We start from the raw sequence: 121,896 nt of genomic DNA on the forward strand, positions 1-121,896 counted from the left end.
GTATCCCCTCTCCAGATATTGTAAGACTTAGCAAAATTATTGGTTTTAAGGGTTTGTAACGTTTTGTATTGAGACACTTACTTGTCTGAACTTTATTGTTATTACAAATGTTCACGAACCGTGAAGAAAAATCTCACAAATGAACAACAACAAATCGGATGTTGATTGCGCGAACCGTGCACGAGAAAACAAACCGAACCAAAATGATAACGGTCACGTGATATACCAACGTCTCAGACGTGCGTGCGATTTATGAAATACGAAAAATGCATTTTGTGGTATTACAAAAACCAGGATTACCAAAAAACACTTCAGGTGAATGGAAATGTATATGCTAAATAATAAACGGTAAGTAAAGTGCAATTTTATTTGTGAAAAAATGGGTTTAATAGCGAAAAACAACGCCGTAATGGTTAACAACTAGCCGTAACTAGGGTGTGTCCCTTTAAGGCATTCGTAATTCACACGAAACATGTCGTATACCCTCAGGATAATTCGGAATGTTTTCAAATTATTTTTAAATCACTGGCATGATTCTGCAAGTAAGGTTTTGATTGGTGGACATGAGCTCCAACTGGCTACTGTTAGATCCACATGTAATAGTGGAACTAATTTTAATTAGATTGATGTTCCACTATTGAAGCCGTTTTTGATAACTGAAATCGGACATTGCTTAGATTTTGCTATTTAGATTCTCCATTTCTGTACATCTGAAGTGTTTCTGGTCATCCTGGTGTTTTTAAGGTAAAAAATCAATTTATCATAATTTTTTTAAATGCACGTGCGTCTGAGAAGTAACGGTTATGGAGTCGAGTTCTAGTCTATTTTTAAGAGTATTTCCCAGTTTCTACGTCACAGACTCTTGTTACAACTATTATCCAAGTGTGTTACAGGTTTGTCTATTAACTACATTTAGTGTCTATTTTTATGGGTTGAAACTGGTTTATGAAAGAAATATAATTTTAAGTTCCATAAGCAGACATTGTTCACTACATTCAAGTATTGCTGTTCTACATATAAAAATGAAAATGGCGTGTCAATCGACCATTATTTTCAGTACGTACAGTAGATGTCGAGCAAGTGTTCATTTGTATAGGACTTTTTGCACGGTCCTTTTTGACATCACGTTTTGTATCATGCGCCATTTTAACACGTTTTGTATCATGCGCCATTTTAAGCGTAACACATATTAAACTGAAAATTGTACCATCATAACAATATATTAAACTGCTTTTGTGCAAAATTTCACTGTAGCATACTTTTCCTGCTATTGAACTTCAGAAAGTGCAACTTTTTTTTTTTTTTTTTTTGAAGGAAGGAAATGTTTTATTTAACGACGCACTCAACATATTTTATTTACGGTTATATGGCGTCAAACATATGGGATCCTTTATATGCACCATCCCACAGACAGGGTAGTACATACCACAGCCTTTGATATGCCAGTCGTGGTGCACTGGCTGGAACGAGAAATAGCCCAATGGGCCTACTGAAGGGGATCGATCCCAGACCGACCACGTATCGAGCGAGCGCTTTACCACTGGGCTACGTCCCGCCCGGAATATTGAAGTGTGGGGTGGAGTGGGGGTAGGGGCAAACATCTGCAGATACACTCAGTGGATATTCAATAATAATTTGCTTTTTCAGAGGCCGTGTGTACTGCCACGCCGTTTGTACATGGGTGTGTGAATTGTCGCTGCACCGTTGAAGGATACAAGTGTAATTTGTTATGCGCGTATGGGCGTTAGTGAAACACCGCTGAACCCAATTTTACAATACACTGTAAGCCTAGTTTGGCACGTAAACGTAAATCTATGACTAAACCACAGTTCTTGTTACTATTAACAATAAATAAAATATAGTTTAAAATACACATATTTCGTTTTCTTTTGTCAATAAAATGCTCCACCATCCGTAATGATGTCATTTGCTGCGTGAAACAAGACTCCAAACGTATGACCGAATTAACTGCTAGTCGCAGACCAATCTAATTAAAATTAGCTCCACTATTACATGAGACCAGTAGAGCTAATTTTAATCAGATTGGTCGTAGACGTAAATTTACGATGTTTTGTGAAATTGGCTCCTGAACCTTAAACAGCCACCATGTTAAAGGAAGCATGTAATAACTTTTAACACAAAAAAAAAAGTACAGGATTTAATGTTGTTTTTGTTTTGGGTTTTTTTACCACTGCAGATCAAAGGTTTTTCTCGTAAATCGACCTACTTAGACCATAATTACCGGTACATCGATCTTTAGCTCGAGTCACCTCCAGCCCTACCCTTATTGATACATTTTAATATCAAAAAGGGGAGGGCTGGAGGTGACTCGAGCTAATCAGTCTTATGTTGGAAAGTCTAAAGCAATATTTTATACTGTAGGCGAAACCCGACGATTCGTTATGCATGACACGAGCATTAATTGTCCTGACGTTTCGTTTTCATCCACGGTCTTTTCCTTTTACACTATTTTATTTTTACTTTTATTTTTTTTTAATTAAAACTTGGGGTGGATGTAGCTGCATGTTGTATAGCACTCACCTGGCGTGCGATGGACCGTAGGATCGATCGCGTAAGAGGGATTCGGGCTTTGTCCCAACCAGTGCCCTGCGATTCGTGTATTAAAGGTTATGGTATGTTTCATCCTCTGTCGGAAAGTGTATTCGGCAGGAGTAGCCCATCTGACAGCAGTGGGTTCCACTCTTTCTTTGTCTCTCGACCAGGTGTCAAAATACGTCTTGTTTAAAAGTGCATGCGTGTTGGCGATTATATTTTCTTGCTAAAATCCTGTGTAAAAAACAAACGAACGAAAAAAAAACACTGCAGTTCTTTGGCACAATAATGTATCGCATGTTTTTTTTGTTTATTCTTGGGGGTTTTTTTTAATACAATATCCCGATATTACCTTATTTATGTTAGTAAGATTCATTATCTGTCTGTCATATATTAATAATATCGCAAATCTGTTGAATTATTGACCACGTCATTGGAGTGCGCGTGCGAATAATTTTTACATGCTCATATACCACTAGAGTCCATCCCGGGGCCTGTCTCTGGATAGCCAGGGGCTTGTCCCGGGACAGAAAAAAAATTAAGCGGACAATTTTGAAATTTACATCCAAAAATTAAATAGTAGGCCTTTAAAATTTGATGCGCATCTCTAATATAATTAATAAAGACAATTCTACTCATTAAATTTGGTCGCTTGATTAGATCGGGTGGTAAAAAAGAAATTAGATAAGATCGGTGGCCTGACTCGGGTAGAGTTACAATGGGCAGAATTTTGAAAATAGCAATTATTAAAAAAAAATTAATAGAATTAAAAAAAAAAAAAACATTTAAATTTACAAGCCAAAAATAAAAAGAACTGACTGCTCGGTCGAATATTTATATAATTTGGAGCATTTTAGGAGGACAGTCCAAAAATAAATAGGATCGGACTATTTAATAATATTAAAAAAAGAACGTAATTTGACATAAACTTTTGAACTAAGGTCTAAAAGTTTAAAGTCCGATCTATATGTCCACGTGAGTGGCCTTGTTAAGGCCGTTAGGGTGCACAGCTTGTAGGGACGAGATGGGTTGTATCCCGTCAAGAAAACCCCTAGATTGACAGTCAATAGACGTTTGTGACGGGACATTCTCTTATCTTTTCGCCTGTGGCGATATTAATTGTTTTAGAGGGCCGTGTGCAGCTCGGTTACGTAATACCTCCGCGCGACCGTACCCCCTAATACACACTTACAACAGGTGCGGAGGCCATGTGGCCAGTAGTTACGTAATAACTCCGGTAGAACGGTTTATGACCGGGGTATTTCTGGCGAACTGGCGATAGTATGTCTGGTCATCTAAGAAAATATATCGACTCTGGGAGTGGTGGAAATTCACATGATAAGATTCGGTCCCGCGTACTGTCTCCGGACCAGCCTGGTATTTTATAATAAATAGCTAGGATTTTAGATATATCGAGGAGAAACATTGGAAGGCTCCCGGGGAACGTTGGTCCGTCTGGACTGGTAAATATATTTTTCTGCTCTGTTGTATAACCTTGATGTGATTGATGTGACTTTAAATATGTTAATACTGTATTATACCAATATTCTTTAGACAGTGTCTCCGGTAATCTGACGAAGTAAATTGTAATACGAGTATTTGGTAAGATAAAGCTTAGCCGGCCATCCTAGAGGACCTAGGTAAACTGTAGGTTATTGTCTTTATTGTGATATGTACCAGTATTAATTCTGTATTACAAGGTTACTGACTGAGTATTTAAGGGTTAATTAAAAATTAACCAGTTAGGAATAGAGTTGTAATTCCTTTATTAATTAAGTTCCCCTGGAAGCGTTTCTCAATTATCACACGTGTGTGTGTGTTGTATCACCGTGAAGTGATTAGAATATTGTGTAAACTAGACACCTAGTGATTAACTAATTAAGTCATTAGCTCTGGGTTGTTATTATATTGTTGTTGTAAATTAACTACTGCGGCAAGTACATTTGTCAGCGTAGTGTTAATACAGATTCCAGAGTGTATTGTGTTTTGTTGTGTTTTCTAGTGAACTAAACGTGCTATATATATATATATATATATATATATATATATATATATATATTTATATAAGATCTTATCTCTGATATACCTAGTGCCGAGCTACTCGGGTATTGGACTGCCCGATAAAGAGAGATCTAATAGATATACAGTTAGAAGAGATATTTGGATAATCGTGTTTTATTCAGTTACGGGTATTATAGGATCCCCGTGACAACGTTGAAGGTGTAGTGCTGTGCTGAAATACAGATCTTGAGAAGCCGGACCCGTCTGAACGAGAGAGATAATCAGACTTGGGTACAGTTCAGTCGTCATGGGTTGGTATAGTGGTGCGGACAGGCCCGACTCTGGAGGATACGAGATGGTATCACAATAAAACAAAGTAAAATCTAGAAAGAGTAGATGGGGCCGACCTCGCTTCCTATTCTTCTTAGAGTGGGGCGGTCAATCTTCCGGTGCTGCTAGGACAGGCTCGGACATGTAGAGATTAAATGCGAACAACCGTTGCGTTCTGCAGAATGGCCGTCATACAAGTCACGAAAAAACCCAGGTCAACATAGTCGGACGGAGAAATGACGTGGAGGCAAGGAATCTCGCTAATAAAGAATCCAACCTGGTGGTGCAGACTGTCGAAACGAGAAGCGTTCCCACGTTCAATCAGTTGCAATGGTCGCATACATCCCAGTCGAAAACTTCACTTCGCTGACAAAAACAACAAAAGTGTAGGATCCCCAAGTCGAGCCGCGAAAGCACGTGCAGTGTGCACAAACACGTCTTACCGCGACGAGCTCCAGACTGGGACAAGAAATTTTAGTCTCAGCATATAGCGACTCAGTTTCTGTAGTTTATTTGCCAAGACCATAAATCGCTGAGCGCTTGTGCTATTTATTTACAATAGGTAACATTGGTTTGCTTCACAAAATGAACTCTATCACAGTATTTGTATGTTAACTCTCTTTACTTGTTTCTGTTCACTGATGAATTGTCGGGGGAAAAAGAAAGAAAGAAAAAGAATGATTCTTTTAAGGACTGTATATCATATTCCTAGAATTTAGGGGTAGTTTTTATGTGTTGAAATTTTTTTCTTCTTTTTTTGTTTTTGTTTGTTTTTATTGTTTGTTGGGGGTTTTATGTTTTTTGGTAAAATTTTAAAATAAAATATAAACTCTCTACCTATGGTCAGTGACTTGCAGAAAAGCACTTGGCATTGCCACACGTTGCATCAAGCTATGGGGTAAATAAGATGCACATAATACCATGTCATTCTGTTTCTGGAACTTACTATACACTGGATTCAATCACAGTTTTAACATCTTCATGGACAAGTATTTAACAGAAACCATAGACACTCAGAGGTCTAGCTACTTTTTAATTATTTAAATAGGTAGAGAACTACAATGATCAAAAACCAAAATGAATAAGTTGGTGCAATTTTAATGCAGTTCTTACAAAACAATGGTTTTAAAATCTGATTCAGCATGAATAAATTATTTAAATATATACAGATAACACATGGCACTTGAATAATAAAAATTTGCATCCAAGTCTGAGATTGATGAATACTATATATGTAAGAAGGCTATCTGAAAGCCCACTCAATTGTTTACTGTTAAGCTGGTTTTCATAAAATCTGTAGCAGATCACTGACCAATGCAGACAGATCTGTCTCATACAGTTTGCAACTGCATTCAATTAAACATTTCTTTGGTGTGCATCAATTGTCAGCCATCTGCTTAAGATTTTATGACAACCAGGATTTAGCATGTAATAGGACTGACAACCTTCAGTCTTGGTCAACATTGCTTAGCCAAACAGCAGTCCATCAGGAGACTCCCAGCCAACATCATAGACGAATATCCCGACATGAATGACTCTTTAGAATAAAGTATTACCATTACACAGTTGTTTGTTGTTTTACACACAACCTGCTGTGTGTAGTCAAATACTGGAGAGCAACACTGTTGCAGCCTGTAGTTCTCACACAATATGCTGCTAAAAGAAGGATTCTTGACAGTTGTTGATACGATGTCATCCATTCCTTCAGGATTCTTGACAGTTGTTGATACAATGTCATCCATTCCTTCAGGATTCTTGACAGTTCTTGATACAATGTCATCCATTCCTTCAGGATTCTTGACAGTTGTTGATACGATGTCATCCATTCCTTCAGGATTCTTGACAGTTCTTGATATAATGGACATCAATGTTTTGGAATTATTATGAATTTTTTTATCACATTACAGTACTCTTTGATGACCTCGTATTAACAGAATGCTGTCTGACACGGGACCAGAATTGCTCCCAATTTCTTCACAAAATGAAGTCACTGGCAGACCAGACAACATGCTGTCCTTGGCTGGACTTTTCACAACGTGCAGTATCTTGGTAACGCAGAGACAATCAAACATGACTCTATTTAGCAGTTGTTGTGAGTTTATGGCAGCTTTTGACATCAGTGTCTAGACTACAGTCAAGCAATTCTCTTCACAACTCTTTTGTTCACATGCATCATTTAGCAATTGCTGACAATATGCAATTTGATATGACGACTCAACAACATACAGTTTTAGTACTCTTGTTGACAGTTTCTAGAAGAACTATTCACAACCATTGGTCTCTGACCATTCTCTTGATAACATGCAGTTCAGGAGATCTATTGGAATGTTTAAAGACTGTAGTCCTAGCTAGACTGTCTACAACTCTCGTTTTGCAGTTCTACCAAAGACTGGATTCACAAGTTCACAACCGAAGACTTTCAACAACACACTGTCTTGTGGTTCTACATGTATATTGACAAAACAATCAATTTGGAGATAATCACAGCTTCACAATCGGTTTTTCTACAAGACACGCACACAGTCTTTCATGTCTGTTCACAACACTCATTTTGGCTCAATTCAACAGAATCACCAGTCTTAGGCTGAAATATTACCTTAAACTATGTTCCATAAGAAACACATTCCATGTCTCCACAAGGTTTTGATTAGATAATAAACTGATATTTCTCTTTTGACAAATCCATGTTTTGATGTACCGTTAAAAGGAGAACACTTCATAGCTGTTACAAGGAGAACACTTCATAGCTGTTACAAGGAGAACACTTCATAGCTGTTACAAGGAGAACACTTCCTGCCAATTAATGCTTAATCCGTTTGAATTCAAATGTTCCATCGTGGCATGTTCTTATATTTGTGAACCCCCACCCCATCGCCAAAATATCAACAATACAATTTCAATTCCTTTTGTTATCATGTCCTTCTTGGTTCAAGTTTGTGAGAAAGATGAGTTAATGTCCGTTGATTGTCAATCACTGATAGATTTCTGAAATGACAATTAATTCTTGTTGGTATCAAATTCTATTTTTAAAAAAACATACTTACAAATCAATATATCTTAAAGGGACATTCCTGAGTTTGCTGCATTGTAAGATGTTTCCGACTAATAAAATATTTCTACGATTTAACTTACATATTAAATATATTTTCCGGTTTAGAATATCAGTGTCTGATATTCATTGTGTTACTGGTCATCTTAATATTTGTAAGAAGCCCAAAATGGATTTTGTCTTCAAATAATTTCGTACGTACGAAAACATTATATTTTTGGAAATAAAATGAAATTTAACCTAGTACAAATATTAGAACGATCAGAAACATGTTTAATATACAGCCACTAATATTTTATGCAGAAAAATATATTTGATATGTGATTACAATCGTTGAAGTCTTTTTTAGTCGATAACATCTTAAATAGTGCAGCAAACTCAGGAATGTCCCATTACTGATAAAATATTTGTCTTAAATGCTTTAAATTAAAAATGTCACAACAAAAATAATAATTTTAAGCCATTTACACATATATTATGCAGGAAAACTGGATGAAAAAATGCATTTATTATCATAATCACTCATAACACAATTAACTAGTTAGTGTACTCAGATACAATTCTAACAGGAGCAGATCTGTGATTTTGTAAAGAGGCGTGTCACAAAATTCTAAAACGAGCAATTTGAATTTATCAAAGGCAAATGAGCTGAGCTTCCAGAAGGATTGAGATCTGTTGTCGGGTTCGAGGGAATGCTCCCATCAGAATATTGAAATAAAGATACTCAGAGTTGAGTTTTCAAGGCAATTTAGAGTTAATTAAAAAGGCATTTCAAAACGCCGACCCCTGTAACACCCCTCAAGACCTGCCAATGTGTAAGATGCATATAACATAACATAACATAACACAACATAACATACATTTTATTGCCAAAGGAAGGAAATGGTTTATTTAACGACACACTCAACACATTTTATTTACGGTTATATGGTGTTGGATTATTGCCAAAAAGAGACCTACAGTACATGGTCTTAATTAAGCAAGATTGTGACAATTTGATCATGTATAAGAGATAAAACTGCTACATAACAGTTATGGCTGTCGCACCGTCAAGCAAATATTATTAAGATAGGATGTGGCATGTATACAGAGACAATAAATGGCAAGTGTTCACAAATAAAACTAGTATAAGTTCTAGTCAACTAACCTGATGTAACTGCGAACATCAGGGGAAGATTTCACTGTCAGAGGTGGAGCTTCAAGTTCTGAAGATAGAAAAAAACAAAAAAACATTTACTGACATTCAAACAATTGGTTTTTTGAAGAATTCTGGATTTGTTAAAAAAAAATACAGCTGTGTTTTATTATGCCCCATATATGGCAACATCCACATATTAAACACTGCATTAACAAATTCCTAAAGCTAATAAAGATCATGACAATTATTAAAATATCCATATTCAATTAAATCTTGTATCAGTAATATAAACATATGATTAAACCTTGTATTTGTGATAACTACCATAGTTAATTGAATTATAATTCAGTAAATTCCCACTCATTTGTTGTAACATCCAGTTACGGAAACACCATATTAAACCTTGTATTTGTGATAACTACCATAGTTAATTGAATTATAATTCAGTAAATTCCCACTCACTTGTTGTAACATCCAGTTAAGGAAACACCATATTAACAAATTCTTAATAATGACAAACCTTACCTTTAACTGAATTCTACACTTATCAAAATAACTACATGACATTAAGTGTATATTTAATTTAAATTCCATAACTATCTATAGTATGCTTGTAAGTGTCATAACATCCATAATTAATTGAACTCCATGGAAGACAATGTGTTTTGAATGCTTACCCATTTGCTGACTACGACAGAACCGGACAGTTCTCAAGGTTTGAGCAATCATATGCTGAAATGGCAAAAAAAAAAAAACATTCTGACTTTATCTAGTTATTACTAACCAATAATATGCCGAAATCATGAAAAATCTTTCCTTAGAAAACAAAGTGTACTGACATTTAGTTATTACTGGCCAGTTCTATATGTTGAGGTGTCAAATGAAAAACCTGTCATTAGGAAACAAGCTACACAGACATTATTTAGTTTTTAATGACCAAATTACATGTATGTGCTAAATGCAGAACCAATTTTTTTGTGTTTACATCCTCATTAGAAAACATATGCATACCAACATTATTAGATTTTTGCTTTTGAGGTGCACGGAAGTGCTCCCATTACTACTAACCCTATCAGTTCAATCTGAGAGGGTGTGAAACAACAGACATCATGTCTCCTCTGACATTAATTAGTTTGAGAAGTGAGATTCTCCCTCCATAAGATTTAATTTTGAGAAGTGTGATTTTTCACACTCCTGCATTATTTGCATACAAAATGTGGATATTTAGATAAAAATAATTTACTGTTCATGGAATTAATTAGAACTGTTTACTTGATAATATATTATATGACTGGATGGATGGATGGATGGATGGATGGAATATATACTCTTCAAAAAAAGAAACGCAAAACCACATTGTCGTAACATTTGGAGAATTGATTTAATTATTGAATGGTGAGTCCGATAATTACCAAATGTTGCAGGATTGTTCACAATTCACTCTAGTCCATTGTGAGTAAGTGATAGGACACACCACCAAGGTCAAGGTCATCTGGAGTCAATACCGGGTGTGGCCTCCGCGTGTGTTGACAACTGCCTGGCACCGCCTGCCCATTGAAGCAACCAGAGTATGGATGACGTCCCGGGGGATGGTGGCCCACTCGGCCTGCAAGGCTGCTGCCAGCTCGGGCAGGGTCTGGGGCTGTGGTTGTCGCTGTCGGAGGCGTCGGTCCAACTCGTCCCATAGATGCTCAATTGGGTTCAAATCCGGTGATATCGATGGCCAAGGAAGGACATTAATGTTGTTGTTCTGTAGGAAAGCCGTTGTGAGACGTGCTGTGTGAGGCCTGGCGTTGTCATGTTGGAACACTGCGTTGGCGTTGGCCATAACTGGAACGATGTGTGGCCGGAGGATCTGGTCAATGTAGCCCTGTGCATTCAGGTTGCCCTGCACATGGACCAGGTCAGTTCTGCCAGTGTGTGAGATGGCTGCCCACACCATGACACTACCCCCGCCGAATCTGTCCACTTCCTGCACGCAGTTTTCCGCATAACGTTCACCACGACGCCTATACACGCGACATCTTCCATCATGACGTCGGAGCAGAAATCGGGACTCGTCACTGAACCACACCCGTCTCCATCGCAGTTGAGGCCATTGTCGATGAATCTGGCACCACTGCAGTCGGAGTCGACGGTGTTGTGGTGTTAAGATGACACCTCGAACTGGACGTCTGGCACGAATTCCTACCTCACGTAGGCGGTTCCGTACGGTCTGGTCGGATATCCTGCGCAAACCTGGTATTGCTGCGGCTGTGGAGGTGGCAGTAGTCAATCGTTCCCGAAGGTGGCGTACCCGGATGTAGCGGTCCTGCCCGGGGGTAGTGACCCGTGGTCGACCGGATCTAGGGAGGTCACGTGTTGATCCATGTTGCTGGTAACGGTCCCACAGTCTGGAGATGGTGCTTGGGGACACATGGAATGCCCTGGCAACGGCCGTTCTGGATTCGCCTGCGTCTAGTCGGCCGATGGCATTGTTTCTCTGCGGTTCACTGAGACGTGGCATGTCCTGGATTGTCAACTGTCGGCCAGATACAGAGGCCAGGCAAGCGAACACCCTGCACTTTTATACTGTCGGTGTTCATGTTGCACGTGCAGACAACGCACGTGCAGTGGTGACATGGTTTGCACGTGGCTGCGTTTTTGCGAATATTCACATTTTGGAACTTTATTGTACAGTAGCTGCGTTTTATCGAATGTAACCGTGGGAATGTGTTTGGGACATGCAATGACCTTATATTCACAAAGCATGAACCGGTAGGAAACATAAAATCGGAGTTATAACCCATTTGCACCCTTTTGCGTTTCTTTTTTTGAAGAGTATATGAACAATTAAATGAACATATGTTTAACAAAGTCCAACAGGAAAAATACATTAGTTAGTAAGTGTCAAAGGTAAATGGATCAGCATCAACATAATGGGTAGAAAAGTGGTCTGATATCATAAGATGAGAATTATCTGAGAAACATTCACTAACTTATAGCTTACCATTTTCTCAAAGTTAATAAGGCTTTCATAATATGTCTTGTTGCCTTCGTGTGTGAATGTCATATCTGCAACGACAAAGTGTTTTTAAATAGTGCATGCATTGAAAAGAAGTCTGTAGTATGTATGGTGATATATATAACTATATGTATTCCGACATGTAACATATACTAAAAAAGAAACAATTGTATTCAAAGATCTAATAAGTAGTATTATTATCCACATAGTTCAAGATATTCAGGGAAATATAACCAGTATGATCCATGTAGCAATGTCATAACTTAATGCGGCTTCCCCAGTGCAAACGTTTATCAAAATGACGTCGTTTCGTCATCTCTTTGTAGTTACGTTTGAAACATTTTGACATGGTCCAAGCTTGCTATTCACGAATATGATATTTTGGATAATGTGGATAATAAAGAAATTATTACACTTGTGTGTGAATCGTACTGATTTGACAAAACTCGTGTCAGGATTCATGTATTACCCTTGCTCTTGCTCGGGTAATACAATAATCCTTGACACTCATTTCATAAAATCAGTACAACACACATACTCATATAATAATCCAGTGTTCTCGCTGCTCCATTTAAGCGGGGGCGCCCCGCCCCGCTATTCCATTTTGCCGCCCTCCTTTCACGTTCCCCGCCCTCCTTTATTTTTGAGCGCCCCTCTTTATTTTCCAGCACCTATCTCTGCTATTTCCAAATGCACTTTTTTCCACACAAAAAACAACGATCAGTCTGCACACTGGACATCAAAGGAAACAAGCCGCGTTGTGTACGAAAAAGCAATTGACGAAACATTTACGACAGTTACCGTAACGTAATTTAACAGTATTTTTAACAGCCTCTATTTTGTCCAATATCTGTATCCATTTGTATGTTTGATAGACACACTAAAAGTTATATTTTATGTAAGCAATGAAAACATTTAATTTTTTACGGATTCGTCAATCTCCGATTGAAAAAAACCTGTCACGTGATCAGAACGGTCATTCTTTCTTTTGTTTCCACTAACTATCGTTTGATATTTTGTCCTCAGTTGCAGATATAATTGGTTGAAACTGATGATTTTTACAGGGGTGCACAAATCGGTTGTCCGCACACCCGGGACAACCAAAATATGTTGTGGGCAACCATTCTTTGTCAAACAGTTGCCCGGACGGGCAACCAAGAAATTAATAAAACAAGTAAAATGAAAAACAAAACTTCACGACACTCGGACAGTCACGGGCAATTCAAAAGTATCGAAACTGATAACTTGACTGACAGGCGATATAAATATCCACCCTAACGCTGCCATCCACTCAGCATCCACCATGCATGATTTTGACGAGTTCAATGCAGACAGATACGTTTCAGAATGGTGGTTATTAGCAAAGGGCACAAGACATATGAAAGGCCACAGACTACACCAACAACCATCCAGTTCTGAGCAAAAAATTTGGCTAAGCCATTTTCTATCTTCCGATGTGAACAATCGGTTACATATTCTATCCGACACCTAACATATAATAATAATACCAAATATTAACAGGGATCTCGCGACTGGTAACGAGAAGCGGTGTCATCAAGAATTCAGCATAACAGTGTTTGCTTATTTTAATAATCACAGTTATTAATTTTAACGGCAACATGTATGCAAAAAAAGTCTGAAAAATCTGTAGCGTGTTATTTTAACTCTGTAAAGTCTTTGAGCCAAAGTAATAAAAACGGACCGAAATTGCGTGTGAGTTTCAGTACACATGCTAGTTCAGGGCCAAAGACGAGTAGGCTAGGACCGAGTTCAGCTAGACCGAGCAAAACAAAAATGTCCGCTAAACTGGTTTATGCGCTTCACGTTAAACCCAATGTCCACGTCGGGAACCAATCACATAGTTCGCGAATGTTTGGAAAACGTTCGTTGGCTGTTCTCAGTGTGCATATCGGTCACGCTTGACAGTCAGCCAAGACTGTTACAGACATTAAACAATATGATTACACGCAAGTAAATCTTGATGTAAATTTGTGAGAAAAAACCTCACCACCAAATAGTTGTTCGCATCAATGAATACTTAATTGTTGTTTCATTTGTTTATTTCCTTTGTCTTTGTTAATTTCGCACTCATGCATTTCGCGATCGCGGGAAAGGAACATGCAGTATTTATACAAATTGAGGTTAAACGTACACTGAATACAATTAGTTAAAAATAATCATGATATTTGTTAGATAAAATATTATATAAATTTGTTGACTGTGAGGTGGCATCTCAAAAGTTAGCTAGATTTTAAAAAGACCGTAAAATTTGAATGCATTATCTTTTTAATCAAAACCTTTTAACGTAAAGGGATTGTAGTCATAACGTGAAGTCAGCATTCAAGGTTACGTATTTTACAAGCTGAAATCAACAACAAGCATGTAACACGACGCGGAAATCAACAAAATGGCGCAAATTACGAAATTGTTGGGGTGTGGAATAGATGGGTTACTTTAAAATACAATTAAAAGCAGTTCAAACCAAAATAAAGATTGATATTTTACAGAAATAATGAGCACTGTTTAAGAAAAGAAGAGTATTGGCTCTCAGATTTTTATTAATGCCATAGGCCATAGAATTTGGGGGGTGTTTGCAGAGGGCATTGTCTCCCAACTGCATATCTCCCCTCATCCACTGAAAAATCAAAGTAGGCTAATATATTAACTGCCCCTACCCCCATTGCTGTCTTTGATTTTGATCAGTGGGTAATTTTGTTATTCAGATGTATTCCAGTTTGTACATAATTAGCTGAAAAAGATGCATTTTCATATTCATATATAAATACTCTATACAGTACTACACAGAACAATTTTGGCTAAAACATTTTCATTATGGCAAATAAAAATCCCATTTGGCAATTTTTTTGGCTACAAGTATTTTTAATCCTGGATGAGCCCCGAGTTCATCAAAGTATTATGACTGACAGCCCAAACGAGATCAAACCGCCTCTGTGGATACATTCAGCTGATTGGGTTTTTTCTCATTCCAAACAGTGCACAACAACCAGACAAAGGCTGTGGTATGTGCCTTCCTGTCTGTGGGAAAGTGCATATAAAAGATCCCTTGCTGCATTAGGAAAAATGTAGTGGGTTTCCTCTGATGACTACGAGTCAGAATTACCAAATGTTTGACATCCAATAGCCGATGATTAATTAATCAATGTGATCCAGTGGTGTCGTTAAACAAAACAATTTTTTTTTCAGCCTAAGCGAAGATGAGCTGTAGTTAAATAATGTTAAAAAAGAAATAAAACTAAACTGATAAGTAATGATAATAATAAAAACATTTTAAATTTCAGTTTCATTTTAAAGACAGATCAAAATTATATTCATAAAACTTTTTATGAAATACTCTATGTGGGCAACCAAGAGATGATGTTGGGCAACCAAACTTCAGCTACTGGTTGCCCACCGGGCAACTATCACAATTTCACATTTGTGCACCCCTGTTTTTATTTTCTGTTATTCTGTTTATTCAGCACTTCTTTATAAAATATTGTAAACTTTTCATTTTGATGGGATATGAACGCTTATAAAAACAACGGAAGTGGTAGTGTATTATTAAAATCATTTATCTTGAGTGCCAAATAATATATACACTGTCTTTACATAAACAAAACTGGCGAAAATCAGCTGGTGATAATATTTTATCACAGCGATCGATTCATTCGATGAAGATGGAAATAACAAAAATGTATCTGACATTAGGAGATCACTTTACAAACATCTTTATTGTTTTTCGTATATATTGAAATCTTTATTAAAAATAATAATATTAAAACTTTGATCGGTCCAGCAAAACCGGAACTGCCCGTGAATGTCAGACCGATATCATCTTCGGTTCAATTAAAAGATGAGTCTTTTTTTATAAACCTCTTTGCACTTTTTTGTAGGCAAAATAAGGAGTATGTCTTTTCTTAAAGTCTAACAACACACAACAATATGGTAACCAAACTACTCCCCCCTCTCTTTTTTTCTTTCTTTTCTTTTCGTTTATTGGTGTGGGTTTTATTTATTTTTTGAAGGGTGTGGTGCCGAGCGGCCGCCCTCCTTTAATTTTCACCCAGCGAGAACACTGTAATCTCTATTTACTTAATACCCCCGGTACTAATACTTTAACCCCAAATATATAATTTATTATCAGTTAATCTAACTAAAGTAAATAAATAAAAAACAGTTTTATTACTGCTTTTTATAGTACAGTGGATCATGCTTTACTTGCAAAACAAAATTATAATGGCAGCTGGGATTGGGAATACCAAGGGAAGTAACTATTTGAAATAAAGTCCATTTTAAAAACATGTACCATCTTCTGGAGGGCAAGCACTCATGGTAACCTGCAATAAATTCAATATACATCATACTGAATTGATTGTGAGTGCCAGCAAGTACTCACCTTCTGAATACACTACTGGTTTTAATTCCACAATATTACACTACACCGTTACTGACAAAAACGTCACAAACTGGGTTCGTCAGTGTGGTTTGTACATTCTATTACACTAAATAGAATATGCTTGTATCTAAGATGCACATAAATTGGCTGGGGTCTGGTGATTTATTTTGTTTTACATACTTCCAAGTATATAAATAAACTGTGTTGATGTCCTGTATAGAATAAAGTGGGAACCTATGTAACAGAATATGAAAATAAAACATGTAGAGCTAGTTTAACAGGAACTAACCTTTCATGAGCAGTGGCATGAATGAGATCATGGGAGGTGAGACAGAACTAACCTTTCATGAGCAGTGGCATCAATGGAATGATGGGAGGTGAGACAGAACTAACCTTTCATGAGCAGTGGCATCAATGGAATGATGGGAGGTGAGACAGAACTAACCTTTCATGAGCAGTGGCATGAATGGAATGATGATGGGAGGTGAGACAGAACTAACCTTTCATGAGCAGTGGCATGAATGGAATGATGATGGGAGGTGAGACAGAACTAACCTTTCATGAGCAGTGGCATGAATGGGATGATGGGAGGCAGAACTAACCTTTCATGAGCAGTGGCATGAATGGAATGATGATGGGAGGCGAGACAGAACTAACCTTTCATGAGTAGCGGCATGAATGGAATGATGGGAGGTTAGACAGAACTAACCTTTCATGAGCAGTGGCATGACTGGAATGATGATGGGAGGAGAGACAGAACTAACCTTTCATGAGCAGTGGCATGAATGGAATGATGATGGGAGGTGAGACAGAACTAACCTTTCATGAGCAGTGGCATGAATGGAATGATGATGGGAGGTGAGACAGAACTAACCTTTCATGAGCAGTGGCATGAATGGGATGATGGGAGGCAGAACTAACCTTTCATGAGCAGTGGCATGAATGGAATGATGATGGGAGGCGAGACAGAACTAACCTTTCATGAGTAGCGGCATGAATGGAATGATGATGGGAGGAGAGACAGAACTAACCTTTCATGAGCAGTGGCATCAATGGAATGATGGGAGGTTAGACAGAACTAACCTTTCATGAGCAGTGGCATGACTGGAATGATGATGGGAGGAGAGACAGAACTAACCTTTCATGAGCAGTGGCATGAATGGAATGATGATGGGAGGCGAGACAGAACTAACCTTTCATGAGTAGCGGCATGAATGGAATGATGATGGGAGGAGAGACAGAACTAACCTTTCATGAGCAGTGGCATCAATGGAATGATGGGAGGTGAGACAGAACTAACCTTTCATGAGCAGTGGCATGAATGGAATGATGATGGGAGGCGAGACAGAACTAACGTTTCATGAGCAGTGGCATGAATGGAATGATGATGGGAGGCGAGACAGAACTAACATTTCATGAGCAGTGGCATGAATGGAATGATGATGGGAGGAGAGACAGAACTAACCTTTCATGAGCAGTGGCATCAATGGAATGATGGGAGGTGAGACAGAACTAATCTTTCATAAGCAGTGGCATGAATGGAATGATGATGGGAGGAGAGACAGAACTAACCTTTCATGAGCAGTGGCATCAATGGAATGATGGGAGGTGAGACAGAACTAACCTTTCATGAGCAGTGGTATGAATGGGATGATGGGAGGTGAGAGAGAACTAACCTTTCATGAGCAGTGGCATGAATGGGATGATTATGGGAGGCGAGACAGAACTAACCTTTTATGAGTAGCGGCATGATCGGAATGATGGGAGAAGAGACAGAACTAACCTTTCATGAGCAGTGGCATGAATGGAATGATGGGAGGCGAGACAGAACTAACCTTTCATTAGCAGCGGCATGAATGGGATGATGGGAGGCGAGAGTTTCGCGACGGTCAGTCTGTACACTCGGTGATTGCGTGACGGGTCCATCACGGTCTCAAACTCGGCAAACATCCTTTTGAATTTGTTAGGCAATTTCTGAAAGAAACAAAAAAAATCATAAAGTAATGTTACTCTGCTTCTACAAAACAAACTGAGATCAAATTGATTGTATTATAATAAAGTGGTTTTGAAAAGGAAAAGGAGGTTGTTTAACACCCTGTCACATTTTGAACCATAACTGAGATACCGGACTCTGTATGTAAGCCCACATAAGACTGTCAAATCAAATGTCAGAATTTAACGTGCTTATATCAAATTAATGTTCAATCACACTCACTGGGGACACACTCTGACTTGCACCAGAAAATGTGTCCCAAATGAAAAAAGAGGGTAGGAGTAAAAGGAGGTATCTGAAATTTGGAAAACAAATTATTAATGGATACGGTAAAACATTTTATAATTAATAGCCAAAAATAAATTTGTTTGCGTACATTTTAAGGCAATTTAGATAGCTCTCTTTCACCTGATCAATGGATCTTTATTTACCCATTCCCACTGTCAGGACAGCATATACTGCAACATTTGAATCAGATTATTATTCACTTATTTGCTTGAATTAAATATTTTCCACAGCTATTGAGGTCTTTAGTATTTCCAGTATTTAAAAACATTAAATAGCATCATTGTCCCACCTACCACAGTAACAAAGATGATGAAAAACTAATCGTACTTACTTCCCAGGTCTGCGAGAGGCGACTGACGGCAATGTTACTCAGACCCATCACAATGGCCAGGAAAGAATTCACGTTCTGAAACTCCTTACAGCTACAACCAGAAAACAAACATTACATTGAGGCCTTAGAAATACATAAAGAATTCACGTTCTGAAACTCCTTTCAACTACAATGTAACAACCAGAAAACAAACATTACATTGAGGTCTTAGAAATACATAAAGAATTCATGTTCTGAAACTCCTTACAACTACAACCAGAAAACAAACATTACACTGAGGTCTTAGAAATACATAAAGAATTCATGTTCTGAAACTCCTTCAACTACAATGTAACAACCAGAAAACAAACATTACATTGAGGTCTTTGAAATGCATAAAGAATTCATGTTCCGAAACTCCTTACAGCTACAACCAGAAAACAAACATTACATTGAGGTCTTAGAAATACATAAAGAATTCACGTTCTGAAACTCCTTACAGCTACAACGTAACAACCAGACAGGGTTCGTACAGAAAGTGTGAAATCAAATTCAAAAACATTCAAGAACATTTGCGGGTGGGGAAATAGAACTTTTTCAACAACATTTTAGGAGTGTATGTACAATAAAAAAAATTCAAACATCTGAGGTGCAAGCAACAGTTTCTTATGCAGGTCTGACTTGGTGTGGCTTGAACGAACCAATAGAAAACATTGTAGCATTAGCCTATATCAGGTGGCGCCATCTACTGAATCAAACTACCACTAATCCATCAATTCCCGGATCTCCGCTATTTTGTTTGACACAATTCACCGTTTTTTTCATACAAACATTAGCAATGATTGTTTGACAAAATGCCAATAAATATTATCCCATCATACAAATTGTTAGTTACGTGCATGAAAATTCATGAAAATCAGATTCAAGAACATTCAAGAACATCCAGTCAAATTCAAGAACATTCGAGGGTACTCGAACGAAAAAATCAAATTCAAGAACATTCGAGACTTTCGGCGCCCTGTGCGAACCCTGCAACCAGAAAACAAACATTACCTTGAGATTTCTGAAATACATATAGAATTCACGTTCTGAAACTCCTTACAGCTACAACCAGAAGATAAACATCACATTGAGGTTTTCGAAATACATAAAGAATTCACATTCTGAAACTACTACAACCAGAAAACAAACCGTATATTGAGGCCTTAGAAATACATAAAGAATTCACGTTTTGAAACTCTTTACAGCTACAACCAGAAAACAAACATTATATTGAGGTCTTTAAATGTAACAACTTTAAAAAAATCACTATTTCATACACATTCATTATATTTATTGTCAAATGCAAACTGGATGTGACACATTACATCATATCAATACATACCAGCACAAATATTTTCACCTGTTTCACAAATGTTCATTATATATATTAACCAAAAGCAAAATGGCTGAAAATTTTATTACAATACTGGTACCTAATTCACACAGCTCTGTTAAGCTGTCTTAATAACATCGCATCATCCTTGCAAGTGTTTTGCACTTGGCTGTGAGATCACAAAGTTGCGAGAGTTTACTGTCATAAATTAAAGTCCTAGTGCCCATATTTTTGAAAGTATCGTAGTGCTACGAAATCGTAAAACCATCATAAGCTGTGGTGTGTGCTGTAGTTTATTATGTTAATTAGTATTGTGTAACTTAATGTGTGGCGAGTTTGATGCATTTTCACAGCAGTTGGACACGCTTCCTGCTGTTAAAATAGAATTTCTCTGTGTATTGTGTTCATTATTATGATTATGTTATACGTACTGTGCGGCGAGTTTGATGAATTTTCTCAGTAACTGTACGCGTTTGCTGCTGTTGGAACAGAGCACCATCTCCGTGACGACCCAGTACTGCGTCTCATTGAAGTGTCGAAGAAACAGGTCGAGGTTTGCAGTGATCTTCTGGAACTTGTAGCGGCCGAACACCTGGTATATCAGCTCGTACTAAAACACAAGGGAAGACAGTTATAAACTTTGTTTTGATTAATGGCGCCATTATGCCATAATTAATCATTTAAGGATTGTCTGTTATTTCTTTTACGTTCATTGGGGTATGAACAAAAAAAATCATCCGCAAACTGTGTGAATCGGCGAAGTGCTAATAATAACACTAAAACGTCATACTTTATTTTGAATTATTTTTTATTCATAAACAATAATGCTAATTAAGACAACTTGCCCATATAAAATGACGTCATCACATATGACGTTCCCTGACAACGTAATTTTTACGTTCATAGAAAAATGAACAAACTCCTGTTGCTACGTCTGGACCAATCGGATGACGTTACGTTGTAATGAATGTAACAGAAATTTAATTATTAACAATTGGATGTTGAACATCTGACATTTATAATGACACCAGTGTGCAGGGGTGGGGGGGGGGGGGGTCAAACCCTCCCCAACTCCAAGAAAATTAGGTTTTTTTTAAAATGTATTTTTCAGGTGAGCATGACCAGACACCCCCTTAAAAACTTTGCTTGCTATAGCCTAGATTCCCTTGCACAATTTCCTGAACACACTCCTGGATACACAGTTATCAAGAAATCAGCTACATTTTTCCATTAGTAGTTATCTCATAACAGTGTATACCAAATCATACAGGAACTTGCATGACAATGCTATGATGGCTTGCTTGTAATGTACAAAGATCGTATAAAAACAAATTCAGTGCATTAAGTACTGGATCATTTTTGACACAAATATGGGTAATGAGGATTAGGAACAACTATCATCACACTTCTCATTACGTTTTGTAATCCATTCCATAACCTGACTCCAGAGAGCACATTTCAAATGATAATGTTCCTTTCCATTTGCTATCCTCATGCCAAGGATCCATAGTCCAAATACTCCTGGGTGCCGAGTTTATAGGATATTAAACAAGCTTCCATTTCGTATCATGTCCCAAATGACATAAATTTTAATTGTCACAAGCTTTAACTTGGATGATTTTGCTGTACGGTTATAGTGCGTCAATCGATGACGTCATCATGTGACGTTAAAGTGTTACGTCCCACTTGGCGTTCTAGTGGGATGTATCACTTTGATATGTACCAAGATATTTTTAACCATATGGGTAATAAAAACTGTTACCTCATGGACACATACGAAGAGCTCCCAGTCGTACTGCATCAGATAGTAGGCAAGTTCCTTTGTACTCATCATCTCGAGTAGCGTGGACGTCCCACTCGGAGGGCCATCCTGCTCAGGCAGCGGTGTCTGTCAGAAAACAAACTGTTAGTAGTACATAATGTCCACAAAAAACACCACATAAAACATTAAACAATTCATCAAATTTGTGTTTATGTAAAGGAATTTGAAACAAATGTTGATGCAGACAGATAGTAAATGTTATTCCTAGCGCTAAAAAAATAAATTAACCTTTGTTACCGATTTTAACTTTGCAGTCGCCGATTGATGATCATTTAATAACCATTATATGTATACAGTGTTTTGGAGAACTGAAATGTATTTGTTGTTTGTTATTAAATAATTAACAAATAAATAAATATATAAAAGATGTATTACTTTGGGGGTTTTAAATGAAAAAAATAATTAAAAAGTCTGAACATAAAAACAGATATACCGTATATCGCTGTGTATTAGCCGACTCCATGCATTAGCCGACCCCCTAGTTTCACCCTCCAAATCGGCTTTAAAATTATCGACCTTGTATATAAGCCGACCCCCCTATATAAAACTAACCAAGTCAGATGTCTGTGTGGTCTCTACAAAATGACAAAGTACATCTGCTTTCAAACGTCATTTGTCACAGCAAACTTATCCGGAAGCAGTAGCCGATTTCTATTTATAGAAACGGTGTCCGGTTAATTTATTTCTCGTAAAATATAAGTACCAAGATAGCGAAATATACCTAAACATTCTTGATTGCAGCCACACGTTAAAAACACAGTGACTGTTTGCATTGTTGATTGTGCTAATCGGTCTTTTCATTACTAGTCGGCTATACCCTACCATACCCAACCACCCGTGTCGATTAATCCCAAGCCGACAAACAAAACAAATGAAGCTGGAACAATTAACGTGTTCACCGGTTTAGTAAGCAGTTTTGTAATGACACGTGACCTGCGAAGTTTTCCGAAATTGTTTTGATCGGTCACCATTTATTGTTGTTTAAACAGATAAATATTACTAAATAACTTTTAAACACCAACATTTATTAAAGATGAACATATATATACAATTTTAATATCTTTTATTTGTAATAGCTTGTGTTAAAATGCAATATTAAACCTTTATGAAAGCGGAAATGCAGAGCACAATAATGACAATAGATCGAGTCGAGCCGTGACGTCACTATTCTAACTTTACATTTCCAATAAAATGTTGACTCCTTAGATAAGCCGACCCCAGCCTTTGACTTGATAAATTTTGTATCAAAAAGTCGGCTAATACACAGCGATATACGGTACCTATTGTAGAGATTGATTGCATAATAATAATAATACAGATTATAAATATGTAATACCAAGAAATTCTATTTAATTTAATTATTCATAAAGAACAACTAGTCAAAAACAAAAATTTGCACCTGTATCTATTAAGTCATTAACATCCATTCATTGATTCATACATTCATCATGTATCTATTAAATAAAGGGAATTAATTATTTTTGACCACCTTCCCACCCAAACTCACCAATATATATGAAGAGTTTCATCGCAAAATGCGATAAACGCCACTATACACACCCAATCCTAAAAACGTTTTATTCTAAACCACCATAAACACTTCACTAGTTTCTCTGCAATCTGTGATATATCCTCAGACAATTGTATCGCGTTTTGCTGAAAACTGAATTTGAACTTGTGTTTGTCTACGTGTGAACAGTGTCCGAGTGGTGTTCACACAATGGTTTTTAATATGGCGTTTATCGCATTTTGCGATGAAAACTCTTCATGTATTCACAACACTTAAACTGCTAAACATAATGAAGTCAATGTAATTAGTAGGAACATGCAACCATAACCCAATTAAAATTAGAACAAAGCATCTGACCATGGATGTTGCTTCATTTCAAGTTGAGGAGCTTGGGGTGTATATACAGTTTCTATAGGCTGTGACAAGTGTGAATTTGGCTATTAGTTGAGTTGATAGAGCACTAACAAGGCCTCACACAAACAAAGAACAACCTACCAGTGCATCAATGTGTTCGCGAGGGGTGATGAACAAACGTCCATTCAGACTGAGTCTTGTTACTACACCCAGGTCAGTCTCTTTAAATATGACACGCTCTGCAACAAAAAGTTTTAAAATAGTTACAAGACATATTATTTATGATTCTAACACCATAAAAAACAGGACTGATTACATTGTGTTACTTTAAAAACAAAAACAAAAACACTTATGTCAATGATAATAACCACACCATAATTTGCATAAAACAATATACAAAACCACATCATCGATTTGGCTTACACCAAATGATGTGGATCCATCATTGAGTTTTATGAATTTCAAGTCACAACATGAACACACTATTTAATACAACATGAACACACTATTTAACCATTTCAAGAGCTTCCATTAATATATACAGTACTATATGTATTAGTATAATTAGGACTTTATCTTTAGGCCAAACAAAATTTCTGGTCTCTGGTCGGTGCGCGCGATTTTTACCCTCATGCGTCAATGATTTTGGGTTTTTTTTAATTTCTGGAACTTTGGTCTGACCAGAGACCAACCTTTTTTGGGAGGCCTTATTTCAACACTGCATTATTCTCTTCAAGTATGTGATGAAGTCTGCCTTTTATTTACCAGACAATACTTGATGAAAAAGAAAAAACTGAAAGGATGTTAAGAAAGCTAAAAATTCTACACCATATTCAAACTAAAGTAATTTTTAAGTATTTGAGAATCAAATCCAGTCAACTTTATAAAAATTAATTTATACACAAAAACCTGCAATGAGACAAGATGAGAAATCACATCCCTGTTAAATATTATTGACAAACCTACTGGACTTACCTCCCATTGACTTGACCTCACAAAGAACGAGGTCATCACCCAGACTAAGTTTGTCTCCCGCATGTTCAATAACCTGTGCGACGGTCGTGTTCATCGGAAGACGTAGAGAGCTGTACGTATGGTCCGCACAGTAAACCTTGAATATAACTGACAAGCAAATAATATAACATTAGTATGTGTGATCCGCACAGTAAACCTTTAATATAACTGACAAACAAATAATATAGCATTATTATGTGTGGTCCACACAGTAAACCTTGAATATAACTGACAAACAAATAATATAACATCAGTACGTGTAAACCTTGAATATAACTGACAAACAAATAATATAACATTATTACGTATGGTCCGCATAGTAAACCTTGAATATAACTGACAAACAAATAACACAAAGTTATTACATGGAACAGTTTATTTTTTAAAATGTTATTAGTGACAGTCGTTAATCTATCAGAAAAGGAGTAGCAACTGTATAATTTAACATTTTAAAATGTTACTGTATTCATACCCACTGTGGTGAAAATCTCATTATGGACACTATTAAATGATTTTAACAATGAACTTTGAACCCAGACATCTTTAACAAAAACTAAAATTCACTTAGTAGGGAATCCGTTGAATTATGGTTTATTGTACAATCATTTAATTGTACCGATTGAAAGAAATAATGGCTGACAAAATTAGTGACAGCAAACAAAACCCTCATGTATTACAACTACACTAGTCTACTAATAAATAAAACATTTAGTTTACATTACGAAATGTACCCCTATTTCTTCCTGCCATCAGTATAGTTAGACATTCCCTTTTACAAGCCAGGGCAAGTGCTTATAAAACTTCTGGAGTCCAGACTCAATCTCTAATGACGTCACACATATACAATTTGTATGGCGTTGTCATGACATTACTGTCGCAGACTCTATTAGAGTCTCAAGTCTAGACTCTAAGAGTTTTATAAACACCAGGCCTGGTTTGACAAGGACTTACATGTACCTGGCTCACCATAATCATATCTTATTACCAAGAATGTTTTATTTAACGATGCACCCAACACATTTTATTTACAGTTATATGGTGTCAGACATATGGTTAGGGACCACACAGATACTGAAAGAGGAAACACGCTGTCGCCACTTCATGGGCTACTCTTTTCGATTAGCAGCAAGGGATCTTTTATATGCACCATCCCACAGACAGGATACCACATACCACGGCCTTTGCTACACCAGTTGTGGAGCACTGACTGGAACAAGAAATAGCCCAATGGGTTCCAAGTATCTTATTACAAAAACTTACTTTCATCTGATCCTCGGATTGGTTTCTTTTTCCACGAGTTTTCTAACAAGTTGGCTTTGGAAGCTTTTCGACTGAGTATCAACGAGGCACTGATTTTTCTCTTGGTTGTGTTTTCAGTTGGCAGAGAACTACAAACAAAGGCAAACACATAAAGACACTGAATATCATATTATAATTACAAACTTCCCAACATTATATGATTTATTCTATTCTGATTGGATGACATCACTAAACAATTGAATGTTAACCTTCGACAAACCTCAGAAAATGGCGTCATTATGTCAAATGGGACGTCATTACATGAAGCAGGTCCTGAAAAGGATGTTAGAAACTGATTTATGTGTATTCTTACCTAAATAAGTCATGTTGTTTGTAATTATAAAAATTGTTTGTGAATTTATCAATGTATATAACAGTCACAAATTTAGTATAAAATTGCTTTGCTATGCAATATTATACAATTCGAGATATTGGTAAATAAATAAAAAACATGACAAAATTCTTAAATAACTCTGCTTTGTTGTTTGTTCATAGATTACCATAGAAAATATACCGATGAAAAAACCCATAAGGGAACACATAAATAGCAACAGCAAATATTGACTACAACCAAAACGCTCATCCATAATATCAGAAAGTTATCTGTGTTTCTGACAGTCAATGCCACAGACAGTACTCGCACACAGAATAATGATGACACTGTTTGTGGGTCAATGACTGTATTTTATAAACCCACATTACATCTCTTTATTCTATACATGTATAAACTCTAGCAGTAAATTAAATTTGGTCTCCAATACAAAACACCATTTGCTTCCTTATTTCTTTCCATCAGTGTTTTTGCTTTATATAATGTCTATAGAGATGCAGTTTAAAAATCACAAGACCTCAGGCTCATCAATATATACAACACAGATTGAAAGAGAATAATAATAAAATCTACTCAATGTGACCTTGCATACATTTGTGTGTATTTTCTAGTTCCTATATTTTAATATAGTATTTGTCAATAGAAAAACTCAGTGATGGGACCTAGTATTTGCCATGAGTTTCAGTAAGTGTCAAATAAAACTGATTTCACAAGGGAATGATTTTAAAGAATGGGCACACACAACATATCTGTCCAAAGGTATTGACATCAAATGATAAGTTTGTGACTTAATAAAAAGGTGTTACATCCCAGTGAGAAATGAAAATGGGGATACAGTCAGATGCATATGCAGGAATTTTAGAAAGGGGGCTGGGGTTATCTAAATTGTGAGGAGCAAAGTTTATAGTGAGGTTGAGAAATGCTCCCTCGGAAAATGTACTGAAAAAAAGAAATAAGTGGTTTGATCCTCGAAACCCACCCCCTGCATATATGCCTGAGATATTTTCATTGATATGGGTGACAATAGATTTCATCATACAAACTCTGTGGTAAGTAGCTGCTAGAAACATGGTTAAACAAACCTGGTAGAAACATGGTTAAACAAACCTGGTAGAAACATGGTTAAACAAACCTGGTAGAAACATGGTTAAACAAACCTGGTAGAAACATGGTTAAACAAACCTGGTAGAAACATGGTTAAACAAACCTGCTAGAAACATGGTTAAACAAACCTGCTAGAAACATGGTTAAACAAACCTGCTAGAAACATGGTTAAACAAACCTGCTAGAAACATGGTTAAACAAACCTGCTAGAAACATGGTTAAACAAACCTGCTAGAAACATGGTTAAACAAACCTGGTAGAAACATGGTTAAACAAACCTGCTAGAAACATGGTTAAACAAACCTGCTAGATACATGGTTAAACAAACCTGCTTTTAGACTGTAGGATAGATTCAAGTGCTTCGAGGTCTTCCCTCAGTATAGGATAAACACCACTGTCTTCTTCCACAGACTGCACCAGATCCTGTTAAATCAAACAAATAGTTTTAAATAATCCTACTAGATCCAGGTTTTAAATATTGAATTGTAAATACATATAGTGACACCATGAAAGCAAATACAGAATTTTTTAAAACCCAGCTGTAAATATCTAACTTTACAAACAGGTCTGTCAGTGAACACATCTCCAGGTGAGGACACACTGAATAATAGATGTATTGTATAATGAAGACAGTAGCTACCTACTACCTGACAGTAGCTACCTACTACCTGACAGCAGCCACCTACTACCTGACAGCAGCCACCTACTACCTGACAGCAGCCACCTACTACCTGACACCATGAAAGCAAATACAGAATTTTTTACAGTACCTAAGCTGTAAATACTACCTGACAAACAGCTGTCAGTGAACACTACCAGGTGACGGCACACTGACCTAGATACCTGACAGTAGCTACCTACTACCTGACAGTAGCTACCTACTACCTGACAGCAGCCACCTACTACCTGACAGCAGCCACCTACTACCTGACAGTAGCTACCTACTACCTGACAGTAGCCACCTACTACCTGACAGTACCTAACAGTAGCTACCTACTACCTGACAGCAGCCACCTACTACCTGACGGCAGCCACCTACTACCTGACAGTAGCTAACTACCTGACAGTAGCTACCTACTACCTGACAGTAGCTACCTACTACCTGACAGTACCTAACAGTAGCTACCTACTAACTGACAGTAGCTACCTACTACCTGACAGTACCTAACAGTAGCTACCTACTACCTGACAGCAGCCACCTACTACCTGACGGCAGCCACCTACTATCTGACGGCAGCCACCTACTACCTGACAGTAGCTACCTACTACCTGACAGTAGCTACCTACTACCTGACAGTAGCTAACAGTAGCTACCTACTACCTGACAGCAGCTACCTACTACCTGACAGTAGCTACCTACTACCTGACAGTAGCTACCTACTACCTGACAGTAGCTACCTACTACATGACCGCAGCTACCTACTACCTGACAGTAGCTACCTACTACATGACAGTAGCTACCTACTACCTGACAGCAGCTACCTACTACCTGACAGCAGCTACCTACTACCTGACAGTAGCTACCTACTACATGACAGTAGCTACCTACTACCTGACAGCAGCTACCTACTACCTGACAGTAGCTACCTACTACCTGACAGTAGCTACCTACTACATGACAGTAGCTACCTACTACCTGACAGTAGCTACCTACTACCTGACAGTAGCTACCTACTACTACCTACAGACAGTAGCTACCTACTACCTGACAGTAGCTACCTACTACCTGACAGTAGCTAACTACTACTTGACAGCAGCTACCTACTACCTGACAGCAGCTACCTACTACATGACAGTAGCTAACTACTACTTGACAGCAGCTACCTACTACCTGACAGCAGCTACCTACTACATGACAGTAGCTACCTACTACATGACAGTAGCTACCTACTACCTGACAGTAGCTAACTACTACTTGACAGCAGCTACCTACTACCTAACAGCAGCTACCTACTACATGACAGTAGCTAACTACTACTTGACAGCAGCTACCTACTACCTGACAGTAGCTACCTACTACATGACAGTAGCTACCTACTACATGACAGTAGCTACCTACTACCTGACAGCAGCTAACTACTACTTGACAGCAGCTACCTACTACCTGACAGCAGCTACCTACTACATGACAGCAGCTACCTACTACCTGACAGTAGCTACCTACTACATGACAGCAGCTAACTACTACTTGACAGCAGCTACCTACTACCTGACAGTAGCCACCCCTACTACCTGACAGTAGCTACCTACTATATGACAGTAGCTACCTACTACCTTGACAGCAGCTACCTACTACAGCAGCTACCTACTACCTGCAGCTACCTACTACATGACAGTAGCTAACTACTACTTGACAGCAGCTACCTACTACCTGACAGCAGCTACCTACTACATGACAGTAGCTACCTACTACATGACAGTAGCTACCTACTACTTGACAGTAGCTACCTACTACCTAACAGCAGCTACCTACTACATGACAGTAGCTAACTACTACTTGACAGCAGCTACCTACTACCTGACAGTAGCTACCTACTACATGACAGTAGCTACCTACTATATGACAGTAGCTACCTACTACCTAACAGCAGCTACCTACTACATGACAGTAGCTAACTACTACTTGACAGCAGCTACCTACTACCTGACAGTAGCTACCTACTACATGACAGTAGCTACCTACTATATGACAGTAGCTACCTACTACCTGACAGTAGCTACCTACTACATGACAGTAGCTAACTACTACTTGACAGTAGCTACTTACTACCTACTATATGACAGTAGCTACCTACTACCTGACAGTAGCTAACTACTACTTGACAGTAGCTACCTACTACCTGACAGTAGCTACCTACTACCTGACAGTAGCTACCTACTACCTGACAGTAGCTACCTACTACCTGACAGTAGCTACCTACTACATGACAGTAGCTACCTACTACCTGACAGTAGCTACCTACTACCTGACAATAGCTAACTACTACTTGACAGCAGCTACCTACTACCTGACAGTAGCTACCTACTACCTGACTTATAGGATATTAAACGAGCTTCCAGTTCGTATCATGTTTATGTCCTGAGTGAAACAATTTTCAATTGTCACGAGCTTTAGCGAGTGACACTGAAAATTATTTTACGAGGGACATAAACATGATACAAAATGGTAGCGAGTTTAATATCCTATTTATTACCCATAATCGATCTTAATTTATATCACTCATTTCGTTTCGTTGACGTTCCTGTAAGGTTGTAGTGTACTAATTGATGATGTTATCGTGTGACGTCAAAAATGTTACGTTCCACTTGGCATTCTAGTGGGACGTATCACTTAGATATGTACCAAGTTATTTGTAACCATATGGGTAATAAAGTGTGTTATTACCTTTACAAACGAGATGACGACTGGATCATCAGTAAACACCTCCCCGATGATAGCATTCCAGGCTAAGACGAACTGGACGATAGATCTCTTGTGGGACAGCATGTAGTCCGCTATCTCCTGGTCCGTGCCCAGTGTTGCCTCCGAGTGGTAGGTTCAGTTATTAAGGAAAACACACACATCATTATTATTATTACACAGGCATCTGCTAGTCAGCAATTGCATTGTTAAATAAACCAAATCTTACGACATCGTTAACCAAGTGATAAGTTCAGTTATGAAGGAAACACAGCAACGCTGTTATCACAGAAACTGGTTAATATAATTATTGTAGTAGCACAGGTATAGTGCTTCTACTGTCAGTAGCTAGTGAACTTATTCCAATTAACTCAGTTAGTATTGTGCTTGACTCATAGATAGTGACCCTGGTCCAAATCCCCTTGGAGTTTGATTTTATTTGTTACACACCATCTATCACTGATATTTTGCAAATAACAGCACTGTTTATACTAGGAAACATTTGAATCTGTCGACACTGTACTGTAAAGTGTAATGAACTATAAAATATTGAATATTCTATTGATTTAATTCGACATTATGCATCTAAATCTTGAGCATAAGATCCTAAGTGACGATGACACTGACAAAACAAATCTACTGGACTAGATAAACTGAAGTCACTGAAAGGATATTGGTTGACTAGAGCCCGGCAGAGTCGTTCGCTGGGCATGAAGATCACATGGGTAAGCAGGAAGTCCTCTAGAAACCGATCTGTTCAAAACACAATGAAAACATATCAAAGTTAGTTTCTTTTTGTTTAACAACACCACTAGAGCAGACTGATTAATTAATCATTGGCTAGCTATTGAGAACATATGAAATGCAGGGTTGCTTACCCTGTGTACATTTTTACTGTAAGATAGTTGATATTTTCCTGTATTTTGCCCCAAAATTCTGTATTCCTGTAATTATTGAATAAAATTTTCTGTACAATCTGTAATGCATTTTCGTGTTTTGCATATCGTTGTTTGTATATAAAAGGTGTTTTTAGAAGCCAAAACTAGCTTTCAACTCCCAATAATTTCATGTGTGAAAAAATATACATTAGGAAGTAAAGTGATGTTTTAGCTACTACTAACATTAGGATGACCTGGTTGGGGACAGGTCTATCTGTAACAGGGATACTGTGAATAATAAATTTAAAACAATAAGTTAAAAACCACCAAAACACCAACATTAAGATAACCAGAAATACATTGAATATACAAACACTTGTATTCTAAAGGGGAGGTGCGGGACGTAGCCCAGTGGTACAGAGTTCATTCGATGTGTGGTCGGTTTGGGATCGATCCCCGTTGGTGGGCCCTTTGGGCTATTTCTTGTTCCAGCCAGTGCACCACGAATGGTATATCAAAGACCGTGGTATGTACTACCCTGTTTGGGGGATGGTGCATATAAAAGATCCCTTGCTGCTAATCGAAGAGTAGCCCATGAAGTGGCGACAGCAGGTTTCCTCTCTTGTCTGTGTGGTTCTTAACCATATGTCCAACGCCATATAACCATAAATAAAATGTGTTGAGTGCGTCGTTAAATAAAACGTTTTCTTTCCTTTCCTTTGTATTCTAAAATGTATTTAACATGTAATTTTAGTTTTTAAAAAGTCTCTGTTAGTCTGAAACACCTTACATTACACAAGACCCTACAGATTATTCACATTTTATTGAAGCAATGTGCCCTCAAAATGAACAACCTTTTTTGTACAACTCTGAAACTTTCCCAACACCCTAGGGTGTGAGAGGTCCCCCCCCCCCCCCCGGTGAATAATTGAAAAAAACAATAGCTCAATGCCATCAGATACAAAACTGGGGATCAGGGGAGGGGGGTTAGTAGAGACGTGTACCTGAAGACACCTCCTCTCGCTTCCCATCCATCCTTGTTTCCAGTAAATGTTCCAACATCTTCTCTGCTGTGCCAGCCATCACAGAATACCTAAATACAGGAATTATCAAGAACATTTACCTTTTAGTTAATATCTAATCAGCCATCACAGAATACCTTATCAATGCAATTATCAAAAATATAAGTACTTTTCAGCAATCACAGAGTCCAGGAAATTTACCAAGCACAATTACTTTGTATTTAATATCTAATCAGCCATCACAGAATATCTAACCAGATATTATTAAAAATTATTACTTTTTACATTTAATAATAAAAAAAAAACCCAAAACATACTCCAACAAACCTAATTAAATATATTCTAAAAAATTAATTAAAACCATTTTGGTTAATATGACTTAGTAAAAAGAACATTTCATAAAACCAAATTTAGCCAAGTTCATAAATATTATAGTCTACACATTTCTTATAATGCAATTCTATAAAGATAATAGGATACTCATTAAATAATACCAACTTGTAATTTGAATGAATTGTTCTGTTTCTAATTATCCTGTTAAGATATTAATGTTTCTACTTAATAAAACAGAGTATCATACTCTGTGAATGGCACCTACTTGTAATGCGAATGAATCGTGCCATCCTGGTTTTGTACGTTAGTTGGAATCTTCTCTAAGACAAGAACGTTCTGACCATGTTCTTTCAATCGCACTGTGTTTGCCTCTACATCCTGCAAACAATACACACTGATATAGCATACACATTGCCATCAAGATCTAACATAAATCTCTAACTATAACAGGAACACTAGCAGTACTAGCCACAATTAAAAATCCACTAGTCCTACTAACACAGAAACATACTTTTTACAGTAATCTTCTAACAATAAAAACATACATTTTTCAAACCACTACATAGTTACAAGGACACACTGTCACTAAAAGGTTTCTGTTTTTATTTCTTGTCAGTGTATTTTTAATCAGAGGTGCCAAAATATGACTGCTGTTCTGAATCGGCTATTGTCTTTTTCATGACATGAAATACAAAGCAGAAAATGATTTTTCTTATCCTTGATATTTCCCTCTCAAATACTTCCTATCATTACTGAACAGTCATTGAGAGATTAACTGATAAATCAGAAGAAAATCACCCAAGTTTTACAGTTATTTCACAATCACATTGAAAGCATCTCTACTGTGTCAGTCTGGAGTCAAACTAGGAATATACTGCTGGTCCACATCTATCCATGACGGGATGTAGCCCAGTGTAAAAGTGCTTGCATGATGCATGGTCTGTCTGGGATCTATCCCCATCAGTGGACCCACTGGGCTATTTCTCATTCCAGCCAGTGCAGCTCGACTGGTATATGAAAGGCTGTGCTATCCTGTCTGTGGGATGGTGCATATAAAAGATCCCTTGCTAGTTTCTCTAAGATTATATCTTCAAATCACCAAATGTTTGACATCCAAAAGCCGATGATTAATAAATCAATGTGCTTTAGTTGTGTAGTTAAATGAAAAACACTCTTTAACTTTATTTTATTATACGGACACTACATTGTCTTCCACAGAGCTATAATTTGAGCAATGCAATCTTGTCCAATAACACCTGTACTATATGCAGTAGATGTGGAAATAAACCATTTTTAAAATAATCCATCCCTACCCTGAGGATTCTGTTGAAGTCGTCTTTGTCCACTCGCAGAAAATGGCAGTTGTCTTCTTGCAGAATGATGGTGGCAGCTCTGAAAGTATTGAGTATGATCTCTTATCAATACAAATTTACAGAAAATCATAGAAACAAATGATGCATTTCTGATTCATATATAGTTAAAGCTGTGTTAAACAGCCACTAAAGAGAGTATCAAAACATGGCCTTTTTAAAATAGAGAGCTCCTTAATGCAGGTCAGTTTATATTATATTAGATGATTTGGGAGTAACAACAAGTGGCTGCTTAATATAGGTGGTCATTAAACCAGGTTTGACTGTACTTCTTTTTTTTCACAGGACCTGTAAAGAATCAGTTGGCCAAAATATCTGGAATGTTTCATTCAACAAAGCCAATAAACTCAACAAAACCAATAACATGCTCACACAGAACACACTAACTGAAGCCATAACACAAATATGTATCCTTACCTTGGTGCATCATTGACAAGAGCGAGTTTTCCGAAGTCATCTCCTTCGTTTAGAGTACAAACAATTCCCTGTAACAAGAAACAAGCAAAATGTCACTGACAAGACAGGAATGAAAAAAGAAAGAAAAAAGGACAGAAATGTTAGTGTAACAAAACCTAAGAACGTTTTAAATTATGACTATTTGGTATTTAACATATGGTTATTGCAACATTTGGTTGATAAGAGAACATACCCACTGTTGCTACATAGAGTATTCTTACCAAAAAGGCTGCAAAGATCTTTCATAATATAAGTATTTTTCAACAAACAGCCTTTGATGTACCAGCCATTATGCTTCTAGTTCAGTCCACCAAGAGCACACTACCCAAAAAGGAATGATACTCCCCCCACCCCCGGAATAACAGAAACAGATTATAAATAGAGTATTTCAATACTGATTATTGACATGAAATTATCACGTTACTAAAAATATTCATGATTTTGCTTGAAATGTTTAAGTTACAGATCTCATTACTAACAACTGCTGTATTATAAATTATGAACAAACATTTGGCGACTAATTCTGAATAGAGTATTTATTACTTATCTGTGACAGTCTACTTACTTTGCCATAAATAACAACATTGACTGAACCCTTCAGGATAATATACCAGGATTTGCCTTCATCTCCTTGGTTGAATACTGAAACGGGGAATACAATAAAAATTAGAGTAGAAAACTATACAACAACAGATCATAATAAAAACTCACTGGGCTCAACTTACTGGTCTCTTAAAAAACCCAATTTAAACAGAAATTAATGGATGAATATTAAGAACAAAGTAATATACCACTGACAGTGATAGAACTATGAATACCACCATCATAGAAGGATCACTGTTTATACCACTAACAGATGTCTGCCTTTTATTAGCGATAGAGGGAGATAACTAATGATAAAGAAAGTTAACTGCTGATACTAATGAAAGAGGGATTAAATTGTTGATACCACTAACAGAGAAAGATGTCTGCATTTTATTAGCGATAGAGGGAGATAACTAATGATAAAGAAAGTTAACTGCCGATACTAATGAAAGAGGGATTAAATTGTTGATACCACTAACAGAGAAAGATGTCTGCATTTTATTAGCGATAGAGGGAGATAACTAATGATAAAGAAAGTTAACTGCTGATACTAATGAAAGAGGGATTAAATTGTTGATTCCACTAACAGAGAAAGATGTCTGCATTTTATTAGCGATAGAGGGAGATAACTAATGATAAAGAAAGTTAACTGCCGATACTAATGAAAGAGGGATTAAACTGTTTATACCACTAACAGATGTCTGCCTTTTATTAGCGATAGAGGGAGATAACTAATGATAAAGAAAGTTAACTGCTGATACTAATGAAAGAGGGATTAAATTGTTGATACCACTAACAGAGAAAGATGTCTGCATTTTATTAGCGATAGAGGGAGATAACTAATGATAAAGAAAGTTAACTGCTGATACTAATGAAAGAGGGATTAAATTGTTGATACCACTAACAGAGAAAGATGTCTGCATTTTATTAGCGATAGAGGGAGATAACTAATGATAAAGAAAGTTAACTGCCGATACTAATGAAAGAGGGATTAAACTGTTGATACCACTAACAGAAAAAGATGTCTGCATTTTATTACATTAGGAGATAACCGCTGCTACTTTTGACATAAGCAAGTACCTCATAACAAGAAAGAAAGATAATGACATTGATAGAGGGAGATAACTGTTGATACCACCGACAGAAATAGAGGTCTCACTATACAGATGTCATCTGCCATTGAAACCCATGTTTAACTGCCCAACTTCAAGCGAAGATTGTCCATAGAACGGGTTCTCGTTGGCACTAACAACATACACCATTGCGAACATACATTATATAAGCATTTATTTTCACTCCAAAATTGAGAACATTTCCATCTCAGTTTTTTGCTATATGACCGCATCTGGCAGTAGTACCGGTCCGAACAGTTGGTTCATTAACCGATTCACTCCGGCTGTCACTTGTGCTATATACCCATGTCCCAAATGGTCGATGCACAATATTACAAAATAACATGGGCAAAATACAGCCAGAAGGCTTACCATTACACATACATATTGTTTTAATTCTTCACCATTTCCTGGAAGTAAATATGTGAACCATAATATGTGTCACAATTAGGAACTATAGTGGACCGTCATCAATGAACTCTCACCCGGAAGTGATGTGTAGTTAGACCATAGTTACTAATACTACTAATAGAGGGAGATAACTCCTGATACTACTGTAAGGGGAGATCACTACTGAGAAACTAATTGATCCTACTGAACAAGGGAGACAACTGTTGATGCTACTGAACTTACAGACTGTGCCACACTTTGGATGTGATTCGAATACCAGCACGCTAGCAAGTTCTCTCTTCACCATGGTGGAAAGATGCGACAAGGCTTTGATGTGCAACAGTTCTTCATATATGATCTCCAAGTCTTCTGGAGTTCGCTCATGAGGTCTGCACAAAACGTATAAAAAAAAATCATTCTTAACATAAAATTACAGCTTACATGAACATTACAAATTTTTTTCAGTTTATTAAGCAAATAAACAACATAAATATGCTTCTGGTCAATAAACTATATCTATGTTTATTTTTTTTTAATATCTGTCTTTTAAAATATCCGTGTCATTTTTAAGAATTAAACTGTTTGGTATTTACCTGTGTATAGTCAGTGTTAACCACATTTTTTAAATGCATCTTTATGCCATACATCCTTGTTTTTTTAAATGTCAATTTTAATGAAAAATTTAAGTTCAAATTTAGGTTTGTTTTTTGGTGTGGGTTTTTTCACAAATGATGACACAAGAATCTACTTTTCTGGCACAGATGTTGTAAATGTCTGTTGTTTTTATGATACAAATGAATGAATGAATGAATGAATGAATGAATGAATGAATGAATGAAAGAATGAATGAAAATTTAAAAATGAATGAATGTTAAACGACACCCAATAACAAAAATACATCGGCTACTGGGTGTCAAACAATGGTAAACAATGCATGAATTGATGATCAACAACAATATATGTGCAAAGTATAAATATCACAAGTATGTTAAAATGTTGTGTATATGAATATCACAGATAAATATATTAAAATTTTAAATAAAAGTCAATGTGTCTTAGAAATTTCAAAGTATGTTATGTGTAAAATTGAACTAATTTGTTGTAGAAATTTCAAAGTATGTTATGTATGAAATTGAACTAATTTATCGTAGAAATTTCAAAGTATGTTGTGTGTGAAATTGAACTAATTTGTCATAGAAATTTCAAAGTATGTTATGTGTGAAACTGAACTAATTTGCCGTAGAAATTTCAAATTAAGTTGTGTGTGAAATTGAACTAATTTGTCGTAGAAATTTCAAATTAAGTTGTGTGCGAAATTGAACTGATTTTTCTGCCACTAACGGTTTGCGTAGGATCATCCTCATCATGGCATCGGGTCCAATTTTGGCGAGTGTTGTTATTGCTTCCTGCAGCATCTCGTCACAGTCCTTCCGGTCAGCCGCTGTCGGGGCCACACCCACCCCCTCGTCGTCCGCGGAGAACCGGTAAAACAGGTACTTGTCCTTGAACTGGTGCTGGTGGCAAACTGGAAACAACAGTAACAAAAGTCTTTGGTTGATTCAATTTATTTTCATTACATCGAATTAAGAATCACTGTCTAAACCTATCTTTGAAAAGCATATTTAATTTACTAACAGAAAATGGTGAAATATCCATGCTCAGTGTTGTCATGCTAACTTGTTACCAACATTAATGTTTACCTTTTTCACTTTAGTAATAAAATGTATATAACGTGTACCACATTGTTTTTGACTAAATAAATATTCCAGTGGTTTGTAAGAATCTATCATTTTAATACCTTCTCCAGAAAACCCGTTATCGAAGTGAATCATGTATCTTTAACTAAATAATCAGACAAGTTATTATTACAAGACTTGAATGAGATGCACCGTTTATTGTTTAACAGTCTTGTTTATCAATTACAAAGTCTTATTTTTCACATATATTACTTTCAGGCATGCATTAAGTGGTATTCAGTATGTTAAAATGAAACATTAACTGTAATGATACATTGTACTGTGCACGAAAATAACAGTTTGCAGAGGGTCCGGTTTTAACAGTGTTTCACTGAATAACTGTAAAGTAAGTCAGGTTACCGTGGACAACCACACCCTCCTCTAACAGCCCCTGCCACATCCCAACTGCCTGGTTGCGCATGTGGACGAGCGATGACTGCTGCATTAACCAGTCGACCATCTCGGAGCCGACCATGCACCGCCGGTACGTGCGCAGGTGGTACTTCCTGTCACGGATCATGTGCGGGGCGCGACTCAGCAGAACGGTCCTCAGAATGTGACCAACCTGCAACAGCTTGTCAGATGGAACCTGCAGAGAAAGAGAAAAGAAAAAAATATATATTATTGAAACAATATTTACTTACCAACTACAAATGGAAAGCATCCAGAAATACTATTAATAAGAGTCAGAAGTGGAGGTGGGAAATGGTGTACTGGTCTCTACACCACCTCTGAAGATTATGCATTTCTCCTCCTCCCCACAAGTCCTTATGGATGTCTGTCGTTATGGCAGACAAGAAGTAGGCAAGCAAGAAGCAGTTAAAAAAGTGTCCGATTATCATAGGAGGGTGCGCACCACATGCTGCACTTTTAAACTAAAATGTTTTCACCAGTCATTTTAACCCACATTCATGCCTATTTTCTCATCAGTGGCAAATTTTATTGTTGTGCACTAGCGTATATATTTTGTTTTGTTTAATGACACCACTAGAGCACATTCATTCATTAATCATCGGCTATTGGATGTCAAACATTTTGTAATCCTGACATGTAGTCATCAGAAGAAATCTCGTACATTATTCCTAATGCAGAAAGGGATCTTTTATATGCACTTTTCCATAGATAGGAAAGTACATACCACGGCCTTTGACCAGTTGTGCTGCACTGGTTGGAATGACAAGAAACACAGTCAGTTGAATGGATCCACCGAGGCTGTTCGATCCAGCGACGCAAGCACCTCAAGTGAGCACTCAACCGACTGAGCTAAATCCCACCCCACCAGTGTGTAATACATGCACCTACACAAACTTTTAATATCCACATGAAAGCAAATACTTTTTGGAAGTTGTAGACTACTGTAAATTGTTATTGATAGTTCTCGGCCAGTCGTGTTCAAAGATTTCCCCTTAGATTTGTTTTGGTCACTGATTATGTGCAATTCACAACCTTAATTTTTATTCACTTTAGTTCATTTGATTTATTTATTTTATTTTATTTTTTGTTGTTATTTAAAAACAAATACACATTTATTATTCAAAATTTCAGTTTTAACCACAATAAATATGTTACGGTCAACAACAGACACTTTTTTTTACCATAGTTTATGCTTAAGCAATAAATATAACACATGTATCTAATCGTAATTTTTTATTTTGGATAGTTAGTCTTTAAATTTAAAATTCATATTTTTCTACCTTTACAAAAATTAAAGACATTCCAACACGTAATTGATACTTTTTACACAATACAGGAACTGATAATTATTTTAACAAGTGTAGAGCTAACCTATAAGAACCCTATCCAATTACTCACATTAAAGAGCTCAGGGTTGTTGTTTTTTCATTTGAATGACATCAGTTTTCAAATAACTAACATCATGGTGATCTGCTTATAATAACATAAATTGGGTGCATGACATTTCCATTCTCATAACACTGAAAAACTTGCAATGCCAAAGTCCTATTGGAAATACATTTTGTATTTTGTTTGAAGATTACCAAATTGAATGCATCTGTGATTGAAGAAAATACTATAGTGGATATAAAAAAAAAACCTGTTCCATTATGGAATATGGATAATATATGTCATATGTGAAATTATTGTAAGATAAATGTTATATTTATTGTGCACAAAAGAAAAAACAATAGTGCGGAAATTATCTATCATTCACTTTAATTTACATTTATGTGTTTTATGTTTAAATTTGCATTTAAAATATACTGTCATCTCCTTGAACAAATGTTTCTTTAATGACACACCTGCACTCTGTTTAACCACCTATTATTAGATGTCTAACATATGGTAAACATGAGAAAAAGACTAAAGAATAAAAGAAGAAACCTTCTACTGCCACCTGGCTACTTTAATTTATTAACTGGCAGCAAGTGTTTCTCATTTCTTTAGACGCACTACATATGCTGAACTTGGTAAACTCGGTGACAATTAGATCCATCCAGCAGAAAGCCCTCCCTAATTGGCACACAATGCAGATCAGTTCCAGCAGACTGTCACCTCTACGCAAACTAATCTTTTTACACAATTGATTTTTCGAAACTCTAGGAAATTACTGTGGCCATTTAATATACCGGTAGGTATTTGATGGATGTGTCGTTAAATAAAACATTTCCTTCCTTGATGGATGTGGGGTCCAGTTTAGCTGACTGCCATGGTGGGCAGATGTTGGTTTAAATTTTAACAGTACAGAAAGAAGACTGTAAATCTGAATCAGGAACTAAGTAGTGGCTGCCAATTACAGGAGAAATAAATTTAGTAGTTTAGATACTGAATTTTAAAAAACCTAATCAGAGTACAGGCAATCTAGGCCATTTCATGTTCATGCTTATTAAAGTTCAAGGATGCTGTACTGAGGGATGGCATTTAGCTCAGTTGGTAGAGGACTTGCCTGAGGTACGTGGGTTAAAGGATCAAACCACCATGGTGGCCCCATTCTCTTCTTTTTCTCCCATCCCAACCAGTGTCCAATATCTAGTATATCAAAGGCTGTGTGTAAGTGCATGCTATAAAAGATCCCTTGCTGCTAATGGAAATATGTAGTGGGGTTTTCTCTAAGACTACGTGCCGAACATTAACAAATGTTTGACATCCAATGGTCGATGATTAATAAATCAATGTGCTCAGGTGGTATTATTAAACAATACAAACCATAGCTGTATATTGAGAGTACATGTAAGAGAGCTCTATCAGAAATACCTATATTCAGGAGAGGTGTTAATCTGGGTTAGTGATTCATGAGAGAGAGAGGTCAATGTAATAGTACGACACCTCCCCACCTTTAATCACTTTCCATTGGCACCAATACTGATATTGGAACCCAAAACCTAACTGATTGATTAATCGATATGCCACCAAAGCCATCATCTAAGCCAACCATTTTCATACACATTTTAACACGTCTTGGATTTTAATTATATATATATATCTCCAGGATAGCACAGCAATAAAAAAAAAAACATGTTACATGTACTTATTCATTTTCATTCATTTTAACTTATTTTCATGCTTATATCCAATTAAGGTTCAAGCACGATGTCCTGGGCATACACCTCAGCTATCTGGACTGTCTGTCCAGAACAGAGGATTAGTGGTTAGTGAGAGAGAAGAGGGTATAGTGGTCTTACACCTACCCATCGAGTTGTTAAAACTCACTCTGGGTGGGAGCCGGTACCGGGCTGTGAACACAGTACCTATCACCCAGTGATATCTGAAACTTACACAGCAAATCATGACGCCATACTGAACAAAATGTTTCCCGACAGGTATAAACACAAAAGTTTGACCCTCAATCCACCAAATCCAAAAAGTAATCTCAAAGTTAATTAACCAATTTCATATCTTTACGACATTCGTTAACCTTCTTTCAAGAGAGAAGCGGCCAAGTTTGGCAGATCGATAGATCAAGCTACCGTTGTTTGTTCATCTAACGTGCAAATGTGATTGAACTCAGTAATAATGTATATCTAACATAGTTATACAACCCCCAAGCCTACATAATGTATACATAACCGGATTATACAACCGCAAGCCTGCGTCGTGAACAAAATATACCTTTATGTTTGTGACAGCACTATCAGGAAGTAACCACCTAGAAAATTGCTCCTACCAGTTCATGATTGATTTGAGAAACAATTTACACTTCCAGCACATGAGAAATATTCACCTCCAACCATTTTCTACAACATAACCAAAATAAAAACACACAAAAGAAGTAAAGTTAATTAGAAGAAGATGAAAATCACATGTTATATATGATCTTGGGACAATTTGAATTACTAGGATCACATGTACATGTATGTATTTACTGTCATGTTCACATGGCCCAAGTACAAATTTTACAAATTTTATGTTTCATAGTAAGTATTTTGTGGGTAGATAACGAACGAAGTTGAAAGATAGGAGGAGTTGCCAGATCAGGAAGAAATGAGATAGAATTCAAAGGAGAGAAAGGAAAAGGGGCAGTGGGATAAAATAAAATAAATAAAAATAAAAAGTATTTCGTATTAAGTATTTTGTGGGGTTTTTTGGTGGGGTTTTTGTTATGCATTAAAACAAACCGAAACACCAGCATATTTCACACAGATTTCATAACCTAAGTTGTTGTAAGAGTAACTACAGTTAACATTTTGTACCACAATTGATTAAGGATTTAAAAATCAATCAACACATCACTAAAACAAAAAATATATTTTCGACACTCGCTGATAATCTTAAACATGACTAATTCCAATTAGCAACATATATGAGGTGTACACCAAGTTACTGGCATCAAGCCAGCATGAAGATTCAATGAACGGAAGACATAAGCAATTTGATGCAACTCTTCACATATGAATTATTAATGTCCTGTAAGTGAAGCCACAGAAGCTAACGCATCACTTGAGCTCAGTAATAGGCATTGATTTCTTATTTTACTCAAAGTATCCAGTGTGACTGCTTTTTTATTCTTCTGAATATGACATCAAAAATACATTGAATGTCAGTCACTATATTACATTTTGAAGCGATGTAGTGTGGTCACTGTCATAAATAAGTCAAAGTTTGTTAATACTGTGCTTCATATTATTTGGTTTGTTTTACACCACCACTAGAACACATTGATTTATTAAGCATCGGCTAATGGTAATTGTGACATATAGTCTTAGAGAGAAAACCCTCAACATTTTTCCATTAGTAGCAAGGGATCTTTTATATGTACCACCCTACAAACAGGATAGCACATACTACGGTCTTTGATATACAAGTGTGGTGCACTGGCTGGAAAGAATTACTATTCTGACAATGGGAAACATTTTGTTAAGTATCCTGGGCCCTGGGCCCTGTTCCACAAAGCAATCTTAGTACTAAGTTCGTTTCGTGGAATGGGCAGTGGAAACTATAAATGTATGTATATGTAGTAGTTTCAAATATTGTGCTCCTACTGGCAGTAGCTAGTGGGAATTTCCCTATTAGTTCAGTTGGTTCAAATCCCTTCAGTAGAGATTGCTTAATCTGTTATATTTGGAGACGACGTAAGGACAATTATTATAACCCAGTCAGGACCCATAACTGCCCATGACCCACAGCTCCGGGACGTATCAGGGAGTATGTACATAGTAGTGCTGGTATAAAGTGCTCCTACTGGCAGTAGCTAGTGGGAATTTCCCCATTAGCTCTAGCAATTTATCCAGGATTTTTCAGCAGGGTCCCATGCCTGATGAGATTGGGAATATTAGTGCCACTTAATCATAACTGTAAGTATGTTTAGGCCACTGAATAATGCAATGCACCTTTGTCAAATGAACTGATCAGAATAGACATAAAATATAGAAATATTTACATATAAAGTTGGGAATTTTCAGTGGCACTTGCTATGTTCAGTACTACAGAAAGCCTGGATAAATCTCTGAGCTGTTGGTTGAGTGGTTCGAATCCTGTTAGTGGAGGTTGATTTATCAGGGCAGCTACAGTGGGTGGGTGGCAGGAGAGTTGGAGGGGGCATGTCTCATTTATAGAATAAAATTTAGATTTAAAATCCCACCAAAGAAGTAGTTTCTGGTCTTTGATGCCTATATCAAACCTTACTTGGCCCACAGAAGGGGATTGACTTTAGACCAACCGCGCATCAGATGAGTACTTTACCACTGTCCCGCTCTTCACATGTAAATGGGACTATGGAAGGTTAATAAAACTATTCAAAAAAATGTTTTTGTTCAAAAATATAATTGTAACAACAAGAATAACAACAACAAATTCATGCAATTATAAAAAGAAAAAAAGAAGAAAAACATGCTTTGAATTACTTTTCAGTTCAATTTTGCATGAACCAAAAAATGCTTGCAATCTATTAATTACAGTTAGCCACTGTTTACATTCTAAATGTGATAATCTAGCATTAAAGGGACATACCCTAGTTTTAAACACTAAGGCATATTTTTTTACTATTAGAGCCATTTTTGACAACTGAAATCATACTTTACTTAGATTTTATTGTTTAGATTATCAATTTCCGTACATTCGAAGTGTCTTTGGTTTTAATATCACAAAATGCATTTCTCATATTTTAAAAACGCACGTGCATCTGACAAGTAACGGGTATGGAGTCCAGTTTTAGTCCATTTTTAGAGGGTATTCCACCATTTCAAATTCACAGACTCACGTTTCACTCAGTTGTAACTTTATCCAAATGTGTTACAGGTTTGTAGATTACCTGAACTTAGTGTTAATTTTCACGGGTTGAAACTAGGGTATGTCCCTTTAATTATGCAAAGAATGTCAGGAGTTTGTAGTTATTTCATCACAAATAGGCCTATATAGTCAGTCCCATCCTTTCAAAACTGTTTTTTGGAAATAATTTCAGTTTGGTTTGATGTAAGAAGAAAACTAAAAGTATTTTGGAAATAACAAATTTAGAAAACAATCAGCTTAGAAATAAATAACTTGTAGTAAATTCCTTAGTATGAAAAAAGGCGTTCTCTGTTGGAAGGACTATACAGTGGCAGATCTAAAGTCTGAACGAAATTGTTAACTACGATAAATTATTCTCTTACCTTTAATTATTGTCCAGACACAAATTGTAAAAAAGAACATTACAGTGACACAGATTCCACATTCAAGACTGTTACGATATTACCAATATAAATTTCACTGAGATTGCATAGGGTAAAATACATGCAGTTTTCTGCCGTCTGGCATTTTGCTTGTTTATGAAATAATCTTCAAGAGGGTGGATCGACATGGCGTAATTTAACATGTCATGCGCTAAGGTATAACACACTCATCATGACGTCAGATTAATTACGTCACATACTTAGGCTTCCACCCCTCTTGAAGAATATTCCAAAAAAGCAAAATGGCAGACTGAAAAATTGCATGTATTTTGTCCAAGGAGATCTTTAAAAAAGTCGATAGGATATAGGTGATGTGGTTTCAGTCTAATATGTGGAATCCATGTCAATGTACCGTAATGTTTTTTCACGATTTATGTTTGGACAAAAAGTGAAGAAAATCTAACAGTAATTAAAAGGTAGAAGAGTAAAATTTATGGTAGTTGTTAACAATTTGGTTCAGACTTTAAGGGGTCCCCAGTCTCCTTTTAAAAAAAAAAAAAAAAATTGACATTGGAGTTTCTTCCTCACTACCCCCTCCAACCTAAATGGATTTTCTGGATCCCCCGAGTGCTAAAGTGCTAAAACAAATGTCAAACAAGTCAAATACAGCATTTGCATCAGTGATATTACACCTTTCATGGATTTTCACTATTAAATTAAGTCAAGAAGCCTATTCAAATAATGGCAGACTTAACTTTTATGATCATGTCTTGTGATTTGTCATTTGTCATAAGCATTTTTAACTATACAAGATTATTTGAGTTAACTATAGAAAACTGAAGTTGACAATACCTTGTTAAAGCAAACTTGCCAAACTGCTAACACTATTTTCATACCAGTATAAACACAGAGAATAAAGGAAACAATCAAAAGCCAAGTGGCCATCTTTTGTTTACATGGACCACCATTTTTCTGGGGTTTTCAACAAATTAGCATAATTTTAGGGCTAATTATTAAAACTAAATTTTAATAATTTTAGTTATATTGAAAGCACATTTAGCCAAATGTTTTAATTAATAAAGACAATTTTTAAAATTATTTTAAGAACATTATCATTATTACACCCCCCCCCCCCACCCCACACACACACACTATTGATGACTACAGGCCTATGCTATGGTCCTACTAAAAAGTACTGGGTAGAGGGGGGGGGGGGGCAAGGGGGGGGTATGTGCCCTCCACTTTTCTTGATCCAGTAGCAGCAGCAATGGTTTATATATATTTATATTTATATATTGATATGTGTGCCCCCTCCCAACTTGTACCTTTTAAACATGTTTTTATTAAAGAATTATATTATATTATATACAAAATGCTTATTTCTGTGCTTACATAAGGTGTATACATATAATTATACATATAAACAGTCTGGTAAACCAGCAATAGTAGGCCCTAAAGCTAATGATAAGAATAATGAATGATTATATACATGCATTACTGTAAAGAAAAGAAAACAATTTATGGTTATAAGTGCTACAGTGACTTGCCACATACCATGCTTTTCAAAAAATAAAAAATATTCCCACCTTTTCCATGCAATATACACATAAAAAAACCCCACAAAAACACCTCACCTTTTCTTTGCAGTCAGTGCTTTTAAAAAACAAACAGCACAAAAACCCACATTACCCCTGCAAAAAACAACAATACAAGCCTCATCACTGCATCAGTATTGGACTTTAGTCTGCCCAGAAACCAACTATATATATTTTTTGGCCTTAGAGACATGATGCAAGTTACAGAAGAATTCAGTGAACAGACCGACATACAGACAGACAGACATACAGACAGACAGACAGACAGTCAGTCAGGCAGGCAGACCGACAGACAGGCAGACCGACCGATCGACCAACTGACACACAGACAGACAGACATACAGACAGACAGACAGACAGACAGGCAGGCAGACAGACAGGCAGATCGACAGACAGACAGACAGACTGACTTACAGCAGTGATGGGAGCTGCTGGGTTTGGAACATCATCTAGTTCACTTGACGTAGAGCTTGTTTTGCTGCGGTCTCTCCGTATGTCACCAAGCCTCTTGTTTTCTACAGAAAATAAATTAAAAATAAATGTCATGCTTAAACTGTTGTTCACAAAACCATGTCTTTAATAGCCACATTTTGAACTGCGAGTCCTCATAGCATATTTCCTAAGTTAACTAGAAAGTTCTGTCCAAACTATAGAGTTTATCAGCCTCCAAACATTTACATGAGTGCTTAAATGCTGAATTAAACAGCTGGAGTTGGTAATTATTAGAAAATGTGTTTTTCCTTTTCATTGACTTTCCAGCCTCAATAATAAATACAGTGAAACCTGTCTAAACCGGACCTTGAACAAACTAGAATCCTATCAAAACCAGCCAAGTTTCATGGTCCCAAAATTTTTAAACTCTAAAAGGCAACACTCTAAAAACTGGAAACTGTCTAACTCCAATAAATGTTAGGTCCCTGGTATACGGTAATCCGTTTAAGACAGGTTTCACTGTACAATGTCAGTGTTTCTGCCAGAAAGAATATTTTGGGTATGGTGCTATGGAACTGAATGCAACCACAGTTAACAGGGGGAATGGGGGAGGGGCCTCTCCCAGAAAAAAAATGGGTTAAGTTTAGGGTTAGGGTTAAGAAAATCATACAGTAATGATAAGAGTAATTAATTTTATCAAAAGGTTAACTTTTAATAAAATCTGACACCATACCCATTTTACCCTCTGGCAGAAACCCTGAATGTATATATTTATTTTTGTGTTTTTCCTTTCATAAACTCTGCTTGCCTCAATAATATATACAATGTATATATATTCATCATCTTGTACATGGTCTCACACTTTTTGCTTGTTTACTAATCTGGCAGCTGTTAGAACCATTCAAGCTGTATTTATCTAAACGGATGAGCACTTGCCTGAAGTACTGTGGTTCCTAGGTTCAATTCTCATGGAATCATTGGGCTTTTTCCCATTCCCACTATTGCTCTACAACTGGTATACACTGTTCCGTTTTGAGATACAGCGCATATAACAGAACTTTGCTGCTAATCGTCCGCAACTTTCCTCCTGTCTTGGATGCAAGAACTTGTACCCAAGACAGGCGTGCACTACATCAGCTTGCTTTGAGCATGTATGTAAATTATTTCCAATCCAATCCAATCCTGAAGAATAATCCTTTTTTCCTTTTTGCTAGCACCAATAAAGCCTCACAGAAAATCATTACTTATCATGCTTGGTTACCTGAAAAATGTAACGCATGCAGAGTGGGGGGTGGTTAAAGATAAAAGTAGATGCATGATGCTTATCTTGGGGGTTTTTTCTCAATCAATGTTCATGAATCATAGGCATAAGTGTACAAGACATGTAGGGGGAGGGGGGGGGGGGGACTGCCCACTCAGTGCTGGAGCAAATCCTCAACTTCAGGCAAAAACAAAAGAGATATTCAGGCAAACTGTGTTAATCTTTAAGGTACCTTTTTACCATGTATTTCCATCATTCTACCTGCAACATTAGTTGTAATCCATGTAAAAATGCATAGTGATTTGTTTGTAACCCTATATAGCTGTTTCGTAGTAATGCTAATATGAATAAATATTGTTATCCAGATTTGGGCATTTTAATAGAATTCTGGCAATAACTAGTCTCTCCCTCCTCCCCCCCCCCCCCCCCCCCCCCCCCCCCCCCCCCTCTTACAAAAATGAGAGCCCGTACACCTAAGATCCTAGCATGGGTGGGGAAAAGCCTTTTTTTCCAGTCTGGGACCGATTAACGATCTCCGAGACCAAAATTATTTTTTAAAACTTTTTAAAACCGTGTGTTTGCCGGTCCCACTTCCGTCATTCTTGTCGGTCCGAGGCATGTGTCCATTACTTGTATTGGAACAAATTCTGTTTATTGGCGGTGTTTCTGCACATGTTTATTTGTCTACATCAATCAGCTGTGATCATCACAGAGGGTCAACTTTTATCATGTCTGGAATCCAATTTAAAAAAAACATTTGATGTGCTAATCTGCCATGCAGGTGGGTATAATAAATTAATAATGGTTTTTTTAATCAGGTGCACTGGCTGGAACGAGAAATAGCCCAATAGGCCCATTGACGGAGATCGATCTCGGACCCACTGCGCATCAAGCTACGTGTCGCCCCCTTTAAGCTACATGTAAGACACATGTGAAAATCAATGTTTGTTACATTTTTATTTTTTCAAACTTGACAAGAAGAATGGGCACTTTCATAATAAGCTGTCATGACTTGTGTGTTTTGATAACTGAAATTATGTAAACATAATATTCATGTTCTCTCAAAACATTCTGTTTAAACTGTTAGAAAGTTTAATGTAATGTTTACATTTCTTGTATGTTTTCCCATCACAAACTGACATAATATTGACGTCAGCTTTTAAACATTGTGTAATGTAGACAAAGATCTTTGCATGTACGTAGGCTATGCATGTTGACCAATCCCAGCTGTTAAATAATAACACAAATAAATAATTGTTTAAAAGACAGTATTGAAATCGAAGTAAGTGTTCTGTTAAATTCTTAACCTACATGTACGTTTAATAAGAGGTCTTGTGGTGTTTAAAAAAAATAACCTCCTGTATGTATGTATCTGTTCTAAACTCACTGATGTACATGAGTACATTTTAAACAGAAACGCAACTACATGTATGTGAATGTGTAATTTCAACACAAACAAGTCAACATAGGATATATCAAATGGGATATGTCAAATGAATAGCTTTATAATACATAAAATTCAGTCAACATATTTTTAGGGAGGCCTACCCAAAATGAGTTGTTTTTAGGGCCTCCACAAGTCCAAAACATTGGACTCGAGTACTCAAGGATAACTCAGCCCAGACACTAGATGATAATGATGACTAAGGAATAAAGTAAAATAACATTATGCATCTTAATTCCAGCGCTGAACATGGATACCAAATCATGCCATTGCATTCTACTTTTGTTTTCCCTATAATGTAGCCGGCGGCATGCATATGACAAAGTGACTTAAAAAATATAATTAAATGAGAGTTCTCTTCCTTGCACGGGTACTCGTGTCTCATGGAGAGCCTAGTTGTTCTCAGTCAGTTATAGACATCGGATGATCCCACCAAGAAAGCTGATTTAGGCGGGTTATTTTTAGGTTGCCTGCACGTTTTAATCACAAGGCCTGGAGAAATAAAGGTAATTTTTCCACATTTTAATTTGTAAACATTATTTTATGTAAAAAAACAATGAGAGAGAAAAAGGAAGAAGCTCCATGGAGTAAAAAGTTGATAAATGACATTCCAGTAAGTGCCAGTGTGTGACTAATTAATCGTCTTTCCACTTTCCCTTCATTCCACACTGCCTCATAAAGACAAATCTCTCTAGATGGATTCTGTGACGGTGGTTATGGTTCTATTTCTCTCACTGACAGGAACACGCTTCCTGAGTGAGCCGTTTCTCTCTCCCCGACTAGCGGGATTAGTTTGTAACAGCAACAAGGTGCCACAGACCACCGACATGAGTCTAATGCAATTACAGAGGACTTATCGTCACATCTTTGCTATGAGATGATTAGACCGATATTCAAACAAAACCTGATCGCAATGTATTGATCACTCTCTGCTTTAATGATGGTCATATAAAGAACAAAATACATCTATTAAGTCAAAATGAGAAAAATGGGAAAACTGTTAGCATTATCCAAAGTGGCATTTTCTGTCCAAGATGACTTCAATGGAAATGGGCATTATTTTAATATGTAGTGCTGCACAAGACATGAAAGAGGGAGAGGGAGGGAGAGAGGGAGGGAGGGAGAGAGAGAGAGAGGGGGGAGAGAAAGGGAGAGAGAGGGGAGGGAGGGGAGGGAGTGAGTGAGTGAAAGAGAGATGGGAGAGGGAGAGATGATGGAGAACAGAGAGAGAGAGAGAGAGAGAGAGAGAGAGAGAGAGCAGAGAGAGAAAGACAGATAAACAGCAAGAGAAAGAAAGAGTGGAATGAAGAATACACTGCCATCACAGACACTACAAACTCTTTGCAAAGCTCCTCCAAGGGTCTTTCTATGTACTTGACCACAGACAAGACAATAAAGCACACCCCTTAATGTACAGTTGTACCAATTGTGTGGCACTGATTGGGAGTCTGTTAGGGGTGGTCGATCCTGTAACCCGTCACACCTCATGCTAGTGCTCTACCACTGGGTCACATTCCACCCTCTAAATGGTAACAGTGATGTGTACTCCTACGCTAGAGAAGAAACACACCATTGCTATATTTACTGCTGTCAGCATGCAGGGAGGTAATAGTTATGTGTACTCCTATGCTAGAGAAGAAACACACCATTGCACATTTACTGCTGCCAGCATGCAGGGAGGTAATAGTTATGTGTACTCCTACGCTAGAGAAGAAACACGCCATAGCTACATTTACTGCTGCCAGCATGCAGGGAGGTAATAGTTATGTGTACTCTGGTGTTAGAGAAGAAACACGCCATTGCTACATTTACTGCTGCCAGCATGCAGGAAGGTAATTGTTACGTGCACTCTGAGCTAGAGAAGAAACACGCCATTGCTACATTTACTGCTGCCAACATGCAGGAAGGTAATTGTTACATGCACTCTGAGCTAGAGAAGAAACACGCCATTGCTACATTTACTGCTGCCAGCATGCAGGGAGGTAATAGTTATGTGTACTCCTACGCTAGAGAAGAAACACGCCATTGCTACATTTACTGCTGCCAGCATGCAGGGAGGTAATAGTTATGTGTACTCTGATGCTAGAGAAGAAACACGCCATTGCTACATTTACTGCTGCCAACATGCAGGAAGGTAATTGTTACGTGCACTCTGAGCTAGAGAAGAAACACGCCATTGCTACATTTACTGCTGCCAGCATGCAGGAAGGTAATTGTTACGTGTACGCTGGTGCTAGAGAAGAAACATACTGTTGCTACATTTACTGCTGCCAGCATGCAGGCATCAAAATATTTGTAAGCATGTTTCCACAAACAGGACAGTGCATCTGTTATCATGTTCACCTGGAATAGATCCTACAACTGTTATTTTTACCTTTAATGTCTATATTTAATATCTGTTTACACACACATAAAACCAAACCCAAGCCCAGCATATTTACTTCAGTTCTGTCATCTCAACTGTAGGAATAACAATTACACAACGACAGTCGATTATGGATTTCTTTCTGTAATCAGTCATCACAGCAGTACAGCCCAACCAATTAATTTTCCATTATAATCAATCAGTGGAACTTCACCGGTTCATATACTCATGGAAAAAAGTTCCTCTTCACCAAATAGAATGGTCTCTGACCAGCTGTAACGCTTGTAAATGGTTGAAAGTTTGTGGCTGTGTGGACACACCATAATTCTGCAAATCATCTTTGATTCACAAATGGTGGGATGTAGCCTTGTGGTAAAGCGCTCACCTGACGCAGTCGGTCTAGGATCGATCCCAGTCAGTGGACCCTTAATCCCTCCTTCTCTCCCTCCCTCTGTCCCTCCCTCCCTCCCTCTCTCTCTCTGTGTGTGTGTGTGTGTGTGTGTGTGTCTCTCTCTCTGTGTCTCTCTCCCTCTCTCTCTCTCTCTCTCTCTCTCTCTCTCTCTCTCTCTCTCTCTCTCTCTCTGTCTCTCTCTCTCTTTCTCTCTCTCTCTCTCTCCTCTCTATTTCTCTGTCTCTCTCTCCTCTCTCTCTCTATTTCTCTGTCTCTCTCTCCTCTCTCTCTATTTCTCTGTCTGTCTCTCCTCTCTCTCTCTCTCTCTCTCTCTCTCTCTCTGTCTGTCTCTCTCTCTCTCTCTCTCTCTCTCTCTCTCTCTCTCTCTCTCTCTCTCTCTCTCTCTCTCTCTCTCTCTCTCTCTCTCTCTCTCTCTCTCTCTCTCTCTCTCTCTCTCTCTGTCTCTCTATCTCTCTCTCTCTCTTGTTTTAATACAGTGCACCATGACTGGTATATCAAATGTTGCGGTATGTGCTATCCTGTCTGTGTGATGGTGCATATAAAAGATTCCTTGCTACTAATGAATTTCTTTTTGTGGGTTTCCTCTCTAAAACTATATGTCCAATAAATCAATGTGCACTGCTGGAGAGTTGTCAATATTCATTAATGTATTTCAATTTATTTTGATGCAATTAAAGTTTACATTTCAGTGGTTTTGAGGTGAAATATTTTGAGGTCAGCATGTTTGTACTTAATTTGGCATGATTATTTTGGGCACATGTATTTTGAGCACAACATTTATCATCTCGACTTAGATGCAATCTAAAGCCCTGGAAGGAAGGAAATGTTTATTTAACGATGCACTCAACACATTTTATATACGGTTATATGGCATCAGACATATGGTTAAGGACCACACAGATATTGAGACAGGAAACCCGCTGTCACCACTTCATGGGCTAACTCTTTTCGATCTTTTATATGCACCATCCCACAGACAGGATAGTACATACCACAGTCTTTTTTTTACACCAGTTGTGGAGCACTGGCTGAAACAAGAAATACTCCAATGGGTCCACCAATGGGGAACGATCCTAGACCAACTGCACATCAAGGCGAACACTTTATCACTGGACTACGTCCCTCCCCCTAAAGCCCTGGATGTACAAGAACGTTTTCTCCATGAGTATACAGTACAATGATAAAATATCTTACCTGTCCCTTGTAAGGAATTCAGGGGAGTAAACACACCCTCCATCAGCTGTTTGTTCCTCTGTGACAGTAAAATAAACAAAATAAACAGTTGTATAGCACAAACATTTAAAATATAATGTTCACAATCTTTTAGCTGGAAATCTGTATAAATTCCTAGAACATCCAGCGATCTAGCTGATCACTTTGCAAGTATGTGAATTATGTAAAATACTTCTTCTAAGTAATCAGTTTATATAGGTATAAGTACAAATGTATATATAGTGAATCTATCGAAAGAGATTTTTATATACCGTAAATACTTACACAGAGGCCTGCCTTGAATAGAAACCTGTCTCGATTAGATAGTTTATTTTGTTTAACAACACCATTAGAGAACACTGATATTGGATGTCAAACATATAGTAATTCTGATATAGTTTTAGAGAGGAAACTCGCTATATTTTTCCATTAGTTGCAAGGGATCATTTATATGCACCATCCCACAGACAGGATAAACATACCACAGCCTTTGATATACCAATTGTGGTGCAATGACTAGAATGAAAAATAGTCCAATGAGCCCACCAACAGGGATTGATCCTAGCCTGACTGCATATCAGGTGAATACTTTACCACTGGGCTACATCTCACCCACCTTGAATAGAAACCTGTCTCAATTAATTAGTTTATTTTGTTTAACAACACCACTAGAGCACATTGATTTACTAATTATCTGCTATTTGATCTTTGATATGCACCATCACACAGACAGGATAGCACATACCACAGCCTTTGATATACCAGTGTCGTGGTGCACTGAATAGAATGAGAAATAGCCCAATGGGACCACCGACGGGGATCAATCTTAGACCGACCATGCATCAGGTGTGTGATTTACCACTGGGCTGCATCCCGAACCTGTGCCTCGATTCCTATATAAACAGAAAATCTGGAAATAGCAGAAAGGCCATCTTCTGCTATTTTAGCTTTGTTAGGTTACTGACATACACTCGTCATTTCCATTGCATTGCATCAAAATCTTACATCCACATGATGAGAACAGGAAAGGAGAAGGGTTTTCATTTCTCGGTGAGATGACAGGTTTCCACATAAACAAGTTTAGAAGCCTACATTAGATTATGACCGTACAATAAGGCTGGGATCGATCCCCATCGGTGGGCCCATTGGGCTATTTCTCGTTCCAGCCAGTGCACCCCGACTGGTATATCAAAGGCCATGGTATATACTACCCTGTCTGTGGGATGGTGCATATAAAAGATCCCTTGCTGCTAATCGAAAAGAGTAGCCCATGAAGTGGCGACAGCAGGTTTCCTCTCTCAATATCTGTGTGGTCCTTAACTATATGTCTGATGCCATATAACCATAAATAAAATGTGTTGAGTGCGTCATTAAATAAAACATTTCTTTCTTTTTTACAATGAGGCTATGTTAGAAAATTTTGAATGCAAAAAAAATAGAAGCCTGCCTTGAACATAGGATGGGTCTCAGAGAATCATAGGAAATAAAAGATGGAAGCTTACACTTCCATTCAAAGATTTACGGTATATGTCAATAAAGAGGCTAGCACTATCTGAGGGACCTGTGTAATCCAATACGATGGTAATGTGAACTCTAGTCAGTAAACGCCTCACCTTACAAATATAGAGTATTAGGCCACCAAGAAAAGTAATACTTATTTGCTATAACACGACCCATATAACTTTTATTTACTAATGGCTTCGTTGATTCAATGGGGGGGGGGGGGAAAGAAAAAAAGAGAAGAAATTATGGACAGGGAAATAAAAAAAAGAGGAGGAAAGTAATTGGGGATACAGCATACACATTATTTTCAGTGGCCCTGTAATAAATAGTTTTTATTTTCTTATAGACTTTAGCCAATAGCATTAAGAGATTAACTAGCATTTAGTATAATTTCATAAATGTAGATGTGCCAAGGGCAGACCCATGAAACATTTTAGGGAGGGGACCAAGGGCAAATGGGCACATAGACCAACTTCCTGAAAAGGGCACTTCAATGGAAATAGTAAATATATCTTTCAAAAAGGGACACTTCAATTTTTTAGGGGGAGGGACAGGTCCCCCTGGTCCCCTCCACTGGGTCTGCCCGTGTGTGCAGGTACTGTTGAACACTAAGTTTGTTTTGTTATTTTTATATATTACATCATACATTTTAACTGACACTTGATAAGAAAGCCTAACTGGAAAATGAATAATTGAGTCGTGAAATTGAAAAGATAACCATTTATCATCCTCATCCTCAGTATAGTGAATATTTTATAAATGTATGAAGCTAAAAACAGAAACAAAGTCAGTAAAGAATGTTAATCTTTATTACTACTTTTAGTATAATCTTTTTAAAAACTAATATCACAGACTTAGGAGAGTGCCAAAATGTGTGTGTGTGTGGGGGGGGGGGGGGGACACACACACACACACACATGTGTTTGTGTGTATATATATATATATATATATATATATATATATAAATACATATATAAATATATAAAAAAAACATTGCTGCTGCTACAAAGTGGGGGCAGGGGGGCACATACCTCCTTGGCCCCTGCTTCCTACGCCTGTGAATATTCCATTTAAAGAAATAAAACACAAATTATAAATTATACTGAACAAACAAAATATATACAAATGTTAATTCAGTTTTCGTCAATTTATTTAAAATTATTCAGTCTGAATCCCATTTGTTTTTGTGTCTATAAATTAAATTATCAATGTGAATATTTTATGCCTATTTTCAGTTTATTTACCAAAACTACTCCCCACCCCACCCCCACTCCATTATCTAGACTGTGTACAACCCTGGTATCACATGGTCACATTCCCCCCACCCCACTCCATTATCTAGACTGTGAACAACCCTGGTATCACATGGTCACATCCCCCACCCACCCAATTCCATTATCTAGACTGTGTACAACCCTGGTATCACATGGTCACATTCTCCCCCCCCCCCCCCCACTCCATTATCTAGACTGTGTACAACCCTGGTATCACATGGTCACATTCCTTCCCCCCCACCCCACCCCACTCCATTATCTAGACTGTGTACAACCCAGGTATCACATGGTCACATTCCCCCCACCCCACCCCCAATTATTTAGACAAGGTACAACCCTGGTATCACATGGTCATATTCCCCCACCCCACTCCATTATCTAGACTGTGTACAACCCTGGTATCACATGGTCACATTCCCCCCACCCCACCCCCCAATTATTTAGACAAGGTACAACCCTGGTATCACATGGTCATATTCCCCCACCCCACCCCCCAATTATTTAGACACGGTATAACCCTGGTATAACATGGTCACATTCCCCCCACCCCCAATTATTTAGACAAGGTACAACCCTGGTATCACATGGTAACAGAAATGTATCTGGAGTTCTATAGATCCAACTGAAGAATGTAACTAAAGGGTTGACTATTTAATTAAACTATTTTACACTTAGTAAATAATACATTCTGTTTCAAACATCAGTTTTTAAAAGTGAAAACTATAAAATGTACATACAGTATAAAAATATTACTACATAAGTACACACCCAGATACATCTTTAAAACGTAACAGAACTTTTATCATTCATCTTTTAAAAATAATGCAAGTCTTGGGTGTAATAAAAACAAGACTGAAAGCCATTACAATGGTGTCTTCCCTTTCTTTCACCACCATCACGTAGACCATAGCCCTCTGAGCATTACGTTGTTGGGTAACTGCTGGATGCTATCAATACTAAACACTCTCACTGAATACAGATTGGTGCTATGATATTCTTAATTAGCCGCACAGACACGACGGTCCAATAAAATACTGACGGCCAAGGATGCGACACAAAGGCTTGATCAATCTAATCAAGGACTGGAAGCCAAAAAGATGATAGATGAACTGTTTCACTGTTGGTGTGGGTAATTGTTGGCATGCTTCCATTGGTAACATGCTCATTTCATGCGCAGTCGGTCTAGGATTGAACCCCATCGGTGAACCCATTGGGCTATTTCTCATTCCAGCTAGTGCACAATGACTGGTATATCAAAGGTCATGGTAGGTGTTATCCTGTCTGTGTGATGGTGCAAAAAAAGATCCATTGATACTTGGTGGTGTCATGGTTAAGACTAAAGGCTGGTAGGTTGATATCCCGGTACTGGCTCCCACCCAGAAAGAGTTTAATGATTCAGTGAGTAGGTGTAAAGTCACTGCATCGACTTCTTTCTCACTAACCAATAACCACTAATCACTAACTCTCCGTCCTGGACAGGCAGCCCAGATAGCTGAAGTGTGTGCTCAGGACAGCATGCACAAAAATAAATTGCAATGAATGAATGAATGAATGAATGAATGAATGAATGGAAAATGTAGTGAGTTTCTCTCTAAGACTATATGTCAGAATTAACAAATATTTGATATCCAACAGCCGATGTTTAATAAATCAATGTGCGCTTGAGGTGTCGTTAAACAAAACAAACTTTAACTTTTAGCTTCCCTAAGAGAACATTTCAAGCATGTCTGTTTTAGACACAGTCTCTGTTTCCGCTCGAGTTAGGTTCAAGACAAGCCTTTGCTTTGACAACAAAATGATTAATATTTGTATTACTGCAACAAGATTCAATGTAAATCTGAATTAACATTTACATTTGGGGCCAAATTTACGAAGCCTGTTTTTCTTAAATGCAGGTGTTTAAGCATTGTGAATGTTTGTAGTTACACACGTGTGTTAGACATAAACACGCTTTGTAAATTCAGCCCATAATGTTTCATAAACAAATACATGTATATAGAGAATAATACATGAGTTGTTTATATAGAAAAGACTATATGAGTGGTCATTAGATGCTATTTATCTCACAACGAGTTGTTTATATAGAGAATACTACATGAGTGGCCGTTAGATACCATTTATTTCTTAACGAGTTGTTTTAAAATGTATCTTACGCATCACAGACAAATGATTGTGAGGTTAACTATATGTCACAGTGTAATCAATTTCATTTGTGCTGTTTTTTTCATTGGATGTATGGAGGCTTTTGGTTTAACGTTTTCCTGTTAAAATATATTAAAAATGACTTCTTAAGGGTGTGTAAGAAATAGAATAATACATTTGTGCCTGTTATAGGTGATAATCTTACAACTCGTAGTTCCCAAAAGTATCTAACTGGTCATATATGTCTGGAATACCGATTACACTTTCCTTTAGACACTAATAAACATCCCGCTCATGTTTCTGCATGGCGGTGCCTTTAGTTCAGTGCTTATTACTGCTACAGCTTTCACCAACAGTTAAGACATTTAACCGACTAACTTCCACACAGCTAATCAATTGTAACTGCTATCAGTGCCAGTTAATACACAGGTCAACAATCCGTGTGTGTTACCGTGCCATGAGTGGACAGATCAATAGATTTTATTTTATTGAAACCGTCTGCAAAACGTTCACATGGCTCTTCTTAATGAACAAGAATCGGAGATAATGGCATTTGCTGTCACTTGAGAATACTGTTTTAGATGTCTCGGGGAAATGAAAACTACCTCTTAATAGTAACGAAAACCGCTACTTAATACAAGGTGTTTGAAACGAAAACTGTCAGTTCGATTACACTGAATGTGTTCAGACTGTTCTTGATTAAACCTAATATACAGCGGATGTTAAAACTCTTTCTAAAATTATCTGGAAATAATCTAAAAAAACAAAAAAACAATTACTGTAAGGAATATAGGCAGTATTATTTACAACTGGCCTCATATTTCATTGAAATGAAAATGATAAAACTATTATTGCATTTAAAAGTGTGTTTATTTTTGTAAGAGAGATGTAGGACCCTTGCTGTAATGCCATAAAGCATGACATCATCTTTATAGGCTGGGTGGAAAATAACAGTCGACAATAGAGTGATATAAATCAATGTCATTATCAAATGAATAAACTGTTATTCCATTTTAAGACCAAAATGGCAGATACAAATTACAATAATGGCACTGAAAGCAGTTATTTCAGGGTTTGTCAATATAGGTCTCTTTACCCAGTATTTATTCTCCCATTTTTAAAACAGAGAGGAAACGCATTTAGTGGGCACCCCGATTTATTTTGTTTTATTATTATTTTATTTTTTTCATGTCTAATGAAAATAGGGCAGAATTCTAGAATGCTATAAATACATTATTCCAAATAATCAACACCAAAAAACTGTTACTATTTCCAAAGTAGCATATATCCATTATTCCTAAGTATTTTTTACAATATTTATTTTTTCTCTTTTCTAATGGTCAGAAAAAGGTAAATTCTCAAAAAATTATTAATGAGTTCCTATAAGAAGCCCTCTCCAGTAAGAAGTCACATGTCTAAAATCACCATCTCCCTTACCATCTAATATATTTCTGACCTGTATTAAGTAGCCACCTGTTTAAAAAGGCCATCTCCCTAATCATCTAATATATTTCTGGCCTGTATTAACCAGCCACCTGTCTAAAAAGGCCATCTCTATAATCAGCCACCTTAACATTCTCCCAAATCCTCTAACACACTTTTAACAGACTTGTTTAAAGCACCCACCACCTTGAGAGTTCACATTATAAGGCTCACTTTGGTGGCTGTATAACAAATAAATAAACTCTGCTGAGGGGGATTCGAACCAGAGACTCTGTGTAGGAAGTAGTATTCTACCAACTGAGCTAATAGGTAAATTCCCACTAGCTGCTGCCAGTAGGAGCACTTAACAACACCACTAGAGCACACTGATTTATTAATAATCGGCTATTGGATGTCAAACATTTGGTAATTCTGACATGTAGTCTTAGTGAGGAAACCTACTACATTTTTTCATTAGAAGCAAGGTATCTTTTATATGCACTATCCCACAGACAGGATTGCACATACCAAGGCCTTTGATATACCATTCATGAAATAACCCAATTGGCCTACCGACGTGGATCGATCCCAGACTGAAGAAAGAAATGTTTTATTTAACGACGCTCTCAACACATTTTATAGAAAGAAAGAAAGAAATATTTTATTTAACGATGCACTCATCACATTTTATTTACAGTTATATGGTGTCGGACATATGGCTAAGGACCACACAGATATTGAGAGTGGAAACCCATTGTCACCACTTCATGGACTACTCTTTTTGATTAGCAGCAAGGGATCTTTTATATGCACCATCCCACAGACAGGATAACACATACCACGGCCTTTGATATACCAGTCTTGGTGCACTAGCTGGAGAGAGAAATAGCCCAATGGGCCCACTGACGGGGATCGATCTCAGACCGACCATGCATCAAGAGAACGCTGTACCACTGGGCTAAGTCCTGCCAATCCCAGACTGCGCATTAAGCGAGTGTTTTACCATTGAGCTACATCCCGCCCCCATGTTACCAACACTACTACAAGTTCTGTTTTTATACACATTTACTTGTATTCCTACAGCAAGCACTACTACTGGACTACTAAACTAGACTGTGGTGTCTACACCGGTCGTATGATATATTAAGCACTACTACTGGACTACTAAACTAGACTGTGGTGTCTACACCGGTCGTATGATATATTAAGCACTACTACTGGACTACTAAACTAGACTGTGGTGTCTACACCGGTCGTATGATATATTAAGCACTACTACTGGACTACTAAACTAGACTGTGGTGTCTACACCGGTCGTATGATATATTAAGCACTACTACTGGACTACTAAACTAGACTGTGGTGTCTACACCGGTCGTATGATATATTAAGCACTACTACTGGACTACTAAACTAGACTGTGGTGTCTACACCGGTCGTATGATATATTAAGCACTACTACTGGACTACTAAACTAGACTGGTGTCTACACCGGTCGTATGATATATTAAGCACTACTACTGGACTACTAAACTAGACTGTGGTGTCTACACCGGTCGTATGATATATTAAGCACTACTACTGGACTACTAAACTAGACTGTGGTGTCTACACCGGTCGTATGATATATTAAGCACTACTACTGGACTACTAAACTAGACTGTCGTGTCTACACCGATCACATGATATATTAAGCAGTCTCCTACCTCCCAGAGGATCTTGAAGTCTTTCTGCTCGACCCGGATGAGTTCTGTGAAGTCCTGCGTGATGACGGTCGCGTGTCGTGGTTTGTTGGTGAGGATCGATTCGCCGAACGATGTCCCCGCGCCGAGAACACACAGCGTGACGGCGTCCTCAAACAAAAATCACAGGCAGAATAGAAGCAAAGTAGTCACAAAGTAGTCACAAAGTAGTCACAAAGATGTCATAAAGTAGTCATAAAGTAGTCAAAAAGATGCCTTCACAAAGTAGAATGAAAGATATCGTCACAAAGTAGTCGGAAAGTAGTCACAAATATGTCAGGAAGTAGTCACAAAGATGTCACAAAGAAGTCAAAATGATGTCACAAAGTAGTCACAAATATGTTGTCACGAAGTAATCACAACAGTGTCACAAAGTAGTCACAAAGAAGTCATAAAAATTTCACAAAGTAGTCAAAAAGATGTCACCCAGTAGTCACAAATTAGTCACAAAGATGTCACTAAGTAGTCAAAAAATATGTCACAAAGTAGTAAAAAAATATGTCACAAAGATGTCATAAAGTAGTCACAAAATAGTCACAAAAAAGTCGTAAAGATGTCACAAAGATGTCATAAAGTAGTCACAAAATAGTCACAAAGAAGTCGTAAAGATGTCACAAAGATGTCAAAAAGTAGTCACAAATATGTCACAAAGTAGTCACAAACATGCAACACAGAGATGACGAACGGAGTGTGTGTTTGAACATGGACCTAGCAGATCCGTTTCTCGACATTTTCCCAAGACACCTATATGAATAACATTGTAAAAAATTGTTTCAGCCTCAGCAAACTCCCCAGCCTATGCCCCTGATGCCATTGTGTAAACACATCACAAACATAATAGATAATGATAAGGAGATAATTTTTATGATGGCCATCTGGGATTTTGATATTTTTTATATTACCAGAAAACTTCTCAAGATAGCTCTTAAGCTAAAATAAATTACCGATACTTCAAAACATGGTTTAATCTACATCTGATATTTCAAAACATTGTTTTATTCTATGTTTATTAAGTGTACATTTTTTTTTGTTAAACTCAATCTAGGATGCTAGAAAAAAAACCGCAGCTAAAATAAAGCCATTATTAACTGTGATCACCGGCCTCGATGGTGTCGTGGTTAAGCCATCAGACATAAGGCTGGTATAGATAACGCATTCACAGACAGGTAACGGCTACCACCCAGAGCGAGTTTTAACAACTCAATGGGTAGGTGTATGACCACTACACCCTCTTCTCTCTCACTAACCACTAACATGTAACAACTAACCCACTGTCCTGGACAGGCAGCCCAGATAGCTGAGGTGTGTGCCCAGGACAGTGTGCTTGAACCTTAATTGGATATAAGCACGCAAAAAAGTTGAAGTAAATTAAGTGAATTGTGATTAGTGCTGGTTGGAACTGACAACAGTACTGGTTTGGTCAGTTCCGACCAGCACTTGAAAGATGAATGCAGAACTGCTATCGCTGTCCATGCAGTCAACCATGACACGTACATGTATGTCAAAATAACAGTCATGCATGAACTGCACACAACATGCCTCACCAACATGGCTTTCAGCATGTCATTTATTACTGGGGTATATTCTCCAGTTACATCTCCTCCATCTCCTCTCCCGCATCACCTTTCACATTTACCTGTTACCCATAACACCACTGATGAAAAGTGTTGGTGCCCCACCCCCCTCACGCCCATTCCACCAATGTATAAAATCCTGACTATGCCAATTCATATTATTTTCACCATTCATAAATTTGCACACAGAACCCTGCATTTAGGCTACAGTTGCCTGTAGTGTATTTATTCAGGCCCTGCATTTAGGCTACAGTTACCTGTAGTGTACTGAGTCAGGCCCCCGATCTTATCGGAGGTCGGACTCGGGATGGGCGTGTTCGAAACCCCAGTGGTATATGAGCATGTTAAACCTGTTACCTACCTACCTACCTAGTGTACATGCCTGAACCTCTTTTGGATATAGGCACATTAATAAAGTAACAGTAACAGTACCTTTAGTGGAAAATTATCTCCAATATGCACATTCATAAAAAGACAGGACAGCATATGTTACAGACTTTTTTGAAGCACTGATTGGAAGGTGAATTGTTCAGAATGCCTCATTTCACTACAAAGGTGAATGTCCACTCTTGATGAATACCAGCTATGGCCTACCAGTGAGAAAGCTAACCAATAGAATCTAATAAATAGGTCTATATGTACTGATGCTGAAACCTTATCTGTGTGAGACTGTGTGAATTGGGCCATTTCAACAAAAGTGTTGACAATAAACACCCAAGTTACATTGTCAATGCAGCTACAGTGTGCATGTATGGACTGAATGGACCTAACAATGCTGGTGTGTGTGTCATATATATATATATATATGTAGAGACACACACATGCACACACCAGCATTGTATATATATATATAGAGAGAGAGAGAGAGAGAGAGAGAGAGAGAGAGAGAGAGAGAGAGAGAGAGAGAGAGAGAGAGAGAGAGAGAGAGAGAGAGAGAGAGAGAGAGAGAGAGAGAGACAGAGACAGAGACAGAGAGACAGACAGATAGAGACAGAGAGAGAGAGACTGAATAATCTCCTTTTTAGTATCACTGTGAAAAATGGAAATCCATGTAAATATTTACCTTTTGTAGACCAGTTTCTGAGAGAGTGACTTGAAGAGATCCTGATAACACAGTGTACCAGTTAGTTCCGATGTCACCTTGACGAAACACTGAAACACAACACAAAATATCAACACAAAATATCAGCTGATACAACAGACAACATTAGCTAACTGCTAATGTTTACCTAGTTCCAGATGAATCCACTTCCCATAAACAACAACAATAAAAGTCTTGTCGGACATGTTTACTCTTTGTTTAATGGTAGATTTTTAAAAAATTAAAACAAAGAGTCCTATTATTATTCCTACTATTATTAGTAGTAAAACATTCTGTATATAGAACATGGCCAGTGAATATAAACCTTAAAATACAGACTTTAGTAGTCTGAATTGCTGTATGCTAATTTGCGGAATGCATATTTCAACTACTGCAATTAAGAAAATGTTCATGGCAAAAAATACCTGCCATTGAAAAAAACCCCGGAATATAGACCAAGGCAAAATAGTGCTGTGGAGAATTAAAAACTCCACAACATTGCTGATTGCCGTGGGTAACTGTAGGGGTTGATTATTAGTTTTTTATGGCATTGCTATAATATTAAAGTCTACAGGTGTTACTGAAACCTTGGATGTAGACTTTTAAAGATTTATAATCCAAGGACCTGGAACTGGTAATTAAGAAGTCATTAGCATACAATAATAAATGTTTGAATCTGGCTTGATTCCATAGCTGAAGGTTAATTTATATTTACATGTATAAGCATATGAGACAAACACACTCATTCTCATACCCCTGTAATGTAACCGGCGGCAACCAATATATGGCAAAATGATGTTAAAATATATTAAATAAGAATGCTCTTCCTTGTACAGTGCTTGAACCTTAATTGGATATAGGCAGATTAATGTGTTATCCTATTGTATCATATGTACGGGTACTCGAGTGCCTGTGAACGGACTCGAGTCTTGCTAGACTTGGCCCGTGCCCGAGTACTCGGGTGCCTGTGAACGGACTCGAGTCTTGCTAGACTTGGCCCGTGCCCGAGTACTCGAGTGCCTGTGAACGGACTCGAGTCTTGCTAGACTTGGCCCGTGCCCGAGTACTCGAGTGCCTGTGAACGGACTCGAGTCTTGCTAGACTTGGCCCGTGCCCGAGTACTCGAGTGCCTGTGAACGGACTCGAGTCTTGCTAGACTTGGCCCGTGCCCGAGTACTCGGGTGCCTGTGAACGGACACGAGTCTTGCTAGACTTGGCCCGTGCCCGAGTACTCGAGTGCCTGTGAACGGACTCGAGTCTTGCTAGACTTGGCCCGTGCCCGAGTACTCGAGTGCCTGTGAACGGACTCGAGTCTTGCTAGACTTGGCCCGTGCCCGAGTACTCGAGTGCCTGTGAACGGACTCGAGTCTTGCTAGACTTGGCCCGTGTATGGGTACTCGAGTGCCTGTGAACGGACTCGAGTCTTGCTAGACTTGGCCCGTGCCCGAGTACTCGAGTGCCTGTGAACGGACTCGAGTCTTGCTAGACTTGGCCCGTGCCCGAGTACTCGAGTGCCTGTGAACGGACTCGAGTCTTGCTAGACTTGGCCCGTGCCCGAGTACTCGAGTGCCTGTGAACGGACTCAAGTCTTGCTAGACTTGGCCCGTGCCCGAGTACTCGGGTGCCTGTGAACGGACTCGAGTCTTGCTAGACTTGGCCCGTGCCCGAGTACACGGGTACTCGTGGAGACCCTATACACTATTCCTACAACTCACATGTAACTCCTTTGTCAAGATCTTCATAGTAGCCATAGTAACAGATCTGCTGTAGGAGGAGGGGGTGGAACTTCTCGAGGGGTTTGATGTCTTTAAGTCTCGAGTAGATGATGTCCAGGTCCTCCCCCGTCCGGTCTGCGGGTCTGAAACAAATTAAAAAGTTAGTTTAAAGTTTGTCTTATTTAATGATAATACTAGAGCCCATTGATTTATTAAACATCAGCTATTGGATGTTAAACATTAGGTAATTTTTAAACATAGTCTTAGAGAGGAAACCCACTACATTTTTTTACTAGTAGCAAGGGATCTTTCATATGTGCAGTCCCACAGACAGGATAGCACATACCACTGCCAGTCGTGGTGCACTGGATGGAACGAGAGATAGCCCAATGGGCCCACCCAAGGGGATCAATCCCAGACTGACTGCGCATCAAGCGAATGCTTTACCACTGGGCTATGTCCCACCCCTTGTACACGGAGCCGAGTGCTACAACCCAACATTAAAAAATCAATTTAAAAAAAAAAAAAAAAAAACGCAGCAAACAACCACTGGGGTAACAAATACTAATTTTTCTGGCTTAACAAAAGTAATTTTTTAATTTCCTGATAATTCAAGGCTATTTCTACTTTTGAGAATGATCTCCATGACTGCGATGCATCAGACCAGCGCCTGAGACACTAATCACGAGTGTAACTGGATAAACTAACATCAATTTTACCTAATAACGTGCCAGTGATTGATTCTCAAGTGCTTTGCCTGTGATTAAGCCAACTCTAACTCTAATTTCCTGGTAAGTGATGCAACGTTTAACTTTGTTTCTCTCCGACTAATTCAATAGAGGACAGCATAGGACAGCTTTAGACTAACAGAGTAAGTCATTATCGTCATTTGTACGAAATACATCAAACTGTACAAAGTAAACATTGGTAGTTATTTTATATTCATCTAATAGTGATGTTAGGCTGAAAACAGGTGGGTTTTTTCGTAGAACAAAGAATATATTGAAAACAAAGAGAATGTTTCTCATGGAATGAGTCCTTAAGATGCAAGTTACTGTGTTGATTAATTTCTATCAGTCTTTAGAGAAATATCTTGGATTAGAATAGCTAGGAGTAGGAATAGGAATAGGAATATTTACCTCAGTACATCATAGTTTTAAGAAGTGTGTGCACAGGGGATTGCTGGAGGGTCATGTCCCCCACCTCACCCAAATGACATTTCTTCTTTTTTTCCTCACCACCTTTAATATATGCCTGTTGCTCAATAACTTGACTTGTAGACAGTGTGAGTAGCCTCCTCACAGTGGCATGACATTTTTTTGTTAAACTATTAAATTTTATAAAATCATACACACACACACACACACACACACACATACAGCATAAATACATGTACATACATTCATACACCCCCCCCCCCCCCCCCCCCCGATATAAAATCCTGGCTATGCCAGTGCCTCCTCAATGTAAAACCCTAGCTAAGTCAATATTGATGATTATGCATTGCCCAACCCAACCCTCCACCCTCCAACCCCCACCCTCCACCCTCCACCCTCCACCCCAGTTGTATACAGTGCCAGATTTATAAGGGACCCCCAGACTAAGGACTTCCTTTATAAAAAAAATTTAATAATTATAAAATTAGTTCATTTTTTTTATTTGTCATGTAATTTAAAATTTATGTTGAGGGCCCCCCCCCCGAACCTGAATTGCCCCGTGCCCCCCTGCAAGAGGGGCCCCCCAGACTAAGGACTTCTTTTATAAAAAGAATGTAATAATTATAAAATTAGTTTTTTTATTTTATTTGTCATGTAATTTAATTTCTATGTTGAGGACCCCCCCGAACCAAAATTGCCCCGTGCCCCCCCCCCCCCAAGCTCTAAATCTGGCCCTGGTTGTATAACAAATAAATATATAACAGATTCCTCTATTGCTAACATCTATTAACATTTTAAACTAAAATTATTTGGTGTTTTAATATAGGCCTATTATTATTTCATTACCTGGTTTATTAATATCTAAGAGAAAAAAAACCCTCTACTACCACATAGGCTATTCCTAAACTACAGAAAGGGATTTTTTTTATTCACTTTTCCATAGATAGGGCAGTACATACCTTGGTATTTAATGTGCCAGTCAGTGGACTCTGATGACATGTGGGGGAAAACCCTGAATTTATCAAGACCCAACAATTCTAGAACCCAATATGACACATAGAAGTAGGTTTTGACTGAAGTACTCTAAAATATTCTTTCACAATAAAATGACATCAATTCAGTTTATTTTTAAATGTCAAATTATTTTTAAATATTTGTTTACAATAAAATTACTAAATATATGACGTTAAACTGTAGATGATACTGAGGACTCCTATACTCATTCAAAATACAATGAAGTAAAAAAAAAAAAAATTAAATATTAAAAAATATCCATGCAATTTCTATGTCAGAATATATTCTGTGAAAAATACAACACTGTCGAGAGGGTCATGTGACTAATAATTTTTGGGAGTGTTCTCAACTGATAAGTACTGTATAAAAAAAATCAACATAGGTTGACAACAAAAATGTTCAGTTAACAGCCTTCATGCCTGATCACCACCTCGTGTTGCTGTTATACAAGTGACACTATACCACTTGTACCGTTGTTATTAGTTAGTACTACATATCGCAAGTTACTTCCAACCAATGGGTTGTTTAAATACTACAGAGGTCAACCTAAGTGTAACATCAAGGAAAGATTTCAAAAAGTATATCAGACAAAAAGTATATCAGAATTATGTAGTATTTTTTTAATGAGGAATATTGAGCTGCTACAATAAGTAACGACACGACAAATGGTGGTGTCTTGCCTTAAAGGTACATGACATCTTTAGAGTAATATTTCAGACAGATCTTTAGATATCAACAAGTCCAGAAGGGGCAAGATTCAGTTGAGTGCTTGCTTGAGCTGCTTGCATCGAAGGATCGAACCACCTCGGTGGATCCATTCAACTGACTGGGGTTTTTCTCATTCCAACAAGTGCACGACAACTGGTCAAAGGCTGTGGTATGTGCTTTCTTGTCTGTGGGAAAGTGCATACAAAAGCTCTCTTGCTATTAATGGAAAAAGTTAGCAGGTTTCCTCTTTAAGACTCTATGTCAGAGTTACCAAATGTTTGACGTCCGATAGCCAATGATTAATTAATCAATCAGCTCTAGTGGTGTCGTTAAACCAAGAAACTTCTTCAGATTAATATTTTACACAACAAGTCTTAAACGTACAAAACATCTCAAAATTTATATTTTAGACATCATGACTTAAAGGGACATTCCTGAGTTTGCTGCAATTTTTAAGATGTTATCGACTAACAAAGACTTTTTAACAATTGTAATTACATATCAAATATATTTTTCTGCATAAAATATTAGTGGCTGTATATTAAACGTGTTTCTGATCGTTCTAATTTTTTATACTAGGTTAAATTAATTTTATTTCCTAAAATTTATTTTTACGTACGTATGAAATTATTTGAGGCTTCTTACAAATATTAAGATAACCAGGAACACATTGAATATACAGACACTGATATTCTAAACAAGAAAATATATTTAACATGTAAGTTTAATCGTAGAAATATTTTATTAGTCGGAAACATCTTACAATGCAGAACACTCAGGAATGTCCCTTTAAAGGTACATAACATCTTAAAAATTAAGACTGATATTTTAAAAGTATATATCATCTTAAGATTGACATTTTAGACTTCACATCTTAAATGTGCATAAACAATTTAAGATTGATATTTTAGACCTCAAGTCTTAAAGGTATGTAGTATTTAAGATTGACTTCAAGTCTTAAAGGTACACACTGGTAAGATCTTCAGACTGATAATTTAAACTTCAAGTTTAAGCGTACATAACTCTCCATGCAGATTAATGTTTTAGAAAAAAAATCACACTTGTGTCCCTTCCCCACTAAACACTGTGCCCCCCTTAACTAGAGATTGTGCCCCTCCTCTCTTCTGTTATCATATCTAAGGGCCTGTTTAAGATTTGTATTTTAAACCTCATGCAAGTCTAAAAGGTAAGTATAGAATCTGAAGATTGATACTCTAGACTTCTACTTCATTGTATTTTAAAATGTATTTAATATCTAAATGTAGTCACTAAAAAATCTCTGTTAGTTGGTAATATCTTAGGACAGTCCCTTTAACAATTTAAAAAGTGGTGGTAAAACGTTCTTTTTATCACAGACTCCATTAAAAGAAAATAATTAAAATAATGGTGGAAAAAACCCAAGATATCTTTCTTAATCACAGAAATGTGTACGGCTTGAACCTTTTGGAAAGACTGATAATGTAAAAACACCATTAGCTGTCTGGCTCTTCACTGTAGTATAGTGACCCAGATTCAGACCGAAACCAGACTCATTTAAAACCAATCAGACAAGATTTTCTAAGTCACAAAAAATAAATTAAAGACAACTAATAGAAACAAGTAATTTTCTTTAAAAACCCAAACATCAAAGTAAGGGGAGGCGAGGAGGGATTACCGGTATTTGATCAATAGTGGGTATAAAATGAGGTAATTAATCTAAAATTGGTGTAGAGAGAATAATGAAGGAAGGAAGGAAATGTTTTATTTAATGATGCACTCAACACATTTTATTTATGGTTATAAAAATATGGTGTCAGATATATGGTTAAGGACACACAGATATTGAGAGAGGAAAGCTACTTCATGGGCTACTCTTTTCGAATAGCAGCAAGGAATCTTTTATATGCACCATCCCACAGACAGGATAACATATACCACGGCCTTTGTTACACCAGTTGTGGAGCACTGGCTGGAACAAGAAATAGCCCAATGGGTCCACCGATGGGGATCGATCCTAGACCGACTGCACATCAAGCGAACGCTTTACCACTGGGCTATATCCCACCCCTAGAGAATAATGAATACTGTGCAAACTATAAGAAGACATTTTGAACTTCCAGTGTTTTGCTGATAGATTACATCCAAAGCTGGATATTCACCCGTGTAGAAACTAAGTCTGGAATCTAATGCTAGGAAAATATTGAGAGGAATTATGAAAACAATTGTGTGACCGATCTGTTTTTGTAGCAGTCCGTCATGCTAGAGACCTCTTGTTCTTTTATGGCAGGCATATTATTTTCACAGTAGCCATCTTGTTTTCTCAGCAGACATCTTGTTTTTGTATTTATGAATCTTATGCTACTGAAAGGCAGGCAGTATTCAAGCCTTAGAGAACACAAGAAAAGACTTCCTATGCACATTATATATTGTACTAGTATTTCAAACAAAAAGGATATGAAATTTCCATACACTATAATAATGTAATATTTCTTCTATAAGCTGAGAATATCTCAATTTATATTCTCATGTAATACGTTTGCTACAGAAAAAAATGAAAATTTTAATACTCTAAAAAACATAAAATAGAATATTAACATATTTTAAAAAAACTAAATATACTATTTTTAGTAAAATAACTGACAGTTATAATTATAGTTTGGGATATAATGTTTTTTTCCCTTTTTTTCCTTAATGAAAAAAGTTCCAACCAAACAGTTATAACTGCAAATTAAGACAAGAAGCCTGAAGTCCAGAAACATTTCATTAATGTAACCATGGCAATGTCATCATTATGATATTTCACTTTCAGAAAATGGAACTCCCAACAAGTCACAGCCTTGAAATGACAGGCGAGAAGTTCAATACAATCGCGGCCATCTTAAGACTGAATGTGACAAATAGAAATAATAACAGATGTTGAATGCCACTGGTTGTAGCTTCCTGGTGAACAGGACATTATACAGTCATATTTTTATACAATTTCCTGTTCTGTGTCAAACATAAAGACTTTGATTACAGCTTCCGTTTTACATGCAGTCAGGTTTTCTTTCCATGTGTAAAAATAGGGCCATTACAGTTCTGCATTGATTATAGTCAAATTTCTATCCCTGGTGTTAAACATCTAGGGCCGGTTGTTCAATGTTAGTTACCTCTGATTACAGTCAGATTTCTATCCCTGGTGTTAAACATCTAGGGCCGGCTGTTCAATGTTAGATACCCCTGATTACAGTCAGATTTCTATCCCTGGTGTTAAACATCTAGGGCCGGCTGTTCAATGTTAGCTACCTCTGATTACAGTCAGATTTCTATCCCTAGTGTTAAACATCTAGGGCCGGTTGTTCAATGTTAGCTACCTCTGATTACAGTCAGATTTCTATCCCTGGTGTTAAACATCTAGGGCTGGTTGTTCAATGTTAGCTACCTCTGATTACAGTCAGATTTCTATCCCTGGTGTTAAACATCTAGGGCCGGTTGTTCAATGGTTCAGATATTAAAAAAATATGAACTTCAGACATAGATCAAGGGAGAGTCAAGGGAGGTCTGAACCCCCTCCCCCTCCCCCACTTACTCACAACAATTTTTTTCCACTTATTTTCAGGTGCAATCACCACTAATATACCTTAATATACAACTTTCATTTAAGTAGTTGTATGTAGGCCCCCCCCCCCCCCAACCCTCCAACCCCATCCTCACCCTGCAAAAAATCCTGGATCTGTATCTGAACTTTACAGATCAATATCCATTAAAGACTACTGAAGAATGGCCATTTCTGTCATAATTAAATACAAGCACATGTAGTTAGATAATGTTGCATATTCATGAACTTTACATTGTTATGATGAGCACATATATTTACACCATTAGAGAAGCATATCAATATAGATTTTCAACAAGACAAATTCATGCATATACATGTATCAGCATTTAAATTTAAATATTTAAATATTTTAATAATAAAACCTCATTGGTGTGTTACATACCTGGTTTCATTTGTACAAACAAACATTTATTGATTGATTTCTCTGACTACAAGTAATGTTTTGAATACAAATACATTAATAATCATTATACCCAGAAAGACATCAAACTGCTTGTTAATATTAGAGAAAGAAAAAAAAAAACACCGCAAAACATATTAAACGTAAATGGTTATAGGTCTTTTTTCTTCATCATTAATTTAAATCACCATTCAGTGTCTTCATATATGTCAATGTTTGGCTTTCATCCACAGTCAGTAAACTCTTTACTTTTTGTTAATCTAGGATAGTGCTGATCTTGCTCAGATATACATCAATATTTAGCTTTTACCTGCAGGCAATCAACCTTTCACGACACTGTTCATTTGTTCAATCTAACATAAAGGTTAACTAATATTAAGAAGAAATAATAATCTCGCAATAAAAGGTCAGCTGGGATGGCTGCCTCTTTTCCAGGGATTGTAATAAAAGCAATTTACAGGAAAGAGGTTAATTAGTGAACCCCATTCATTTTCGACATTATTTCAACATAGTGAACACAACCCCACTGGTTATCTTTGAAGTTTCTCTTCATGGCTATATATAGCAGTGACTTTTGAAAATCCAGAATAACTTGAAACAGAACTGGGAATTTCAGGCATTTTGCTCTCTTTGATAAATCTATTTAATAGATGCACTAATTTAAAGGGCCTATCCTGAGTTTGTATCCATTTTAAAAGGTTTTCAGTAGATAAAATAGTTTTACCTTAATAAAACTACAATTTACTTACATTTTGTTGCTTAGAATACGAATATCTCTATAAACAATTGCATTTCTGGACATCAAAATGTTTTCTAGTATCTCAATTTTTGTCTAAAATAATTTTGTATTTACAAATTGATTATTTCTTCCAATGGTTAAATGAAATTTGATATAATTCAACCAAAGACCATTCCAAATGTATTTATCTACATAATGCTTTATACTTAAAAGATATTTCATACTATTTTAAAAATCAGGAAAAAACAGGATGTGTGTTTATTTTGTTGGGGGAACAAATGGAAGTCTTGCTGGGCCTGAAAACTCAGGATAATCCCTTTAATAGTACATTGCATTCAACACATATACATCTCATAATAAAATGTTCATATAATTTTAAGTTGAAGACATTTTTTTAATTTTACTATCTTGCTATCTCCCAAATCATCTAATATAGTATAAACTATTCTGTAATAAGCAGCCACCTGTCTTTAAATGACATTTTATGATACTTCCATTGGTGGCTGTTTAACAAAGGTTTCACTGTATTTGTCACAAATACCTGAACATGTAAAAATAGCTGAATTTGGCACTTTTAAAAAATTGAAAATGTGCCTTTAAATCAACATCTGCTTAGAGGTTGAGATGCAGGTTATGATGTTAGTGAGAAACCTTGTCCAGAACTAGGTACATGTATTTAGGTTGCTAAATGTGCCTTTAAATCAACATCTGCTTAGAGGTTGAGATGCAGGTTATGATGTTAGTGAGAAACCTTGTCCAGAACTAGGTACATGTATTTAGGTTGCTAAATGTGCCTTTAAATCAACATCTGCTTAGAGGTTGAGATGCAGGTTATGATGTTAGTGAGAAACCTTGTCCAGAACTAGGTACATGTATTTAGGTTGCACCAAAGCTGAAGTGATAAAGGCTGTGCCCAAAATAACCAAACCCAAATTAATTAAGTACAAACACGCTAACCTCAAAACATATATTTTACCTCAAAATCAATGGAATGTTAAGTTGTAATTAGATTAAAATAATCAGAAATGCATTTCTGAAAATGTACAACTCTTCACCAGCTGTTATTGACATTATTGCACTCAAAAGATCTTGGTGTGCTCAGAACACATAAAAAGTCTGTTCTGTCCAAATTAGTGAGATCAAAAGGGAACTTCTAAAAGACCCATGTCAACATAAGTTTTAAATCCATCTATCCAAGGTACAAGCTTCCAAAGAGTAGAAAGCAGTCTTTTACAAGCACCTTCCCAGACCTGATATCCTGGCAATATGATATATACAGGGCTCAAAATATCCTGTGGCTAGGTTTTCAAATGCGACCAATGTCCCATTTGGGCGACTTAAATATTAAAAAATAATGGTGTTAGTCACCCAAATAATATTATTTGGGCGATCTTCTTTAGAGCTATAACATATGAGCCACTATTAATATTGGTATTGCATATATTTATTCCACATTAAATTCTTGCTCGTGGATCTGTCCCGGGTTGGGCTTCTGGCTATCCAGATATGGAACCCGGGACAGACATGCTCGAAACCGTCGTGGTATAGGAGCATGGCATAATTCACACACACACACACACATTCACACACACACACACACATTCACACACACACACACACACACACATTCACACACACACACACACACACATTCACCCATTCACACACACACACACATTCACACACACACACATTCACACACACACACACACATTCACACACACACACACACACATTCACACACACACACATTCACACACACACACATTCACACACACATTCACACACACACACATTCACCCATTCACACACACACACCCATTCACACACACACACACATTCACACACACACACATTCACACACACACACATTCACACACACACACATTCACACACACACACATTCACACACCCATTCACACACACACACACACACACACATTCACCCATTCACACACACACACCCATTCACACACACACACACATTCACACACACACACACACCCATTCACACACACACCCATTCACACACACACACACACACACACACACACACACACACACACACACACACACAGGCACACACACACACGCTCGTGGTTCTTGGTTCGCTTACCACAATTTGCCAACATCCATTATTATTTTTGGGGTCACCATATGTTTTGGCGAGTTTTGAGCCCTGTGTATATGCTTAATAATTAAAAACAATCTCATCACCCAACTATAAATCTACTCATTAGTTTGATGTGTTTGTTCATGCTCTATCCACTATGTATGATTATGATTGAGAATAAATAAAGTAATGACATACCATCTGTGGTCCATGAGGGTGGTATTAACTGTTGATTGGCAGACATTTAATGAACTAGTGAATCCATAAAACTAATGGATGCTCTCCAAATTAATACATTGACATCACAATTTCATTTCAACTTATTTTCGCGCTTATATCCAATTAAGGTTCAAGCATGCTGTCCTGGGCACACACCTCAGCTATCTGGGCTGTCTGTCCAGGACAGTGGGTTAGTTGTTAGTTGGTTAGTGGTTAGTGAGAGAGAAGAGGGTGTAGTGGCCTTACACCTGCCCACTGAGCCCTTAAGAACTTGCTCTGGGTTGGAGCCGGTACTGGGCTGCGAACCCTGTACCTACCAGCCTGTAGTCCAATGGCTTAACCACTGCACCACCGACACTAATAATATAACTGGTTCATATATAAACATACAAAAATATATTTAACAACAAAAAAGAAAGTAATGTTTTAATGCAATTATATAATTAATATAATTAATTTGGTAAATAGTCAAAATAGGTCTAAAATGTTCACTATACATCAATAATTTTAGTAGACATAAAGCTAAAGGGATTCAAAATAAATAATTTAAAATAAATTTGTTCTTGAGTATATTTATGAAATTGATACATACAACAAAGCATTTGAATAGATGTTTTAAAAACCAGTAATGGACATATATGTACATAGCTTTCCACACAAATGTTCTGCATTCTGTGATCAAATATTACACAGTATACCTCAGGTACTTTTTCAAAGAACCAATAGGATGGGCAAATACAAGCTACAGTGTACATAGCTCTTTACCCAATGGGGTGCATTAGGCCAAAAACTAGTACGACAAAGACATCATGCCTGATGTATTCTGGCGTCTGGGTCTGTAACTGTTATGTGTTACCAAAGAACATAACTGATATAACTGCATTCATGTCTTTAATAAATATGTTTTTCCATAAACACCAACAGTAATTATGATAATTCCACATTGTATTGATTAATATATACTTTTTCTATTGTCGGTCTGGCAGTGTGAAAATATACCGCATGTTCTATGTCATCTGTTGACAGATCTGTAGTTTGCACTAAAACAGATGCGTATTTTTTCACATTCGATTCAGTGTTTTTCGTTTTTGTTTGGTACTACAGACCCAGCTCTGGTGTGTTGTAGGCATTAAATGATAAACTATTACACAATATGCATAGAGTACGTTTTTACAGAACTATTTGTATTTAGGATGGGCAAATATAAGGTTGGAATGGTACAGTTATAAGGCCACTGATTTCTCTCTCTCTCTCTATTCACCATTTAATAACATTCTGACTTGAGTAAACATTCAAAAATACATTTAAAAATATGATATTAAAATGTAATAAAATGGATATACCGTGGCCTTTGATATGCCAGTTATTGGGTCGAGAAAAAACCTAATCACAGAATAGGTCCAATGATGGAAGGAAGGATGGAAATATTTTATTTAACGATACACCCAACACGTTTTATTTACGGTTATATGGCATCAGACATATCGTTAAAGACCACACAGATATTGAGAGAGGAAACCCGCTGTCGCCACTTCATGGGCTACTCTTTTTGATTAGCAGCAAGGGATCTTTTATATGCACCATCCCACAGACAGGATAGTACATACCACAGCCTTTGTTACACCAGTTGTGGAGCACTGGCTGGAACGAGAAATAGCCTAATGGGCCCACCAATGGGAATCGATCCTAGATCGAAGGAAAGAAATTTTTAATTTAACAACACACTCAACACATTTTATTTACAGTCATATGGCGTCGGACAATTGGTTAAGGACCACACAGATTTAAATAATTAATCAATGTGATCTAGTGGTGTTCTTAAATAAAACAAAACTGTTAACTTTTTAAATGTTGATCCTAGATTGATCGCGCTACAGGAGAGCGCTGTACCACTGAGCTATGTCCTGCCCCTGAGGTCCAGTGATGGGTGTCCATCCTACGGCCCAAGCACTTCAAATGAGTGCTCTACCAACTAAACTAGATCTGACCTCCAATGAGGAGAAGTGATTGTATGACACATTACTGAGTCCAACAACGACATTGTGGAGGAAAAGAAAGGACTACATGTTTAATGATGCCCCAGCCTATTTTAAACTATACTATTTTGGTGTGTTACATATGGTTACTTCAACATTTAAAAAGTTTCAAGTTTCAAGCACAGTGATTAATTACTCATCGGCTATCGGATATCAAACATTTGGTAATTTTGATACGTAGTCATGAGAGGAATTCCACTACATTCTTTGTAATGCAGCAAGGAATTTTTATATCCACAGACATTAAAGCACATATCACGGCCTTGGACCACTTGTGGCGATAGGTTGGAACTTTGACATTTGGTCATTAGTAAGACTACTGTCACAAGGGACACACCTTTCGATAGAACAGTAAAGGTGCCTGTTAGATGTCAAACAAGGAAATGTTCAGATGTCATCTTCTGTAGTGGTCCTAAAAATAAGGGCTGTAAAAAGGATTCATTGGGAAGGGCCTCTGAAAGCTATTGGTCACAGCAAATGTTGGTGTGAAAAAGGATTCAGTAGGGGCTGCAAGGGGTCAGAAGAAATGGGGGCATGATTAAAACTGGATTTAATAAGGGACAGTAAGAATGAATGAAGGAAATGGTTTATTTAACGATGCACTCAACATATTTTATTTTTGAACTACTCTTTTTGATTAGCAGTAAAGGATCTTTTATATGCATCATCCCACAGACAGGATAGAACATACCACGACCTTTGATGTACCAATCGTGGTGCACTGGCTGGAGCAAGGAATAGCCCAGTGGGCCCACTGACAGGGATCGATCCCAAACCAACTGTGCATCAAGCGAGCACTTTACAATGGGCTACGTCTCGTCCCCATATGGAATGATGGCACCACTCTGCATGAGGAGGAATTGAATTGAATGGATTGAATGGATGTTTAACGACACCCCAGCACAAATAATACATCGGCTATTGGGTGTCATACAATGGTAATGAAAATAAATAAAGTGATGATCAACATCAATATAAAAATTCAAGACTTAAACAAAAACAGTGTAAAGAACTGTGCGAAAACACAAATATCACAGAATTTTACGGATACTGAATTTTACTCAAAACTTCAATTTTGTGCTGTATTGGCCATTCTCAAAGAGAATGTTACACCCCTGCACCACGGTGAGGTTACAGCACACGCAGGGGCATGAGGAGGAATGATATTAGAACTCACCACATAACACCGAACCCAACAACAACAAAAACAAAAACGTGTGACTGGCTGGAATGGGAAAACCCCAAAGGTACCACTCTACATGAGGAGGAATGATATTAGAACTCAGCACAAAACACTGAACTCAACAACAACAACAACAACAACAACAACAATAGCAGCATTGTTAATTACTGCGAACTGAACAAACAATCCTCCCAAATCACTCTGATATTGTGATTATAGCTCAGCCTCCTCGTAATTACCACTGGTTCGAACCTGGTGGGCATGCATGCAGGTGGCCATTACTTGACATGAGTAGGTCAGCTCATTGTAGACTCACTAAGTGGCAGGCTGTGTATGCCTTCGTGGAGCCATTGAATGTGCGACCCGCCATAGCATGCTATTGATCTCAATAATCCCGACTACACAGGAAGGCAATATGCTATGATGGAATGACAGCTATTGAAAGTCTCGAAATACACCCTATTATCCTCAATTACTGTCGAAAATCACAACCACACTAAACAAAGAAGAGCCGATCAATCTTGTAACACAATTAAAACAAAAGTAATTTTCTCGTTGTCGTTTTTTTTTTATATAATATAAATAATGACAATATTGGTCTGTTTAGAGTGACTGCCTGATTTGCTGTGGTCACTGGATTGAAACTTCTCAGTTGACCCATTCTCTGATTATTATTATTTTATTTTTTTCGTTCCAACCAATGCACCATAACTAGTATTTCAAAGGTTGTGGTATGTGCTGTTCTGTCTGTGGGGAAAAGTACATATAAAAGATCCCTTGCTAGTAATGGAAAAATATAGCGGGTTTCCACTCTAAGACTATATGTCAAAATTACCAAATGTTTTACATCCAATAATCGATGATGACTAAATCAAAAGCTCTAATGATGTCGTTAAAAAAACAAAACTTTAACTTTTAACTTATTGTATAATTTTCTAAATGAGAGTTAAAATACAGTAAAACACTATGGGATTGAACAATACTTGAAGAACAGAAGAAAACTGTGTTATAAATGTTATGTACAATTTACACTGTATATTTTAATTCATAACTTATTTTTAATACATTAGACAGTGGCTATTCTAATAAAAAGGTTGATAATATATATTTTTAACTACAAAATACACTGTATATAATATCAAAAAATCTTATATGAAATTTGTTAAAACATTTTTGTTTTTACTTTTGTTACACTTTCAATACCATATATATTTTAATCCTACTACATTCAGAAGAAAAATTAATGCTCAAAATGTATGTGACTTTTGTTGTGTAGAATATAGTACATGTATTTTACAATAACTAATTTCATTCTAACAGTGTATGTGAAGTTTGTAATATAAAAGTAGTATTCTAAACAAAATAATAAAACAAAACAAAATAAAACAAAACAAAACAACCCCAAAACCTCAATAATTTCATTTTGATAACATGTGACATTATTATATATAATGTAGTATTCCAAAATAAACTGATTTTATTCTGACACAATATGTGAAAAACAGACCTCGGTGGCATCGTGCTTAGGCTATCCGTCTACAGGCTGGTAGATACTGGGTTCGGATCCCAGTCAAGGCATGGGATTTTTAATCCAGATACCGACTCCAAACCCTGAGTGAGTGCTTCACAAGGCTCAGTGGGTAGGTGTAAACCACTTGCACCAACTAGTGATCCATAACTGGTTCAACAAAGGCCATGGTTTGTGATATCCTGCCTGTAGGAAGCGCAAATAAAAGATCCCTTGCTGCCTGTCGTAAAAGAGTAGTCTATGTGGCAACAGCGGGTTTTCTCTAAAAAAGAGTGTCAGAATGACCATATGTTTGACGTCCAATAACTGATGATAAGATAAAAAATCAATGTGCTCTAGTGGTGTCATTAAATAAAACAAACTTTTTTTTTTACCAATAATTATGTGAAAAATACACTAATTTGACATTTGTTGTATAGAATATACATTTAGTACATTTTGCGTTCTAAAAACACTTTAATGCTGACATAGTTTTGTCAACAGTCTTCAGGTTTTCAACCAGCATCATTTAATTTGATTTCTTTCGTGACAATGTGTCACAACTAGTCAGGTCAAAGCCGCCTGCAGCACTTGGCTGACAGGAATCACGGAGTTACCGACACTGTCTGGTGGGACCGTCTGTTCCACATGGATTCCCAGATTCCATTAACCGCTGAGACGGAAATCCTGAAAGGATTGTGCAGGCAACAAGCACTTCATCATGTAAGTTGAGAGAAGCCGTGTGAGAAACAGTTATTTTAGAGTAACAAGTTTTAGCCAATGAGTTGAAAAAGGTGCCCTGCTTTCTTTCTCTCTTTTTTTTAAAATTAAATTTAAAAAAAAGGTTTTTAATAATAATTTTAAAAAAATTTAAAAAAAAAAAAAGAAGATAATATATATATATAGAGAATCCTTCATATGTTAAAAATAGGTCACAGTGACTTATTAATAGTATGCAACACACCGCCATTCCAAATTGTTCCTACATGTGAGGTTTGATGGTCCTGTATGCATTTGTATGCAAGATATGGTCCGGACAAGGATTTATTGGTATGTGCAGTAGACCATGAAAAGTAGGTCACAGTGACCTAGTAATAGTATGCAACACACTATCATCCCAAGTTGCTCCTACATGTGAGGTTTGATGGTCCTGTATGCATCTATATGCAAGATATGGTCTGGACAAGAAAAAGTTAACAGACAGATATATAGATGGATGGATGGATGGATGGATGGACAGACAGATGGATGGATGGACAGACAGACAGATGTATGGACAGACAGACAGACAATGCCATACCATAATACGACACATCATAGATGGGCATATAAAAGTGGATTTAATGGGAGCCTCTAGAGAAATGGTGAATAAAGGTCATTTCTCTATGTTTCAGATTACATTCAGTCTACTTTGTAATTCAGATTACATTCAGTCCACTTTGTAATTCAGATTACATTCAATCCACTTTGTAATTCAGATTACATTCAATCCACTTTGTAATTCAGATTACAGTCAATCCACTTTGTAATTCAGATTACAGTCAATCCACTTTGTAATTCAGATTACAGTCAATCCACTTTGTGATTCAGATTACATTCAATCCACTTTGTAATTCAGATTACAGTCAATCCACTTTGTAATTCAGATTACAGTCAATCCACTTTGTAATTCAGATTACATTCAATCCACTTTGTGATTCAGATTACAGTCAATCCACTTTGTGATTCAGATTACATTCATCCACTTTGTAATTCAGATTACATTCAATCCACTTTGTAATTCAGATTACATTCAATCCACTTTGTGATTCAGATTACAGTCAATCCACTTTGTGTTTAGATTACATTCAGTCCACTTTGTAATTCAGATTACATTCAATCCACTTTGTGATTCAGATTACATTCAATCCACTTTGTGTTTAGATTACATTCAGTCCACTTTGTGTTTCATATTACATTCAGTCCACCTTGTAATTCAGATTACATTCAATCTACTTTGTGAACAATTATTTTATTCTAATCTGAACAAGCTGAAAATCATATTTTTTAAAAAGAATGAACAGTAATTTTTTTTCAGTTTTTTAATACTTATTACAAACATGATACTGACTACGTTTACTCACACCTCGAGCATACCTCAACAACACAGATAAATTTATGTAAATAACTGTTTTAAGACTGATACTAATATTAAGCTGGATAAGATATAAAAAGTATATAACATTTAAAATAAAAAACCCAAACATTTCTAATCAATGTACATTTCTATTACTAATAATTACAATATTTTAAAGGTGTTCTTTTAAATATACAGTGAAACCCATCTACATTAAACACCCACAGGACAATATGAAGGAAGGAAATGTTTTATTTAACGACGCACTCAACACATTTTATTTACGGTTATATCACCTCAGATATATGGTTAAGACCACACAGATATTGAGTGAGGAAACCCGCTGTCGCCACTTCATGGGCTATCTTTTCGATTAGCAGCAAGGGATGTTTTATATGCACCATCCCACAGACAGGATAGTACATACCATGGCCTTTGTTACACCAGTTGTGGAGCATTGGCTGGAATGAGAAATAACCCAATGGGTCCACCGACGGGGATCGATCCTAGACCGACCGTGCATCAAGCGAACGCTTTACCACTGGGCTACATCCCACCTCCTCACAAGTCAAAGTAACAAGTCTGATTTAATGGGGTATCCAGTTTAGAGAGGCTATATTCTATACTGGTATTAAAAAGAGACTATAAAAACATCCAGGTTTGAAGGAATTCCAGTTTACAAAGAGTCTGATTTAATGGGGTATCCAGTTTAGAGAGGCTATATTCTATACTGGTATTAAAAAGGGACTATAAAAACATCCAGGTTTGAAGGAGTTCCAGTTTACAAAGAGTCTGATTTAATGGGGTATCCAGTTTAGAGAGGCTATATTCTATACTGGTATTAAAAAGGGACTATAAAAACATCCAGGTTTGAAGGAGTTCCAGTTTACAAAGAGTCTGATTTAATGGGGTATCCAGTTTAGAGAGGCTATATTCTATACTGGTATTAAAAAGGGACTATAAAACATCCAGGTTTGAAGGAATTCCAGTTTACAAAGAGTCTGATTTAATGGGGTATCCAGTTTAGAGAGGCTATATTCTATACTGGTATTAAAAAGGGACTATAAAAACATCCAGGTTTGAAGGAGTTCCAGTTTACAAAGAGTCTGATTTAATGGGGTATCCAGTTTAGAGAGGCTATATTCTATACTGGTATTAAAAAGGGACTATAAAAACATCCAGGTTTGAAGGAGTTCCAGTTTACAAAGAGTCTGATTTAATGGGGTATCCAGTTTAGAGAGGCTATATTCTATACTGGTATTAAAAAGAGACTATAAAAACATCCAGGTTTGAAGGAGTTCCAGTTTACAAAGAGTCTGATTTAATGGGGTATCCAGTTTAGAGAGGCTATATTCTGTACTGATATTTAAAAAGAGACTATAAAAACATCCAGGTTTGAAGGAGTTCCAGTTTACAAAGAGTCTGATTTAATGGGGTATCCAGTTTAGAGAGGCTATATTCTATACTGGTATTAAAAAGGGACTATAAAAACATCCAGGTTTGAAGGAGTTCCAGTTTACAAAGAGTCTGATTTAATGGGGTATCCAGTTTAGAGAGGCTATATTCTATACTGGTATTAAAAAGAGACTATAAAAACATCCAGGTTTGAAGGAATTCCAGTTTACAAAGAGTCTGATTTAATGGGGTATCCAGTTTAGAGAGGCTATATTCTATACTGGTATTAAAAAGAGACTATAAAAACATCCCAGTTTGAAGGAATTCTAGTTTACAAAGAGTCTGATTTAATGGGGTATCCAGTTTAGAGAGGCTATATTCTATACTGGTATTAAAAAGGGACTATAAAAACATCCAGGTTTGAAGGAGTTCCAGTTTACAAAGAGTCTGATTTAATGGGGTATCCAGTTTAGAGAGGCTATATTCTATACTGGTATTAAAAAGAGACTATAAAAACATCCCGGTTTGAAGGAGTTCCAGTTTACAAAGAGTCTGATTTTGAGAAAGTTCAATGTACTGTAAATCATAAAATATTAGCGATCTTAAAATTTAGCAAAATCTAATAAGTGAAATATTAGCGACATAGAACTCTAGCGAGGTCATCATATTAGAAACTAAAAACTGAATAAATTTAAGTTAAGATCAGCTAAAATAATGTTGTTGACGAATCTTGATGTTATGCAAGGTAAAGACATCTTAAATGTAGTAAACAATTGGATTAATATACACATGCTAACTAACTATTGTTGTTGGCTATCGTTTTGGTTTAATAATCAATGGCATGTAATCATTGTTGTGTCTTTAGTTTATCACAGACAACACAATCACACAAAAGGTTTTCGGAACAGTCAGTTGTATATCTCTTTAAATTTAGTGTCATGAAATATTAGCGTCTTTTATGACCTCACCAAATTTGCTAACATTTTATGCTCGCTAACATTTCCGGATTTACAGTATTTAAAAATATCTTTTTAACATTGCATAACTAGGATTTAATAACAAGTTTCATCTCCGTTTATCAGTATCTAAACACAGCTGATATGAGTGACTCACTACATATTAACTTGTCACAGCTGAAAACTTAATCTTAACACCGACAGCAGCAAAACAACGTGCCATATACCTTTTATCTAGACACGCAATCCACTCTGCGACCATTTTCCGTGAAGATCTGTTTCCTGAGAGTTGTGCCGTGGTGACAGGTTTCTCGCCAACCCCTGGTACCTCGGTGATTAATGATGAGATAGAAACAATCCTCTCCCAAATGACGGCTGCCACAAGCACAGGTTGGCGTTTGAGCACTTTGATGTTTTTAGTTTCTCTTGGTAGCTAGAGGCAGCGGTTGATGCAGAATAAGTGTGAAAACACTGCTACAGGCATTGGGACCTGAAATACATAAGTCTTTCATGAACAACCAACAATAAGAATGAACTCATTCAAATAAAGAATTCAGAATATTTAATTCTTTAATGGTTGGATGGATGGATGGATGGATGGATGGATGGATGGATGGATGGATGGATGGATGGATGGATGGATGGATGGAAGGAGGGATGGAAGGAGGAATGGATGGGTGGGTGGGTGGATGGATACATACATGGATGTAAGGTTGGCTATGTCAATGGATGGACTGATGGATTGATGAATGGATGGATGGATGGATGGATGGATGGATGGATGGATGGATGGATGGATGGATGGATGGATGGATAGACTGACAATGGATGGATGGATGGATAGAAGGTTGGCTATATGGATGGATGGATGGATGGATGGATGGATGGATGGGTAAATGGGAGGATGAGTGGATCCTTGCTGCATGCTTGGACATGTGCTAGGATGAAAGGATCGGATAGAAATTGTTCAGAATTAAACTCGAAGAGTTAATATGGTTGGATATGGAAATAGATGGAATTAATCAATGGATAATGTTTAATAAAAAACATACAGATTGGCTATTGGGTGTCAAACAAAGGTAAGTATATGATTATGGATGACGGGGTGGTTCATTGGTTGAATGGATAGATGGACAAATAAATAAATAGATGGATGGATGGATGGATAGATGAATGGATGGATGGACCAATGAATCGATAGGTGTTTTTGTGGATGATTGAATGGATTGATGGACAAATAAATAAATAGATGGATGGATGTATGGCTAGATGAATGGATGGATGGACCAATGAATCGATGGGTATTTTTGTGGACGTTTGAATGGATGGATGGACAAATAAATAAATAGATTGATAGATGGATGCATAGATGAATGGATGGATGGACCAATGAATCGATGGGTGGTTTTGTGGATGATTGAATGGATGGACAAATAAATAAATAGATGGATGGATGAATGGATGGATGGTTGGTGGGTGTTTTTGTAGATAGATGATTTGATGCATGGATGGTTGGTGGGTGTTTTTGTAGATGGATGGTTGGATGCATGGATGGTTGGGTGTTTTTGTAGATAGATTATTGGATGCATGGATGGTTGGGTGTTTTTGTAGATAGATGATTGGATGCATGGATGTTTGGCGGGTGTTTTTGTAGATGGATGGATGGATATATGCAGGATGTATGCATATATGTATGGTTGGTGGATGTTTTTGTAGATGGATGGATGGATGGATGGATGGATGCATGGATTGTTGGGTGTTTTTGTAGATAGATGATTGGATGCATGGATGGTTGGTGGGTGTTTTTGTAGATGGATGGATGGATGCATGCATGGATGGTTGGTGGGTGTTTTTGTAGATGGATGGATGCATGCATGGCTGCAAGGATGGTTGGTGGGTGTTTTTGTAGATGGATGGTTGGATGCATGGATGGTTGGGTGTTTTTGTAGATGGATGGATGGATGGATGGATGGATGGATGGATGGTTAGTGAGTATTTTTGTAGATGGATGGATGCATGCATGGATGCAAGGATGGTTGGAGGGTGTTTTTGTAGATGGATGGATGGATGCATGGATGAATGGATGGTTGGTTGGTTGAGTGTTTTTGTAGATGGATGGATGGATGGATGCATGCATGAATGGATGGTTGGTGAGTGTTTTTGTAGATGGATGGATGCATGCATGGATGAATGGATGGTTGGTCGAGTGTTTTTGAAGATGGATGGATGCATGCATGGATGAATGGATGGTTGGTAGAGTGTTTTTGTAGATGGATGGATGCATGCATGGATGAATGGATGGTTGGTTGAGTGTTTTTGTAGATGGATAGATGCATGCATGGATGAATGGATGGTTGGTTGAGTGTTTTTGAAGATGAATGGATGGTTGGTGAGTGTTTTTATAGATGGATGGATGCATGCATGGATGAATGGATGGTTGGTTGAGTGTTTTTGTAGATGGATAGATGCATGCATGGATGAATGGATGGTTGGTTGAGTGTTTTTGAAGATGAATGGATGGTTGGTGAGTGTTTTTGAAGATGAATGGATGGTTGGTTGAGTGTTTTTGAAGATGGATGGATGGTTGGTTGAGTGTTTTTGAAGATGGATGGATGGTTGGTTGAGTGTTTTTGAAAATGAATGGATGGTTGGTTGAGTGTTTGCCATGTATGATCACTCCAAAGAAGCCAGCCATTTGTATTCATCATATTGCCCAATCATAATGAAGCATCCATTTGTATTCATCATATTGCCCATTCATAATGACCGATCCATTTGTATTCAGTGTTGTACAATCAGTGTTAACTAAGCAGTGATTGGCAGTTTGACACATGATGTCATTCACTGTGACAGGCTAAATCTGACAAATTGATATTCTGTTATAGTGTGAACCTAACATACTGATGACCCACAAGTATAGTGATAGTAAAATAAGCAAGTCAAACTTATAACTATGTCCCATACTAAACAAACATATTGACATTTCAACTTATATTTTCGTGCTTATATCCAATTACGATTCAAGCACGCTGTTCTGGGCACACACCTCAGCTATCTGGGCTGTCTGTCCAGGACAGTGGGTTAAGTGTTAGTTGGTTAGTGGTTGGTGAGAGAGAAGAGGGTGTAGTGGCCTTACACCTACCCATTGAGCTTAAGAACTCACTCTGGGTTGGAGCTAGTACCGGGTTGCGAACCCTGTACCTACCAGCTTGTAGTCCTATGGCTTAACCATGCATCACCGAGGCCGGTACATATTGACAGTGCACAATTAAACCAACATAAATATTAGTTAACCTAAGCTTATGTCATAACAGTAAATTAATCTTTATTTCATGATATAATTCACCAGCAGAAAACTGTTTGGAATATTTTAAGTGAAAGCTAATAGTACATAAAAACAGTATATTACAAAAACAAAATTTAATGCAAAATTCCCATTAAGTGGAGAAAATGACATTAATGAAAATAATAATTAAGGTTTTTTAAATTTTACGGTACGAGTGTAAAAATGGTGATCAGTTTCATGCAAATCAGACCTGTCATACACACCATCAATATTAGCATTTCTGGAATAAGGTTTTCAACTTAGTAATATATTATTAAGTAAACAAAATCTTCTGTGACAAACGCCCACTGTCAGTAAGCTGATACCACATTTAAATCTCATGTACATGCCAAACAACTACTTCATACCTCTGTACTTCATCGTTCTCCTTTCTTCCATTTCTTATTACATAGTTTTAACAAGCAGATACAGGGCTAGCTCTGGGTGAGGAAAATAATTCCTCAAATTGTCTATTAAATTAAAAAATAGCAGAAATTGTCAGTTATTTTCTAAAAAATGTCAATTATTACATGAAATTATTTCGCCAAACTAAAATAAAATTCACCGACTGCTTTCAAAATTCGTAACTGGCGAATTTGGCGAGTGCTAGAGTCAGCCCTGAAAGATATATAAGTAGCAAGACTGACAAATAACTATAATATAATGAGCAATATAAGGAACACAAATATTAATTTATTTAAATTATTTGTTTTGAATTTCAATGTTTTTTGTTTATTAAAATTATATAAATGTCTTATGAATATATTAGGCCCATTTTGACAAGTTTATTTACTAAATTAAATTTATCATGAAAAAATGTATATACAATAGAACCCCTTTAACCAGAAACACGTGGGACCAAGTAAAAAGTTATTTTTTAAGGGGTATCCAGTTTTTGACTGAAAAATATTTTATTGTTTTTTAAAAGAACAAAAGAATTAGGCACAGGTTATACAACTTACTAGGCCTTCTCCATACCTGGAACAAACTACTGGTATATGTGGCTATGCAGTTAAAAGAGATTCTGTTCTGTACTGATATTTAAAAAGGGACTATGGAAAACATCTGCTTTCAAGGGAATTCTGATTAACAGAGGGTCTGGTTTAGAGGGGTTTCACTGTAGTAAAACATAATTTGTGGGGGTTTTGTCGTTAGGGGCAGGATGTAGCCCAGTGGTAAAGCGCTCGCTTGATACACGGTCGGTTTAGGATCGATCCCCTTCGGTGGGCCCATTGGGCTGTTTCTCGTTCCAGCCAGAGCTCCACAACTGGTGTAACAAAGGCTGTAGTATGTACTATCCTGTCTGTGGGATGGTGCATATAAAAGATGCCTTGCTGCTAATCGAAAAAGTGTAGCCCATGAAGTGGCGACAGCAGGTTTTCTCTCTTTATATCTGTGTGGTCCTTAACCATATGTCTGATGCCATATAACCGTAAATAAAATGTGTTGAGTGTGTCATTAATAAAACATTTCCTTCCTTCCTTCTTTTGTCGTTCAGTATGTATCTACATGTATGTTGCCAGTGTAAGTGCTTATAGTAACATTCTTAAAGCCGCCAACCCTAGTTACCATGATATATATTTTTTCTGTTTCACCCATCAGTCTTTTGCAAGGAAAAGCTAGTGATCAATCACACTCCCCTCTACACTCGTCTGAAAAGTTTTAGAAGAGCAGCAAATGGATCACCTCACAATAAAATGTTTATTAAAAAAAAAAAAATTGAAACATCATGTGATTTCTAGCCTTGCATATTTCAGAAGAATGATCTACTGCTTGTTTTAGTTATGCTCATGGTGAAGACTATTTAGCTACTACAATCACCACAACAAGGAAAGAAATGCTTTATTTTTTATTAGCAGCAAGGGATCTTTTATATGCACCATCCAAAGACAGGGTAGTACATACCATGGCTTTTGACATACCAGTCGTGGTGCACTGACTAGAACGAGAAATAGACCAATGGGCCCACCGATGGGGATCGATCCCAGACCAACTGTGCATCGAGCGAGCACCATACCACTGGGCTACATCCCGCCCCCTAAAATATTTATTAAATTTTATTTGAAACGTCATGTGATTGCTAGCCTTGCATCATTTCAGGAGAATGATCTATAGCTACCACAACCACCAGAACAAAGACAAATGCTCTGGTTTTGCCAAAATTAATAATTTAAGTAAGACATCTGTAATATGTAATTTAATATTTAAAAAAAGGCTGCAATAGCTGAAATTATTTTCTAATCTAACAAGAACAATCTGATAGTCCTGTTAAAGCAATACCTGGGTCCATGCTTATAAAACTTTTAGACTCCAGACTCAATCTCTAATGAAGTCACACACATACAATTTGTATGGTGTTGCCATGACATTCACATCTCAGACTCTATTAGGAAGGAAGGAAATGTTTTATTTAATGACACACTCAACACATTTTATTTATGGTTATATGGCGTCAGACATATGGTTAAGGACCACACAAATATTAGCAGCAATGGATTTTATATGCACCATCCCACAGACAGGATAGTACATACCACAGCCTTTGTTACACCAGTTGTAGAGCACTGGCTGGAATGAGAAATAGCCCAATGGGTCCACCGACGGGGATCGATCCTAGACTGATCGCACATCAAGCGAATGCTTTTCCATTGGGCTGTCTCGCTCCCAGACTCTATTAGTCGCGAGTCTAGGCTAAAAGTTTTATAAGCACCAAGCCTGTTCCCTATTGGGCCCAAAACTCTCAAAAATTAGAAAATCCCTATGAAACTCAAACCGAATGAATTTGTAACTCCATATGATAAAGCTATAGACAAACATTTTAACTCAGTACCTTAAGGCACTGTGAGAAAGATGGACAGAGGGAGGAACACAGTGACAGACAGACGGACAGGACAGGACAGGACAGGACAGGACAGGACAGGACAGGACAGGACAGGACAGGACAGGACAGGACAGGACAGACAGACAGACAGACAGACAGGACAGACAGGACAGACAGACAGACAGGACAGACAAGACAGACAGACAAATGGATGGATGGATGGAAGGTGACGAACCCCGAGGGTTGTACCATTAGGGGACTAACAACTAGGATCAGTGTGTGGGGTGAATGAGAGTCACAATCCTGCCAACCGGAACAACAGCAGCCAAAAGTGTGAAACTAATTAACTGAAAGCTGACATGTTCTTGGTAGTCAATACAAGGAACCTGAACATGTGTTTCACGACTCTTGTGCACTGCCCGAATATTCAGCACACAGCAGAAACCTGCCAACTGAGGAACACTAAGTAACAATAACAACTCCTACACAAGCCTACAGCCTTCACTCTAAATGCCTAATCAATAGTTAACACTAAGTAACAATAACAACTCCTACACAAGCCTACAGCCTTCACTCTAAATGCCTAATCAATAGTTGACACTAACTAACAATAACAACTCCTACACAAGCCTACAGCCTTCACTCTAAATGCCTAATCAATAGTTAACAACTGTTAAGAAAGAAGGTCTCATGTCAAGTAAGTAAACATGTATAGTTAGAATAATCAACCATGTTGATAGTAAAGTGTTAATTGCAAATCTCACGTTATGTGATGTCACAGATGTTAATTAATTAGGAGATAACTATATGGAGATTTTAGATTTGCCAGTGTTATTGTCTATTTAATCCCGCAAATGTCATTTTTAATCGAAGGCATTAGCACTAATCTTAACCATTGCAATAACCTTGAACTTAAAGTGACACACTAGTTTTTAAATATCATATGGCATATTTTTTATTATTAGAGCCATTTTTTATAACAGTAATCAGACATTACTTAAGATTTTATTGTTTCAATTTTCCATACCTGAACATGAATGAATGAATGTTTAACGACACCCCAGCACGAAAAATACATCGGCTATTGGGTGTCAAACTATGGTAAATGCAAAAAAACTGTTGATCAACATCAATATAAAAATTATACCTGAACAATTCCTGATATAAACCTGACATAAACCTGACATAAACCTGTTTATTACATGTATTTTAATCAGCAAACGGTTTTAGAGGTGCATTCTTACAGTTGAACTGTTATATTTTGCTATTTTTACATGTATATTTTATGATAAATAACTATAAATTAAATTATCTCATGTATGACCTTTATACCTTTAACCTGTAAATTTAACCTCAAAAAATAAAAATTGCAATGAAATTCTACAGCAATTTCATCAAGAATCCTTGTACACAAAAACGTATTTGTTTCCAGTAAAATACCAGCCAGATCTTTGTCAATATTGATTTATTTCAACTTACTTTCGTTCTTATATCCAATTAAGGTTCAAGCAAAATGGAGATACTTGTGTTGAATTTTGTATTAATATAAATTTATAAATTGTAATAAATTAAATTATTTGATTCAATTTGAGGTATAATCTTTATATTTCACAAGAAAAAAAACAAAAACATTGTTGGTCTTATGTTTTTTTTTATGTGGTCCCTTTAAGATGTTTTCTTTCAATTCTCCCAAAGCATCTAGTATTGTTCAAATTGACCTGCATTAAGCAACCACCTGGCTTAACAGTCCACACTTTGATACAGGTTAGACTGTGTGCCTTTGTGTGTCAGGTTCGATGCATGAGATAACGGTAAACGAGGCCAGTTGTTTACAGTGGCGTTAACTTAATACCAGGATGTATACCATTACCAGTAGATTCTCCTGTGTGGAGCAAGTCTCAATGAAATACACTCTAAAAGGGGTAATCAATAACCACATCGTTAAAGAACAACGTAGAAGAAAAACAGGTTTACATATAAATAAATAACTTATTCTAGATAAAGGAAATAAAAAAGTAAAAGAAAAAACTGTTTTATTTTTGAATATATATAAATAAGTAAATAACTTAGTCAAGAAGAAAAAGTGAAATTAGTTTTACTTTTTAATATATACAAATAAATAATTTATTAAGCAATAAAATTCAATAAAAATATATTTTTACATTTTAAAGTCAATAATTCATTGAACAAAAAAACCCCACAATACAAAAATAGTTTTAAGCAATAAGACCTGATTAAAAAATGGTCTTCATTTTGAAAATGTTGCTAATCTGCTTTTATTTTTTGGGGTAATACCAGTAACTGAATTTACAAATATTTTTTAAATACACAATGTATATATTTTGCCACATATGCTTCTCTCTTCTTTTTTTTTTTTTTTTTTTTTATCCATCTCATATTTAAATATAATCTGCAATTAAAAATTTATTTCATATTTTAGTTATTTTATTTAAATTGTTTTATTAATAATATTTTTTTCCCCTTTATCGTATTCCTTTATTTTCTATATTTTATCAAATTTTAGGAACATAACTACATGTACTAATCTGTTATTCCATCATGTAGTCAAAAATATAAGACTATTCATATGCATTAAAATCATTGAATGAGAGTTTTAGTACACAGATAATGGAGTGATTTTTTTAATGTTTATTTTGTTGAAAATATTATTAAAAAGGTATTCTACACACTGTCATTTATTAATATCTGGTCATTCTCAGTGTAAAATAGTTTTATGTCAGTGAAATGGATATTTTTTTCTTCCTCCCTCCCCCTTCAGTTCACTATAGTTTTGTGCATGCTGTCCTGGGCACACACCTCAGTTAATTGTTAGTTTGAAGGAGGTGGGACGTAGCCCAGTGGTAAAGCGCTAGCTTGATGCATGATCGGTCTGGGATCGATCCCTGTCGGTGGGCCCATTGGGCTATTTCTCATTCCAGCCAGTGCACCACGACTGGTATATCAAAGGTCATGGTATGTACTACCCTGTCTGTGGGATGGTGCATATAAAAGATCCCTTGCTGCTAATCGAAAAGAGTTTAACAACACCACTAGAGCACATTGATTTATTATCATTGGCTACTGGACGTCAAACATTTGGCAAATTTGACATAGTCTTAGAAAGGAAACCCACTATATTTTTTCCATTAGTAGCAAGGGATCTTTTATATGTACCATCCAACAGACAGAATAGCACATACCATAACCTTTGATGTGCCAGTCGTGGTGCACTGGGCAGAGTGAGAAATATCCCAACTGGCCCATTGACGGGGGTAACTGTTACCTACATGTACCACCTACGAAATCATCACACTGTGTAACCATTTAGAAACATTCTTTTAATTACCAACATACACGTAAGCATTAACACAAAATTATCAACAACTTTGATTCCCGATGAGTGCAGCAGTAATTCTAAATTTTGTAAATTGGGCCCCATGCTTATAAAACGTTTTAGAGTCCAGGCTCAGTCTCTAATGAAAGAAAGAAAGGAATGTTTTATTTAACGACGCACTCAACACATTTTATTTACGGTTATATGACGTCGGACATGTATGGTTAAGGACCACACAGATACTGAGAAAGGAAACCCGCTGTCGCCACTTCATGGGCTACTCTTTTCGATTAGCAGCAAAGGATCTTTTATATGCACCATCCCACAGACAGGGTAGTACATACCACAGCCTTTGATATACCAGTCATGGTGCACTGGCTGGAACGAGAAATAGCCCAATGGGCCCACTGATGGGGATCGATCCCAGACCAACTGTGCATCAAGCGAGTGCTGTACCACTGGCCTACATCCCGCCCCCAATCCCTAATGATGTCACTTGCATACAGTTTGTATGGTATTACCATGACGTTAAAGTCTTAGACACTATTAAAGTCTGCAGTCTAGTCCGAAACTTTTATAAGCATGGTTTCTTCACCCTCATAAAGTTTGTTTGTTTGTTTGTTTATCGACACCACTAGAGCATTCCGATTAATTAATCATCGGCTATTGGATGTCAAACGTTTAATAATTCTGACTCGTAGTCATCTGAGGAAACCCGGCTACATTTTTCCTAAAGCAGCAAGGGATCTTTTATATGCACTTTCCCACAGACAGGAAAGCACATACCACAGCCGTTGGCCAGTTGTGGTGCATTGGTTGGAACGAGAAAAAACATTCAGTTGAACTGACTGTAACCAAGTGACTTAATCCATAATGTTTGAAACTGACACTACTGACATTCAAAAAAGTTTGTTTCGTTTAATGACACCACTAGAGCACATTGATTTATTAATTATCGTTTAATGAATGTCAAGCATTTGGTAATTTTGACATGTAGTCTTAGAGAGAAAAACCCGTTACATTTATAATATCAATGTGCTCTAGTGGAGTCATTACACAAAACAAACCTTTTTGAATGTCAGTAATGTCACATTGACTGTCAGAAACTTGCTCAGTTTCTGACACTATGGATTGAGAGATTTGGTTACAGTCACTGTTTACTGTTACTCTTTGTGTGATTCACCTATTTCTTTCAATCAGTATATTTACCTGCAAGTCATTACCTGATGTAGTTCAATCCCCAAGTCTCCTACCTCTACTGACGTTAATATAAATACACCAACATTACTACACAATTAATAAGGTTCGAGGTTCCTCTGTCATCTCAATTCAATTCAATCAACAGCTGATCACACTGAAGGTGTTGACATATTCTGACAAGTTCACCTGTCTCACCTGAATTCAGGTGTATCCAGGAGTGACAGCAGTGTTAACAACAACAACACAGAGTAATTAATCCACCAAACAGGTAACAACAAAGATGTAACTAACAAATATGTAATTAAAATAAAAGTTGTGACAAAAATATTTGGGTAAAAAATAGAGTGGCATAAATGGTGTATGTATTTTAGTGCAATACAATCAAATTAATATTAATACAGTGAAAACCCCCTAAACTGGACATGCTTGGGACAAAGTAAAATGTCCAGTTTTGAGGGGTATCTGGTTTATAGAGAGGTTTTCTTTTGTACTGGTATTTAAAAGGGGACCGTTAAAAACATCCGGTTTGAGAGAATTCCAGTTTTTAGAGGGTCTGGTTTTCAGAGCTTTCACTGTACATACATAACATGTGGTACGGTACAACTGAAACAGTATTAATAAATATATATTTAGTACAATACAACTGAAACAACAGTTAATAAATACATATTTAAACTACAATGGAGATGAATTAATAGTACTACAGTCCAACCTACATACAATGGTCATCCAAAGGCAACTTCAGTGAAACCTCTTTAAACAGGGTATCCATGGGATCAAATAAAAAGTCAGGTTTTAAGAAGTATCTGGTTTAAAGAGGTTATGATCCATACTGATATTTAGAAAGAAGATGTTTGTTATGTTTAACGACATCAATAGAGCACATTGGTTAATCAATCAGCGGCTACTGGATGTCAAATATTGGTAATTCTGACTCGTAGACATCAGAGGAAACCCGCTACACCTTTCCAAATGCAGCAAGGGATCTTTTATATGCACTTTCCAACAGACAGGATAGCACATACCATGGCCTTTTATATACCAGTTGTGGTGCACTGGCTGGAACAAGAAATAGCCCAATGGGCCCACCGACAAGTATCGATCCCACAATATTTAGAAAGAAACTGTGAACAAAAAAACAAAACATTTTGAAAGAATTCCAGTTTGCAGAAAGTCCAATTTTGAGGGAGTTCCATATTACAGAGGGTTTAGTTTTGAGGGAATTCCAGTTTACTGAGGGTCTTGTTTTGAGGGAATTCCAGTTTACAGAGTGTTCAGTTTTGAGGGATTTCCAGTTTATAGGTTTCAGTTTTGAGGGAATTTGTTTACAAAGGGTCTTGTTTTGATGGAATTCCAGTTTACACATTGTTCAGTTTTAAGGGAATTCCAGTTCACTTAGGGTCTTGTTGTGAGGGAATTCCAGTTCCAGTTTACAGAGGGTTCAGTTTTAATGGAATTCCACTTTACAAAGGGTCTGGTTTTGAGGGGTTTCACTGAATAAAAAATACATCCTTAATAAACAGGTTGCCCCTATCATGAATTTGATGCCCATTTAAAAATAAAAGCTGAAATGATCTTTTAACAGCTGAAACCTCTCTACTGGTATTACACCAAGTAAATAAAGGTAATTTTTCAGCATTTCAGATCAAATCCGACTGGTATATCAAAGGCTGTGGTATGTACTACCCTGTTTGTGGGATGGTGCAATATAAAAAATCCCTTGCTGCTAATTGAAAAGAGTAGCCCATGAAGTGTCAACAGTGGGTTTCCTCTCTCAATATCTGTGTGGTCCTTAACCATATGTCTGACACCATATGTAAATAAAATGTGTTGAGTGCATCATTAAATAAAACATTCATACTTCTTATATAAAAATTATTTTATGCAACGAGGTTAAAATTGGATAAAAAGTAGAAAAATCACATCCTTGCTCCAAATACGGGTGAATTACACACCTTTGTAACACAAGGTGAAAAGGACTAGCCGAAAAGCTCGTTATACAGATGTTGGTGTTGTTCCACAAGGTGACATTTTGTAGCATGTTTTTCGCTGTACACACCTGTGTATTGATTTAATGAGACAATGACTGTTATTGTCGGTTATGAAAGGACATTTTGTAGCATGTTTTTCGCTGTACACACCTGTGTATTGATTTAATGAGACAATGACTGTTATTGTCGGTTATGAAAGGACATTAGGTACATGTTTTTCGCTGTACACACCTGTGTATTGATTTAATGAGACAATGACTGTTATTGTCGGTTATGAAAGGACATTAGGTACATGTTTTTCGCTGTACACACCTGTGTATTGATTTAATGAGACAATGACTCTTATTGTCGGTTATGAAAGGACATTAGGTACATGTTTTTCGCTGTACACACCTGTGTATTGATTTAATGAGACAATGACTCTTATTGTCGGTTATGAAAGGACATTAGGTACATGTTTTTCGCTGTACACACCTGTGTATTGATTTAATGAGACAATGACTCTTATTGTCGGTTATGAAAGGACATTAGGTACATGTTTTTCGCTGTACACACCTGTGTATTGATTTAATGAGACAATGACTCTTATTGTCGGTTATGAAAGGACATTAGGTACATGTTTTTCGCTGTACACACCTGTGTATTGATTTAATGAGACAATGACTCTTATTGTCGGTTATGAAAGGACATTAGGTACATGTTTTTCGCTGTACACACCTGTGTATTGATTTAATGAGACAATGACTCTTATTGTCGGTTATGAAAGGACATTAGGTACATGTTTTTCGCTGTACACACCTGTGTATTGATTTAATGAGACAATGACTCTTATTGTCGGTTATGAAAGGACATTAGGTACATGTTTTTCGCTGTACACACCTGTGTATTGATTTAATGAGACAATGACTCTTATTGTCGGTTATGAAAGGACATTAGGTACATGTTTTTCGCTGTACACACCTGTGTATTGATTTAATGAGACAATGACTGTTATTGTCGGTTATGAAAGGACATTAGGTACATGTTTTTCGCTGTACACACCTGTGTATTGATTTAATGAGACAATGACTCTTATTGTCGGTTATGAAAGGACATTAGGTACATGTTTTTCGCTGTACACACCTGTGTATTGATTTAATGAGACAATGACTGTTATTGTCGGTTATGAAAGGACATTAGGTACATGTTTTTCGCTGTACACACCTGTGTATTGATTTAATGAGACAATGACTGTTATTGTCGGTTATGAAAGGACATTAGGTACATGTTTTTCGCTGTACACACCTGTGTATTGATTTAATGAGACAATGACTGTTATTGTCGGTTATGAAAGGACATTAGGTACATGTTTTTCGCTGTACACACCTGTGTATTGATTTAATGAGACAATGACTGTTATTGTCGGTTATGAAAGGACATTAGGTACATGTTTTTCGCTGTACACACCTGTGTATTGATTTAATGAGACAATGACTGTTATTGTCGGTTATGAAAGGACATTAGGTACATGTTTTTCGCTGTACACACCTGTGTATTGATTTAATGAGACAATGACTCTTATTGTCGGTTATGAAAGGACATTAGGTACATGTTTTTCGCTGTACACACCTGTGTATTGATTTAATGAGACAATGACTGTTATTGTCGGTTATGAAAGGACATTAGGTACATGTTTTTCGCTGTACACACCTGTGTATTGATTTAATGAGACAATGACTGTTATTGTCGGTTATGAAAGGACATTAGGTACATGTTTTTCGCTGTACACACCTGTGTATTGATTTAATGAGACAATGACTCTTATTGTCGGTTATGAAAGGACATTAGGTACATGTTTTTCGCTGTACACACCTGTGTATTGATTTAATGAGACAATGACTGTTATTGTCGGTTATGAAAGGACATTAGGTACATGTTTTTCGCTGTACACACCTGTGTATTGATTTAATGAGACAATGACTGTTATTGTCGGTTATGAAAGGACATTAGGTACATGTTTTTCGCTGTACACACCTGTGTATTGATTTAATGAGACAATGACTCTTATTGTCGGTTATGAAAGGACATTAGGTACATGTTTTTCGCTGTACACACCTGTGTATTGATTTAATGAGACAATGACTGTTATTGTCGGTTATGAAAGGACATTAGGTACATGTTTTTCGCTGTACACACCTGTGTATTGATTTAATGAGACAATGACTGTTATTGTCGGTTATGAAAGGACATTAGGTACATGTTTTTCGCTGTACACACCTGTGTATTGATTTAATGAGACAATGACTCTTATTGTCGGTTATGAAAGGACATTAGGTACATGTTTTTCGCTGTACACACCTGTGTATTGATTTAATGAGACAATGACTCTTATTGTCGGTTATGAAAGGACATTAGGTACATGTTTTTCGCTGTACACACCTGTGTATTGATTTAATGAGACAATGACTGTTATTGTCGGTTATGAAAGGACATTAGGTACATGTTTTTCGCTGTACACACCTGTGTATTGATTTAATGAGACAATGACTGTTATTGTCGGTTATGAAAGGACATTAGGTACATGTTTTTCGCTGTACACACCTGTGTATTGATTTAATGAGACAATGACTCTTATTGTCGGTTATGAAAGGACATTAGGTACATGTTTTTCGCTGTACACACCTGTGTATTGATTTAATGAGACAATGACTCTTATTGTCGGTTATGAAAGGACATTAGGTACATGTTTTTCGCTGTACACACCTGTGTATTGATTTAATGAGACAATGACTGTTATTGTCGGTTATGAAAGGACATTAGGTACATGTTTTTCGCTGTACACACCTGTGTATTGATTTAATGAGACAATGACTGTTATTGTCGGTTATGAAAGGACATTAGGTACATGTTTTTCGCTGTACACACCTGTGTATTGATTTAATGAGACAATGACTGTTATTGTCGGTTATGAAAGGACATTAGGTACATGTTTTTCGCTGTACACACCTGTGTATTGATTTAATGAGACAATGACTGTTATTGTCGGTTATGAAAGGACATTAGGTACATGTTTTTCGCTGTACACACCTGTGTATTGATTTAATGAGACAATGACTCTTATTGTCGGTTATGAAAGGACATTAGGTACATGTTTTTCGCTGTACACACCTGTGTATTGATTTAATGAGACAATGACTCTTATTGTCGGTTATGAAAGGACATTAGGTACATGTTTTTCGCTGTACACACCTGTGTATTGATTTAATGAGACAATGACTCTTATTGTCGGTTATGAAAGGACATTAGGTACATGTTTTTCGCTGTACACACCTGTGTATTGATTTAATGAGACAATGACTGTTATTGTCGGTTATGAAAGGACATTAGGTACATGTTTTTCGCTGTACACACCTGTGTATTGATTTAATGAGACAATGACTGTTATTGTCGGTTATGAAAGGACATTAGGTACATGTTTTTCGCTGTACACACCTGTGTATTGATTTAATGAGACAATGACTGTTATTGTCGGTTATGAAAGGACATTAGGTACATGTTTTTCGCTGTACACACCTGTGTATTGATTTAATGAGACAATGACTGTTATTGTCGGTTATGAAAGGACATTAGGTACATGTTTTTCGCTGTACACACCTGTGTATTGATTTAATGAGACAATGACTGTTATTGTCGGTTATGAAAGGACATTAGGTACATGTTTTTCGCTGTACACACCTGTGTATTGATTTAATGAGACAATGACTGTTATTGTCGGTTATGAAAGGACATTAGGTACATGTTTTTCGCTGTACACACCTGTGTATTGATTTAATGAGACAATGACTGTTATTGTCGGTTATGAAAGGACATTAGGTACATGTTTTTCGCTGTACACACCTGTGTATTGATTTAATGAGACAATGACTCTTATTGTCGGTTATGAAAGGACATTAGGTACATGTTTTTCGCTGTACACACCTGTGTATTGATTTAATGAGACAATGACTGTTATTGTCGGTTATGAAAGGACATTAGGTACATGTTTTTCGCTGTACACACCTGTGTATTGATTTAATGAGACAATGACTGTTATTGTCGGTTATGAAAGGACATTAGGTACATGTTTTTCGCTGTACACACCTGTGTATTGATTTAATGAGACAATGACTCTTATTGTCGGTTATGAAAGGACATTAGGTACATGTTTTTCGCTGTACACACCTGTGTATTGATTTAATGAGACAATGACTGTTATTGTCGGTTATGAAAGGACATTAGGTACATGTTTTTCGCTGTACACACCTGTGTATTGATTTAATGAGACAATGACTGTTATTGTCGGTTATGAAAGGACATTAGGTACATGTTTTTCGCTGTACACACCTGTGTATTGATTTAATGAGACAATGACTGTTATTGTCGGTTATGAAAGGACATTAGGTACATGTTTTTCGCTGTACACACCTGTGTATTGATTTAATGAGACAATGACTGTTATTGTCGGTTATGAAAGGACATTAGGTACATGTTTTTCGCTGTACACACCTGTGTATTGATTTAATGAGACAATGACTGTTATTGTCGGTTATGAAAGGACATTAGGTACATGTTTTTCGCTGTACACACCTGTGTATTGATTTAATGAGACAATGACTGTTATTGTCGGTTATGAAAGGACATTAGGTACATGTTTTTCGCTGTACACACCTGTGTATTGATTTAATGAGACAATGACTGTTATTGTCGGTTATGAAAGGACATTAGGTACATGTTTTTCGCTGTACACACCTGTGTATTGATTTAATGAGACAATGACTGTTATTGTCGGTTATGAAAGGACATTAGGTACATGTTTTTCGCTGTACACACCTGTGTATTGATTTAATGAGACAATGACTGTTATTGTCGGTTATGAAAGGACATTAGGTACATGTTTTTCGCTGTACACACCTGTGTATTGATTTAATGAGACAATGACTGTTATTGTCGGTTATGAAAGGACATTAGGTACATGTTTTTCGCTGTACACACCTGTGTATTGATTTAATGAGACAATGACTCTTATTGTCGGTTATGAAAGGACATTAGGTACATGTTTTTCGCTGTACACACCTGTGTATTGATTTAATGAGACAATGACTCTTATTGTCGGTTATGAAAGGACATTAGGTACATGTTTTTCGCTGTACACACCTGTGTATTGATTTAATGAGACAATGACTCTTATTGTCGGTTATGAAAGGACATTAGGTACATGTTTTTCGCTGTACACACCTGTGTATTGATTTAATGAGACAATGACTGTTATTGTCGGTTATGAAAGGACATTAGGTACATGTTTTTCGCTGTACACACCTGTGTATTGATTTAATGAGACAATGACTCTTATTGTCGGTTATGAAAGGACATTAGGTACATGTTTTTCGCTGTACACACCTGTGTATTGATTTAATGAGACAATGACTGTTATTGTCGGTTATGAAAGGACATTAGGTACATGTTTTTCGCTGTACACACCTGTGTATTGATTTAATGAGACAATGACTGTTATTGTCGGTTATGAAAGGACATTAGGTACATGTTTTTCGCTGTACACACCTGTGTATTGATTTAATGAGACAATGACTGTTATTGTCGGTTATGAAAGGACATTAGGTACATGTTTTTCGCTGTACACACCTGTGTATTGATTTAATGAGACAATGACTGTTATTGTCGGTTATGAAAGGACATTAGGTACATGTTTTTCGCTGTACACACCTGTGTATTGATTTAATGAGACAATGACTGTTATTGTCGGTTATGAAAGGACATTAGGTACATGTTTTTCGCTGTACACACCTGTGTATTGATTTAATGAGACAATGACTCTTATTGTCGGTTATGAAAGGACATTAGGTACATGTTTTTCGCTGTACACACCTGTGTATTGATTTAATGAGACAATGACTCTTATTGTCGGTTATGAAAGGACATTAGGTACATGTTTTTCGCTGTACACACCTGTGTATTGATTTAATGAGACAATGACTCTTATTGTCGGTTATGAAAGGACATTAGGTACATGTTTTTCGCTGTACACACCTGTGTATTGATTTAATGAGACAATGACTGTTATTGTCGGTTATGAAAGGACATTAGGTACATGTTTTTCGCTGTACACACCTGTGTATTGATTTAATGAGACAATGACTGTTATTGTCGGTTATGAAAGGACATTAGGTACATGTTTTTCGCTGTACACACCTGTGTATTGATTTAATGAGACAATGACTCTTATTGTCGGTTATGAAAGGACATTAGGTACATGTTTTTCGCTGTACACACCTGTGTATTGATTTAATGAGACAATGACTGTTATTGTCGGTTATGAAAGGACATTAGGTACATGTTTTTCGCTGTACACACCTGTGTATTGATTTAATGAGACAATGACTGTTATTGTCGGTTATGAAAGGACATTAGGTACATGTTTTTCGCTGTACACACCTGTGTATTGATTTAATGAGACAATGACTGTTATTGTCGGTTATGAAAGGACATTAGGTACATGTTTTTCGCTGTACACACCTGTGTATTGATTTAATGAGACAATGACTCTTATTGTCGGTTATGAAAGGACATTAGGTACATGTTTTTCGCTGTACACACCTGTGTATTGATTTAATGAGACAATGACTCTTATTGTCGGTTATGAAAGGACATTAGGTACATGTTTTTCGCTGTACACACCTGTGTATTGATTTAATGAGACAATGACTGTTATTGTCGGTTATGAAAGGACATTAGGTACATGTTTTTCGCTGTACACACCTGTGTATTGATTTAATGAGACAATGACTGTTATTGTCGGTTATGAAAGGACATTAGGTACATGTTTTTCGCTGTACACACCTGTGTATTGATTTAATGAGACAATGACTCTTATTGTCGGTTATGAAAGGACATTAGGTACATGTTTTTCGCTGTACACACCTGTGTATTGATTTAATGAGACAATGACTCTTATTGTCGGTTATGAAAGGACATTAGGTACATGTTTTTCGCTGTACACACCTGTGTATTGATTTAATGAGACAATGACTCTTATTGTCGGTTATGAAAGGACATTAGGTACATGTTTTTGTCGGTACGTATACGCCTGTAGCGGTTAGAACATGCAAACATGCACAGGAAATCAATAGACAAAAGTAAACATGTAAACAGGACAGTAAGTACTGTGTGTGGAGTTCCTTTTAGTTACCGGTACATTCCAGATTCAGTGTTAATTAATGACACCTTTATTATGCTCTTTTCAGTTACATTTCAGTGTTAACATTTTCAAATTATAGCTTTATTGCCATATGATTATAAAGTAAAAGTAAAGTTTGTTTTATTTAACGACACCACTAGAGAACATTGATTTTTTATCTTATCATCGGTTATTGGATGTCAAACATATGGTCATTCTGACAGTTTTTTTTAGAGGAAACCCGCTGTCACCACATAGGCTACTCTTTTATGACAGGCAGCAAGGGATCTTTTATTTGCGCTTCTCACAGGTAGGATAGCACAAACCATGGCCTTTGTTGAACCAGTTATGGATCACTGATCGGTGCAAGTGGTTTACACCTACCCATTGAGCCTTGTGGAGCCTTGTGGAGTCGGTATCTGGATTAAAAATCCCATGCCTCGAATGGGATCCGAACCCAGTACCTACCAGCCTGTAGACCGATGGCCTAACCATGATGCCACCGAGGCCAGTCTATGATTATACAGCCAACCTTGCCACAATTACATAATCAAATGAAACCTAATTTGTTGGAATTAAAAAATGGTGGGTTTTTGTTTTTGTTTTTAAAGTCTAAATTTATTATTCAACCATACGTATGAATTTATGATAGTTCAATTATACATCTGAATTTATTATGATTAAACCTAAAACAAAATAAATTTAAACCTAAATTTATACATGATTACTATTTCTCATTCCAGCCAGTACACCATGACTGGTATATCAAAGGCCATGGTATGTGCTATCCTGTTTGTGGGATGGTGCATATCCCTTAATACAAATGGAAAAATGTTGCAGGTTTTTTCTCTAAGGATATGTCATAATTATCAACTGTTTACCATTCAATAGCCAATTATTAATTAATAAATATGCTCTAGTGGTGTCGTAAAACAAAACAAACTTTAACTTTTTATTATGATTGAATCTAAAAAAACTAATTGTTTTAGGCTTTAAAAAACTAAATTTATTATTCAACCATACTTTTGAATTCATTACTGATAAACCGAACTGTTAGACGAAAGTTAAGCATAAGCTTCAGATTCCACATGCATTATCACCAAATACACATGGGTACACTATCTCCACTGATTAACTATCAGAAGTATAAATGTTACACCAGTGTGGTTCTGTGACCGACATAAACGTAAGAACAAAAACAAAACTTGATTAACAATACCCACTGCACTTACTTAATTATCAACAATTAGGTTCGGCACTCGTTATGGTAATAATTGTGACACAGAAGGGTGTGAGACACAGAGGATGATAAACAAGTTACCAGTTATTATCATGCACATCAAGGAATATTTTTTTCATTATTGCATCGTTATTCATTACACAAGTTTCAGAGATCACTACACAATATCGCTAATCAAGATTTTAAAAACAAGATGTTGGAATAGAAAAACTAGGTTGATTCTTACAAAGGTTGTGGTATGTGCTATCCTGTCTGTGGGAAGTATATAATAAGAGAGTTCTCACTGCTAATTATCTTGCCTCAGTGGCTCCCCAAGTGACAAACACACCGGAATTCCGGTGGGATTTACCAGGATTGACCAGGAAATGACATTGAAAAAAAAGAGAAAGAAATAGTTTGAATTTTTTTTTAATCATTGTTATTTTTTTAAATAACAAAATATGTTCTATTTTAAGAGCACTTTGTAAAAACATTTGTCATTGATCGAAAAAAATATCATTTCAGTGTTTGTGAAATGTTTGAGAAAGTCACTAGCCCTCACCGGAGCTATGGGTAGTACCTTACTGTATTAGAGTAATACAATTGATAATTTCCACCAGCCCAAACTAAACATTTACTAGACAGGACTGAAGGCAAGTGGATTTGTCGAACCCTATAATTTGAACGTTATAATTTTATGAACAGACAGCATTCTTCAATATAAGGGAGCACTGCTCTTTTATTTATATCTTGACTAATTTTTTTTTTTTTTTTTTAAATCACATAAAATTTAAAATAGAATTTTTTATTTATTTTCCAAACAGTTTTTCTTTTCCTTTTATGTGAAGCCAAACTGAAATCAATGAGAAAAAAAAAGTTCAGTGGCAGCTGCTATGGGTATAGATTAAACGTGCTATTTTCAGTGATTAATTTAAAGCTATTTTAACGGTCTATGTTGGGATACTAATGTTTGCCATGCTGTTTGATGTGAAATGTATTATCGTCCACGACCACAGAAATAGGTTTTAATAATAATAATAATATAGACTGACAGTCTGTACTTCAATCCCACACAAGTGTGTAGGATTGAAATAAAACTTGTTTTCACCAAATGTTAAAATATCTGTGTGAATAGACAATGATTAATTTAGATTCGGAAATGTCTATCTTTCTGTTTGATTAGTGATATTTTGGTCAAACCATCTGTTCCCAGCAGAAAGGGAGTGGGTGGTAGGGAAGGAAGGGGTCATGGAGAATGCATGTGATATATTACAAAAATTATACAGAATTAATGTCTCACCTACCATAAACTGATTTGGAGAATAAATAAATATTTTGCTGTGCAACATTCATAATTCTTTAAAATAAATAAATATTAAAAAAAAAAAAAATAATAATAATAAAAAAAAAAAAAAAAAAAAAAAAAAAAAAAAAAAAAAATTGGTTTTGTTACATGAAGTCATACCAGACAGCACATACCACAGTATCTTTTCAGAGCACTGGTTGGGATGGGGGGGGGGAAAAAACACTCAGATAATAGTCCACAGAGGGGTTAAATCCTACAACCCAAGCATCTGAGACTCATTTTGACATTTTGTCTATTTACCAAATTAATTTTATTATTAAAAATTTTATACTAAAATATTCGCATTTCTTTTCATATTCAGTATATAACAAACATTACCATATACATATTAATATTATACTAGAAAACTTACTGTAATAAAAGTGATGTCTAAAAATCACTGGAACCGCTACAACTGACATACTTTGGATGAAAACAATATGGAGTCATCTTATTCCAATTATCTGTCAATTAATGCCGGGTAATTTGCTTGGTGCGTAAATCTTTCAAGTCGTGCACAAGCGAGAGATTAACAGCGCACAAGACAAACAAGTGGTCACGTCTGCCACACAGATTGAATGAGTCCCGACATCTGAGATCACTCACAGTCAATAGATTGGCCATTCACTCAAGCCATGTGCTCGTCAACACGGTATAACCCGGGATGAAATAATCAGCTAGTGCCAGGCGCTAAACAAACATTTTATACAGCTAATGCCATACAATCACTTTTATACAGCTACTGTCATACAAGTATTTTATACAATCATTTTATACAGCAAGTATTTTATACAATCATTTTATACAGCTACTGCCAAACACTCATTTTATACAGCTACTGCCAAACAAGTATTTTATACAGCTACTGCCAAACAATCATTTTATACAGCTACTGCCATACAATCATTTTATATAGCTACTGCCATACAATCATTTTATACAGCTACTGCCAAACAAGTATTTTATATAGCTACTGCCATACAATCATTTTATACAGCTACTGCCAAACAAGTATTTTATACAGCTACTGCCATATACAAGTATTTTATACAGCTACTGCCAAACAAGTATTTTATACAGCTACTGCCAAACAAGTATTTTATACAGCTATTGCCATACAATCCTTTTATACAGCTACTGCCAAACAAGTATTTTATACAGCTACTGTCAAACAAGTATTTTATAAAGCTACTGCCATACAATCATTTTATACAGCTACTGCCAAACAATCATTTTATACAGCTACTGCCATACAATCATTTTATACAGCTACTGCCATACAATCATTTTATACAGCTACAAGTATTTTATACAGCTACTGCCATACAATCATTTTATACAGCTACTGCCAAACAAGTATTTTATACAGCTACTGCCATATACAAGTATTTTATACAGCTACTGCCAAACAAGTATTTTATACAGCTACTGCCAAACAAGTATTTTATACAGCTACTGCCAAACAAGTATTTTATACAGCTACTGCCAAACAAGTATTTTATACAGCTACTGCCATACAATCATTTTATACAGCTACTGCCAACACAATACAGCTACTGCCATACAATCATTTTATACAGCTACTTTTTTATACAGCTACTGCCAAACAAGTATTTTATACAGCTACTGCCAAACAATCCTTTTATACAGCTACTGCCAAACAATCCTTTTATACAGCTACTGCCAAACAATCCTTTCATACAGCTACTGTCAAACAATCCTTTCATACAGCTACTGCCATACAATCATTTTATACAGCTACTGCCAAACACTCATTTTATACAGCTACTGCCAAACAATCATTTTATACAGCTACTGCCAAACAATCATTTTATACAGCTACTGCCAAACAAGTATTTTATACAGCTACTGCCATACAATCATTTTATACAGCTACTGCCAAACAAGTATTTTATACAGCTACTGCCAAACAAGTATTTTATACAGCTACTGCCAAACAAGTATTTTATACAGCTACTGCCAAACAATTATACAGCTTTTTTATACAGCTACTGCCAAACAATCATTTTATACAGCTACTGCCAAACAATCATTTTATACAGCTACTGCCAAACAAGTATTTTATACAGCTACTGCCATACAATCATTTTATACAGCTACTGCCAAACAAGTATTTTATACAGCTACTGCCATACAATCATTTTATACAGCTACTGCCAAACAAGTATTTTATACAGCTATTGCCATACAATCCTTTTATACAGCTACTGCCAAACAAGTATTTTATACAGCTACTGTCAAACAAGTATTTTATACAGCTACTGCCATACAATCATTTTATACAGCTACTGCCAAACAATCATTTTATACAGCTACTGCCATACAATCATTTTATACAGCTACTGCCATACAATCATTTTATACAGCTACTGCCAAACAATCATTTTATACAGCTACTGCCAAACAAGTATTTTATACAGCTACTGCCATACAATCATTTTATACAGCTACTGCCAACAGCTACTGCCAAACAAGTATTTTATACAGCTACTGCCAAACAAGTATTTTATACAGCTACTGCCAAACAAGTATTTTATACAGCTACTGCCAAACAAGTATTTTATACAGCTACTGCCATACAATCATTTTATACAGCTACTGCCATACAATCATTTTATACAACTACTGCCAAACAAGTATTTTATACAGCTACTGTCAAACAAGTATTTTATACAGCTACTGCCATACAATCATTTTATACAGCTACTGCCAAACAATCATTTTATACAGCTACTGCCAAACAATCATTTTATACAGCTACTGCCATACAATCATTTTATACAGCTGCTGCCAAACAATCATTTTATACAGCTGCTGCCAAGCAAGTATTTTATACAGCTACTGCCAAGCAAGTATTTTATACAGCTACTGCCAAGCAAGTATTTTATGCATCTACTGCCAAGCAAGTATTTTATACAGCTACTGCCATACAATCATTTTATACAGCTACTGCCAAACAAGTATTTTATACAGCTACTGCCATACAATCATTTTATACAGCTTCTGCCAAACAAGTATTTTATACAGCTACTGACATACAATCATTTTATACAGCTACTGCCAAACAAGTATTTTATACAGCTACCGCCATGCAATCATTTTATACAGCTAACGCCAACCAAGTATTTTATACAGCTACTGCCATGCAATCATTTTATACAGCTACTGCCAAACAAATATTTTATACAGCTACCGCCATGCAATCATTTTATATAGCTACCGCCAAACAAGTATTTTATACAGCTACTGCCATACAATTGTTTTATATAGCTACTGTCAAACAAGTAGCTTATACAGCTACTGTCAAACAAGTATTTTATACAATCATTTTATACAGCTACTACCATACAATCGTTTTATACAGCTACTGCCATACAATCATTTTATACAGCTACTTCCATACAATCGTTTTATACAGCTACTGCCATACAATCGTTTTATACAGCTACTGCCATACAATCGTTTTATACAGCTACTGCCATACAATTATTTTTACAGCTACTGCCAAAAAAGCATTTTATATAGCTACTGTCAGACAATCCTTTTATACAGCTAGGCTACTAATATACAAGTATTTGTTTTATATTACTGCCGTACAAGTATTTTATCCTATAACTTACCCATGATATCCATGTCATAAACCCATATGATAATTTAGTGTATTAACCCTGTTAATAATGGTATGCAAATTTGCAAGGTCTCTAGGTAATGTGTTGCTGTGGATGAGTCATTTGCTTATTAGCCAACAAGACCTGTGTACCTTAGCGTAACATTTTCAAAGCTTTAGTTAAAATGCATGACGTCAAACTAATTTGTGCTAATCGTGATGACATCATATTACCGATGGCGGCGACTTTAGTATTGTGATTTACTAAAAACTGAATTAAAATGTTATTTTAGAAGTGTTATAGGATTAATAGAATTCGCTACTCATGTTTTGTAATATGTAAAATATCAACCTCGTCTAGTTAATTGGTATTCGTCTTGGCAGAGCCTCGACAAATACTGATTAACACAGACTCGGTTGATATTTTCAACATTAAAAACCACTCGTGATGAATCCTCTATTTATACAGCCGCTATCATACAAATATTTTATACAGCTACTGACATATACATGTACAAGTATTTTATACATCCACTGTCACACAAGTATTTTTTACACCTACTGTCATGTGCCATACAAATATGTTATACCATGTACAACATACTTATTTTACACAGTTCCTGCCAAGTTTTATACAGCTAGTCATGTGCTACACCAGTATTCTATACAGCTACTGTCATGTGCCACACCAGTATTCTATACAGCTACTGTCATGAATTACACAACTATTCTATACAGCTACTGTCATGTGCCATACAAATATTCTATACAGCTACTGTCATGTGCCACACAAATATTCTATACAGCTACTGTCATGTGTCATACAAATATTCTATACAGCTACTGTCATGTGCCACACAAATATTCTATACATCTAGTCTTGTGTAACACAAATATTCTATACAGCTACTGTCATGTGCCACACCAGTATTCTATACAACTAGTCTTGTGTCACACAAACATTCTATACAGCTACTGTCATGTGCCACACAAATGTTCTATACAGCTACTGTCATGTGTCACACAAATATTCTATACAGCTACTGTCATGTGCCACACAAATATTCTATACAGCTAGTCATGTGCCACACAAATATTCCAAACAGCTATGGTCATGTGCCACACAAATATTCTATACAGCTACTGTCAGTGTCAGGTGTCACACAAATATTTTATACAGCTACTGTCAGTGTCAGGTGTCACACAACTATTCTATACAGCTACTATCAGTGTCATGTGCCACACAAATATTTTATACAGCTACTGTCATGTGCCACATAAATATTCTATACAGCTACTGTCAATGTCATGTGCCACACAAATATTCTATACAGCTAGCCTTGTGCTACACAAATATTCTATACAGCTACTGTCAGTGCCAGGTGTCACACAAATATTTTATACAGCTACTGTCAGTGTCAGGTGTCACACAACTATTCTATACAGCTACTATCAGTGTCATGTGCCACACAAATATTTTATACAGCTACTGTCATGTGCCACAAATATTCTATACAGGTACTGTCATGTGCCACAAATATCTATACAGGTACTGTCATGTGCCACACAAATATTCTATACAGCTACTGTCAATGTCATGTGCCACACAAATATTCTATACAGCTACTGTCATGTGCCACATAAATATTCTATACAGCTACTGTCAATGTCATGTGCCACACAAATATTCTATACAGCTACTGTCATGTGTCATACAAATATTCTATACAGCTACTGTCACGTGCCACACAAATATTCTATATAGCTACTGTCAATGTCAAGTGCCACACAAATATTCTATACAGCTAGCCTTGTGCCACACAAATATTCTATACAGCTACTGTCAATGTCATGTGCCACACAAATGGTCTATATACAGCTACTGTCATGTGCCACACAAATATTCTATACAGCAACTGTCAATGTCATGTGCCACACAAATATTCTATACAGCTACTGTCATGTGCCATACAAATATTCTATACAGCTACTGTCATGTGCCACACAAATATTCTATACAGCTACTGTCATGTGTCATACAAATATTCTATACAGCTACTGTCATGTGCCACACAAATATTCTATACAGCTAGTCTTGTGTAACACAAATATTCTATACAGCTACTGTCATGTGCCACACCAGTATTCTATACAACTAGTCTTGTGTCACACAAATATTCTATACAGCTACTGTCATGTGCCACACAAATATTCTATACAGCTACTGTCAATGTCATGTGCCACACAAATATTCTATACAGCTACTGTCATGTGCCACACAAATATTCTGTACAGCTACTGTCATGTGCGACTACCAAGAGCCAACCAAGTATTGCATGTACATGTAGTACATGAATATTATAGTCTGATGAGTACAGGAATATTTTATTCTTAACACCAAACTGAACAACAATTTGGCCCTCAAGCAATCGTTCAGTAAAACCAAAGCAATATCCATACAAAGACAATTTAGCCTGGAGGCAGTCTTGCAGCAAAATATAATGACTTGTGCTTTCCACATAATAGGACCATCTTATACTGCATAACAAGAAGATCTTATTTAGCACGTTGCACTGAAAATACAATTAAGCCTACCCACCTGGTGTGTAATAATGCCAACTAACATTGCTTATTACATTATAGCAATATCGATAAAATGACAATTTAAGCCCTTGGGCAGACTTGCAGGAAAGACAACTCACAATAATGTGCTTACCACAGCAGAGAATCATTTTATTCTACACATTACAGGGCTATTTTATATTGCATACCAAATCATGAAAATTTAGCCAGAAGCCCGACTTGCAGAAAACAATTTTACAAAAGATTATACCAGACTACGTGAATATTATATTGTGCACACTAGAGGAAATTTTTATCTCAGAGTCACGCATGCAGGTGACGTCTCCACACAAATTTGTAGAAAAACATGACACATCAGAGGAATATTATATTCTGCATCTTAGAAGAATAGCTTATTTTTTTACCCTAAATTGAGACAACTTTAGCCTACAGGCAAATTATGCTGGTAAAACCAGCATACGACTGTCATTAACACAAGGGGTATCTTACTCAGTACAAATTTGCAGAAAAATATCACGTTTGTACTATACTGGGTGAATATTATATTCAGAAAACTAGAATAGCAGTTTATCCTTCATTATAAATTGAGACAATTCTAACATAGAGGTAACCATGCAGGTACATCATACACACAAATAAGAACATACATGTAAAAATGTTTTATTCAGCAGAAATTCATTGAGAACCTTTTATATTTATTTGTACCTCAATGGGAAGGAAATCTTTTATTTAACGACGGACTCAACTCATTTTATTTACAGTTATATGGTGTCGGACATATGGTTAAGGACCTCACAGATATTGAGAGGAAATCCGCTGTCACCACTTCATGGGCTACTCTTTTCGATTAGCAGCAAGGGATCTTTTTATATGCACCATCCCACAGACAGGATAGTACATACTACGGCCTTTGTTACACCAGTTGTGAAGCATTGGCTGGAATGAGAAATAGCAAAATGGGACCACCTACAGGGATCGATCCTAAATCGACTGCACATCAAGTAAGTGCTTTACCACTGGGCTACGTCTCGCCCCTTACCTCAATGGGGGAATATAATCAAACCACTAGAAAAGCAAGTGACCCTAGCACCTTCACTATAAACTGAGACAACTCTACCCTAGAACATGCAGGTAGGACCTATACACAACATGTGATTACAGTAACATTTTATTCAGCACAGATTGATAGAGATTTTTTTTACATGTGTACCACATTGAAGTAAAGTTTGTTTGTTTTATTTAACGACGCCGCTAGAGCACATTGATTTTTTATCTTATCATCGGCTATTGGACGTCAAACATATGGTCATTCTGACACTGTTTTTAGAGGAAACCCGCTGTCGCCACATAGGCTACTCTTTTTACGACAGGCAGCAAGGGATCTTTTATTTGTGCTTCCCACAGGCAGAATAGCACAAACCATGGCCTTTGTTGAACCAGTTATGGATCACTGGTCGGTGCAAGTGGTTTACACCTACCCATTGAGCCTTTGCAGAGCACTCACTCAGGGTTTGGAGTCGGTATCTGGATTAAAAATCCCATGCCTCGACTGGGATCCGAACCCAGTACCTACCAGCCTGTAGACCGATGGCCTGCCACGACGCCACCGAGGCCGGTACCACATTGAAAGAATATAATCAAAACACTAGAAAAACTATTGATCCATCATTACAAACAGAGACAATTCTAGCCTACAGGCAAACATGCAGGTAGGACTCACACACACACACAGCACATGCTTTAACTACACTAATATTTTACACTACACATTGAACCGAAAGACGACGTTAACGGAACGACTGGTAAGAAAAACAACTGACATGTGCTTACCTTTAGCGACGATGAACATTATTGATTTTCCATGAGGAGACAGGTGCCTTCCCATGTGTGTTATTGACGAGGCAGCCTGGTCGTGAAATGATCAGCTGAGAGACTGAATGAGTGTGTCAGACTCATTGTACGCATGCCAGGCTACACTCTCTCTCTCTCTCTTTCTCTCGGTTGTCCTTCAAGCAGATGGCTCGGTGGCCGTGTCTCAGGCAAATCAATAAGTGCTGGGGAGGTATGACTGAATAACTCTGTAATCACAGCTGCCACAGACCTCAAGTGTTGGCAAGCACTCCATAGTTTCCCCCAATCAGCACATGCTTTTCTTTTAAATGTTTTATAGACTAGTCCTATTACACACAGCTTCCATGGGCCTTAAGGGTTGGCAAGGCTTCCTTATTTCCCCATCAGCACATGTTTTTGATTTAAATATTTTACAGACTAGTCCCATTACAAACAGCTTCCATGGACCTCAAGACTCAAGTGTTGGCAAGCCTTCCATATTTTCCTCCATCGGCACATGCTTTTGTTTTAAATGTTTTACAGACTAGTCCCATTACACACAGCTTCCATGGACCTCAAGTGTTGACAAGGCTTCCATAGTTCTCCCATCAGCACATGCTTTTGTTTTAAATGTTTTACAGACTAGTCCCATTACACACAGCTTCCATGGACCTCAAGTGTTGGCAAGACTTCCATATTTCCACCAATCAGCACATGCTTTTGTTTTAAATGTTTTACAGACTAGTCCCATTACACACAGTTTCCATGGACACAAGTGTTGTCAAGGCTTCCATAGTTCTCCCATTAGCATGTTTTTATTTTAAATGTTTTATAGTCCAGGAATTATATACAGCTTCCAGAGACTGTAAGTGTGTTGATGACAATCTGGGGATGCTGCCGATATGCTAATAAACCACAACTACCACATCATTAATGTATCATCATCAAAATGCACGTACAACAGATTGCAGAGAAAAACCCAAAACATCTTAAAAGAGATTTTTTCATAATGAGGCTGAATTAAATAACCTGACATCACTTACATTCAAAAGCATGTGGTTACTATTATTGTCATCACTCATTACTTTTGGCAAACATCAGAATGCAATTGCCAGAAGCAACATTTATTATCACTAAATCTACAACAGACTAAAGCCCATTTTAGGGTCTGTATCACATTATATAAATGAAGCTATCTTTATATGGCATTGGAATTCTAGTTATTGATTCTGCATTAGTGATATTTGGTTTAGTTCTTAGAGAATATGATGTTATACCACACTGTACATAATTGTCAAAACCATTTTAATTTGATACTGAAATAATGTGATGCTGACTTGGTTACTTCCACCATGGGCAAGCTGCTTGCCCTTTTCATTCATTTAAACTTGAAGTTCTTGTATTCAATTAACACTGTCCTTTTCACACACCTAAGCCATTTGGACTGTCTGTCTGTCTGTCTGACTGACTGTCTGTCTGTTAATGAGTTAATGGTACAGTGAGAGAGAAGTTAATGCTGTGGCCTAGCACATCTTCACTAAATCATTAAAAACTCGTTCCGGGTCGGAGCTGGTACTGGGATGAGGATCCAGTACCTACAATGATTAATCATTACAGCAGAACTGGTCATGCTATTTACTGCCCTATCCATCAACCAGTATATAAAAGAACCTGGCCCAAATATTAAACATCAACAGATTCCCTCTCCCAAATACTAAACATCAACAGATTCGGTCTCCTAAATACTAAAAAAACATCAACAGATTCCCACTCCCAGATACTAAACATCAACAGATTCTGTCTCCTCAATACTAACAAACATCAACAGATTCCCTCTCCCAAATACTAAACATCAACAGATTCCCTCTCCCAAATACTAAACATCAACAGATTCCCTCTCCCAAATACTAAACATCAACAGATTCCCTCTCCCAAATACTAAACATCAAGATTCCCTCTCCCAAATACTAAACATCAACAGATTCCCTCCCCAAATACTAAACATCAAGATTCCCTCTCCCAAATTATAAACATCAAGATTCCCTCTCCCAAATACTAAACATCAACAAATTCCCACTCCCAAATACTAAACATCAACAAATTCCCACTCCCAAATACTAAATATCAACATATTCCCTCTCCAAAATACTAAACATCAACAGATTCCCTCTCCCAAATACTAAATATTAACAGATTCCCTCTCCCAAATATTAAACATCAACAGATTCCCTCTCCCAAATACTAAACATCAACAGATTCCCTTTCCTATTTACTTAACATCAACAGATTCTGTCTCCCAAATACTAAACATTAACAATTTCCCTTTCCTAAATACTAAACATCAACAAATTCCCTCTCCCAAATACTAAACATCAAATATACTGAAGTCCACTGAAAACACCATCTGTGATAGCTGTTACTGCTATCGCCAGTCTGAGGTTGCTGTAAAATCAACAATAACCGTAACACTTGTGTACAATGTCTGGATTCTTTACTGCCCAGCAGAATACATCCAGTTATTCAAAATCAGTTAAATGTTGGGGGTTTTCTTCTTTTTATATCTTTTTTTACAAATTAAAATTGGACTGGAGTGTTTTTAGTGAAATTCAGAATACTTTAAATTAACTTTTGTCCTGTCTTAAATAACAGAAATCAGCAAACAACCCCTCTAAAATCAAAATATTTCCCACATATTAAAACCCCCCCCAAAACCCCAGTGAATTACCAATAAGATGCTGCTTAAAACCAGAAAGCTAACACATCATTTTTCTAAACATCTATTTTTGAAGATCTAAAAATAAAGTCATGAATGAATAAGCTTAATTTTATCATTCAGCCACACCACACAGCGCGTCTCAGCTTAGAAAAGGTATCATCCTGATGACTGGGCATATTAAACAATTGTCTATTCCAAGTGTCTATGTCACTGACACGGCTGCTAATTGCACAGAGCCGATTTGATAAATGTTGTAAAGGCAATGGTGGTGATCAGTCGCTCTAGGGAGAAATAAATAAAAAAATAACATAACAGGACAGAAGCACTTCTCCTTGAGAAAATGAAAGAACACATGTCTCCTGATGGGTGCATACCACCAAATCAAATCCCATAGACGATAATAGTAACATATGTGGCTAAAACTCATACCTGCAGCTTATCAATTGACAAACACCACAGAAATAAATACTACCACCCCTCACCCTTAAAGTGAATCAGAAAAAAATGGAGGTCAAGCTGCTCATTTCAGAGATAATGGGTAGCATCTATGACTACCCTAGTTTCGCACAAAATTACAGTACTTTTTTTTTTACAGGTACCCCATACATATTTTTAGCACAAGGCTACTTGACACAGTGATACCAGATGAAATAAAATTGCTTACATTTTTTGCCCAGATGAATTTTTTTTTTTTTTTACAACCAACGCTCACATTTATCACCAATCACAGGACTTGTGGTATTAACTTCTCTGTCAAAAGTTTGGTGTCACTCGAACTTTGACCCACCCGGAAGTTATTTGGTGTAGTACTACAGTACCTGATATGGATTTAAGCTGCTACCTAGAGCCGAGCTCTGTATAGACAGATGTCCATGGATTAATTAATATAGTGTATTTTTTTGCTTACTATAAATTAATTTCATATCCTTAATATTGTACAGCCAATAACTGAAATTCAACATTTTCTTGGTGAAGATTCTAACAGATTTGTTCCCTCATATTTCCATTCCTTGGGCCATTGCACTGAGAAATCCCACCCACCCCTTCTCCCCACTTTCAAATACACTTTATGGGTCCCAACGATACATCTTTCTAACAACATAAACTATAGGAAAACAGGTACATGTACTAATGTATTGATTTCAATGGAACTTAAACAGTGTGGCTGTGATGCCAATCCATTTTGGACTGATGGCGGGTAACATTGTGGTGTTTTCCCAACTTGGCACCATTAATTTGCCAACTTGGCTTTCATTAAAAACCTCTACCCAGATTTCCGGTTACCACGGAAATCAAGTTGCATAATATGTAGACTATTGAATTAGAGACATCATATTGTACAAGGGGAGGGACTGAGCCTAATTGTAAAGTACTCGCCTAATGTATAGTCGGTATAGGATCGATTCACGTTTATGGGCCCATTGAGTGATTTCTTGTTTCAGCCAGTGCTCCATGCTTGGTATAGCAAAGGTCATGGAATGTGTTATCCGGTCTGTGCGGAAGTGCATATAAAAAAATCCTAGCTACTAAAGGAAATATGTACCAGGTTTCCTCTCTAAGACTATATGTCAGACTTACCAAATGTTTGGCATCCAATAGCCGATGATTAATAAATCAATGTGATCTAGTGGTGTTGTTAAACAAAACAAACTTTAACTTTTTATATTGTACACGATATCTAGATACTCTTGGGGCACTGGTTGTAATGAGAGAAAAACTAAATTCAATCAGAGAACTCCAGAGGAGTTTGATCTCCCCACCTAAGTACCTCAGGTGAGCTCTCTTCCAACCGAGCTAAATTCTGCCCCAATACTTTACGCTACTCAAGAAAAATGTGTCATTGAAATTATTATTAAAATATAGTTGTGAGTAATGTATGGATCTGCAAAACCATGTTTGACTTGAAAATGTCTTGTTCATCAAAAGATAAGAACTGAAATTAGGCTTTTTCATGCCTGTAGAGATATGTTTAATTTACAAATTACATAGACAATAAAGGAATATTTGATTGACATCACATGAGCATATTTTAAACTAAGGCTCTTTGGTATCTGACATTATGGTGATTTTAAAACTTAGTAGATCAAGAAAATGAAAGGCATACTAACCCGAACTTTTCATTCCACTAGGAATTAACATTTAAAAAAAAATAGTTACAGACGTATCTAATACATCTAAATACCACCATGTGACAATTATTATTT

At 36.8% G+C, this 121,896-nt stretch overlaps 1 protein-coding gene across 3 annotated transcripts; it reads right to left on the reverse strand.

The window, feature by feature from the left end:
- Positions 1-5,591: 5,591 nt before the first annotated feature.
- Positions 5,592-117,266, reverse strand: LOC121380852 (rap guanine nucleotide exchange factor 4-like). Of its 3 annotated transcripts, none has more exons than XM_041509846.1 (29): positions 116,977-117,266; positions 86,718-86,980; positions 67,371-67,513; positions 65,638-65,726; positions 62,965-63,111; positions 54,900-54,957; positions 48,206-48,306; positions 39,514-39,742; positions 38,759-38,942; positions 37,661-37,806; positions 35,896-35,972; positions 35,292-35,359; positions 34,818-34,896; positions 33,770-33,882; positions 33,154-33,242; positions 31,946-32,024; positions 31,257-31,407; positions 28,200-28,294; positions 26,398-26,525; positions 25,099-25,245; positions 24,265-24,362; positions 22,200-22,325; positions 20,869-21,047; positions 19,084-19,174; positions 18,307-18,445; positions 12,061-12,125; positions 9,749-9,803; positions 9,081-9,138; positions 5,592-7,869 (listed from the first exon to the last, which is right to left on the reverse strand). In XM_041509846.1, the coding sequence occupies exons 2-29, from the start codon at positions 86,750-86,752 to the stop codon at positions 7,797-7,799; spliced, it is 3,042 nt and encodes a 1,013-aa protein (XP_041365780.1). In that variant the 5' UTR covers positions 86,753-86,980; positions 116,977-117,266; the 3' UTR covers positions 5,592-7,796. The 3 variants fall into 3 exon arrangements, with proteins under 3 accessions (XP_041365780.1, XP_041365776.1, XP_041365777.1); XM_041509842.1 differs by having other exon boundaries at positions 62,965-63,117; XM_041509843.1 differs by lacking the exons at positions 48,206-48,306; positions 54,900-54,957; positions 62,965-63,111; ... (2 more) ...; positions 86,718-86,980; positions 116,977-117,266 and adding an exon at positions 47,049-47,141 and having other exon boundaries at positions 5,773-7,869.
- Positions 117,267-121,896: the final 4,630 nt, after the last annotated feature.

Source organism: Gigantopelta aegis, chromosome 9 (assembly GCF_016097555.1).
Source record: "Gigantopelta aegis isolate Gae_Host chromosome 9, Gae_host_genome, whole genome shotgun sequence".
Taxonomy (NCBI): domain Eukaryota; kingdom Metazoa; phylum Mollusca; class Gastropoda; order Neomphalida; family Peltospiridae; genus Gigantopelta; species Gigantopelta aegis.

Excerpts from the sequence above, each read along its gene's own strand:
- LOC121380852 (XM_041509842.1), bottom strand. The coding sequence starts at position 86,752 with ATGGTCGCAGAGTGGATTGCGTGTCTAGATAAAAG. Across the intron at positions 67,514-86,717 it reads ATTGCGTGTCTAGATAAAAG|ACCCGCAGACCGGACGGGGG; the intron begins GTATATGGCACG and ends AATTTGTTTCAG. Across the intron at positions 24,363-25,098 it reads TGAGGTCAAGTCAATGGGAG|AGCGTGTCATATTTAAAGAG; the intron begins GTAAGTCCAGTA and ends TTTTTGTTGCAG.